The 144,179-nt window shown below is 39.6% G+C and overlaps 1 protein-coding gene across 2 annotated transcripts; it reads right to left on the reverse strand.

Annotated features, from left to right (window-relative positions):
- Positions 1 to 733: 733 nt before the first annotated feature.
- LOC124718957 (cleavage and polyadenylation specificity factor subunit 6-like) lies at positions 734 to 80,065 on the reverse strand. 2 transcript variants are annotated; one of them, XM_047244624.1, is made up of 6 exons: positions 79,793 to 80,065; positions 79,428 to 79,706; positions 33,646 to 34,202; positions 15,289 to 15,518; positions 3,669 to 3,889; positions 734 to 1,007 (listed from the first exon to the last, which is right to left on the reverse strand). In XM_047244624.1, the coding sequence occupies exons 2-6, from the start codon at positions 79,685 to 79,687 to the stop codon at positions 995 to 997; spliced, it is 1,281 nt and encodes a 426-aa protein (XP_047100580.1). In that variant the 5' UTR covers positions 79,688 to 79,706; positions 79,793 to 80,065; the 3' UTR covers positions 734 to 994. The 2 variants fall into 2 exon arrangements, with proteins under 2 accessions (XP_047100580.1, XP_047100581.1); XM_047244625.1 differs by having other exon boundaries at positions 79,428 to 80,065.
- Between the last annotated feature and the right edge of the window lie 64,114 nt (positions 80,066 to 144,179).

Here is a 144,179-nt window from a genome sequence, read left to right on the forward strand (position 1 = left end):
ACATGTTTCAGAACAAGGTAATTATGTTGGTGGCTGACACAAACGTATGACATGCTAAGCACAAAACAGGTTGAATAAATTAAGCTTGGAAACATTTTGAAGCACCACCATAAACTTGTTCAATACATTTTCATTACAACTTCTGTAAAGTGTGGCAACATTTCTTAACACATTTATACTAAAGTGCATCTGATATCACTGTGTATGTACCAGAGGTGACATACTGTGTCCATAATATAGTGGAAACTTGGCTTGAAATTGTTGAAAGAATACTGAATGTCAAAGATGCCTCAACATTAATTCATATATTCAATATATCTAATATGTTTAAGTACTGAAAACAATGCTAGTTCATTAACAGGATTGCACTTACTACTGAAATATTAAAATAAATATGACAATCATGAACTTAAGTGACTTAAGGAAACAGTGTGGTAGAAGTTGCATTATGAAGTAACTCATTTTATTGGACAAAGCAAATGAAATCAAGAGAAGACTGCCAATCTGGAACAACACAACTGAAAAAATTTATACCCCACGTGTTTTATGCAGACTAATCAACTACTTGTGTGAAACAATAAATGATATTGCCTAATCTAATATACCTGTAATCAAAGGGTAAAACTTGAGTCTAGCAGACTTATGTACATTATCAAACTGTTTTGTTTTTGTTTTTTAACTTTGTCATATCAAGGGTATATGTTATAGCAATAATTACATACAATGCAAGACGAACTTGTAACAAAAAGTATAAAAATTTATTTTTCTTTATTTTTACAATAGATTGTCAATAAGTGTGTCTGTAACTCTCAACAAAAAAATCAGTGTTTCCATTTGTGGAAAAGCAATCTCCTGCAGCATGCCAGTGCTGGTGGTCCGTGTACAGAATCTTCTGAGACCCCCGAGACTAGAATCGGACATCGGAGCTCAGAAATGATATGCTTTCTCTCTTTGTCTCTCGAACAGCACAGCTGCTCTCGTGCACTTGCCTCGTTTATCGTTCAACGCTAAAAGCATCAACCAATATACATTGGTTACAGTTTCACAGTTCAAATAGCTATGTTATGCACACACACATACACAAACACACACACACACCATCATCATTATTTCACCAGAAACAAAATAATCCTACAAAATATTGTGTTTTATGAAATCAAGAAAGTAATTATAAACAAATTAAAGGAAAATATAGTTGCCTCAAACTGTCTATGAAGGATTAAAGAAATAGTTCATGATTTATATAAAATACTGATACAAATAAAAGGCAACAACCACTAAGCTTCATTTAATGTTAAAGAAAATGTGTTACAATTCCTTGATACCAAGCGTGTTCCTTCCTTTGGTGCGTGCTGCTTCAGGCAGAAAGAGATTAACAAATCCATCTCCACAGGAGAAATAGTCTTGCTGATGCCATTAGCATGATAGGGGAACTGGAAAAGGAGAGTAACTTAACATTTTAACACAAAGGGAACAACAGGAAAGCTCAGCTACCCCATTCTCAACGAAGGACACACCTAAAGTTGTGTTCATATCTTTTTGATAATGAGAGTCACCTCATACTCTCCCTCAAGTGAACACACGAATCGCTGTTCGCATAACCTCTTTGTGGACAACAAGATGAAGTTAATGTGACCCATTAAAACTACAACAAACAGTTATATGCTCATTTTTGAGTGTTCATCTTTTCAAGTATGGTGATTACCATCTACTTTATTTCCCTTCCTTTTAGTAGTTTGTTACAGCACAAAACTGATAACCCTACAGTAAATCGAATGACAGTATAACTTCAGACTTAATGAATTATATCAGATATAAAAAAATGAATGATTCCCATAGAAATCTGTACATTTTAGAATCGCATGAGTTCTACTATTTGTTCAATGTCTTAGATACATTATTTCTAATTCCTTTGTCCACATATCAATAGAGAGGGGAGTGGTGGTGGGGTGAGAGCAGGTTGGAGGAAAAGTTGTTTCTCTTTGATACTGTTATAGAAAGATACACGATAACTCTTACTTCATTTGGCTCAACAACTTGTGTACTGGGAAGTCAGTTAAACCATTTCCAATTGCACAAGAATCAAAATGGGCTAAACTTTAAAAAAGTATTCAGTACTCGCCTCTGATGATACAGAGGTAAAAAATTTTCGACAGGCAAGTCTTGGGGGGAGGAGGGGGGGATGAAAAGCAGAAAACATTGTTCTCCCTTGCTACATTCAAAGTGCCAGGGAACCTAATCTTTCCTTTACTTCTAGCTTTCAATGCCCCTTCCTCCATCTCTCTGCTTTAAAGATGGAACTTCCTATTTCAAAAATTAAATTCACGCCAAATCTGAAACCCATTCATTTTACAGTAAACTGTGCTTTTCCTTATCTTCAACTTGTTAGGTCTGAAGTTTGTATTTCTTAGCTTTTCTTCAAGTGGTAACTATAGAGTCCAAGCACTATGAATAGCTAATGCTGGATAGTCAAATAAAAAATTAGTTACGATATTTAGGTATTCATGAAGTTGAAATGGTGCAAATACCAGTACCAGCAAATTTTAAAATTCTTTTCCCATATTCAACTGATAACTAAATACCATACACCAAAATCATTAACATAATCAAAATATTTTTCAAAATGATATCCATGTTGAAGAGTATACACAATGAAATTGAAAGAAAATTTTGCAAACATAAATTGACTGTAACCAAAAGGTAAGGAAATTACATGGTATACATATTTGATGTCCAATTTATTCCACTTGTGGCATAAACTGAACCACCATTACAGCTGTCTAATGAAAGTATTGTCATCTCAAACACAAATGAGAAAAGTTAAAGAAGTATATTATTTAACTGTTATAGTCTTCAAGCTCGTCCTGATACTATACAAGAAGTGGTAAGTGATCCCATACACACATTAAAAAACATGCCACGATACCTTAATCACCATATAAATTACCTGCGAAGAATCTGTGAAAACACAAACAGGCTATCTTCCCACATCCTGATGACTCAAGTAAATATTTATCTACAGCCTGTAGCATAAACCAGACATTTGGTCTATGTGGTAAAGGCCAAATATATACCAATGAAGCATGAATAAGAAATGTAACTATTCTCCTTCACAAAAATGTATTCTTCCTAAGTGTGTACAATAGTGCAGTACATTGGTCCCTGCAGATACCAGTGTAACACATGATCAAGTATGTGCAGAACATAACAAATACTCTAGGATTTGGGAAGCAACAAAGTTAACAGATTGTAACAATAAAATAGAAGTGACAACCTCTTGCCCCAGACCGTTACACAGTACAAAAATGGAATCTCTGTCCTCTAGGATTAAAAAAAAAATGCAGTACAATTCCCTTGTGTTTCCATCATATTATTACAAAAAAGAGACACAAACTTCTTTATGAGAAACATGCCATGTATAGATTTCTGATACTGGACATTTTTCTGATGCAGTCATATTCACCTGGCAGAGGTAGTAAATTATCAAATGATAATTCAGTTTGTTAGCAGCTCCTCATTTGTACTTCAAATGGAGGAAATGTTGAAAGCAAATAAAATGATCTGTGTGACTAGCAGTAATGTAGCCCAACATATGACAATAACTATCACACCTTAACAGAAAATCTAAACACTTAACAGAAAGACACACCATAAAACTAAGAACTCACCTCGATCGGCGGCGCCGGCTGTGATGGTCACGAGAACCTGCCGGGGCTCCCGTCACTTTGGTGCGCTCCAACTTCAGCTTTAGTCTCCGCATCTCGTCAATCCGGTATCCGCCGGCATGAAATTCTTTCCAGTCGGACGGCAGCTCATCACCATGTCGTGAAGACCGACGGCGACTCGACCGTCGACTCTCACGTTTCCGCTCTCTCTCGCGTTCACGTTCCTTCAGATAGTTCACAAATGTACTGGATGGCTGTTACTGAATTTGAGAACCAGTTTGAAATGTATATTTTGTCTACACGGTAGCCAAACAACTGTGATTTGGCTTTAACTGCCTCAGTACAGAGAGCAGGACGATGAATATTAACTAGAGTTTTCTTCAAATTATCGATGAAAACTTATTAGCACAGTGCAAGAGTAGGATGTGTATTAATAACATAATATGTAACACAGCTTAAACAGATTGAGAAAAGAAGAGGACAATGGAATGTTACTTTCTAGCCTGTGAAATAATTGTTCTAATACACAATCAACTGAAAAAACAAGTTTGCCAAAGAAATAAAAGCAAATTTATAAAGAAGGAACAAATAGATCACTATAGTGTATGCAAACATTAGTTTAACTTTAAATTTCTATGAGTAACATTGCATAAAAGCTGATTTAATGTTAGAGGATGTTACGTTTATTTCAAAATTTGACTTTTAACTCATATTTATATAAATGAATTAATGAAATCCATCTTGAAGCAAATATAGCTTGAAACTATTTAAGGTTCCTTACAGCAATGAGTTCACATTGGGTTTACTTTTCACGCTGAAATATCTTTACTGGATAAAACTAGGGAAAGAAGCACGACAAAACTGCTGTCAGTCTCCTAGCCTTTTCAATCCATACCTAAAATATGACTGACCACTTGCCCATGAGGTGACAAGAGGATAATAATCGAGGAAGAAGAACATGATGTTTGATGTTCGCATAGAGGATGAACCTTTTAGCAACAGATGAAAAAGAATTACAAAATATAATGGATGCCACTGAAACTAAAGGAAAGATTTATGCACTGAAAGTCAACACAAAGAAAACAAAAGGAGGAAATAAAAGGATAAAGACAATGTTGAATGGAGAAATATGAGAACACCTCTGAAGTTGGATATAAACCAAATGGAAGAGTAGAACAGAAATTAAAACCACAATAGCAGTGGCGAAAAGGGCATTTTATAAGGACATAAGAAGGAATGGCTTATAAAAACAGTCTTAGAGGGGTATGTGGAAGGGAAGAGGAGGCAAGGAAGGGAGAGATTTCAAATTCTGGATGATATGATGGACGGCAGTACATACGCAGCATTAAGGAGGGTGCATGGATCACAGATTATGGAGACACAAATGATCTGCTAATATAACAAAAAACTGATGATGATGATGAATCCAATGACAAGGTTGGATTGGGAAAGGATGGAAAGGAAATTTGTCATTAGAGCACCTAACTCACCCTGTGAAATGCCCGTAATGCGACTAGAGAACAATTAACATACTAAAAATATGCAAACCTCAGCTTTGATCTAAGGAGACCTTAAAGATTGGCAATCTTTGATTTTATTCATGTTTATTGGATCTGAAGATGAGAGCCAGGACATTAATTTCATAAAGTAGTATGATGCACTTTTTGTTATATGGAAAATATAAATAACACTTTTCAATACAGTTTTTGAATTTATTCAAAACTTCTAGAGACAGAATACATGTTTTAGTTTCAATCCAATGTTTTGTAGCTTTACACAAAATTTTAATTTATTATAAATCTCGCATTTTCATACAATTAGTAAAGAAAAATCTATTTTTTTTGTTACTTAGCAACTTAATCTCATAATAAATACTGAATTCAAATAAATGTAAAAAATGTTACATCTAGCAAGAACCAAACCAGCAACCTTGCAGTAACCAGTAACCATGCAATTACAATACCAGATCCTACACACACAGCTACAGACAGCTGTGTTAAACAGCTAGATTTTTTGTTTATATTTGATGCTCACAAGTTTTGAAGTCAACTTTATCATGTGGTTTTGAGAGCTGGATCTTAATGCTTTACGAAATTAGTTTCCAAGCACTGAACTTAAAGAATTTGAAGTAGGAAAAGAATGTATGTGGGCCAGTCTGTAATGTCCTATAATTAATACTTTCAGTTGCTTATTTATTACCTGCACTAAAATTCAACATTTTGTTGTCGTGTGAATGTCCAGCCTGCTGTGCTCTTAAGTGCCCTGTAAACGGTCAAACATTTTGTCAAATTTAACTATGCTTGTCAAATACTTGATCGTGTACGATGTTGTTTGATGGGTTTGTCAAGCATAGATCGTGTTTGACGTGTGTACAAAAAGTTCCAATTGACAGAAAGTTTGACAAGATGGTGGACATTGTTTATGTCAATGTTTTGCCACACGTGTTTAGTGAATAATGGTTTTATTACAATTTATCTCCCTGTATGACGAGTTTCCACAACTATGAAAACTACAATCAAGTTTAAAAACAAAATAGCACAATTACCAAAATGGTAGACAAATCACATTTTATCCAGCCATGTATTACGCAGGAAGAGGTTATGAACAAAATCACTATTTTATGCTTAACATACAAGCAGGAGTGCAACGAAATGAAAGAAATCTAAATTCTCTAGTTCACCCTCAGACCATGCGGGCTACATTATGGTATTTTGAAGAAATTTCATTACGTGAGCAAGTACAAGAGAATAAATTTTCAAATACATGTGTATTATTTTCAATGTGAGGGTGAAGTAACTCTGAACAAGTTAAACATTTCACTGTCCACCTGCAGAAAGCTGATGTGATCAGGTTCTGAGAGCAATATTTTCTTTAGCTGAGTTTCATGGGTAAATCTCTCATTTTCAGCCATTACATGGACCAGCATCTTGTTTACTTCTCTGCCTTTAAATGCAATACCAAAGTCAATGTCCAGACTGCTTTGTCTGCATCTATGGCCATTTTCACTACTGTCAAAATATGAACACTAACAGTGTCTTCTCGAAAGTGGGGTTAAACTGACAAACTTTGTTTGTACATGTACGAGTTTGACACATCTGCAGCTAGACAAGGGCTCATTGGACAAACAAGTTTGTTTACAGTGGCCTTTACATGTACAGTTAATAAACTGTTAGTACTACCTTACTCTGAGTGAATAATTATCTCACCACAACAGAGATAAAAACTAATCTGTCAGTTTAACATCAAAGCAATGAGGCACTAATTTGTAAAATAACAAAAAATTTTGATTGGAGTTCTTACAATAATAATACAAATAACCTGCAACTCAACCTTTTGTTTGTGTATCCATCTACTTTTCGGCTGTTTTAATGTTTAATGGTTACTTTTACTGGTGCTAATTTACACTTACACTCTTCTTTAAGTAATTATTTTTTGTTGTTTTCCAAAACCTGCTCCTTTGAGTGTGGAAAGAAGGTTGGAGTAACCTGAGCACCCTCTACATGAGGTTTTCAAATTCTTTGCTCTAATTAAGTAACACTAAAAATGTCAGTTTATGTAACATAACCACAAAGACACTGAAAAATCAAAGTTCATCAGTAATAAAGTAGTTCATAAAACAAAAATGAAGAAATAAATTTTACGAATTTTGTTTTATTAATTAGTTATTTTCATTTCAATTTATTTCTAACAAAGTATTTATGAATAATGGAAAATTCAAATGAAATAACGAGGACACCCTACCCACATTCCTCCACAATCTCAACACCTTCTCCCCCATTTGATTCACCTGCTACTCCTCAACCCAACAATCCACCTACTTGATGTTGACCTACACCTCAAAGATGGCTACAACAGTACCTCTGTCTATATCAAACCACCAGCAATACCTCTACTTTAACAGCTGTCACCCATTCCATACCAAAAAGTCCCTTCCATACAGCCTAGCCACCCGTGGCCATTGCATCTGTAGTGACCAGCAGTCAATTTTGAAATATAACAAAGGTCTCACTGAGGCCTTCACAGACCATAATTACCTTCCCAACCTTGTACAAAAACAGATCGCGCATGCCTTATCTCTTCAGTCATCACCATCTCTCAACGTCCCACCATCTGGCCACAGAGGAGCATTCCCCTTGTGATTCAGCACCATCCAAGATGGGAGCAATTGAATCACATTCTCTGCCAGGGTTTCCAGTACCTTTCTCCATGCCCTGGAATGAATAACATCCTATCCACTATCCTCCCCACACCTCCCACAGTCGTATTCTGACGCCCATTTTTGTCCATACCTACACAAACCCTGCTCCCAACCCCTTGCCTCATGGCTCACAGCCCTGTAATAGACCTAGATGCGAGATCTGTCTCATATGTCCTCCCACCACAACCTACTCCAGTCCAGTCACACCCATCATCTATCTCATCAAAGTCAGGACTACCTGTGAAACCAGTCACGTGATCTACGAGATAAGTCATAATCACTGTGCTTCGTTCTACGTGGGCGTGACAGCCAACAAGCAGTCTGTCCACATGAATTTCCCACAACAAATTGTGGCCAAGAAACAGCTGGACCATCCAGTTGCCGAGCATGCTACCCAACACAACTGTCTTCATTTTAATGACTGCTTCACAGATTATTCCATCTGAATGCTTACTACCAACACCACGTTTCCTGAACTGCACAGTTAGGAACTATCTCTGCAATTTATCCTACATTCCCGTAACCTTCCTGGCCTCCATATTTCCATCTTTGTTAGTCATTGTCCACTACACAGCCTTCTATTTGACCAACACACCCACCGTCTTTTTGTCTTCCTCCTCCACTCCCCCCCCCCCCCTCCCCGCCCCCCAAAGGTCATTTCTCTAACCTTCCGACTGCACCTAGCTGCCTTACCCTCTTCCCACATCATCCCTGTAGACTCACACAAGCAGCATTTTACTGCCCCCCACCCCTACTCTGTTATGCCTCCCCTCCCAGTCTCCTCTTCACCCCACCACCGCACGAACCAAATTGCTTCTCCCATCATATCCAGTTGCTCATCAACCAAATTGCTTCTCCCATCATATCCAGTTGCTCATCGTCTGCTTCGGCAGCCAGAGACAGTGGTCACACGTGTGAGCTACGTTTGTGTGAATATGTACTTGTATGTTATCTCTTCAGAATAAGGCCTCCTGGCCGAAAACTTGTGTGTTTAGCATTCTTTCTGTTGTGCCTGTCTGTGACTTAAAATCTCCGCTATAAGGTGAGTAGCAATCTATCCTTTTCATAATATTGAAAGTATTTTTTTAAGTTATGTTGTATCGTATAAAGTGCTAACTTTGGTACTGACCAGCAAACCACTCACGTTCAGTTCTGTAAAGAATCTGATCTCCCATGTATGCAACAGCTCCAAGTGTGCAAATACTTTACAAATGAGTTAATATGTTAAACCACACAATGGAAACTTCAGGCTGAAAATTTGAGATTAACCATGTTAGTGAGAAAAATATTATTATTGTTATTTTTGTGGCTCAGATGTCTGGTGCAAGCCTTTTGATTGGTTGCCACTTCCGCAACTCTTGTGTCCTTAACCTACCTCTTTTCCAAACAGGAAAAGGGGACCTACGGTTTAATGTGGAATCCAAACCACATGTCATTTCAGGTAACTCCTCACATCGTTGCCAGGTGAAGGCCGTGTTAGAATGCAGACTGAAAAATATGAGGTTATGACAGCATTTCAAATTTGTAGATTTGGTCAATAACCCTACGGAATACTGACAATCAAATTTTTGTTGCTCCTAGAAGCCGTTAGGTATGCAACCTGCAGCTGGGACTGTGTGACCATGCACCAGATTAGCTGTTTAGCAACATAGATTCTCTAACAAGGAAAATTCACTTGAGGAAAGTATGGAACTACAAACAGGAGGGCAAGTCAGTCACATTCCAACACCTGTGAGAGACTGTGGCCCCCTACATCTTTGTCTCCCCTCTACCTCATTACTTGCGGCTCCCTCTCATCCTAGGATTTGTTTGACCTGTTAGTTTTTTCTTACCTTCGCCAACACATCCCTATCTCCTCCCTGAGGTACGAATAGTTCCAAAAGCTAACATTACTTTTATTTGTGCCTATCGGCAGTACTGGTATTCCCCCCCCCCCCCTTTCTTCTTTCTTTATCAAGAGTGACCTTTCATCGTTTTCTACAGACATGTGTGATGTTATTTCCAGGCAGAGAGCACAACAAAAGTGATGAATTATTTGCTGCAGCTGTTAAGATGATGTTTTGGATGTAATATTGAAAATTATTCTCATTCATTTTTCCAGATTTTGGCACATTGATTACAAGGTTTTTGCAACTAAAAAGTCCTGCTTTTAATGAGCCACCAACTGCACAAGCAACTTTGTCTGTCTTTCACGTGAAGTGACAAAGTTCTCACACAAAACCAGACTACCTGGCTTTGTACACAGCATTTTTGGGGTTTACTAGAAGCTCTGTCTCTACGTCAGCTAAGAATTTCTCTATAGTATTACCTATTGACAGCATCTTCTCTAAACATTTACCTGAAATAAACTTTCTAATAAATCTTTGATCCACTTCAGTAATTCATGTTCAGATTTTACAAAACGGAACCAGCTTCACAGACTGCTCAACTTTAGCCGTTTTCTCTCCCTCCTTCAGTTAACAAAAAAACCTGACAGCCTTTTCTTTGATACTGAAAGCTATTATCGTGCTTGTTTTCTTTGGGTTAGGAAGGCATTGTGTTTTGATCTGGACTTTAGTTAGCACGACAATCACAGTCCAAACTACAATTCGCAGTCATCAACTATTTCCTGTTCCTTCTAATGTTGCCACAGTTTCTAACGCAACGTCAGCATCATACAAATACATGTACATGAAATTAAGTAATAAATAGCACATATGTAAGTCTTCAGAAGAAATAGATGATTTCGAGTGCATACCACATTCTTCGTGTTTTCATCTTCACCCAGTTGAAAACATTAATTGGATTTCAGATTACTGTGAACTCTCAAACCTTTGTAAAGGCAAATTCTACTAGCTAGCATATATCATGAAAACACACAGAAAATTAATTCAGTCGTACCTCCATTGTTAACACTTAGTGATACCGCAAAAAGACAACTGCTACTGATTATGGAAGGTAAAAATAAATTGCTAATTCCAGCGAACAGTTGTTAAAAAAACATGTCTACAGAAACTGGAATTTACCTTTCAAATTATGACTACATTGTTGCATGTTATCTGTTTACCAATTTGCAGTCAACAAAGGCTATGCACACATAGTGTTGCACATGCAGTCTGCTGCAGCTACTGCAGAAACGTACATTCCTTCAGCCATCTGCCAACCTATGAATTTAACAATTTTCAACTCTTTTTTAAAAAAAAAATACTTGCAGTGAGTATTTGCAACTAAAATTCTGTCCTTGTGTTTCTTTCAGTGTATTCTTCCTGTACAAAAAATTTCTGGTCAGGTTTCAACACATCATATTGGATAGTTCCCTTGTTAAGAGTGGCTGCTAGTTCAAAGTTTTGCAGCAAGTCTACTACTGACATGTTGTTGTTTGTACTGCATGTTTTCATATACATTCAATATCCTTTGTTGGTTCTATATGGTACAGGTACCAAGATCTTGTCAATGTTCTCAAATGTACAAGTGATTTGTAAGCAATCTCCTTTGTAGAGTGGCTGCATCTTCATGGTTTCCTACAACTGAACAAAAGTCTGCCGTTGTTTTACCTACAACTGAGCCTATGTGATCAAACCATTTGACATCCCAACGAACTGTCATGCCCTGGTACTTGTAGGAGCTCACTGATTCCAATTTTGACTGACTGACATTTTAGTCATACGTTATTACTGTTCTGCAGTTTATATGTACATTTAAAATAAGTTGCCAATTTTTGTTTGAAGATCTGCATGTTTATTTGTGCGAGAAAGAAAGAAAGAAAGAAGAAGAGACGGTCACAAATTTCACTTAATACCCAATGCAATTATATTTTCACTAATGAATGTTGGTTTGGAAGTCTTTTGTTTCACGTAAGTCAAGAAATACTTTAGTAATTTAATCTTCTTGCTAGTGTATGGGTCAATCATTGTGTCTTTTTGTGTCATGTTTCGTGGCATCATTTGAGCCAATAATTTTTTAAAAGAATGTTAAATTATATAGAGGAAATTCAAATTATCGCATGATCCGTAATGACACATAGCAGCTTTCAGAAAGCCATAAATAAATAAAATTCTTTTATCACTTTGAGTGGCCAAAACTGTGCCGTCAGTGGCTCTCGTATGGCAAGATCTGGCAAACAGTGTGACTGAGAACACACACCACATTTGTCCCCTTAAGAGCAAACACTTGATCCATAGATCAACAATTTATGGAGCTCCAATACCAGAGCAGTATCGACATATGATGTGTTTAGATAAGCAAAAGAACATCTTCCTTCCTGTAGTAATACTGTGCAGTTGCATTCCGAGCATTCTCAGGCATAATTTTGCTCAGGATGATCATAATATATTAATACACTTATTACTTCAGTTTACTAAATAAAAAATTAACAAATGGGTCAAATGGCTCTGAGCACTATGGGACTCAACTGCTGAGGTCATTAGTCCCCTAGAACTTAGAACTAGTTAAACCTAACTAACCTAAGGACATCACAAACATCCATGCCCGAGGCAGGATTCGAACCTGCGATCGTAGCGGTCTTGCGGTTTGAGACTGCAGCGCCTTTAACCGCACGGCCACTTCAGCCGGCTAAAAAATTAACAGACCAGTGCAGAACACTACTGCAAGGAATTCATCGTACCCAGTGTCTGAAGTTATTTAGGATACCACAAGTGCTCATAACCTTGTACAAAAACCTCTTACTTAGTACCCTGGTTACTGATGGTAACACAGCAAAAATGTTTAGGGCACTCAGCTGGAATCACAATCAGTAATTCTTTACTGTGGTCAAAAACCATCCAGTTGTCTCAAGAAATTGAATTTACAAAATAACAATTTTGCATACACAAAATTTGAACAGATGCATTTACTACTTCACTGCAGATCTATCCTGTGCAATCCATCCCCCCTTAATAACATACTCTAAATTACTACTGATGTGTGCTCAAACGTGTATGCTATTAAATTATACATCCTTCTAATCCTACATAAAATTACCTTCCAGACTGAGTAAAGACGCAGAGAAGATTTACATAATTGTCTTTCAAAACCCTTTAATCTTAATATTGTTATTCTGCTCTTCTTTCTAAGATGGTATGAACTACGACAGTTATACGGAATCATTAAAAGATATCTAAAAAGGTTTCCAGCACAAAGATGTACATGAAACCTGAAGTATTTTATTGTTTCATCAATGCTTTTAACTTTTCTACTGAGGTACAAAATAAGATGTCTAAGCAACTAAGAGGATTAGCCACTTACTGGCATTTGAAGGCAGAGAGCCCTCGAGAAATTGAGTACAGTGAACACTAACGTCTTAAGCCCTTGCATAAATAGAGATACAATTTCCTGGACTGCCTGTGATGTACCTTCACTCATGATTATGATGAGTCCCATACTTCTTTACAGAGCGTAGGGGAGCGACGCGGGAGACCCGCGCCGCCTTACTAGGCAAGGTCCTAGTGGAGGTGGTTTGCCATTGCCTTCCTCCGACCGTAATGGGGATGAAAGATGATGATGATGAAGACGACAAGTGCAATTTCAGAGATTGCACATCCGTACAATTCATAGGCCTGAGCACATCTGGGTTGACCACTTGGTGCACTCTGGTGAGCCGCCGAAGAAACAATACAATCTAAACGATCATAAACAAGTTCTCAGCCCATTTTGCAACCTCGATTACTGTTGTCCAGTCAATGTGTTCAGTGCTACGCAAAATCTCTATTTCACTGTACCTTACATGTTGCTCGATGAAGTACTATGTTCCAAAGATTGTGTTTGTTCTTGCTATAGCAGCCTGTGTAGCACATTATCATCCCCTTTCCGTTGCAATCCAAACAATGAATTTTTTTTGCTTCCATACTTGTCGATTTCCATTCCTCTTTACAAAGTGAGAAAAAAAAATTACATACATCCACCCCTGGTAATTATCAGAAATCTTACAAGATTCCAATATATCTATAAACATCTGAAATTAACGGCTTAAATTATTAACCAAAGTAATGTATGATAACTCTCAGCACAACTTTCATTTCCAAACATTTTATACGCAACACAGAAAGAGTACATGCAGTACGAAATTAGACACAGTGAATGGATAAAAAATGTTTCTTCAGATTTCATACAGTGAAATCCCACTTTTACACTTTTCAAGGGACTTCAAAAAATTGTGTAAAATGCGGGAAAATATAAAATGTGGGAAATAATGTTCTAAGCTGTAAAAGTTACTTTGTAGGAAACCCCCTTGCATTTTCGCACTTTATGTATGGTATATTTACACAACAGGCATCAAAAGACATGCCAGGGACTTGTTTATTAACTAATAAAGGTTCATTATCTAATGAAAACCACTGATGTAACTGGAACTGATAACTATCTGGGAAGTGGAAAGTTTACTGTTTCATAGGTCATAATCGATGGTTTTGAAAGCCTGCAGCTGTCATTCATTATTTAAATAATGAAATACTGCACTAGTTAGGTATTTTTCATGCTTAGCATGAAGCATTTTGAGAATTTTTTCTCGTTGTCAAGTGCAAGTATGCAGATATGTATTTTGTGTGGTGTTTGAATTCATATTATTCCGCAGCTCTTACACTGTAGCCACCTTTTTGAGGTTATCAAGTACTGTGCCTCCTCAGTTTTGTGGGAAACCACACACACGCAAACTGTCACTCACATTGTTTGTTTGCATAACATTACAAAAAATGCATAAGTAAATACTGAACTTTACAATGAGAATAAATTCTCGAAACATGTTTTGTTCAGCACGAAAACAATACATACCCAGTGCAGTGTTTTAACTAAAACGCAACACAAAGAGAATGACAGTGCCAACTAGCACTACAAATCGCCAAACGCTGAAACACACTAAATATGGTTCAACAAAGGTATCATGATGATCACAACAATCGCGAAACCGTGTTTGCATAATAGAGACAGTTTGGAGATGGTCGTGATTGGTCATGATATCATTATTCGAACAAACCTAGTTACTCCCATCAGCCACCATGCCACGTAGAGCTTGGCAGTGACGGGAGATATGGCACGAATTGTACCAACTTTTAGACATTTTCATGTTCAAATACAATGAGTAGAGTGCTCTGGTGTCAAGAAACTTAACCACATAATATTTGTAGATTGTACTGGATGGCCAACGTCATTTTTTCATCCAAAACGATTTTTTCATAACAAAATCAGCTGCAAAATAACATTGTGGACACTGGAAATTTGACAGGAACAAAAAAAATGTTGTAAAAGGCAAGGTAATTTAGGCAACGTAAAAGCTGGGTTATACAGTATGAGACATCAATAACCATTTCCTTCTCCTAAATTTACAATAGTTTACGCAATGGAAAATGAGTGTTAAGCTGCTACAAAACTGATAACTATTAATCATTTTCAGTTTCACTGTAATTTCATGCAACTGCACAATGAAACAATATGAGGTAAAGTGATGGAGCCTACCTTTGAGCTCCGTCTCTCTTCCCGTTCAGCATGGCGACTCGATCGACTGTGCTGACGCTGACTTTTCTCCGAAGGTCGCTTCTCGTGGCTGCCTGACCCACCCTCTGCAGGAGTCTTCAGGGAGTCCTGTGCTATCAGAAGGCTGTCCACCATCGAATTAATGGCACCCTTCTGCTCCCTCGAAAGAGGTATCTGTCTGTTCAACTCTGGCTCTTTCCTTGGTTCAGCTACTGTTTCGTAAAATATAATTACAAATGTAAAAAATAACAGTAACAGAATACAGTGGAATGAAATAAGCTGCACAACAAAAGAACAGCACAGTATATACACAGAAGGAAAATAATATTTTACATGGAAAAATAAACACTTTGCTACCCAAAATTAACTGTCAACAACAGAACAATACAAAGACTGATATGTCAATCATCAGCCTCTTCCTACGATTTCTAAGCACAAAGTAAGCAATTAATTACAATAACCAGAAGAAGTAACACACGAGCCTGAAAATTTTTTAATTGGGAAGAACTTTACTAATGAAATGAATTGGCACAATGACCCAGGTTCAAGCTATTCATTCCGTTTGATTCAAGCCTACTAATACACATTCTGTTCGATTCAAACTAGAAAGACTTTTATTGACAGTAATATTTTACTACAGATCTATTTTACTCTTCCACATAAATGCCATTCAAATATAGACACTTTCTGTAAGACTGCACCAGCTTCTTTAACCTCACTGCGTAGAAATCTGGCACCTGGTAACTGAACCATCCAGCCCCTTTTTCAAATGCAAGAAGAGGAAATAGTCCCTTAGTGCAAGGTCACGACTGTACAAAGTGTGCACAGAAAGTTCCCAATGAAAATCTTGAAAGTTCTCTTGGATTTTGGCGGCTACATGAGGGTGTGCATTGTCATGGAGGAGGATTATGCCAGCCAAATTTTTCCGTAGCGTCAATTTTGGATCACGCATCTCAGTTTGGTTACATTTCACAGTATAAAGTCAGGCATAATTGTTAACCCACGGTCCACTAAATCAATCAAAATAAAGCCCTTTTCCTCCCAAGAAACAGTACCCACAGTTTCTGATTTTAGAATGGAGATTGCTTAAACTTTTTTGACTTGGGTGAACCAATAGTGGTCGCCTGTAACAATGGGGAAAAGTCTCCATTTGTCCATAGCACTCCAAAAACTGTCATGCAATATGCGTTCTTTGCTCTTTGTGCTGATCAGTGAGCATTTCTGTAACCCATCTCACACACAGTTTGCAATAGCACAATCCTGTAATATTAGGTTCAAGCAACATTCTGGAATTCATTAGCTAGACCACTAATCATCAATCACTGATCCCTTTCAAGTTTTTGGTGCACTTTATCAACACTGTCATTGGTCCAAATACTTGGCCTGCCACTCTCCTGTTCATCGTGAAATTGTGTGTGCATCTTGAAATTCCCAACAGTGTTTTTTCACTTGTTTGTTACTCATTACTTCAGGTGCATACACTAGGCATAACTCATGATGGATTTCAGCAGGTGATGATCCTTTTTCCAGTAAAAATCTAATCACAATGCACATTTCACAACAGGCAGGATCTACAATTGTCTCGGCCATCGTGATCTTCTCTCACAGACTGGTAAACGACTACTGAATCAAACCAAAACTGCAGTAGCTTCCTAAGAGTCAGTAGACAGTGCTGCGTATGTGGAACTTCATTCAGGCCAAGCAACATTTAAATACTGGTCAGCGGACCTTAGTTTTGAAATACGCCTTGTATTACAATATTTGAAAACTACAACAGTAATAACTAAATGTTGATCACATGTGTGGAAAGTATGGAGGTTTAAGAACACCTACATCATGTTGTATCTGAGCAAGTGATCATAAACTTTTAACACAACCTAACCATAGGTCTGTAATAACACTACCTGCGATGGGCAGGAACTGGGGAACAACGTTTTGGGTTTGAGTGTCTATCAGGGACAGTTTTAATCTGGCCAGACATTTGAAAACAGTGCACACTCCACTGCTAAGTGTAAATCCTTTCTGGAATCAATCTCCACATCATCAGCTCTCTCAGGAGTGCTAGTCGCACTAAGCATGCTGGAAAATTTCTGACATATGGAAGCCAGGAGAGAGGTACTTGCCCTATATAAAAGAAACAGGATGGAAACATGAATAAATGTGCCAAAAATATTCTCAGAGAATACCAATGAGGTCTCTGGCAAAATAGGGGCACTTCTGACCAGTTTGTTTGTTGACAGACAAATAATGGAAAACTTTTATGGATACGACATAGACCTTCACTTCCTGTGTCGAGCTTAAGCAAGGTTTTGATACTGTTAACAAGACAGCATTGTATGAAGCACTAAGAGAATGAAGCATCTATGACAAGCTAAGGAGGTTAGTCAAGTTGACAATGAAAGACACAGAGGCAAATGTAAAGGTGAACAACAAAATGACCAGAAGCTCAACTTTACAGATGGAGTGGAACAGGTTGATAGTCCATCTGCAGTCCTCTTTAATTTACCACCGCAAAGTCAGATACAAAAAATTAACAAGAGAGGTACAAAGGTGATGAAATCCCGTCAGTTACATGCATAAGCACATCCCGCCACTGTGGAGAGAGATGTACAAAAAAATGGAAGCCGAAGGAGCAAAAATGTGATTTACTGTACATGAAAACAAAACAAAATACACAGCATTGTTCAATCCTAAGGCTAGAAAAACACCACACGACCTGAAGGCCAGTCAGCTGATTCCATTATCTACACCTGCATGCATACTCTGCGAATCACACTTGAATGCCTGGCAGAGGGTTCATCGAACTACCTTCACAATAATTCTCTATTATTTCAATACCGAACAATACTTTCCGTGCAAGCTCCGATTTCCATTATTTTATTAGGATGATCCTTTCTCCCTATGTAGGTCGGTGTCAACAAAATATTTTCACATTTGGAGGAGAAAGCTGGTGATTGAAATTTCGTGACAAGATTCCGCCACAACGACAATGCCTCCATTTTAACGATGTCCACCCAAAATCCTGCATTGTGTCAGTGACACTTTCTCCCCTATTTTGCGATAATACAAAACGTGCTGCTCTTCTTTGAACTTTTTCAATATAGTCCATTAATCCTATCTGGTAAGGGTCCCAAACCATGCAGCAGTACTCCAGAAGAGGTCAGACAAGCATATTGTAGGCAGTCTCGTCAGTAGATATGTTTTATTCTTTCTTCTAATTTCCGAGTCCTCCCACCCTACTAGAAGCCTCAGACACTGTTAAGATGAAAGTGATTATGGAATGCGAGAATACAGAGGAGAATTAGTTGCAGTTGAAAACTGTTACACTTGTGCGCAAGTTGGCAGCAAGCAGAAGAGAGCATACTGACCAGCTACTACACTTTTAGCTTAACAGAACCAGAAATCCAAAGAGAATCACCAGGCCAATTCAAAAGTTCTCTTTCTACAGTTCTGTAAAACACTACACCAGTCACAACACAGCCCCAATGCGACTGCTGTTCTCTCAGGACGAGTTGGTTTGATGTTCATAAGCAGCTGGAGATCACAATGACTGCTGTCAAATGGCTGGAAGCTGCAAAGAATATGTATGCTGGGAGAGCTCCTGGGTGTCATGTACCAGAGGTACTGAATCTTCCCCAAGTACTATCCTTTCCCATGGATCCTGTCTCATCTACAGGAAGTGCAGGATCTACCACTACACATTTACTTGACTGTGAGCAGTTTGTCAGTAGTAGGTCTAGGTGTCCTGCACAGGGAGACAGTGACCAGGTAGCAATCAGGATCTTAAATTGATCCCCCCCCGCAGCCTGATATTAATTGTCAGCACTTCAAACATCCAGTGAACATTGGTACCCGCCAAGGAAATGGCATACATGTTCAAACAAACAATGCCTGGATCTGGGCACTGCGTTCATGCTCGGATCATTCCACTGACTCACAGACAGCGATGAGAAGACCAGTCTTGCTCACGGGGCTTCAATGAAATTCACTTTCTGCAGCATTGACCACAGGTCTGATTGTAGCCTCCAGGTTCAGAGTCGGGCGGAAGGACTGGAAGACAGACTTTCTGCAATAAGTTAAGACTGCAACTTATTGGACTTGTGCCATAGGTTTGAAAACTGTGTGGTCCCCCTAAATGGGTCATGCGTGCACTACATGTCAGAGGTTGCTATCTAGTTAGCTACCTGGCTGGTTTAGTGGGGGTACACACAGTGTTCTTGTAGGTTATGCAACTCTGCATCCAGTACAAATAACAAAAGCTCTAGGAGATGCAAAGTTTCAGTATAAGAGCAAGAGAAATGCTTCTCCAGGTGACAAAAAGATAGCCTAATGGTAAAAAGAGATGGTGTATTTGTCGCAGCCCCCCCCCCCCCCCAAGCCATGAACCATGGACCTTGCCGTTGGTGGGGAGGCTTGCATGCCACAGCGATACAGATGGCTGTACCGTAGGTGCAACCACAACAGAGGGGCATTTGTTGAGAGGCCAGACGAATGTGTGGATCCTGAAGAGGGGCAAGCAGCATTTTCAGTAGTTGCAGGGGCCAACAGTCTGGACGATTGACTGACCTGGCCTTGTAACACTAACCAAAACGGCCTTGCTGTGCTGGTACTGCGAACGGCTGAAAGCAACGGGAAACTACAGCCGTAATTTTTCCCACGGTCATGCAGCTTTACTGCATAGTTAAATGATGATGACGTCCTCTTGGGTAAAATATTCTGGAGGTAAAATAGTCCCCCCATTCGGATCTCCGCGCGGGGACTACTCAAGAAGATGTCGTTATCAGGAGAAAGAAAACTGGCGTTCTACGGATCGGGGCGTGGAATGTCAGATCCCTCAATCAGGCAGGTAGGTTAGAAAATTTAAAAAGGGAAAAGGATAGGTTACAGTTAGATATAGTGGGAATTACTGAAGTTCGGTGGCAGGAGGAACAAGACTTTTGGTCAGGTGAATATAGGGTTATAAATACACAATCAAATAGGGGTAATGCAGGAGTAGGTTTAATAATGAATAAAAAAAATAGGAGTGCGGGTAAGCTACTACGAACAGGATACTGAACACACTATTGTGGCCAAGATAGACACAAAGCCCATGCCTACTACAGTAGTACAAATTTATATGCCAACTAGCTCTGCAGGTGATGAAGAAATTGATGAAATGTATGATGAGATAAAAGAAATTATTCAGGTAGCGAAGGGAGATGAAAATTTAATAGTCATGGGTGACTGGAATTCGTCAGTAGGAAAAGGGAGAGAAGGAAACATAGTAGGTGAATATGGATTGGAGGTAAGAACTGAAAGAGGAAACCGTCTGGCAGAATTTCGCACAGAGCATAACTTAATCATAGCTAACACTTGGTTCAAGAATCATAAAAGAAGGTTGTATACATGGAAGAATCCTGGAGATACTAGAAGGTATCAGATAGATTATATAATGGTAAGACAGAGATTTAGGAACCAGGTTTTAAATTTTAAGAGATTTCCAGGGGCAGATGTGGACTGACCACAATCTATTGGTTATGACCTGTAGATTAAAACTGAAGAAACTGCAAAAAGGTGGGAATTTAAGGAGATGCGACCTGGATAACCTGACTAAACCAGAGGTTGTACAGAGTTTCAGGGAGAGCATAAGGGAACAATTAACAGGAATGGGGGAAAGAAATACAGTAGAAGAAGAATGGGTAGCTCTGAGATATGAAGTAGTGAAGGCAGCAGAGGATCAAGTAGGTAAAAAGACGAGGGCTAGTAGAAATCTTTGAGTAACAAAAGAAACATTGAATTTATGAAAGTAGAAAATATAAAAATGCAGTAAATGAAGCAGGCAAAAAGGAATACAAATGTTTCAAAAATGAGATCGACAGGCAGTGCAAAATGGCTAAGCAGGGATGGCTAGAGGACAAATGTAAGGATGTAGAGGCTTATCTCACTAGGGGCAAGATAGATACTGCCTAAAGGAAAATTAAAGAGACCTTTGGAGAAAAGAGAACCACTTGTATGAGTATCAAGAGCTCAGATGAAAACCCAGTTCTAAGCAAAGAAAGGAAAGCAGAAAGGTGGAAGGAGTATATAGAGGGTCTATACAAGGGCGATATACTTGAGGACAATATTATGGAAATGGAAGAGGACATAGATGAAGATGAAATGGGAGATATGATACTGCGTGAAGAGTTTGACAGAGCACTGAAAGACCTGAGTCGAAACAAGGCCCCGGGAGTAGACAACATTACATTAGAACTACTGATGGCCTTGGGAGAGCCAGTCCTGACAAAACTCTACCATCTGGTGAGCAAGATGTATGAGACAGGCGAAATACCCTCAGACTTCAAGAAGAATATAATAATTCCAATCCCAAAGAAAGCAAGTGTTGACAGATGTTAAAATTACCAAACTATCAGTTTAATAAGTCACGGCTGGAAAATACTAACGCGAATTCTGTACAGACGAATGAAAAAACTGGTAGAAGCCGACCAAGGGAAAGATCAGTTCAGATTCCATAGAAATGTTGGAACATGTGAGGCAATACTGACCTTATGACTTATCTTAGAAGAAAGATTAAGCAAAGGCAAACCTACATTTCTAGCATTTGTAGACTTAGAGAAAGCTTTTGACAATGTTGACTGGAATACTCTCTTTCAAATTCTAAAGGTGGCAGGCGTAAAATACAAATAGCAAAAGGCTATTTACAATTTGTACAGAAACCAGATGGCAGTTATGAGTCATGGGGGGACAAAAGGGAAGCAGTGGTTGGGAAGGGAGTGAAACAGGGTTGTGGCCTCTCCCCGATGTTATTCAATCTGTATATTGAGCAAGCAGTAAAGGAAACAAAAGAAAAATTTGGAGAAGAAATAAAAACTTTGAGGTTTGCCGATAACATTGTAATTCTGTCAAGAGACAGCAAAAGAGTTGGAAGAGCAGTTGAATGGAATGGACAGGGTCTTGAAAGGAGGATGTAAGATGAACATCAACAAAGGCAAAACAAGAATAATGGAATGTAGTCGAATTAAGTCAGGTGATGCTGAGGGAATTAGATTAGGAAATGAGACACTTAAAGTAGTAAAGGAGTTTTGCTATTTGGGGAGCAAAATAACTGATGATGGTCGAAGTAGAGAGGATATAAAATGTAGACTGGCAATGGCAAGGAAAGCGTTTCTGAAGAAGAGAAATTTGTTAACATCGAGTATAGATTTAAGTGTCAGGAAGTTGTTTCTGAAAGTATTTGTATGGAGTGTAGCCATGTATGGAAGTGAAACATGGACAATAAATAGTTTGGACAAGAAGAGAATAGAAGCTTTTGAAATGTGGTGCTAGAGAAGAATGCTGAAGATTAGTTGGGTAGATCATGTAACTAATGAGGTATTGAATAGAATTGGGGAGGAGTTTGTGGCACAACTTGACAAGAAGAACGGACCGGTTGGTAGGACATGTTCTGAGGCATCAAGGGATCACAAATTTAGCATTGGAGGGTAAAAATCCTAGAGGAAGACCAAGAGATGAATACACTAAGCAGATTCAGAAGGTTGTAGGCTGCTGTAAGTAGTGGGAGATGATGAAGCTTGCACAGGATAGAGTAGAATGGAGAGCTGCATCAAACCAGTCTCAGGACTGAAGACAACAACAACAACAACAACAACAAAACACACACACACACACACACACACACACACACAAGACAATTAAATGCAGCAAGACAGACATTAAAACTGCATGCCATACTGTTTTAAGGGTGGTCATAAACTCACAATCAAAGCCTTCTACTGATCACCAGACTCACCTCCAGATATAACCAAAAATTCAGAAAAACCTAAGTTTACTAGTGCATTAGTTCCCCCAATCATAGTGCCATTATTGGAGGAGACTTTACTCCAACTATCATGAACTGAGGAACTACAGTTTTGTAAGTGGTGGGAGTGACAAGACATTTCTTGAAACTTTTCTGGTTGTTTTCTCTGAAAACTACCTACAACTGATTTTTCAGTACCCCTCTCATGGCTGAAATACACTGTCTAGTCACATTAATGTGACTACAGGCTATGTTCAACTTCACAGTGCAATAACCACTCACAGTCGGTAGGTGACAGTGCTAGTAGTGGTGGTTATATATAACAAGTCAGGAGGACATAGTTAACAGTGCAGTCGTCGTTGTTATGCAGAAACAGAGCAATTTATCTGATGTCCAAAAAGACATCATCATTGAAAACATTTCCGAAACAGCAAAGTTTGTTAACTGTTCTGTGCCGCAACAGTTAAAAGTATACTGTGCACAGCAAAACAGTGCTATCCAAAATGGGTGTGGAGGGCAACTGTGATGCACCATGGGCCACAGATGACACGGGTGAACAATGGCTGAGAACATGTGTGCTGACAAGTAGATGTGCAACTATTGAGCAACTGACCACCTTGATGACCTAAGGGGCTACCAACAATGTCTCCTCAATGACTGTTCAGCAAATAACTGAATATGGGCTTGGGCTTCCCCTGAAGGTTCCGGGTCCATACATCCATGCTGACGGATAGCAGTCAGTGACAAAGCGTGGAACTTACGGTCTGAAAGCAAACACCCTGCAACAATCATCAGAAAGGTGCAGGTCAGAGGAGGGAGTGTCATGGTCTTGAGAATGTTTCGTGGCATCCCATGGGTAATCTTGTAATTATGAAATGCACAACAAATCAACACAAGCACACATCTATCCTTGGAGATCATGTCCAACCCTCTATGCAGTTTGGTTTTCCTTAGCATGATGGCATCTACCAGCAGGACAATGCAATGAGTTGCACAGTTCACAGCGTACGTGTGTGGTTTGAAGAGCACCAGGATGAGTTTACCATAATCTTTGTGGAGCCATCTCGACCAGGGTGTATGCACCATGGATTCTCAACCAAGAAACATAGTGCAGCTGGCTAAGTCACTGGAGTCGGCATGGCGCCACAGCCCTGTCAATACCTTCCAGAACCTCACAGACACTCTTCCTGCATATCTCACAATGGTTCACACCAGAAAAGGTGGTCATTCAAGCTTTTGACAGGTGGTCACATCAGTGTGACTGGATAGTGTATATTGGATATAAAAGCAACAAACAGACCTGATCTGTGAGTTTGAACACACTGAAACTGGTATCACTGACGTTAATACAGCTGTAGCAACTGTGAATACTGAAGTACAAAGTGCAAACAGAACAAGTTGAAGGATTTATATTTTCAGTAACCAGGTAAAGAGGAAGCAATGTCATACCTCAATAAGTAACTCTGAAACTTTTAGCTCTGGAGAGCAGAATTACTGTATAATAGGTGGAAAACAAGGCATAGTGGTATAAGTATGGAGATCTGAATGAAACTCATTTGGCTGTCAAGAGAAACATGTGTAAAGCCTTCAAGGACAACTGTAGCAGAATATTATAGAAGGATCTCTCACAAAATCCAAATAAATTCTGGTCATATGTAAAAGTTGTTAGTGGTACCAAAGTTAATATTAAGTCACTCATGGATTAGACAGGAACTCAACCAGCAACACCAGAATTGCTGAACACTGTTTTCGAATGTCCCTTTACAAATGAAAATCAGGGTGGTACTGCCCCAATGTAATTCTCACATCACTGCAAAGATGTGCAAAACAGATTTTCAAGTCGATGGTCTCGAGAAACATCTGAAATCACTAAAATTGAACAAAGCTCCAGGTTCAATGGAATCCCTACAGATTCTCTACTGGATTTGCTGCTGAATTACCTGTCTTAACTATATTTGAATAAAAAATAATTAAAAAATAAAACATTAAAAAAAATTAAAAAACTGACTGGTAGGTTGAAGAAAGCACAGGTCACACCTGCCTACAGAAGCGATCCACAAAACTACCATCCAATATCCTTGACATCCAATTGTAGAGTTTTAAATCACATTCTGACTTTCAACTTGTCATCCATGACAAGTAGTACAGAGTCTGAAAACATCAATCACACGAACTCAACTTGTGCTTTACTGGTGCGGAATCAAGCCAGTCAGGTTACGGAAGTATTTCTCAACTTCTGAAATGCATTCGAGTCCATTCTCCATCTAAGCTTATTGTCAAAAATATCATTGTTTGGGGTACGACAATTTGTGATACAACTGGGGATTTTTTGGTAGGGAGGATGCAGCATATTATCTTCGACTGAGAGACTTGACGGATGTACAAGTAACTTCGAGTGGGAGCCAAGTGAAATGTGTTTAGACCCTTGCTGTTTATGTTGTATATTAATGACATTGCAGAAAATAGTAATAGTAACCTCAAACATTTGAGGATGATGTGGTTATCTGTACAGGATGATGTGGTTATCTGTAGAGAAGTATTGTCTGATGAAAGTTGCACAAATATTCAGTCAGATTGTTATAATATTTCGAAGTGGTGCAAAGACAGGCAACTTCTTTTAAATGTTCAAAACTGTGCACTTCATAAAACGGCAGAGATAGTATCTTATGACAACAGTATCAAAAAGAGACAGTTGGAATCTGTCAACTCTTACAAATACCTGTGTGTAACAATTTATAGGGATATGAAATGGAATTATCACGTAAGTTCAGTCAGTCATAGGTAAAGCAGGTGTCAGACTTCAATTTATTGGTAAAATATTATGGAAATTCAATCAATCTACAAAGAAGTTCCTTACAAATCAATGGTGTGATACTAGAATAGTGCTCTGGTGTGTGAAACTCATACCAAACAGGACTAACACAAGATATTGAATGTCAACAGATAAGAGCAGTACAAATAGTCACAGGTTTGTTTGACCCGTGGAGACCGACAAAGATACCAAAGAAATTGAACTGACAGACTCTTCAAGATAGACAGAAAACCATTCCAAGAAAGCCTACTTACAAAGTTTCAAGAATAGGCTTTAAATTTTGACTCTACGAATATCCACAATGAGGCCTCTTTCAAACTATCTCACTCTCTCAGGTGCCGATAATACTGTCATAAACAAGGAAGTGGCATCTGCCCTTCACGATGATCACTCAACATCTGATGCTGTTCACCTCCTTATATACCCTACCAGGCCACGTAACACCACCAAACGCAAACTACACTGGTGCACTCTGGTAGCTGCTCTACTTAATACAGATAATTGCGACTCCATTTACATACCCAACAATGGTGCATGCATGTGAGAAGTTACACTGACATCTGATCAAGTCTTTTGGGTGCTTCACTTTCTCGGTAGGCAGTGTATATACCAGAGTAGAGCTCAGGAATGCGTGAAGCAAATTTTAGCCGAATGTGGTACATACATGACTCACTATCTTGAAAACTTATGTTGGAGAAGACACCTCCAACATCCTGACAATCCAAATGAGGAAGAGAAGGGAGCAACACATAAAGGCGACAAACATTTGATGTTGGATTCAGTGTTTTTGGGATCGTTAGCCTGACTGACGACGACTTTTTTGGAAACAATAGTTCCACTTTTTTACTTTGTTTTTATTTTATTTATATTTCATTTCAGGGTCGCAGCCCCATTCTCTAATGTTCAATTGTTCCAACCTAACAGCTTGGCCATGTACATGAATAAGTACTAGGGAACGGGGCTGTGACTCTGATACTAGCTGGGTGGGGCAAGCAGAGAGTGGGAGGGAGGGGGGGGGGCAAAGGGTAGCTGTAGGCTTTATGTTTGCAAACCAAATACTGCATCGGCTACAGCCACATAAATAAAACTCTCCATAGAAAATAGCCCATGTTTGAAAATATAATTGGATGAATAAAAAAATAACCCCACATGTGGTGGCAAGAAGAAAACACACACTAAAGTTATGAAAATATGCAAGCTTTTGGAGGCCAGTGGCTCCTCCTCTTTCAGAAGCGCTGAAGGGATGAAGGTAAAGGACTGGTAAGGATTAGAAACTGTTAAAGAAAAGTCGCCCAAAACCATGGGGCAGGGCAGACTTACCAGACGTAATGAGAAGGAAAGACACTGTGTCGGGGACTGCAGTTAAAGATAGAAGATAGGGGATTAAGCACAACAGAGATCACTGACAAAACATTGTGGAAGAGCTAATTACAGAAGAAAGCTGAGTGTATTACATGTGGAAGAGAGGTGAGGTGAGGTGCAGGAAAAAATAAATAGAAAACTAAAGGGAGAGAAGAAAAGGAATAATTACTGAAAATAAATTATAAGATTCAAGAAATTAATTTAAATTTAGATCATGTTGGTGGCAACACGCTGCATCAGTTTCCTCTTGTGCAGTTCTGAGAAATTGGTGTTGGAGAGGAAAGGGGATCACGATGGCACATTCAGTGAAAAAGGCACCGAGGTCATGACTGTCATGCTGTAAAGCACGCTCTGCAACATGATATTGTGTGTTACCAGTATACATCCTCTAACTATGCCCACTCATCTTCCAACAGCTTACCACCAACGTAGCCTATATTTACACTTATTTCTTTAGTCTCAGCATTTCATCTCAATAATTATTCCTTTCGTCATACCCTTTCAGTGTTCTATGTCTTATTTTCTAACTTTATCTCCCTCTCCTCCCCCCCCCCCCCCCCCCCCCCCACCAACTCACCATTCTTCAATCTATAATACACTTAGCTTTGTCAGTAATCTCTTTCTAACTTATTACCTTATCTTCTACCTGCATGATGCAGTCCTCAGTCAGTCAGTCTTTCCTTCTCATCCCATCTGGTAATACTCCCCTGGCCCGGGTTTTAGGCAACTTTTCCATAACTATCATCAATTCCTAAATCTTGCCAGTCCGTTTTCTTCATTCCTCTTTCTTCCTCTTCAACCACTCTTCTAGAAGAAGATGCCACTAGCCCCAAAATCTTGCACATACCCATAACTACCGTATTTACTCGAATCTAAGCCGCACTTTTTTCCGGTTTTTGTAATCCAAAAAACCGCCTGCAGCTTAGAATCGAGTGCAACGGAAGCGGAAGTTCTGAAAAACGTTGGTAGGTGCCCCCACAACTAACTTCTGCCATCGAATATATGTAGCGCTACACAGGCATTCTTTGCAGGCACAAAGATAAATACTGGCGTCAAAACCTCTATGTCAGTAAATAAATTTTTAAAAAAAGGTGGAAGACAAGCTTTTTTTCCTCTGCCCCGAGTTTCAACCACTACATTTTCATACATTATCCAACGAAGCAAATACAAATTCCGTACTGTTCATCTTCGATTGTAGCAGAATTTCAATGTACTACGAAAATCCGACTGGCAAGACTGTTTCGGATGTTTGTCAATATGGCCAACTCTATGTTCTGAATTTTTTCCTACCTGTGAGGAGAGATGGTTGCTAATAGGAACCTGATGAAATATGAATCACATGCAGCATTCTCTTCACCACAAGAATAATACGAAAATAAATATTTTGCCATATATTCTTTCATGTTTGCTGCTATCTCAGTTAAATCCTGTCTGCCTAATAAACTACGAAACTAGAGTGAGACAACAGCAAATGCAGAAGAATATACATATCATGTCATGTTTATATTCGTATTATTCTTATGCCTAATAGTGATACAGTCAGAAATGAAGCACGGCAACTGACTAGATTTTGAAATCCAAGATGACTAATTTCTGTGCAGAATTAGACGTACTAAAGAAGCGGCCGCAAAGATTTTCAAACGGAGAAAAATTTTCACCTAACTCTCGTTCAGAACATGTTCTATCATATGCAGTCTATTATTTGGTTCTTGTTGATCATTATCAAAGAAAGCAGCAGTGTAAGTAACAACAAATAGCAGTCTCTTGCCATTGTTTCGCTAATGAGATGATACCTCTCTCTCTCTCTCTCTCTCTCTCTCTCTCTCTCTCTCTCTCTCTCTCTCTCTCTATCTCTCTCTTTTAATTGTAAGCGGCGGCAGCGCGCGCAAAAGCAAGCCATGCCGCGAGCGGTGACAGGTCATAAACACGCAGTATCAGAATGCGACAAACAATGCCTGACACAGTACAGTAATGCATTTTCAGCTTAGAGTGACGTAAACACCTATAACAAAGAAAGCGGCACTTATCAGATCACAGCAAAATAAGCAATCGTTTCAAACCAGACGAAGCACGTGAAAAAGGAAGCGTACCCGCATAAATATGGACGGAGCACCTGACGCATAGCAATGGCTACCTGGTAAAGCTTAACTGCAAAGCTTACGACTCGAATCAAACTACTGTAGCTGTATCGCCACTCATTCGATCTAAATTGTGTCTCGTATTACAATGGACCAACTTTGTTTCGATTTGGAGGTGCGGCCTAAAACTTTTGTCTTCCCTTGAATTTCGAATCTCAAATTTCACGTGCGGCTTAGATTCGGGAATTTTTTTCCCCTTTATTTCGAGTCTCATTTCTCAGGTGCGGCTTAGATTCAAGTGCAGCTTAGATCCGAGTAAAGACGGTATTTATGTGTTTTCTCCTGTTGCTGCTACTGCTGCTGCTTGGTGAGTACATTATTCATCTACCCAATTATATTACGTCTCTCAAAATAAGACTGTCTTGGTCGCAAATTGTTTTACCTGTTTATTGGCAATGACACGTTTTGCTCTTGTGGGCATTTCAGATTACCCCAGGGGTGTAAAATAATGTTATGAGGCATAGGCACATTAAAAATTTGAGGATGGGGGTAGAAAGAGGCAACGTTCCAGATTGTGTAGTTATCTCTACAACTAAACTATAACTGTGAACTTGTGTAAGAAGTAATTTATAGGACCTGAAATCAGGAATAAAATGCTGAAGTGTAACTATGATATCTACTGGAAAGAAAAACTATCGAAAACCAAGAAAAATACAGGGTGTACATATAGTCCAGGAACACTTTCAATTATTTATTGCACAAGAACCAAACATTGTACAGATATAATACATATGTCATTCAGAAAACCCCCGAAAGTGTACCGCCACAGCATAGTTTGGTAATTTGCTGATAGTCAGCGATAGTTATAAACATAGTGAGTGCAGGTGCCACGCTACAGAAGGGGACAGCTGTCTCATAAAATGGCCTCCCCAATCACCAGATCTCACTCCAAGTGACTTTTTTCTGTGGGGACACATTAAAGATCCGGTGTATGTACCACTATTAAGTGATATTGCAGAGCACCAGGAGAGAACACGGGAAGCGACTGCCACAGTCGACAATGCCATGCTGGGATGGGTATGGTAAGAATTCGATTACTTTACTGACATCTGCCAGGTCACTCAAGGTTTGCACAAACTTTTAGAGTTTCTCTTCAAAATGCAATATGTACGACATCTGTACAATGTTTAGTTCTTGTGCAATAAACAACTGAAAGTGTTCCCCAGACTTTATGTGCAACCTGTATTTAAAAGAACTTGTGTAACATGCAGCCAACCACGTTCTGGCACACACTGCATGGAGCTTTGCGTATAGAGGATGAAACGTAAATATAATGCATAAGAAGTCAGGAAAGGACAAGAAAAGAGATATAGAAATGAATAAGGTAGCATCGCATTCATGATAAAGAACTGCTCATGGGTTAGTATAGTGAGCATCATAATAAAACTGGTTTCGGCTAACCAACTGATCATGCAATTATGTGCTGACATTAATGGACAGATGCTGGCTCACCGCAGTACTTCTTAACCACGTTCACAACCTAGAACTTTGCCTCATACTACTCCCATTCCCCATTTTTAATGTAGCTATGCCTCATAACGTTATTTTACATCTCTAGATTAAACTAAAGGTGCCCCACAAGGGCAAAATACATCACTGCCAAAAATAGATAAAACAATTTGTAACCAAAACATATTCCAAAAAAATCATATCCAGTTGCTTTACCGAGTGCCCAGTATGGAATCTAAACAATAAAACATCTCCTTTGAAAGTAATAGATAATATCATTGAAAAATGTCCAGGTAACCTTCAACCCCATAGGGGTAAAGGCAGCAAAAGGAATGGGAGACATTTAAGTAACCCATTAAGGTGGAGCATTTGGGGTAATTTTAAACAAATTATGTATACATAGGACTTGCCTTCTGGAACAATGCTATAGGCCAATGACATGCCTAGCCCTCCTCGTGTTAGGTTTGGTTAGGGTGGAGTGGGTGTAGGGGCACGAAGGGGTGCCACATAATTATGGTTTTGTAGTGCCTAAAAAATTCTAAAACTTAGTTCACACAAGAATTTCTACCTAAGAAAATGATACTGTGAGGGCGTAAGTCAACAACCAAATCACAATGTCAATGCTCTATAACTTCAATCAAAGTTTACCTTCTCTGAACTACCCAAGCATTCTGGGGAAATGCAGCAGCAGCAGCAGCAGCAGCAGCAGAAATGCATCAAAAGTTCTCAGATTCTAACAACAGTTGTGTGATTTTGAATTATGATGGCATAACTTCACATTACAAAGAAAACCATTCAAAAGATGGATTGAAACACGCTATGCAAATCAAGATTATCAAACCTTTTACCTCTAATATAATTGTGCAATGTTAGGTAATCAGATTTTTGCTACTACAGTTTCACAGTTTTGAGCCTACAACAGGAAGCACTAATGGAAAATACTGCCTACCAATAGGGACTGTAATGTTCCCAGAACACATAAGGAAAATGTACACTGAAAAGCCAAAGAAACTGGTACACCTGTAGCGCCCCCGCGAGCACACAGAAGTGCGTAACATGAAGTGTATGAACTCTACTAATGTCTGTAGTGGTGATGGAGGGAAATGAAACTATGAATCCTGCAGGGCTGTTCATAAATCCGTAAGATGGGTGGAGATCTCTCCTGAGCAGCATCTTGCAAAGCATCCCAGATATGCTCAATAATGTTCATGTCTGGGGAGTTTGGCGGCCAGCGGAAGTGTTTGAACTCAGAAGAGTGTTCTTGGAGCCACTCTGTAGTAATTCTGGACATGTGGGGTGTTGCATTGTCCTGCTGGAATTACCCATGTCTGTCACAATGCATAATGGACATGAATGGATGCAGGTGATCAGACAGGATGCTTATGCCTGCGAGGCATAAAGCTTTGTGTTGTACAGTCATCAAGGGTGCACAAACTAGTCTTCAGCTCGGAAAGCCCATAATGATGACGTTTTGTTGAATGGTTTGCACTCTGACACTTGACGTGCCACCTTTGAATTTGCAGCAATTTGCCGAAGGGTTGCACTTCTGTCACGTTGAACGATTCCCTTGAGTCATCGTCGGTCCCTATCTTGCAGGATCTTTTTCCAGCTGCAGCGCTGTTGGAGATCTGATGTTTTACTACACTCCTGATACTCATAGTACACTCATGAAATGACTGTACAGGAAAATCCCCACTTCATCGCTACATGGGAGATGCTGTGACCCATCGCTCATGTGCTGACTATACCACCACATTAAAACTAACTTAAACGTTGATAATCTGCCATTGTAGGTGCAGTAACCTATCTAACAACTGTGCAAGGCACTTGTTGCCTTATATAGGCATTGCCAACCGCAGCGCCTAATTCTGTCTGTTAACATATCTCTGTATTGCAATACATTTGCTTCACCAGTTTCTTTGGCACTTCAGCATAAATGAATCCAGAAAGAAATATTGTAAACATTATAGGATTGCATAATTAATAATAGAAATTTTAAGTGTGGCAATAATTCGTAATCTCAAATGCTTCTAAAAAATTTTAACTGTACATTCGGAACTAGCACTTATTGATTATAACGTCAAAACCAAAATATTTTATGAAGTAATTTCTTTTCATAAATTTTATACTTGAAATATAACATACTGTGTATTAAATTATACGAAATTTTTTTGAAAAGCAACTGAGATAATATTGACCTGTCCAAAATTAAAAAAATAATACTGATATTGACAACTACAGTTGAGGAAAAGTAATGCTAGAGGAGTTTGTCCTGTTACAAGTGTATGTACACATAAGTCTCTTTGCTCTGAAACAGAAAAAGGGAAGAAGTGGCTTACGTATGTCAAAGTATACAGACCATTAGAGTACCTGAAATATCTATTTGCCAGGAGACAATAATAAAGTACATGAAGTACAGAGACAGTTGAGTGATGCAACACTGAAAATAAAAGGCCACATCAAGCTTTGTACATTAATTAAAGAAAACAATTGCTATCTATCACAATTATGTCTTATTACACATAATTTATTTGGAAAGTTATAAAAGCCTGGACAGATGGACCACCATTCAGGAAAGCAAGAACGACGAAGAGTAAATGGGATGGGGGTAGAGCAAAAAAATGACAGCAGCTACAGAAGACAGCAACACAAGTGGGTGAAATACGGCTTTAGAACAAAAAGTAATAGTCATTACATGACAAAAGAGTTCTAAATGCAGACCAAAAATTGTAACATACTGTTCAAAATATTTGGTTAGTAAAATATTAGTGTAACTAAGTTAATGAAGGCAATTCACTTACTCGGCGGAAGTATTGGCTTCTCCAGCAGAGGCAGTGGACCAGTGTTGGCCATCTGGGAACTCAGGAGAGGCTGTACACCCAGTCCCCCGAATGCCAGCCCGCGCATCATCAGCTCCTCTCGCTTGATCTCTTCAATAGCGGACACCACCGCTTTAGCCCTGTCCTCCCGTGTCGACACCTTCTTTTTCCCTCTCTTCTCTCTGCGCTCCACAGGCGGCCCATCCGCAGCAGACATGTGGCCGCTCCTGCCGCCACCAGTAGATGCTCCACCAGCATCTACTCCCTCCTCGCCGCCAGGACCGAATGCCTTCGCAGGTGCCGAGGAGGAGACCCGTGTTGCAGCTTTGCGCGCGAACCCAAATGACAGGCCCGCTCCGCCGCCCTGCTTTGTCATTGAGAAGGCCAGGAGGCGCTTCTTCGCCTGAGCTTTGCCGAGTACGGTGGCACGCGACGTGGTCTTCCCACCTCCCGGTGCCAGCAATGGAGGGGGCGGATCCTTTGGCAGTGGGGGAAGGATCGGAAAGTCGTCATCCGTCGTGGCACGACTTGGAGAATACCTGTGGAAACAATACGAATGTTGATTGCACTTCTACAATAAGCTATCTGCAGATCTACTTCACCCAAACTAAAGCTCTGCTTCAATAGTTTTCTAAACTAAAGCTCTGCTTCAGTAGTTTTCTGCAGCAGAAAATAACACAAGAACAAACAGACATGTGGAAAAAATTTTCCACTGGTAAGAGTTTCTGACTTCGAAGACACAGTGATGAGGGCACTATTACTGCCACAATATCGGCAGTGTGCATTTTGAAATTAATCTGAATATGCAAAACAAGACACCTTTTCTTCATTGAATGTTTTTTGCTCCACAGCTTGTACACATTAGTTATAGGACACTTTTTTAAAGATCTGAGCTGCATTCAAATTATTTCCTAGCAAAACTGGTATTTGGGCAAAGAACCCATCATCAGTGGCATCCGATACAGTGGCAAAGAAACAACTGCATGCATACTGATATTCAGAATGTAACAATAGCAAAAATAAGGGTAGATAATAAGTAAGTAAACGTATATTTCTATCTCTCTGTCAATGACGTGTGTTAACTATAAATACTCTGTTGTGTGTAAGTCAATGTTCATCTAGAAAGCGTATAAGCATGTGTATATTTTTGCACTCTAGTTCAAGAAGGGATTTCTTACAAATATTAGCAAATTTTCTTTCTTTCTTGTGAATATGTTAATATGATATATCAAATTTGTCCTACCACAGCACACAGGTTGTTGTATACGTTCCTGCTCTCAGAACTTAAATGGTGACATTTCTTGCTCAGATTGGAAACAACTATCATAATGGAAACTTAACTCATAGATAAGTCAAAGAGAGATGTAATACAGACTTTCTGGCCTATCAGTAGCATTTTTACATTATATGACAGTTGTGTCTAATATGACCAAGAAATGTAACCATTTAAGATCCGACAGCAGCAACATACAGGACGATCTGTGTACTGTGAGGAAGGGCAAATTTCACACTTGATCAAATTAACATACACATAGTTATAATTAGATTTTAAATATCTGCACAGTTATATGTTTTCTAAATGAGCATGAATTTGAGCATTACGAAGAATTTATAATTAATACACCATCAATATACAGATACATAATGAGTTAACTTACACTCCTACTCTTATGTATACAATTGTTACATTACAAATATGATATGCATACAACTATTTGTTGTCCTTTGTGTAAGATACCAATGATGGGTTCTACACTCATATACCAGTTTGCCTATTAAACATTTCAAATGAAGCTCAGCGTGTTTCAAGATGTCCTTAAATAGATGTTTTCTCCCCATTTACATTTCCAAACAGTATCATCTCTCTCTCTCTCTCTCTCTCTCTCTCTCACACACACACACACACACACACACACACACACACACACACACACACACACACACACAAAATTAATAAAGAAGAGAACTTTGCTTAGTTTCAATAACATTCCACTGATATCTTAACATTTACCAATGGGGAAAATACTGTGAATTTATGATTAAATTATACTGTGCTGAAAAAAAGGTTCCTGTTAGGGAATAATCTCAACTTAGTACACAATATGCCAATAATATGCCATTTCTTACAGAATTATTCATTACATGATTTATTTACACTCATTTTCCTCCCTGACTATTTAATACAGCGTATTTGGAAGTTTGCTCTTTTAAGTTACTCCACTCATAGCTGCACTAGGAGTAAACAGTACAGCATAATCGCCAAAATGAAAGAGCTTCAGATATGTTCCATTAACACTGATTTCTTTATTGTTTTCCCAATTTAAGGACCCGAAAACTCCTTATAGAACTACTGAAAATTCGATTCGGCACTATACTAATGAAGTGTAACAGTAGCTGTACCACTGGCATGTGTGTTTTTCCATATACTAATATATGTGTATCAATACCACATTTCTGTAGTGTTATCAGTATAAACTTTGTCTGAATCACAGTCAAAAGATTTTTCAAAACTATGAATTCTCGACAGTACTAATTCATACTCATTACCTCACTTTCTAAATTTGTTCACAACTGGAAAATGGCCTGTTGTCTTTTATACAGTTCTCGTTCCTTTGCTTGATAAAGATCCACAGTTATTCTATGAAATTTAATATCTTTTACATTTCAACTGCCTCTTTCCTTGTGAAATATAAAAGCAGCAGCATTCTTACAGATGTGTGACAGTATTTTCTTCTGTCAACATTCTGCAAATAATTTTACAACTACTGTTTGTACCGCTTTTCCTCCAGCTTTAACCATTTCTACTGAATCTTCACCACCACCCCCCACCACCCCCACCACCCCCACCACCACCACCACCACCACCACCACCACCACCAAGGTGCGTTTCCTGTATTCAAACCTTGAATGGCTTCAGACGCATCATTTTGTATTACTTCTGGAATGTCATTAATTTCATTGTTAATTACATAAGTTGTTGAGTAATCTTTCAACTATACAAACATTTAAGGAGATCTTTGAATGCTCAGACAATTTTCTTTCTATCAGTTACTGTCTCAACTGCCACAGAATCTAATAAAATGTGGTGTCTACCCAATGCAGGTGTTCTATTTTATCTGTACTTACACTGCTTGCAATTTTCTTCAATCAAATTTTCATTTTATTTTCTGACATCCTCCTCAAAATGTTTGTGACTGGTTTTAATTCAGCATATTTTATCACGTTCTATCACTTGCTTAAAGTCTGATACTCTCTTTAATAACCGTCTTGTTCGATTTCAGATTTCTTTTCTTCTGTATTACTTGTACTTTCATCATATGTTGCTAACACCCCCTTTCATCTATATCAGTGTTATGTGGATTTTCTAAGATGCTTAATTTGATCTGGTATGACTTCTCATTACTAAAACTCTTGTGGTCAACATTTCTGTTTTACTGCCTGGTTACTTTCTTTCTATTTCTGTCTCCAACTAGTCACTAACCAGCTGAAATTGTAAAGCAGTTTATGATTATCGTATCCAATATCTTTATTATTCTGTAAAACTTATCATTTCCAATTGCAGGTCTTGGCAAGCCCACACTGAAACTGTTTTCTTCTTGGACAATGTAGTAAGGGCAAACAGGTTTTTCTTCTTGGCAAACTTTAACATATTGTGACAAATTATGCTAACATCTAACCTCTAATTTCTGTTGTCACTTACAATGTTCATAAATTTCGACAACATAGTCTATAGAGAACAGGGACCTGATGCTATATTTTAGTTAGAATTAACAGTCAGGATTGCAATAATATTTATTTATTTATTTACGAGTTTCGGCTTATGTAGAAGCCACCTTCAGAATTTTTGGTCCTCTATGGCTGGTGCTGGTGGCTCCTCGGTTATCCCGTAATACTGTGATTGTACACCACTATTGTGGTATCATGAGACAACTGAGAGCCCCCAGCACCAGCCATAGGGGGCCTAAAATTCTGAAGATTGCTATTACATAAGCAGAAATTGGTAAATAAATAAATACTATTGCGATCTTGACTGTTCATTCTGATTTACATACAGAGTTTCCCACTAAAGAATTAGTCATCCATTGTCCTTAAAAAAAAAATCATTCGTTTTCCTCCCATAGTGGAATTTGTGGACATTTACTTTTTCTGTGACTCTTAAGAGGTCTCTTACCTCATCATCTAAATGTGAGGATGGTTGGTAGATTCTGCTCCATGTGCACTACCCTAAATGCTTCAAGAACTTTAAAGTGTTACTCCCCAAAGGCCCCTTTTTAATCTTTCTGAAATAAAGGGGGAGAAACAACAGAGCTATGCTAGCGTGGGGTCCAGCTGCACTAAGACTACTCACTTATCTTGAAACATGTCAAACAAAACAAATGAAAGCTTTCCAAAAATGTGCAGCCCATGTGTAATCTTTGCACCATTTCAAAATCTGATCAAGATCTGACTGAGTATGTACGCAGCTTCTTTCAGACAGTACTTCATTACAGATAACCGTATCATGGGCAAAAAGTTGAGGTTAGTATTAATATTGTCTGCAAGGTGAGCAATATACAGCATGAACAGCAAGAGTACCAACACAGTTCCCTGGCTACACCTGAAGTTACTTCTACATCTGAGGATAACTCTCCATTCGAAATAACATGCTGTGTCCTCCCTACTAAAAAGTCCTCAATCCAGTTACAATTTTCACTTGATACCCCATATGTACATACTTATGACGATAAGCATAGGTGCAGTACTGAGTCAAATGTTTTTCAGAAATCAAGAAATACTGCACCTACCTGACTGCCTTGATTCACGGCTTTCAGAATGTCATGTGAGAAAAGTGCAAGTTGGGTTTCACACGATCAATGTTATTGACTCAGTATGTTTGAGCTCAGAATATGTGTCAAGATTCTACAACAAATCTGTGTCAAGGATACTGGATGGTAGTATTGTGGATCATTTCTTCTACCATTCTTGTGGACGAGCGTGACATGCACTTTTTTTGTGCAAGAACAGTCTTTTGTTAACGGGATCTATGATAAATTATTGCTGGAACAGGGGCTAACTTAGCCACAAATTCAGTATAGAATCAAGTGATTCCAATGGGCCCCGGAGCTTTGTTCAGTTTTAATTTCAGCTGTTTCTAAACACCACTGACACTAATAGTGAATGACTGTTTTCTAGATACTTCTTAAATGGTTAGTCACGTCATTTTATGCCCGTAATGCTTCTCTCTCTCTCTTGAATTTCAGCATTCTTTTATAAACACAGGAATTCAATTAAAATAATACGAATTCCTGCTAATATGCTCATTTGAGTCATGTGATGCCCGTGATGTCACCCGTTAGCTTGCTGCTCCTACTGTAAGAAAGCTCATTAACAGTGAGTCTTGCTTTGGAATGTACATTTCGGAAAATGGTTACAAATGGTCTGTAGTTGCACACTGTACAAATACACCCATAAAAACTCCTGGAAAACGGTTTTTGGGTGTTCCAAAGAATGAGAAGATGCATAAAATGTGATTGCACTATACAGACCACCATGTTGATGCACAAGTTCCCTAATTTGATTAAAAATGTCTTGCACTTTGAAGTTAACATTAATTTACCTATGATATATGCTCTTCCACTGTTACAAGGAAAGACAGCGTCATTCAATGAAATTACTCTTAGTGAAAATTGTCGTTTTATGTATATTATTTGTATCTCGGTTGTTAGAATGGTAGGCTGTTGAATTATGTAACATGATATCCATGGACTGCTGGTTCGAATCCTGCCTGAACGAATATTTTAACCTATTGGTAAAAACAACTCAATAGTTCCCTAATATGAAGACCAAATCACGTTTTCCTTGATGTTTACATGCACTTACACTTGCAAAACTGTTCACACACATCACGTTCAAAAAGATATTTTCTAGTTAATGTGACCAAACACTTATTATTTTATTAGAAACAATGTTTACCTTCATACTGGCCTGTTTGTATCATTATTGTTTGAACTTCTGAAGTTTCATTTTCTTACCTACAGATGAAGTAAATCTGCTTCAGACACAGACACTAGTTTTCACTCACAAACATCACAGCCCTTATGTTTATTACACTTGCATGTTGTACATGCTTTCTCTCTCTCTGTATACAAAACCTTATCATTGTACATCTCATTGCACTGTGTGTGTATGGTGATATCTTCAAAACTTCCAATGCTTCTGAAAAAGTGAACTGTGTGTACGCAAAGTAAATGCATTAACCTCAGTTGTCCATTGCTCAGACTAGATTCATCTGAAGCTATATATAATACATCCCATCACATTTCGAAAGGTTCCATTCTCTTATTGTCTGAACTGTCTATTGTCCACATTTCACTTCCATACAAGGCTACACTTTATAAAAATACCTTCAGAAATTACAGTCTAACATTTAGACATATTCACTGTTACGAAATTTTTCTGTTTTGGAAACACTTTTCTTGGTATTGTCAAAATACATTTTATAGCTAAGTGACAGTCAAACAATTCCAAGCGTAAATTGTGTGGCTACACCGACAATGTGGACAAAGTTTAAGACAACACACAGAAAAGGCAGTGGGTGTACAAAGCAATATGAACCGATCCAAAACTGGTTTCTCCCTACGAGAAAAGGTTTACTGAGCAAATTTATTGTGGATTTGACATAGAATGCTACAGTGTCATCTGTTACGTATCAGAGATTCCAAAACTGACACTACCAGGCAAATTATTAAGCCTATTTGAGACCAGCCCAGAGCTGCCAACCACAGCAGGTCCTGGAGCCAACATCTTCAGGTAGTTTCATGGCGCTGTCACCACAGGCTGCTATTTACGTACACTTGGCAGTTCCCGTGTGTGTCGTGGCAGTCTATGTTCAGCATATTAGTCATGATCTGTGAGGCTACTACAGAGTAAGTGTGTCACAATGAGTTACCAGACAAGGACTGTTAGTGCATTGGACTGAGGTCTTCATCTACTGCAGCAGTCATCCTCAATAACTTTGCAGCCCATATGCAGGCTAGCTTCTACACCTCAAAGTTAAATTTTTACCAGCAAAGGTACCAACTAAGGACTGGGGCACAGTTGTTTCTTGTTTAGGAAGACATATAACAAACACTGTCACACAAAAGAGATGGCATGTCACCCCCCTCCCCCAAATCATTAACTGTCCTCACACGAGTAAACTAGTTGCTCTCCTCCAAATTGTGGTTTAACAACATCCACAAGCTGACACCACACACCTGTGACTCATCTCGACAGATGAGGTATTTCTATCCCACAGGCCGTGGGGCTTAACAGTATTTTGTACAGCCTCTGTTAACCAGCAGCAGATTCAATCTGGACCAATAATCTACTTTCACCAACTGGAACATTTTACAGCAAGCATCCCGCCCCTATCCTACCGATTTCTCACGATATCCCGATTCTCGAGAGTGAGGTCACTGTGTGTGGAGTGACAGCACACTGTGCTACGTATTTGGACAGTTTCTTGAGCACTGCATCAATAAATCTGTATCTTCAGATTCGTAAGAGCACAGTGGGAGAGGAGTATGCCGTAGGACTGCACAGAATATTTCACCAATTGCCCAATTTTGAGCTCACCTTATGATTCCTCTTCTAACCACAAGTATCGCATATCTCATTGCATAACAATCAAAATCTATGTACAATTTTATGATAAATAAGGAAGTTCTACTGAGGACATCAATTAAATATTTTTAAACCTCTTGCAATTACGAAGCATTATGGTTAAGAGAATTTAACAGAAAATGCAGATGCTAGTGAGATACAGAAAACAATGAGAAATTTAATGTTCACTAAAGATCAAATGGCTGTGTTTTTTATTTGTTTACAGTTAGTGTGGGGTATATACCAAACGTCTGTGGACCTGGCCATTACTGACTGACTGACTTAGTAATATACGCGCAGTTCCACAAAAATGGTCATATCACAATGAGAGGAAGTATCCCCACCACGTTTGCAGCAGGAGCACCTAGATTTGTGTCAAGATGCTCCAAATAATTACATGTGCATAGTATAGTATAACAGATCACGCTCTGGAAACAGAAGTATTAATGAAAATGAAAAAGCTTAGTGTACTTACTTAAAAAGAAAAAGCTTCGTATAACACTATGGTGCATATAGGTTGGAGAAGAGGGAATGTTCAGGAATACCCGTTTGCATTACGGCATCATTTCAAATAAATGTCGCCTTTACCAGTGGCAGGTGGAAACCTCTTTATAAGGCACAGTGATGCCACTGATGGTAGTGAATTTTGGTTTTCTTTATGTTTGCACATCATGTTGAATTACGAAGTAAAGTTTCAAGTCAATTGATGGAATAGTTTTGCAAATACGTACATTAGTAACTGTGTATTTGACATAAGCTTACGTCAAACATACACTATGTGATCAAAAGTATCCGAGCACCCCCAAAAACACATGTTTTTCATATTAGGTGCATTGTGCTGCCACCTACAGTCAGGTACTCCATATCAGTGGCCTCTGTAGTCATTAGACATCGTGACAGAGCAGAATGGGGCGCTCCGTGGAACTCACGGACTTCAAACGTGGTCAGGTGATCCGATGTCACTTGTGTCATATGTTCGTACACAAGATTTCCACACTCCTAATCTTCCCTAGGTCCACTGTCTCCAATGTGATAGTGAAGTGGAAACACGAAGGGACATACACAGCACAAAAGCGTACAGGCCAACCTCGTCTGTTGACTGACAGAGACCGCTGACAGTTGAAGAGCGACGTAATGTGTAATAGGCAGACATCTATCCACACCATCACACAGGAATTCCAAACTGCATCAGGATCCACTAGAAGTACTGTAATAGTTAGGCAGAAGGTGAGAAAACTTTGATTTCACTGTCAAGTGGCTGCACATAAGCCACACATCATCCCGGCAAATGCCAAATAACGCCTTTTTTTGGTGTAAGGAGCGTAAACATTGGATGATTGAACAGTGTAAAAGCATTGTGTGGAGTGACAAATCCTGGTACACAATGTGGCGATCCGATGACAGGGTGAGGGTATGGCGAATGCCCGGTGAACATCATCTGCCAGCGTGTGTAGTGCCAACAGTAAAAATTCGGAGGCGGTGGTGTTACGGTGAGGTCGTGTTTTTCATGGAGGGGGCTTGCACCCCTTGTTTTGCGTGGCACTATCACAGCACAAGGCATACGTTGATGTTTTAAGCACCTTCTTGGTTCCCACTGTTGAAGAGCAATTTGGGCATGGTGACTGCATCTTTCAACACGATCGAGCACCTGTTCGTAATGCACGGCCTGTGGCAGAGTGGTTAAACGACAATAACTTCCCTGTTATGGACTGGAGCGCACAGAGTCCTGACCTGAATCCTATAGAACTCCTTTGGGATGTTTTGGAATGGCGACTTCATGCCAGTCTCACCGACCGACATTGATACCTCTCCTCAGTGCAGCACTCCATTAAGAATGGGCTGCCATTTGCCAAGAAACCTTCCAGCACCTGATTGAATGTATGCTTGCAAGAGTGGAAGCTGTCATCAAGGCTCAAGGTGGGGCAACACCATACTGAATTCCAGCATTACCGATGGAGGATGCTACGAACTTTTAAGTCATTTTCAGCTAGGGGTCCTGATACTTTTGATCACATAGCAGGGTGTATACATGGACAAGGGGGGGAAAAAAAAAAAAAAAAAAAAAAATCCCAGATTTCCCGGTTAAAAATACACTTTTTCCTGGGTCAAAATACACTTTTTCGTGTTAAGTGACAGTATACTCTTCCTCGGCACTGTGAATTCATCAATCCTTTGAATGTTTATGGTTTTATATACCGGAGTAGAATTTCCCCGCACTTTAGAAAACGAAACTCGAGTGGGGGGGGGGGGGGGGGGTTTAGACACGTTTTTAAGACCTTTGATGGGCAGCAAGACGTACGCTGCATGTTTTCGTATAACGAAGGTATAAATTTGAATTCCACCAAACACCGCATGTCACTATCCGAAGCATTGAAATCGAGATTGTGATGCACTTTTATAAGCCAGTCATAGCTCATGTCACGTGATCTCACCAGCTGATGACAGCATAGGCCATGTGATGTAGTCAGCCAATAGCAAGATCACTCTTAAGTAGCGCGAACACACAAATAAGAAAAGTTAATTGTTTAAATTAATATACGTAGCATTCACATATAATATTGGTCTCGAAGATTAACAAGCTGGAAGAGAAAAAGCTTCCACATATAATGTTGATCTTTTTTGCGCGTGTTACACTTTAAGATAAATCACACAAATATGCCAGTAAAATTTTTAATAACAACATAAATGTCTGATCTGGGCTCGAAATTCTTCTAAATGGTCGTCCTCAAAGAGTTGATTTTTTAATTAGAGTCAAATGCTTTGTGATTTAAGAAATTCATCGTACATTCTCGCACATAGTTCATCTTGCGTAAAAGGAAATCTGCTTTGAATGTAACGCTTTTCAAACCACGATTCGCAATATTTTTCCGCGACCTTTTAGAAATAGGTTTGTTTCAGTAGTTACAAGAGAGCGCCAGATAACAGGGGTCACCGCACTTGCGCACCTACGATGACGCAGGAAGCCCATATGTTCGTACGTGTAAAACATTAAAAGATCTTACATATGTCATAAAAGAAACAAGACATCAGACGATACTTCAAGAGCGTCGGAATTTCGTGAACCATATTAAAGCGCATAATTTGGCTTAAAATGCGCATCTGTATGTAAATTTCCTTGGAGTATCAGTACCGTATTATCTCATGTTTGGTTCTTTATTATGGCATAATGCCATACGTGCACTTGAAATACAGCGAATAGTTCAAACTAGCCAATAGTGTGAAATTAAACACTTCGTTTCAAATAAATTGACTGCCTCGGCAGAAAAGGTTAATAAAAACCAAAATCTCTTTTGTTCAGTAAGGCGATTAATGGTTGACTGACAGAAATGTGGAAATAAAATCTGAAACTAACAACATATTTTAGCCTTCTGTAATTATGTGTATGTATTTTAATCAATTTGATAGTTCCCGCCACAAAAATCCGTTTTGTCATCATTTAACGAGCAATAAACAAAAAGTAAACAACTAAATCACTGAAACTCCCTAGCAGATTAAACCTCTGTGCCAGACCGAGACTCGAACTCTGGGGAAAAAAAATAAAATCACTGAACGTAAACACAGGTCACATGGAGATGACCCACCTCCCCACCACAACTCAGACTGCTTTGTGCATCAGCCCCAGATTTACTGTATTTCCGAACCGGGGCAATATTAACTAGTGGCGCCCAGCCACACTTCTGTAACCAGAGGCAGGAGAATGTACTACTCATACCCGATTCAACTGCACACGCCCAGAGCCCGCCCGCAACTGCTCAAATGAATCTAATTTAAACAGTTGTCATGTCAGGCTCATTGGAGGCAATTTATTATAAAGCATTGCATACTTTTCCTAAAACCTTTGACACACTTTGCTTCTGGCAGATGCTCTTGTATGAGCACTGTTTTGTTGTTGTATACGGCGCATTTCCTTTGCAACTTAAGTTTTATTTTCTTCTTCTTTCCCTCCTCCCCCCCCCCCCCCCCCCCCACCCTCTCGTTCATGTTTTGTTGCTGCAGTATTATTCAGCAGCACCAGGATACAGTAATATCCTTTGTTAAGAGTATTGGTTCTTACCAGTCAAAATCACAAAAAATTAACTGAAAACTAAAACAATGAAAAATTCCCGGAATTCTAAATGATTCCCGGTTTTCTCCCGGATGAAAAAATTCCCAGGTCGTATACACCATGCATAGTGTATAATTATTGATATGTCATATGTGCAATTTCTTCAAGATGCGGCACACCGTATGTCACCAAATGTATCAGACATTTTTATTACTCCCAGACAGGAAAAGTTTTATTTATGTAGCTTTTCAAATTACATATTATCATTTTTACTGGGTTTGAGCACCGGAACGATGGTGCTCTCCTGCCACTGCGATGGAAAGACGCTATCGCACCAGATTCGGTTGAATATAACGAGAAGATGTCGCTTGTAGTCAGATGAGAGATGTTTAATCATCTGGCTGTGGACGCGATCAGGCCCAGGAGCTGTGTCGGGGCAATGTGCAAGGGCACTGATGAACTCCCACTCTGTAAATGGGGCGTTATAGGATTCACTGCAGCGTGTAGTGAATGAGAGGACGTTCCGTTCCAGCCGTTATTTGAGTGTGCGAAAGGCTGGGGGGTAATTCTCCGACGCAGAAGCTCGAGCAAAGTGCTCGGCAATCGCTTTTGCCTTGATACATAACTCGCCATTTATGGTAACACCGGGGACAGCTGTTGGGGCCTGGTACCCAGAAAGACATTTGATCTTTGGCCAGACTTGGGAAGGTGCCGTGTGACACACAATGGTGGAGATGTATCTCTCCCGACACCACTCCTTCCGTTGCTTAATAAGGAAGTGAGCATGGGCATGGAGCTGTTTAAAGGCTATGAGGTGCTCCAGGGAAGGGTGCCGCTTATACCACTGTAGAGCTTACCGATGCTCCTCAATTGCTTCAGTGACTTCCGGCAACCACCAAGGGACTGCCTTACGCATTGGGCACCCTAAAGAGAGAGGGATCGCATTTCTGGCAGCAGAAACAACTGTGCTAGTCACCTGCTCAACCATCACATCGATGTTACCGTGTGGAGGAGATTCAGCGATGACAGCAGAGGTGAAAGCTCCCAGTCCGCCTTGTTCAAAGCCCATCTGGGCAGGCATCTGTGTGCCTGACACCGGGCCGTGACAGGAAGATGGGGAAGTGGTCACTACCACACAGGACATCATGTGCTCTCCAGTGGAAAGATGGGAGAAGTCCTGGGCTCCAAATTGATAAATCATTGGCCGAATAACTACCATGAGCCTCACTGAAATGTGTGGTGGTCCCAGTATTTAAGAGGCAGAGGTCGAATTGCGACAGTAAAGTTCAGACACCTCTGCCTCGGCCAGTAAGCATGGTACCACCCCAAAAGGGGTTATGGGCATTAGGATCTCCCAAAAGTAAGAAAATGTTTAGGGAGTTGATCAATCAGTGCAGCTAATACATTCAGGGGTACTGCAACATCTGGAGGAAGATACACATTGCAGACAGTTATTTCCTGTGTCATCCTTATTCTGACAGCCACAGCTTCAAGAGGGATTTGAAGGGGCACATGTTCACTACAGACCGAGTTTACAACATAAATGCAAGCTCCACCTGACACTTGATTACAGTCACCATGGTTCCTGTAATATCCCTTATAGCCACCGAGAGCAGGAGTCCGCATTGCTGGGATTCCCTGGCTGGGAGGACTTCACTGGCTCAGTCTCCGGCACTAAGGATGAGTGTGAAGCCGTACGACCAGCTGCTTTTGGGCACTTCAGCCACTGGCGGATGTCATCTTTCCCACCAGAAGAAATCTGGGAAGGGAGTGGCCCAAGGGACCCCTTCCTAGCGAGAGAAGCTGAAGAAGACTTACGCTTCACCGGCTTAGAAGTGGGGACGGATGTCCCTGATGGCTGGGGAGGTGCTGCTCCTGAAGTAGGTGGTGCAGGAGCAACAGGGAGAGCAATGTCCCCCCATCATCAAGGGGGCAGGTGTAGTCTTCCGGCTCTGAGAGGTGACTGGGGTTGGCAGAGCTGATGGTGCCAGAACTGTTGTAGCAGTGGCGTACGGCGATGTCATATGCAAAGGGTGCAGGCGTTCAAATTTTCTCTTAGTCTCAGTGTAGGTCAGTCTGTCCAGGGTCTTTTACTCCATGATTTTCTTTTCTTTCTGTAGAATCCTGCAGTCAGGTGAGCAAGGCAAATGGTGCTCTCCACCGTTGACACTGATGGGATCCGGGGTACATGGAGTACTGGGATGTGATGTGCGTCCACAATCTCAGCATGTGACGCTGGAAGTACACTGGGAAGACATATGACCAAAGTTCCAGGACTTAAAGCACCGCATTGGGGGAGGGATGTAGGGCTTTACATCACACTGGTAGACCATCACCTTGACCTTCTCAGGCAATGAATCACCCTCAAAGGCCAAGATGAAGGCACCGGTGGCAACCTGATTATCCTTCGGATCCCAGTGGACACGTCGCACAAAATGTACACCTCGCCGCTCTAAATTGGCGCACAGCTCACTGTTGGACTGCAAAAGAAGGTCCCTGTGAAATATGTACCCTGGTCCACTCTTATGGGGCGTGTGGTTACCGAAACATTCCCCAGCTTGTCACAAGCGAGTAACTCCCTTGACTGGGCAGAGGGTGCTGTTTTGATGAAGACTGACCCAGATCTCATTTTGGACAAGCCCTCCACCTCCCCGAACTTGTCCTCTAAATGCTCAACAAAAAACTGAGGCTTCATCATCATGAAAGATCCCCATCAGCTCTCGAACATACAAGGTACCGAGGCGAGTAAGATCCGCTGCCATCCTTAGCCTGACGTTCCTCCCATGGTGTGGCCAGGGAGGGAACAATTTGGGGTCGTTCTTCTGTGTGTTGAATTGAGCTTGTGATCGCTTAGAGACTGCTGGTGTTTCACCACTAGCAAGAGATGATGGACTACACTTCATCGCATGCCATCTGCCCTGATGCCACCCACTCCGACCAGGGGCCCTCCCCATGGGTGCCACCCAGCTGCAGCAAAGACCACCTGGCAGGATGGCCATTGCTAGGAGTCCCGGTGCCCCAGGGGATGGGCATCTACCCCTTGGCATGCGTGGGGAGTTAACGGTGCAGGCATCAGTAGAGCGATCCCTATGTGGGGGGCTACAACCAACAGGGCACATGGCGGCCGCACGACAACAGACTGGCTACCAAGCTGGATATCTGGTGTAAAGAAGTCCATGGTCATCGTCGACACAGAAAGCGACACTGCATAGTGCATGGTGAAAAATGCACCCACGAAGGTGTCCTCACCCAAGAGATGGAGAATGAGTGGGACTGAAATGCAACGACGAGAAAATGGGCTAAAGATCTCAATGCATGACAGACACATGCACAATATAAGGCACCTTTCCCCAATTGGCTCACTCTTTGGGAAAATTTTGAAGAATGGAAGTCAAACCCTACAGGGGACGATCACATAAAAGCCGAAACTTGTGAAACTCCTTTTAGTCAACTCTTACGACAGGCAGGAATACCTTGGGCCTCTTCTAACCCCATCCTGTAGCTCAATTTCTGCCTGTTTGCTTCTGATGCCTTTTTATCTCCTGTTCTTGTTCTCCATTGTTCTATTTCTTTCCCATTCAGATCCATTACACTGTCTTTTTAATCAAGCATCCCTACCCAATTTCTAATGACTTCTTGGCACAGTTCATCACTAGTACAATGTCCAAGATCAAAGAAATCCCGCCCGCCCTATTTTCCAACATGTAGCAGGCATGGGTAATACTCCCAACTTCAGCTGTTTCATGAAAGTTCTACGCGTGTCTCTTCATCATTCTCCATTTTATTTGAGTAAAGTATGCTGTGTTCTGAGAATGAACTAGTGGGTATAGTTCAAGCTACTGTCCCTACAGATTCATTTTACATGACTAGTGAAATTCTTAATAAAAAATTCCTGAATTTAAGTATTTCTGCAAAAGAGTGTGTTTAGAAATTGATAATGTAACAGCAGTCCGGGGGTAAACCCTCTTGCAAGTGTAACCTCAAGCCTTCAGTTCAATAAATTACTACTGTCCTACATAAATCCATTACATGAAAAAAAAATTGGAACACCAAGAAGGAGTTATAAACAAAAGTTGGCATGCATAGTTCTACATCTGGAAGATGGTATCTATTCAAATTTCACACCAATCACCTGACAGTGATGCTAGTAGCGCCACTATGAAGCTGCAAAACAGGTTTGCTTTAAATACACGCTGTAACAGTCGTGAGCATTAGTTAACTTTGAGACTGGATGGGGTGAACTGAAGTTAGTCAAGAATGCCTTTAAGGCAATAAAGATGCCGTTGTCAAAATATCACCAGTTCAACAAGGTCAAGTAATAGGGCTATGAGAAGCTGGATGTTCCTTGAGCGATCTTTAAGAATGACTTTGCAGGAATGTAGCTAATGTACATGACTGCTGGCAGTGGTGGTCATGCGAATGTACCTGGGCTCTGGACAGCCACATCGCACTACCGAGGGGGAAGACCATCATGTTCGGCATAGGGCTCCGTCACATCATACTGTACCTGCTGCTGCAATTTGAGCAGCAGTTGGCACCACAGTGACAAACTGAACAGTTACAAGTCGGACAGTCCTGAGTCAGATGCCCTATGGTGTGCATTGCATATCACCACCATTTGCCACTTCAGTGGTATCAAGTGCAAACTCATTGGAGGTTGCATTTTCTTATGAAAGCTGGTTCTGCCTCAGTGCCTGTGATGGCCGTGTGTAGGTTAGAAGGAGACCAGTTTAGGGCCTGCAATCAGCATGTCTCCATGCTAGAAACACCAGACCTACACCTGGAGTTATGGTCCGGGCTGAGATTCCGTGTGACAGCAGAAGCACTCTCACGGTTCTCCCATGCAGCCTTACTGCAAAATTTTATGTCAATCTGGTGATGTTGTGTAGCCATCTGTGAACAGCATTCCAGGGGGGTGATTCCAAATAGGATAAAATTTGTCCACATATGTCTGTTGTAACCACAAATGCGCTAACGTGTGTCAACATGTCACCTTGGCCTACTCAATTACCAGTTCTATCTTCAATCGAGCACATATGAGACTTCACTGGATGACAACTCCAGCATAATACACAAACAGTTTTAACCATTCCTGTATTGGCTGACCAAGTGCAACAGGCATGGAACTACATCCCACAAACTGAAATTAAGCATCTGTACAAACTGAAATTAAGCATCCGTACAACCCAACACATGCACTTTGGCATGTTTGCATTCAACATTTAGATGGTTACACTGCTTGTTAATGTAGCAGCATTTCACATTTTCAATGGCTTATCTCACACTTCCATCAACCTGTGATCTTGCAATGTTAATCACTTAAACATATGAACTAGACAAATGGATTCCCGAAAATTCATTACTCAAATAATTTTTTGGCATTGTCTTTTTTTTTTTTCAGTACACATCATTTTGTTTTCCTAATGAATGTGTTAAATGTATAACTTGTCATTCTGCACTCAAGTCCTTACACCTGAAACATTAGCAAATTTCATGTGCAATGTGGAAAGACAGACTAATCACTATTGATCCATCAAAAATCGTTGTATCATGCATCAAATTGCTCAACAAAAAATACTGAGTGTTCAGTGGAATTTTTTATTTTTAAATATTTATTGAAATGACTGATCATTATTTTTATTCCTTTGTCAGACCATTTTACTCTTTGTATTAAGTTTTTCTATTTGCTTTCCTTTTTTCTTCCTATCATTCTTTTTCCACTTGGAATTTTTGTTCATGTTATTTTAATTATTTTTGTTCATTAACTTTGAATTAATTTCTTTCATTTTACCATTCTATATGTTCATACATGTTACTGCATTCATTAGTTCTATTCCTCATGCATAACTTTCATTTTACTTAAAATCGCTTCTTTCATTTAAACCTTCATCTGTGTTATTTTGTTTATAGTGTAAAGGGAATTTACGTTTTAAATGCCTGCATGCTGATTACCATTCAAAAAATGTACACATTGTACCAAAAATTACATTTCTGACACCACTGCACACACTATACACAGATTATTTTGTCTCATGTTTTTTAACCAACATTTTCAAATCTTTTAACATTATAATAGATAAAGAAAAATCATTACATTCACATGCCCAAAAATTCCAAGACAAAAAAGATAGCAAATGAAAAAGCTTGTACCATGATTAAAATGAAGGAACAAAAGGAACTTAAAAATAATTTCATTTAAACCAATTAAGAGAATTAAAGTATGGATCACAGTTGTTTCGACAAAGATTTAAAAATGCAAAATATAAAGCACTCGAGATTCAAACCCACACCTTTTTGCATTGAGGACAGTACCCTATCCATTATGCTATACAATCAGTCAGTATGACATTACTTTTGTAAAGCTATAGAGTATTATACAAAATTTTGAAATTTTGTTTCATCATTTGCTCGCAAACAATTGCCAAGTGGGATAGATTCCACTTTCAAAAAGAAGATTCCACCAATGGGGACCTTCCTTATTAGCCAATTATAAGGGGTCCTACAGTTTAAGGCGAACTCTGGATCATAGTGCAACTCAGCATTTTTCACATTAACAATTATTTCCAGAGACAAACAAAGTGATAACTGGCTGAAAAAGACTCTCTGAACCAAGTTTTAGTTGAACCCTAGAAATTTGGATTTGTGGTCTGCCACTTACTCAATGGCCCACCAAAGCATCATATCAACAAAAACACATTAAGATATGCTACCATATTTACAAGAGAGAGCAAATGACTGTACAGTAAAGATTACGTATTTGCAATGCCCATACTAGTTGCAAAACAACCATTAATGTACGCTACAGTTGTACTGTTAACACACAAATTGTTTATATTTATTTATATTTTACTGTATGGGTTTCAAGCACAATATTAATAAAACATTTAATTTATGGACATCTAAATTTTTAGTATAATCAATTGTGTCATTTGCTCCTGTAAGGAAATCGCCAAAAATACCACGATGGGCCCTGCTGGGATGTTCTGTAATGTGACAAATGGTTTTCTTGGTTGCTCCAGAATTGCATTTTGGAGATGGAGCCTTACCCCACCAGAGTCCATGCTTTTGCCATGATTGGTGCATATTCTGTTAAACAATGTCCATGTTCTGTGTGACTAGTCAAAGGCAGGATGTTTCTTTCTTATGCAGGTCAAGTTCCTGAAGTGTGGAGGGCAAGCCTCTGTTCAGTCTTCTTCCCTCGAGTCTGTTAAGTTGTACTGAGATGCGTCCAGTGATATAGCTGTTTTCATTGAAGGTTTTTTTGATCAAATCTGCTATCTTTCCAGGATAAACACATGTTGATGGAGAGAGAGTCGAGGGTCATATGCATTTAAACTCACAGAGTAGAGCTGCTAGGGGTGTAATGTGGATCAATAAGGACAGCCGTTGAAGAGGTGTTGATCTCGGTGCACGACTGATAAAACATCAAGCTTGAGTAAAGGAAGCTGTAACCAAATGTCAATTCCTACTAACTTATTGGAAAAGGGGCAGTATGGAGTGATGAACCCCTAATCTCCCAAACACTCATGATTCACACAGGTGGTGTTCTAATCAGATCCTTCGTCAATTACATTAATAGGCTCACTTGTCTGATAAGTGAAAAGTGATTTTATTGTTAATATTTTACCTTTACAGAAAAATATGATTAAAAGCTCAGCAGACATCATAAACCAGATTAAAGACATTCACATCCCAATGAATGGTCGAGTCTTCTCCCTAGATGTCACTAACATTTATACAAATATTCTCAGAGCTGAAACCGTATCTGCTATCAAAATGAACTTATCCAAATTTAATAAAGTAAAACAAATAGAAACTGATGAAATCAGGTGAGCTTGTAGAGTTAGTGATATCTACGTACAGTGAATGAATTTTTTTAGCTGCAACTGCTGAAGCTACAACCATTTGACATTATTTGTCTGATACCCTGATCTCTTGAGACAGGCAGCGTTACATTGGAACACATTCTGATTTGTCAGCCAGTGACCAGAAATGCTAGAATGCCGTTACATTTACTGTGGATCACGCATTATGGATTCTGATCCAACGATCAACATTAAGTCCAGTTCCAAGTTGAAAAAAAGTGAGAAGCAAACTCATGAAATGTTGAAATTGGCATATGATGATAATGCTATAACTATGAAAACTTTAGAATTGGTATGGCTGATTTAAAAGCAGAAATGAATTGGTAAAGACAGCAATATTTGGGACATCCATTAATCTCAGGAACAGAAGACAATGTGCAGAAAATGGAAAAACTTGTTCTCTCAAACAAGTAAACAACTATTTGAGAGAATTTAACATTGGTGTACTGCAAGATTTGTAAAACGATGTATGAAGAAAGAGACTGAAAAACGGGCCAATAGGTTCCTTCTTTTGCGCTATTGTACTCACTTTTGAGTCACAAATTTCTGGCTGGAAAAAGTGTTCCTATCATTCAACATCTGCTTTCCTTGTCCATCTTTAGCACTATGCAACTTCTGGCTTTTCCCAAAAGTTAAAACCATGCTTAAAGAACAATGTTTTGACACTATTCTTGACATTAAGAGGGCCACGAAGAAGCAGCTGAATGTCCTTACAAAAGAAGCCTTCCAGAAATGCTTCCCGTCATGGGTTCAATGTTCAACGAGTCATGCTATCCCAGGACAGTATTTCAAGTAGATTAAAATCAAATTCCATGGAAGGTTATTACTTTATTTCTAATACAATTATTTACTATATTTTTTGATCACACCTTACATACAAACAAAAATAAGGCATAGCTATGGCGAGCTGCCCATCAGCGTCATTAGCAAATATTTTTCTAGATTATGTTTGACAAAAATTACCACCACCACCACCACTTTGCTATAGTCTGACTAAGAATGTTCTTTATTGTCACTGTTATGTACACTACACACTTGCTCTGTTCAATGACACTAGTGATGAAGCTAATAGATTTTACTACAGTTTAATACATTAAATAAGGATATCGCTTTTACCATAAACAATGAGAAAAAAAAGGTAGTATTAATTTTTTGGAGCTTAAAGTCAACATACAAGAGGGGGGTGAGGGGGAGGAGGTTGGGTTCTCACCTGTTCAGTGTATTCTCAACAGGCAGAATTCACTGTAGGTATATAACTGTAACTGTGTTTTAACCAAATAGGTTTGGATTACAGTGTTCTCCATTTTCCTGCACATAAAATCGCTAAATATGACTAGATAGATGCAAGTTGACAACCCCATTGTATGCTAGATAGATTTTGTTACATTATGTCCATCTTGCTCAATGTATTGTTCGTGGCAACTAACAGTTTTAGCTTTTTATATGTGCCCTACTCTCCAACAACTACATACTAATTGTCCAAGTTTAGTATTCAATACATGTGTGGATGGATATCATGAATGTGTCTAGATAGAATCTCATAGTAGCAAGAGACTTGTAGTATAGACTTCTTGGCCTGTCCACCAGTTGCATGTTTTCATTCCATGACAGTGTCCAATGTGACCTGGAATTATGGCTATTTAGCTTTTGAGCAATAAAGAGGGTATGGCATGTAGGATCCTAGAGTGATCACACACACATAGTTATAGTAAGATTTTAAATATCCATGGGGTTCTATGTTTTCTAGATCCGCATTAATTCTGACATCACAGAGATTCTATAATTGACACACACATCACTTGATATGGCTGTGCAAAATATGTAAGCAACATCACGATTCTACTGTTATGCATATAAATACTATGTTGTAGATATTGTTATGCACACATTTGTTTGTCAGATACCACTTACAAAGGCTATACAGTCGAATACTGAACTAGCAATTAAACAGTTTAAATGCAGCTTATGATATGCAGCAAGGTATCTTAACAAATACAGATAACATTTTTATAAGCCTGGAGAAAGGATTTCTGAAGCTGTCAAGTGCTGGCAGCAGTTTGTGGTCGCTGAACACTTAGAATCTTCTTCTAAATAATTAGCTTGTCTACAGTGAAACAGGTAGTCTGTTTCAGTCTTAGCCCTTTGGACAGTGTTGCAAATTATTTTTATTACCTACACTTAATTAACGGTGCTGAAGTACTTGTATTGTAGAGTTCATGTTCCACAAACTGTGTGTCAACTCTGGAAACATGATCTTATTCTCTGAAGGGAATCCTTGGTTATGTTAACTTTATTGAGTTCTGTCAAAATGGTTATGGTGGTGTGGAATTTATTTACAGTTGTGCAGGACAAAAGCAGATACAAGATCTGCCAATAACCAAACTACAAGGAACTCATTCATGGAGGGCCATTGGAACATAGCAAGCCCATCAGGACCATAGAAACACCAACATGTCAGTCAGCCCAGGGCAGTGACACAGCACATTTGTCACATGTGCAACTAACCATCAGCCCAGCAGGTGTGACAGCATATTCATGACACTGTAGTGTCAACATGTTGCAAACAAGAGCTGCAGATGCAGTACCATAGGAGAAAGCTGGAGCAAGTCATTTTCTCCTATGCATCTGACAAATTGTGAGGCAAGTTTAATGTATTCTTTCAGAATTCTGATACCCACAGAAATGAAGAAGCAGACTGCTGAAATACTACTTCTAGAAAGTCATAAAATAGAAGAAGGCACAGAATATTATGTTTGTTGTATGTTCAGCACAAAGTAGTTTACACTAGCAAATCTCTTGATGAGGTGCATATACCACAATTTCAGGTATTAGCAGAATTACTCATCCAAACTAGCTTCCAAGGTGACCAAAGGTCATTCATATGCTGGCCGCATCATACCTGTGCCAAGGATCACAAATTATAGGGAACAGACAACTGGAGCTCACAGAGAAACTGTCAATAGAATTAGTTCTGGAAGAGAGCACCATCATTTCCACAAAGGAAACATGAAAACTGTCCAGCATTCATCCACAGAAGAAATCTCTTAACATTTAAGTGCTGTCACAGAAAGACCTTTACGTAATTGGGTGGAGTACGATCACTCAGAGCAACCATCCCAAGAAATAACACGGAGTGCTAATATTCAACCACATAGCTGGGAGCTTCAGCGAAACTGTATGAAATCATCCTGTGGAAACATTACGAGAACAGTCAACATGTTTAATAACTTGCATGCATCGTACAGATAAAACTTTGGGCGAAGGCACAATTAGTAAACTGCTGAACATGTAATAAATATCAGCAAAGCACAGACAAACGCTTGGAAAATCAAATTACTGGGAAATGAGTACACAAAGTGGTCTGCCAGTTAGTTCACCCTCCCTCCCTACTTCCAGATACGGAGTAGGCAAAAAGAGAATTTGGCAAGCAACACTGACTATGAGGCACTGAGCAAGTCACCAACTAGACATTCAACTTTAAAGTTACATGGACTACATATAAGCTTAATCCGAGGGAAATCCTGCACCTATGCAAGGATCAGGAAGTATAACCACCAAAGAGAGAAAGCAGGGGGTGGGAGACACTTACTGATAAGAAATTTACTAACTGCTGCAATGGCTCGGCAGCATCAGAGATCCTTTCTACAGGCTTATGAAAAATGTGGTTGATGCTGAAAGAATACGACTAACAAACCCAGCGCAAAATACAAAACAGCAACTAGATAGCTGGTTCAATAACCTATGTAAGAGAGGTAACACAACAGTAACAGAGTAAGAGAGAGAACTATTGGGACATTCCAACGTAAGCACCAAGAATGTGTCAATGAATCATCCACTTGGCAATAAGAAATGATTGAAATAATAAAACAGTGTATATAGAATTATGAAAAATGCTCATGTTATTTAAAAAGCTGCACCAATCAACATAAAAATATGTCCTTCGAGCTGACCACACTAACCGGTTCAACCTTATGCCCCCCCCCCCCCCCCCCACCACACACACAGTATGTATGCGTAGGATGTGCTGCCACAGAACCATTTAACAGCAGTGTAGAAACCTTTCTGCCGAGCATGCAGATCAGCAAATTTGCAGAACCAGCTGTAACAAAGTGATATAGTGCAAGGCTCCAACACAGCACACAAGGGTAATTTCCAGCACATCAACCATACCAAAGAAGTCTTATATAATTTAAGTTTTATGTTTTTAGCATAATGGCACTAAATATCAATATTTCGAAGGAGGTACTGATGCCCAACTGGAACTGGACACTGAAATAACTGAATGGCAAAAGTTGAACATTTTCTGCCATACAGGGACTTGAACCCAGATTTCCCACTTTATGCAAGTGGTCACCTTGAACGTTCAGCTATCTGAGCACACTTTCTGTCCAACTCAATTCTCAACATATCGTACATAACTAAGTAACATGGTTGTCCATTTACCTCATTTGCTCACAGTGTTTCCTGTATTCCCACCCGAGTTTCAGACACTACCGTGCATCCACACTGATGACATCGCAACAGTCAAGCTTACTGATCTATATATGTGTGTGGGTGTGTTCTATCAGACATATCTGATATACAGACACCATATCTGATAAAACAGCCGTAAATTCTGTTTGGCACATCCGACAAAGCGCGTGCGCCTGCCCGAACACACACACACACACACACACACACACACACACACACACACACACACACACTTATGTACATATGTAGTGCACCTGTAAGCTAGTGGATGCACAACAGGGCTCAAACCTGAAGTACAAATGCAGTCAACACAGGCAACACTGTGAGCAAATGAGATAAATGGATGGGGACACTACTTAGTAGGTGTGATAAGTTCATGGTTTGGGTCGGACAGAAAGCAAGCTTCGTTAGCTGAAGTGGTTAAGGTGACTGCTCATGTGAAAAGGGAAATCTGGGTTCGAGTGTTGGTCTGGTACAAATTTGCAATTTTTGACACTGAATTATTTCTGTGCCCAATTTTGGCTGACATCAGTACCTTTCTTGAAATATTTGTATATTTTACTCACACTTATAATGAAACAGTCCCTTGTTTACTCCTTACTGTCATCACTAACATAAAAACAATATACTGATTGACGAAAAACATCTTCCTCGCGTCAAGCACACATAACGAAAGATAAATTAACACATTTACACACTTCCAGAAATGGTGGGTTTTACTTAGGCAAAACTTAGCTAGAGTAAGAAATGGTTCCGGTCCACTGGTCTCCACACTGTGGTACTACCAATCATGCTTTCTGAAGTTTTTAAAATGCAAGGATGCAAAATTATATTGCACAAATGAGTGAAGTTTAAGAACAATGTTCCAGTAATACACCAGAAATGACAAAAAGCTACCAGAAACTGTAAGTGTCCCACAATATCTTGAAAAATCACTTTCCTTTGCCAAACAATTGTTTATCATGATGTTAAATCACATTAGGTTTTCACATGAAAATTCACATACATTAACTGTCTTTTTACTGTCCTCCTGAAACACATATGTGGTATTATGTCCAGGCCAAGTGTCCAAGAAGTGCAATGAATTATGTTGTACCACTAGTGAAAAACTTCAAGTTTCCAAAATTACAATGTCCCATTTTTCCAGATGTTTGTACATCTACCACAAAATTTTTGCAAGTAAACAGTCCTTTTATTTGTATGCAGTTCTTTGAACAAAGCTCGACTGATGAGTGCTAAAGGAAGAAGTTGCAAGGATAACAGCCTTCATGTGCACATCAGCTACGGAGACTTCTATAGGGCGATTTCATCTCAAATCATACAGATCAAGAGTTAATGTGTCATGCCACTATTTCAAAGTTTGCTAAAAATATATATATGTTGAAGTTCCACAAGATACCTCTCCAAAAACTACAATATTTTGATTTTATGATGATTTGTTAAAATGCTACAGACCTCTCAATGAGAGTATTTGTGAAAATGTTGCAACGAAAGGGAAAAATTGAAAAATTGCAATAAAGAAATCAAAAGTGATAGAAATCTGAATTTATTTTCAGTAAATACTTTGTTCCCAATACAGACACTTCTGAGCTGTGGATGTTCGGAGATTGCAGTTGCACTTGATGGAAGCTGGCAGAAAAGAGGCCTTACTCTGAATGGAGTAGTGACTGCCACGAGTGTAGACACCAGTAAAGTGTTAGATGTGGAGATAATGTCTAAATATTGCAAATGTTGTAAAGTCAATGAACATAAAACACAACTGTGTGGCTAATTTTAGAGGAACAAATGGTGGTATCGAAGTTCATGGAGTACAACAAATATTTCATTGCTCCGTAGAAACGAGGCGTACAGTACACCAAATATTTGGGCGATGGTGACAGTAAGGCATACAACAATGTGGTGAACTCTAAGCCTTATGGAGATGCCATTATTAGCAAAATAAAATGTGTTGGCCATGTTCAAAAACGTTTGGGAACAAGACTGAGAAAACTAACTGTTGATATGAGAGGAAAAAAATTAGAAGATGGAAAATTATTGACCAGACAGGGTCAGTTAACTAAAACTGAAATAGAAAACTTGCAGGTATACTATGGGCAGGCAATTAGAAGAAAAAAAGAAAATCTGGAGGCAATGAAGAGAGATGTTTGGGCCATATTCTTCCGTAAGTCGTCTATGGACGATAAGCCATGTCATGGATTGTGTCCATCAGGAGAAAATTCGTGGTGAAATACAATAGGGCTCAGGCAACTGGAGAATCTTATTCTTACCAGCATTCTCTTCCTGCTGCTGTTATTACAGCAATTAAACCTATTTTCAGAGACTTCTAAGGAAATGTCTGCATGGGCAGACACAGAACCCAAATGAACATTTCAACAGCATAATTTGGAACTGCCTTCCCAAAACTGTATTTGAAGGCATGCACACAATGAAATTAGGAGTTCATGATGCTGTTATTACATTCAATTGTGGCAATATTGGAAAGTGTTGGGTACTGAAAAAGCTGTAAATTAATTCTGGTAAAATATTATCACTGGGCTGCAACATTGCGATAAAATGACGATAGCTGATGCAGACAGGTCCGCATCTAATATGGCCAAGAAAGCGAGACGAACATCCAGGAAGGTGAAAAAGAAGCTGGAAGACCTGCTAGAGGCCAAAGAAGGGCTATCATATGCAGAAGGTCAGTTTTAATTAACTGTAAGTAACAAATTTCGAAAGTTTTATGTAAAGTCAATTTCCCACAAGGGTCATTCCATGTCAAGTCACCCAGGCCTTGACACCAACCATGTCAGATTTTGATGAAACTTGCTACAATTACTTCTTTTATCATCCTGAAAGCACTTGTAAAATTTTTTTGCTCCATCTCTTATAGTTTTTTTTAATAAATTTTTAAAGTTTTTAGATTTGGCGTTGTTTCAGCAGTCGGAAATCTTAACTTAAACGTATCCTCACAACTAAAAAAATTTGTATATTAAAGAATACTCAAGATATCAGTATGAAATTTTGGAATAAGTTTGTGTATTATATCTAAATGTTAAAAAAAATTACCATAAAGATATATTAAAACCTTCCAAATGAATAAAAATTTACAAGTTTTTTTTTTTAGCTAACGGATGTTTAGTTTTACAAAAACTGCAATATCTAGAAAAAAAATGGTTCAAATGGCTCTGAGCACTATGGGACTTAACAGCTATGGTCATCAGTCCCCTAGAACTTAGAACTACTTAAACCTAACTAACCTAAGGACAGCACACAACACCCAGCCATCACGAGGCAGAGAAAATCCCTGACCCCGCCGGGAATCGAACCCGGGAACCCGAGCGTGGGAAGCGAGAATGCTACCGCACGACCACGAGATGCGGGCTGCAATATCTAGAGTCTCAGACCTGATAGAAAGCTCAAATTTGTTTTAAAATACTCTTAATTGTATAGGCTATTAGATAAAAGAAAAATTATGTTGGCTTTTTAACCTGTTTAATAGTTATCTAATTTTTAAAATAATATTAATTATATTTTAAAAATAAAAAGTACCAAGTGACTTAGACACCAAAAATAAGTTTTTGTCTTCTTCGAGTAACAATGTACACTTGGATTTTGTTTTGTTACTCCTGTGTTTTGAAGTAAAAAATTATTACAGTGTTAAATAGTGCTTGGATAGTATTTTATTAAGTTTATTCGAACTTTCAGTAAGTACTGTTACTTAGTTTACAGACATTCTTTTCCAATATCCTATAAAAGTAACCAGAACAGTAATCAGACCAAAAGTGAAATCAGTATGTCAGATATTCAAACCTGTAGCGTAGGGTTATTTAAAAAATCTGACTGTTTCCAAACAACCTACACACCTTCAAAACAGTTACAGCCGGTATCTGAATTGAGCGAGGAAGAAAAAGATTTGATCCACTTACGATCTGGAATTAATCTGTGTGAATTTAAGAATATATGTTCATACCACAGCTACTACTTTTTAAACGTTTTTGAAAAGTATCAAACAACATGTGTAGACCCACTAAAAAAACACAAAAAGCCCATCAAAAAATCATTGAGAAGTGTAGGCTTGGATCTTTCTAAACAATTACTGACAAAAAATATTAGCATAAAACCTGGACAAAAGTTTTGCTCAACATGCCGTAACTTTTGTGAGGAAAAATAAAGAGTTGAAGTCAATGAAAGTGAAACAGATGATGAAGTCATGGTTGAATTAGAACCACAGGAATCCAGAAATGAATCCCTCGTACAAACAAACATTGCTCTTGATAATTTAGGTTTAACACTGATAGAGCTTCATGGCTTGTCAGAACAAAGTAAAGGGTCTTATTTTAAAAGGAAGGTTAACAGTATTGAAAAGACTGCAAAAAAGGCGGTTTCAAAAGCATTAAAATATGATGCACCAAGTTCTGATGATGACGAAGAAGATACAAGTGTGGTTGAGAAAGCAAAGGATTTTGATGTAATGATTTCTCTTATGAAAGAGAAGATTTCATCTGTTGGGAGGTCTAGAAAAATCCAGATTCTGACCTTGGCTCCAGATTCTTGGAGTCAAAATAAAGTGATGAAAGAATTTAATGTGAGTGAGTACATGGTGCGACAAGCTAGAAAGCTAAAATCCGAAAAGGGTATTTTGGAAACTCCTGGTCCAAAAAAAGGTAAAACTCTTTCTGAAAATACAGTACAACTTGTAACAGATTTTTATGAAAAGGATGAAAGTTCCAGAGTGCTACCTGGAACAAAAGACTCATTTTGTGTAACTTGAGAGAACTCTATTATTCTTTCTAATGGGAGAATCCCGAGGTAGAAGTAGGATTTTCAAAATTTTGTTTCTTGAGACCTAAATGGTGTATCCTTGCTGGTGCTGCAGGCACACACACTGTATGTGTATGCAGTATCCACCAGAATGTTAAACTATTACTGGATGCTGTGAAAATTGAAGAATCTTATAAAGACCTAATTAAGATGCTTGTGTGCAACACGGAAAACCAAAACTGCATGCTACGTCATTGCGACAGCTGTACTGCAAATACTGCACTAACTGAGTACTTATCTGAAAAACTAAGTGAAGATTATGATTTAGAAGAAGAAATTGTAATCAGTCAGTGGGTTAACACAGACAGGGCAGAAATGATCAAAAAGTCGTATCAGTGTTGAAGACTACATTTCTTTATTGGTTAGGTCATTGCAAAAGCTCACCCCGCATTCGTTTATAGCAAAATCCCAATCAGCAGCCTTTAAAAGATTGAAAGAAGACCCAACACCCAAAACAGCAATTATTGTGATGGGTTTCAGTGAAAATTATTCCTTCGTTATACAAAATGAGATCCAAAGTTACCACTGGAATAGAGGTGGTTGTACTCTACACCCAGTTGGAGTTTTTCTAAGAAATGAGGAAAACAATGTTTTTGTTTCCAACCAATGTTTTATTAGTGATGACCAAGAACGTGATACTGGTTTTGTCAACTTTGTACAAAGAGAAATTACAAAGTGGCTGTCATCACATCGTACTGACATTGACTCAGTTCACTACTTTACAGATGGTTGTGCTGGGCAGTACAAAAATAGAAACAGTTTTAAAAATTTGACTGAACACTTGAGAGACTTTAATTTGAAGACCCAACACTCTTTTTTTGCAACAAGTCATGGGAAGTCAATTTGTGATGGCCTAGGAGGAACTATTAAAAGAATTTTAAGGAAAGCTAATCTACAGCTTTCAGACAAAGAACAAATAATGACAGTAATCGATGTGTGTTCATTTTCACTTTATTGACAAAAAAGAAGCTGATTTGCTACGGTTAAAACTAGAAAACCGTTTTTCAGCAACCCGAACCATTCCTGGAACAACAAGTTTTCATAACTTCAAACCACTTCCAACAAACAACCTTGAAATTAGAAGGACTACAGATAGTGTAAAACCCTCCTTACTCTTTTCTTTCCATTCATCTTCTGATTGGGTTCGTGTTGAACCATCCATAAATAGCTATGTGGCTGTAAATTATGATGGTAACTGGTACTTCGGACTGGTAAAAACAATATTCAATGATGAAGAAGATGCAGAAATTCTATTTCTACATCCTTCAGGACCAGCTGCATCATTTTATTGGCCTGAAAGAGAAGATTCTTGCATAGTGCCTTTGGAGCACATAGTCTGTGTAGTAGACGCACCTCAATCAAGCGGCACTGAAAGAATGTATTACTTCAATAAAGACTGTATCAAAAGAACTGAAAGCTCTTGGATGAAGTGGAAAAACAAGTTGAATCAGCATTAATGTTTATTAAAAAGACAAAATTACTCAAAAAATTCAATGTTTCAAGCAATCAGTTGGGTTATACATATGTGTCGTAAGTGCACTATCTTTGTACATAATTCTAATGTAATCTACTATAATTAATAAACATGTTAAAAAGCCATCATTATTTTTGTTTTATCAAGTAGCCTATATGTTTAAGAGTAAATTAAAACAAATTTGAGCATTCTATCAGGTCTAAGACTCTAGATATTGCAATTCTTCTAAAACAAAACATCCATAAAACATATATATATTTTTTTCATAGAAAATATTAATATATTTTAATAGTATCATTTTTATCTTCAAATATGTATAATAAATAAACTTGCTGCAAAAATTCATGATGTTATCTAGAAGAGTTTTTAAGATAAGCAATTTTAAAGTTTTGAATACAAATTAAATTTACCATTTCGGAAGGTTCGGAAAACACAAAACATAAAAACTTAAAAAATTTATTAAAAAAAACTATAAGAGATACAGCAAAAAAATTTTGCAGGTGTTGTCAGGATGGTATTAGAACCATTTGAGCCAAATTTCATGAAAATCTAAGGAGGTGGGTGTAAAATTTATTTTTTATTGGGTGATTTGATGTGGAATGACCCACAAACTAAAATTTTCAGTAAATATGCCCCATCATAGATAAATGAACGAAATTTTCTGAGACTCTGCATAACATAAAAAGCCACCTCTGGTACTACATTCATTAATATTCCCCCATTAGGAAGTTAACAAAAAAAATATTTTCTGCACAGAAAAAACTTAATATTTTTTGTTAATAAATTTAGAAAAGTATTTCTTAAAAACTATAAAATGGATAAAGTAGATTTTAGTACAGTTTACTATTAGCATCATGTAACACACAGTAAAAATATTAAGGCACTGCATCAAATAGTTTTTTTCAGAAATGGGTCAAATACTTGCCTAAATTAACATGGGTTAGATGGGCAGGGTGTGGTCCCCTTCAGGGAGAGTTCTTTTTCTGAGAACCACTTAATTCTTTGAACGACATCCTTAACAATATCTTCAGCTGCTTCTTCTGGAATGTGATTTATTATAACTCTCATGTCATCTGCAAAAAGAACTAGTTCTGCTTGCTGAACGTTAAGTGGGAGGTCATTAACATGAATAAGGAACAGCAGGACCTAAAATTGAACCCTGTGGGACTCCCTTTGTGATAACTCCCATTCATTAGAATTTACCAACCTCCCAACATTATTTCTGCTATTCAACACAACTTTTTGCTTTCTGTTCATTAAGTATGATTCAAACCAGCTGTGTGTATAGCCTTCAATTCCATAAAACCTGAGTTTTTCTAAAAGTGTGACATGATCCACACAGTCAAATGCCTTGGAGAGATCACAAAAAATACCAACTGGCAATAATTTGTTATTTAGGGCTTGTACTATTTGATGGGTAAATGTGTGGACAGCATTCTCAGTTGAGTAACCCTTCCAGAATCCGAACTGTGACATGCTGACTAAATTATTTTCGCTTAAATGTGAGACTACTCTTGAATACATAAATTTTTCAAATATTTTAGAAAATGAAGTCAACATGAGATTGGTCTATAATTATTTAAGTCACTCTTGTCCCCTTTCTTATGAAGAGGTTTGACAACTGTGTATTTCAATCTGTCTGGAAAAGGCCCCTGTGCCAGCGAAGCATTATATATATCGCTAAGGACCGGTGATGTGTGCTAGTGGTAACTTTGAATTTCATTTTGCAAAGGAACAGACCAGTTCTCAACAAAGTCAAAACGAAGAACTAGTGTATCAGTATTCTAGGATGTGGCTGATTTTACTTCTGATATGGCTTTTCTCTGAATCCTACAGATATGATGGTGAGCTATTCCTTTCATGACCCAATGCCTGACCTCTGTAATGAACTTCTCTGGCTGTAGTATCTCCTTCACCAACTCTTCTCCCTCCTACAATGCATACATTTTGTCATTGTCAGTATCCTGAAGGTGTAATGCTTCAACAGTCATCACTTCAGCACAGCACAAGGACACATCGCACACTTCTACAACCGACATTTATCTTGCGGCTCTTGACATATACACTGCCCTCCATAAGTTTGGAAACATCATGCTGCGTATTACAAAGGAGCAAAATGGAATTGATCAATGTGAGTTATTGGTTAGAATATGGAATAGCAAGCTCAAATAACGGTTAATAATGACACATACAGTATTGTACACTGAATTATTGTACATATATATACATATTGCAACATACTATGTATTGCTCCATTTTATGTAAACCGATGTTACCTGTCCAAGCAGTTCTACCGAACATGCCAGGTGGCATGAGTAGACTGCATGGCTATGTAGAGGTACATAGTTTACATTTCTGTTCACCTGTAGTTGCGTTTGCATGATGGTATAACATGCCACAAAAGTAATTGAAAATGGCCCTGAAGTGCCAGGTTCCTTACGAATAACGGGTAATGATAATCACTTTGCACCAAGAAGGCAATAGTGTCTGACAAACAGCAAAGAAACTGATGACTTCCATCAGCGGAGTTGTCAAAACCATACACAGACATCGAGAAACAGGCTCTGGAGATCGTCCTCACTGAGGAGTATCCAGGAAAATATCAGAACACCAGGAAAAGTATTTGGTAGTGACCAGTAAATGTAACAGATTAAAAACTGTACGTGAATTGACTGCTGAGCTAAACACAATGAGGGATACGCCAGTGAGTGAGTCAACAGTGAGACGACGCCTGGCAGACAACAACCTCCGAGGTTATGTAGCAACAAGGAAACCACTGTAGCACCCTGTTAAAAGAAGAAAAGGTTTCAGTGGGCTAAGACACACCAACATTGGACAGTGGGGGATTGGGAAAGAGTCTTATTCATTGATGAATCCAAGTTCAAAATATTTGGAAGTAAACACCATCAATCTGTACACTGTTTACCCCATGAACACTTGAATCCTCAGTGCGTAATTATAACTGTAAAGCACGGAGGGGGTTCTGTGATGGTATGGGGATCCTTTGGAGGGAATAAAGTTGGAGAGTTGGTGAAAATAGAGAGAAAAATGAACTGAAAGGATTATGATGCCGTTCTCCAGCGACATGCTAGGACATCTGGTTCGAGTCCGATTGGGAAAGGGTTTGTCTTGCAGCAAGACAACGACCCGAAACATACATCTCACTTGTGTCAGAACTATGTGAAGTCCCTGGAGGTTCACAAAATATTGAAAAAACATGAAATGGCCACACCAATCTCCTGATTGTAACCCAATCGAGCTGCTATGGGATGAATTGGACAGGAGGATCCGAAAACGGGAAATCATGAGTGGGGTCACAATTGTGGGAGGTCCTGCAGCAAGAATTGAGATTGATTCCAACTGAAACCTTGGCAAAACTGATGCATCGCAGGCCGAGTGTGTGCAAGGCAGTGATTAGGGTGGCTATTTTGAGGAATCTAAAATTTAATTGTTGGATCTTCCTGTGTATTATTTGAGCTTAATAAACATTTGGAAAACAACAAAATGCATTTTATACTATATTTCCTTTCCACTGTCTATAATTACAAGGCGTTTCCAAACTTATGGAGGGTAGTATACACAAAAGCATTAGGTCTATCTCTGTATACTTCTTTCCTGTGACACTACTTATGGTGAAACAACAAGCTTCAAATTAGTGCGGTAAATATACATGCATACTTCTTTCACAGGCTGGCAATTTACCCATTTTGGTCATGAGTAGAATTTTTTGATACCAATTTTTAAAATCGGGTCTTCCTTTTTCATTAGGAGATCTTGTTATATATTTTGAACTTTCTCACCATTATCACTAACAGATATAACATCACCCTGGTTAGGATTTTGCCTGCTGCAATCTTTGTCATCACTTAGGTAATATTCCAGGGCAACAATAAGCATATCATCTTGCAAAGGACGCCTGCAGTAAGAATCTGGGCATGCCCAAATACCTTTGTCATTCTTTATTTTACGAGCTCCTGAAATCAAATGATGTGAGGAAGTAGGTAAGTATTTCTGAATCTGCTGCTTAAAGTAGCTACCTGGTATCAGGATCAATAATTGTACCTTCTCAGTATTGGTGGCTGCTGAGATACCAGTATTTAGGTTTCGAAACTATGCATCACATTTCGTGGACATGTCACTATCTTCATATGCATCTACATTATACACTTCACAAAGTTTTGAAGAAGGTGCTTGGGTGAAACTTGTTTCAATTTCTTCCATTTTTATTTTTACATACTGTTTTCTTCTTGTGCTTCTTACCTTTTCCAGCTATTTAATGTATGCAATAGGAGCTAGAGCAGAAATGGTAACATTCAACACATCAACTACGTCACACCTAGAAATACAAACTAAGAGGGGGCTTTAATGTAAAACATCTGCCAGGTCTCCAGTACTTTGGTTTATGAGTTATATTTTTTGTTTTCTAATGTTTTAACAGTTATTTGCAAAATACATATTTCTCAAAGGGCCATACCTTTTACAAAAATTAAGATAAAGCAAAAATAGTTCATTTCTTAACACAAACAATGGGAAGGACAGGATGGAATGTAACAATATTATGAAAAGGGAAGTTGCTACTCACCATATAGCAGAGATGCTGAGTCACAGATAGGCACAACAAAAAGACTGTTCCAAATAAAGCTTTGAACACATCAGGCCTTCATCAAAAATAGAACTTCCCGTAAGATTAAAAAAGTGTGTGAGACTCGAAGCCAAGACCTCTGCCTTTCATGTGTAAATATTCTACTGACTGTGTTATCTGAGCATCACTCAACTTGCCCACAATGCTTTACATTCGCTTGTGCACCATCTCCTACCATCCAACTATTTGCCCTAAAAATGGAATTCTCCATAGCATTCTTGAATGTGATCAGTTTCACAGTTGTGATGAAGTGTTTCAATGATTTAGTGCCACCTGTAGGTCTCATTTTTCCGTTATTGGTTGCATGGTTGTACAATTTCAGTCTTAGATTATTACAAAGCATCTTACAAAATTTTCGCTGATGGTACATAATACTTTAAGAGTATCTGCATTTGAGTATATTTAAACAATTTCCACCGTGTAGGTGTCATAATTATCGTAAGATTTAAGACACCAGCCCATTAGTACGTGCGAAGGTAACAGTTTTGTTAACTACATACATTTCACATCCCATTGTACTCAAAATATATGTTACAGTCCCAAAACAGAATTAGTTAAAGATGGTTAGGTTCACACTAAAGCATTAGCTGAAGACATGTGTCCACTAGCAAGTAATTTCCAGAAGTGTGTGTAAAAAGTGTATCCCACACATCAAGTGCAGGACAAAAATGAGGGCAATTCCATAGTTACGGGTGTTACATGTACACACCTTAAAATCAGGAAAAATCATGTAAGGAATAATATTTATTGAATTTAATATTGAAAACTTTTAAGGCTTACATTATATTTCATGTGACAAATGTTGGTACTGGAATTGTTTTATTATTCTCCTGGTTATTAATCAAAAAAGTAGTGTTACGGGTGTTACCAAAAGCAGACCTGGCCCCTGTTATGAGTTAGGGAATTCTCTAATTTCTGCAAACTCGATGAAGCCTTTATTCTTGTAAAACAACTGTTAAGAGGTATTGCCCCAAATTTTATTTTGAAATATAAATTTTTATTTTTTGGACATCGTAACTCAGTATATATATATTTTTTTCTGTTACGGGTGTTACATTAAATGTTACGGGTGTTACATAGATGCATCAGATTTGATTCTTGAAGGAATAAATCTACCTCTTACAATTGCATCAAAATAAAAGAAGTACTGTAGTTTATTTGGAATAAAAGTATGTACTTAAGAAAACATATTTGAAGGATAAAGCTATTTATCACACAAAAAATTTTGTTACAATTTTATAGTACAACTAGGCCAAGATATCATTACTTACATTTACCTAATTTTGTGGACCTAATAAATTTATGACAAAAATGTTTTCTTATTATTGATAGGTTTAAAAACTTCATTTAATAATCTTTTTCAGCCACATCCAACTCAAAATTGAACTCATAGTATGAACGGTTACCTTGTTCTTTAATTTCTGGTGTTATCTTAGATAGTATTTGACTGAATTTCACAAAACAAACAACAGTTTCATCTAGTTTGAAAAGTGTTTTACTTTTTCCTACTGACTTCAGAAACATTATTTTCACATCCTCCTCTTCATCAACCTCACTCTGGCAGATTCCCAAGTAACAGTATCGAATTTTGGATAGGGTTGGCTTCTTTTTATCACTTGCAAAGTAAACCAAGACAAATAACCCAAATTTTAAATCAGAGTTTTCAATTTTATTAGTTAAGCTTAACTCACAAGCACTTCCAATATTGTCTTGTGATTCAGATAGTGAAGCAGTCTCCTGATCAGAAGCATCAGAACTGCACACTTCATAGAAGTTTATGCATCTTTTTGCATGTAATATTTTAACTTTGGCGTCCTCAGAAATAAATACTGACACCCTCGTCATTAATGACTCTGCTGTTTTTGAAACCAGCAAATCAGTTGTGTTACAAGGCCAAAAGTGATGTCAGCCCTGGATTTGAGGAATCGTTTGTAAATTTTTCCACCTTTCATCCAAAATAGGAATGTTATGCTCCTATCTTATCAACCCATAATATCTTAAACTTAGAAAAATTCTTTAGAGTGTAGTCATAAAACTCAATTGTATTGTTAATAATAATTTTCCTAGATCTAACAGCATGTCCACATGCTCCTCTTCAGTGCACCTCCAAGCCATCCATGGCTCCTTTACCATGTGAACTGGCAAAAAAATTCCACTTAACTGTCAATCCAAAGTTTCTCTCAAAATAACATAGATTGGACAAAGTATATTTATTTTTGAACTGCCCAGCACAGTACATTGTTAAACATAGGCTCTTATGAATGACTAGAATTTGCCTCAATAAGCAGTTTACTGGGCCTATATAAAATTTAAAACTGAGGTTATAAATATTGTTGTTCTTGGAAAAGTTAGAATGGAAAACAAACTATATGTAAAGAATTTTGGGCTTAATTAACTTTTTACGGGAACATCAGTTGAGTCAGGTTAATGCTCTAACTAACTTTTATAATGTAGGTGTAGTGCTTAAAAAATGTATGCAGAGGAATAAAAATTTTAGTTTTCATGCTTAAAACTGTTTTCATATGTAATAAACATAGTTAAAAAACTTTTTTCATTCATAATAATACTCTTTGGTTATAATTTAAATGTAGGGCCTAGGCCTACTAAAGATGAAGGTGGCATTAAACCTTCCCATTCAAGTTATGGATGTTACGCATGTGTTGTAACACCCGAAATGAAAATTAGTAACACCCGTAACAGCTCTAAGAGTGTTAAATAAGATTTCAAAATGCCATGTAATGGTATGATATTGTAAAACACGTGCATAACCTCACTTTTACAGAAAGGTATTGTACAGAACAAATTTACTAGATTACAAATTAAACTTTTGTATCTTTTTTGTTACGGGTGTTACAAGCTGCATATATATTATAAAACTAACAAAATAAAGAAATGCAATTAGCTTACTTCAACAAAACGAATTATTATGAGCTATAACAATGTTGACTTCAATATTCTTTGCAACAATAGAACAATCAGCCATAGATAACACAACTAATTGCAAATCTGTGGTGCCATAGAGTAGTGCACTTTAAACACTTAGTGAAGGTAGAAATTTATTTTTTTCATATTCATGATTATTTTGCAATGAACAAATGTACTTTTAACTTGGCATTTTTAGCGTTATATTTGTAATTTTGTCATTTTAATTTTTTTGTCACAAAGTCTCTTTAACATGGAATGACCCATGACTAAGTGGACACCTGCCACATCTTGATTGAAATGAAAAAAATTGGGCAAATTCTCGTCTGGAAAAACCAATAATTAGTGACAAAGTTTGGTGTTATCAATATGAACCAACCGCAAAATGATCAAGTGTAAAATGGGTTTCTGATGAGCCAGCAAAACTGCAGATGGTGTGAATGTGATGCACTACATCCCAAAGGAGGACTTTTCTAACAGTTTCACAATGTTGTATGAAAGTTCTGTGTGTGGCACAAAGTGAGGGTGGGGAAGGGGGGAGGAGAGATGACCACGTAGATCACCTTAACTTTTTATTAATTCAATGTTAAAACATTTTGGACTGATCGGATATGTTCACGTAACAACTTGTTTTAAACAAGAACCACGTTAGAAAACTTATGGTATATACGAAACAAATATGCTTGAATTGTTTCATTAAGGCGAAAGCAGCACTAACAATTCTTCAATAAAATGCTGTCAATTGTCAACTGATATGTGTCAATTCAATTTGAGCTGCTTTCAATCTTTGCACATATACTAATTCTTCCATTTCGATTTGCACTGTTCATTTATTTTCTTGGTATCTGAAAAATCACAGGAAATGAGTCATTTTATTGCTGTGCCCTTCCTGCTGTCACATTACCTTAACCTAAATCAGGAGGAAAACCTGTAAGAGAGTCTTGCTAATTATGACACTGTTCTAGTCTTCAACTGCTTATATAACAAAGGAAAATTCAGGATAGTTGCTACTCATCATATAGCAGAGATGCCGAGTTGCAGATAGGCACAACAACAAAAAAAAAAAAAAAAAAAAGACTGTCACAACAAGAAGTTTTCGGCCAAGGCCTTTCTCAAAACGCACACATGCACACACGCGCACACACACACACACACACACACACACACACACACACACACACACACACACACACACGCACGCACGCACGCACGCACGCACGCACAGTCACTGGAAGCTGAAGAAAGAGTAGCTGCGTTTGCACACGCACAGGTGGGTGTGTGTGGCCTGTTTTTGACAAAGGCCTTGTTGGCCAAAAGCTTATTGTGTGACAGTCTTTTTGTTGCCTATATGCATCTCAGCATCTCTGCTTCTGGTGATTAGAAACTATCCTTTTCATAATATTGTTGCCTGAGAACTATATTTCGGTTTGCCTGCACCACACTTATAACTAGTCATTGGGGCTATTGCTTCCATGTAAGTGTGGTTCACCATCATCCAAGCAAAATAGGATAGCAAACCAAACATAACTAAGACCCAAGTCAAATACTTTACCTGTATCGATTTTTGCAATACTATTAATACAAGCAAGTCAAAGTATTTGTAAAGCAGAAAAAGCACCTTCCTGACCCTAAGTAGACTAATACATTGAATGTCTAGCATCTTCTCCAGAGAAATAAAAATAATTGAAGTTTTCAATTCAAAACACATGCACTTAACACTAAGTCTACAGTATCTGGAGAAGTAGTGCTGACAGGCGTAAATAATACATAATTTCCTACCATTAATTTGTTAATGACAATAGAGAACACTGTTTCAGTAAGATACCAGCTTTCTCTCATACAAACCAAGGTGCTTTGTATACAGCAATGAAACACCACACAAAGAAATATTAGAAAGGAGTTGTGTGATCGGCATAAGTGGTAATTTTAACGTCAGCTAAAAAGTCAGATCAGTTTAGATTCTCAATTTAAAGAATCAAATACTGAATATTTGTTTCCAAGATGCTAATAACTGACAAATTGGCCATATATTAAAACACATTAAAAGTTGTTTAATTTATATACGAAACATTTACAAATGCTGTATGTTAAACATGTTAAGAAATCATCTTACTAAATTAAGACCAGGGGTCATTCCATGTTAAAGAGACTTTGTGACAAAAAAATTAAAATGACAATATTACAAATATAACCTTAAAAAATGCCAAGTTAAAAGTACATATGTTCATTGCAAAATAATCATGAACATGAAAAAATTAAATTTCTACCTTCACTAAGTCTTTAAAGTGCACTACTCTATGGCACCACAGAGAGGTATGTTTTATGCTATTTCCAGGTGAGTATTAGTTGTGTTATCTATGGCTGATTGTTCTATTGTTGCAAAGAATATTGAAGTCAACATTGTTATAGCTCATAATAATTCGTTTTGTTGAAGTAAGCTAATTGCATTTCTTTATTTTGTTAGTTTTATAATATATATGCAGCTTGTAACACCCGTAACAAAAAAGATACAAAAGTTTAATTTGTAATCTAGTAAATTTGTTCTGTACAATACCTTTCTGTAAAAGTGAGGTTATGCACATGTTTTACAATATCATACCATTATATGGCATTTTGAAATCTTATTTAACACTCTTAGAGCTGTTACGGGTGTTACTAATTTTTGTTTCGGGTGTTACTTAACACATGTGTAGCACCCGTAACTTGAATGGGAAGGTTTAATGCCACCTTCATCTTTAGTAGGTCTAGGCCCTACATTTAAATTATAACCAAAGGGTATTATTATGAATGAAAAAAAAATTTTTAATTATGTTTATTACATATGAAAACAGTTTTAAGCATGAAAACTAAAATTTTTATTCCTCTGCATACATCTTTTAAGCACTACAACTACATTATAAAAGTTAATTAGAGCATTAACCTGACTCAACTGATGTTCCCCTAAAATGTTAATTAAGCCCAAAATTCTTTAGATTACATATAGTTTATGTTTTCCATTCCAACTTTTCCAAGAACAACAATATTTATAACCTCAGTTTTAAATTTTATATAGGCCCAATAAACTGCTTATTGAGGCAAATTCTAGTCATTCATAAGAGTCTATGTTTAACAATGTACTGTGCTGGGCAGTTCAAAAACAAATATACTCTGTCCAATCTATGTTATTTTGAGAGAAACTTTGGACTGACAGTTGAGTGGAATTTTTTGCCAGTTCACATGGTAAAGGAGCCATGGATGGCATTGGAGGTGCACTGAAGAGGAGCATGTGTACAGCTGTTAGATCTAGGAAAATTATTATTTCAACACAACTGACTGTTATGACTACACTCTGAAGAATTTTTCTAAATTTAAGGTATTATGGGTTGATAACATAACAGTGGAGCATAACAGTCCTATTTTGGATGAAAGGTGGAAAATTTTACAAGGGATTCCTCAAATTCAGGGCTGCCATCACTTTTGGCCTTATAACACAACTGATTTGCTGGTTTCAAAAACAGCAGAGTCATTAATGACGAGGGTGTCAGTATTTATTACTGAGGAGGCCAAAGTTAAAACATTACATGCAAAAAGATGCATAACTTCCATAAAATGTGCAGTTCTGATGATTCTGATCAGGAGACTGTTTCACTATCTGAATCACAAGTCAATATTGGAAGTGCTTGTGAGTTAAGCCTAACTAATAAAATTGAAAAGTCTGATTTAAAATTTGGGTTATTTGTCTTGGATGACATTCCAAATGACAAAAAAAAGCCAACCCTATCCAAAATTCAATACTGTTACTTGGGAATCTACCAGAGTGAGGTTGATGAAGAGGAGGATGTGAAAATAATGTTTCTGAAGTCAGTAGGAAAAAGTAAAACACTTTTTAAACTAGATGAAACTGATGTTTGTTTTGTGAAATTCAGTCAAGTACTATCTAAGGCAGGCTGTTCCAACCGAGCTCCAGGGAGCCGGAGCGCTCACTGCGGCAGCTCGGAGCCTGCGTGGAGGGGGAAAGCGAACTCACTGCCCCCTGGCCGCATGCAGCCGTAATAATCCGTGCTCAATGACAGCTATGACTAGCCGCGGGAGCCCTGTACCTCTGTTGGAGGATACCTTTCTATTCATTGAGAGGCATGGTCGACCGCAGTGTTTTGTATGTCATAAAGTATTTAATTCTGCGAAGAGGTACAATATACAGAATTAAATACAGTCAGGTAGAAGGCATTACACGCAGAAAACTGGTAGCCAGGCTTAAGAACGACATACCAGTAGATGTATGTTTAAAAACGGATTCGTAATACGGAGGGTATCAAAACATGCAACATAGTTCGTGTTCTGTAATGCACCAAGAGGCACTGTGTGCTGAAACAGCAGACTAGGTGGCGTGATGAAAGATGTCGTGAAGTGTGTGAATTTTGTGCGTCGTCAAAGGATTCCTGAAAGATGTGGAAGTGGAGTATGGGGATATATCTTACCACAGTACAGTTCGTTGGCTGAGTCGTGGAAAAGTTCTTGATGTTTTCTTTGCCATTAGTGAAGAAATACCCCTTTTCTAGAAATGAAAGGGGAAGTAATGCGTTGTCTGAAAGATATAAAATGGATATCAGACCTGGCGTTCCTAGCTGACATAACTATGCATCTGAATAATTTAAATCTGTCATTGCAGGGCAAAGGGCAGCTAATCATTGACATGCACGACCAGATCAAAGTGTTCATGGAAAAGTTACGTTTATTTGAGAGGCAGATGAGTAATGGACATCTAACGTTCTTCAATCATCTTGCTTCTTTAAAACTACCTGAAGGTACTACTCTCGGCGATTACCAAGCAAACTTAAAGCAGCTCATCACGTCGTTTGACACACGATTCCGAGACCTCACTAGTTTGGAAATGGAACTTAAGGTGTTCAGCACTCCTTTTTCAGTTTCCACTGATGACTTGTCATCGTCACTTCAATTGGAGATTATTGATTTGCAAAATTCAACTTTGTTGAAAGAGCGGTACTACAACACGTTGTATTTGTCACGATGGTAGTGTTCATTACAGAAAAAACATTTCTCAAACTTCACAACAATGCCGCTCAGATCATGTTCATGTTCGGATCTACGTTTTGATGTGAGCAGCTTTTCTGAGCAATGAAAACAGTTACAAAGTAAGGAATGATCGCTTCTTCAGGATGCCACAATGAAGGCCATCCTCCGCATTAACGCTGCGAACACTTTGACGCCAGATATTTCCGATCTTGCAATGAAAAGAAAATTTCAAACTACAGAGGCCCAATAAATTTAGTATGCAATTTCTTGTAAAACATTTGTTTCATATTTATTTCCTGAAGATCGTATTTCCTGGTGTAGCACGTCACCACGTCTTAGCAGCTAAGAGTGTGAGGTTGTCGATCTTGTAAGACGCAGCTGGCACATCAAAACGCTTGCCTTGCCGCCTGCCTCAGCCAGCCGTGCCACGTGCTGGCCCACTTGACTGGTCACAGCGAGCGACACGGCTCCCTGGAGCAGGGAGCGCTCCGCGGCTCACAACGGAGCCCACGAGCTGGAACAGCCTGATCTAAGGTAACAACACCAGAAATCAAACAACAAGGTAACCGTTTGTACTATGACTTCAATTTTGAATTGGATGTTGCTGAAAAAGATTATTAAAAAGTTTTTAAACCTATCAATAATAAGAAAACATTTTTGTCATAAATTTGCCAGGCCTACAAAATGAGGTAAATGTAAGTAACGATATCTTGGCCTAGTTGTGCTTTAAAACTGTGAACAAAATTTTTTGTGTAATAAATAGCTTTATCCTTCAAATATGTTTTCTTAAGTACATACTTCTATTCCAAATAAACTATAATACTTCTTTTCTTTTTATGCAATTGTAAGAGGTAGATTTATTCCTTTAAGAATGAAATCTGATGAATCTATGTAGCACCCGTAACATTTAATGTAACACCCGTAACAGCAAAAAATATATAAATACTGAAATATCCACGGGTGTGCTGCCAGTATATAGTGTCCAACGGGAACAATATTTCGGCGATCATACATGTCGCCATCATCAGGTGAATTGACGGACTGAGCTCCTGTGAACGTGCTGGCACGGAGATCCGTACGCTAAGGCTGCTCAGAGGGAACTGGGTTAGATCGCGGCGGCGGCCGATTATCGCCGCCGCCGCGACCTAACCCAGTTCCCTCTGAGCAGCCTTAGCGTACGGATCTCCGTGCCAGCACGTTCACAGGAGCTCAGTCCGTCAATTCACCTGATGATGGCGACATGTATGATCGCCGAAATATTGTTCCCGTTGGACACTATAGACTGGCAGCACACCCGTGGATATTTTGATTATCAAATACAGCCGGGGGAAACTCAAGAATCACATATAAATACTGAGTTATGATGTCCAAAAAAATAAAAATTTATATTTCAAAATAAAATTTGGGGCAATACCTTTTAACAGTTGTTTTACAAGAATAAAAGCTTCATCAAGTTCGCAGAAATTAGAGAATTCCCTAACTCATAACAGGGGCCAGGTCTGCTTTTGGTAACACCCGTAACACTACTTTTTTGATTAATAACCAGGAGAACAATAAAACAATTCCAGTATCAACATTTATAACATGAAATATAATGTAAGCCTTAAAAGTTTTCAATATTAAATCCAATAAATATTTTTCCTTACATTATTTTTCCCGATTTTAAGGTGTGTGCATGTAACACCCGTAACTATGGAATTGCCCCCAGATGCACAAATGTCAGTAGAACAAAATTTGTTCCTTTCAATTGTTTGTCCTCTAATGTGGACAATACATGTGTATCAACGTATTTCAGTTGAACATTACAATAAATCAGATATTTCCACTGTAAGGGAATCATACAAGAACAAGATTTAATGAGGAGGAATGCTCCTTTAATGCCACTAGCTGCAACATGTGCAATTCTTTTATTCATTTGTGAATGTTTTTAAACAGCCACTGTACTACAAAAATATCAATGCCGGACTCAAGTTTTTTACTGTTTTTCAGGTTAAATGCTATGCTGCAAAGTAACCTCTGCCAATGGAACATTTAAAACCTAAATTTCATACTATATTGAATTTACAGAGGTGTACATTAATTAATGTTCCTTCCAAGAGCTGACTGTGCGGCAACTGAATACTTTTTATGAAGCCAGTACCACAACCATTCCGTTTAATATTTAGTAGAGATCTATGCATACGGTAATTTTATTACATTTTTCTTGCATTCTTCATGGAGCCATATGCTGTGAGAAAACCACAACATAAAGCAATTGATGGATTTTACGCAGCATTAGTGCAGCTCCATCACCAAACCAATTCACCGATGAAGAACAATAACTCCCTCTGCTCAACTACTTCAATTTTTTTTTACATTATTTTATTGAAGCATACTGATAGCCTGTTTCTCCAGAAAAAGATCTCATTACACTCATCAACAACATGTGTAACATTGAATCTGAATCTTATAAAAAGGATAACAGTTTCAGTATTTTACCCAACAATCATTTAACATTTTTGCACAAAGATATGAACGGATTTTAAAATAGAACCATGCAAAAAAAAAGGCATTTCACTGTATAATAAAATGGTACCCACATGAAAAAGGAAGAAAGACAAGAGTTCATTGCTGACCCCTGGCAATGTAAATATCAAATCGGAGAGCACAAGCTCAGAAAGGGCAATGACTGGAAGAAAAAAAAAAAAAAAAAAAAAAAAAACACGCTACATACAAATTTTAGCCTACTGGGAAATCATCTGTTGCAGTAACCTATTCTGAAAGTACATGTTTAACTGTAGTGAAACCGAAGGGCGCTGGAGTTGTTACGGCTTTGTTTCAGGAAGTTCAGGATTGGTAGCATCTAAAAAAATTTACGACGCGAAAATAAAAAAAAAAAAGAATCAGCTGTTTCTTTGTACTTACTTGTTGGGATCTTCTTGATCTGGGGGAGGCAGAGACGGTGGTGGACCGGACGGCAACGGCGGCGGTGGTAAAGGAACACCCAGCAAAGAGGGGGGTGGTTTGTTCATTGGAGGCAATGGTAATGGTGGAGGAATTGACGCGTTGAACTGCATACCACAGGTAGGCAACGGAATGTTGAATGCTGGCGTTGAAACAACTGGGGGTGGACTCGATGGTAATATCGGAGCTGGGTCCGATTCTCCTGGCAATGGTATATCCATTTCGACGCCAGAAGGTTATCTGAAACAGGTCGAATTTAATCCCCAAAGCACATTCTGCGTAAGACTTCTCTTCCTGTTTCCATGAGGGAGTCATGAAATTTATACCTTTCAGACTGCAAAAGATCAATATTATACAAAACCGATTGCACAGTTTACACTTGCTTTATCCTCTCCCCCAACATCGGCGCGTTTGGAAATACGTTTAGAAGACGATACCATTTCTATAAACGGTAGCCAACTACACGTACGTGATATAAGTTCTGTATATTGTTATTCAGCTTCAGTTTCTCTAACCAAATAACAACACTAATGCACTTTTTCTCCTTTAACAAACATTAAATAACATTCATAAACAAGCACAATTCGCCATTATACTACTCAGCCATTTCAAAGATAATGTATGAGCATGAATGCCCGTATTAAAGACGTAGATCCGTAATAATTTTTTTAAACCTGAAAAAAAATTCTAGAACTGAAATCTTTCAAATATTTGAGATGAAGTTGAGTCAATGGAAATTAAATTATGAGAATTTAGATGTAGATGTAGAATGTAAAATGTATCAAAAATAGTTTTGGATTTATCACCGTAATAGCAGTTGCCAACCAATACACCTTCGGTAGATTTTTTTTCGTGATCAGTGGTTGTTAGTAATAATAGATAATTAAGTATTAGTTTGAAGTTCAGAGTTTCATAGGTAATTAAGTCATATTGACCAGAATATCAGTTCTCACAAGGGTCCAGTATGGACGAAGACTATTTCCCAGACATACAACGAGCAACGCAACGAAAACTTGCTCATTAATCACCTCACTATAACCCATGGAGGCTAGAAAAAAATCTGTTCCACAGAAGTAGGGCGAAGAAATGGATTACACGTATAAACACTTAAAGGCTTCAAACGCACTGAGAGAGTGTTATTAGCAGGGGGCAAATTGTCGTTCGTAAACAATTTTCGAATGCAAAAAAATCGATTTCATTTTACGGTTTAGCTTTTTTGTATTTACAGGAGGTAGATACTATATACACGTATTAGAGAAGCCATCTAACTCACATTAAAGTACATACGATTTATGATAAGGTATCAGACACTGGGGAATTTATCAGGGCGTACTGGGTTCCAAAAATGCACGATTTCCAAATTTATATGCGACGTATTGCTTACCAATACTCGCCACATTGGTTTTTTTAATACATAATAAGTATAAATAAACCTTTTGAATTGGCAGCTATTGTACTAACGGAGCTGTATGTGTACCGATCACCGAGTGGTGATAGGGACACTTTCCTCAGTCAGTTAACTGGTGTCCTGGAAACATTCTCAGCTCCCAAAAATTAAATAAAAAAATATGGAGACGTTAGTTTTAACACGGTGTTGAGGGTGAAATTAGTAACAACTTCCTAAACATTTTGAACACATTTAGCGTGGTACAAATGGTAAAAGCTGCCACTAGGGCCTCAAAAAGATCAGCAACAGTCGTAGACCATATATGTTTAAAGACATTGAAAGGGAAAACAGAAATATTTATAACAATTATTATCCTTTCTCGTCATCGCCTTCATATCATAGTTTACTTTTAACGTCACTGGCAAATTTTTGTGTATAACCTCAATTCTTTCATTGTGTATACCTTAATAAGCAACTTAACAATGCTTAGTTCCTTATTTAACCATTAAAGACATGGAGAAATATTTATGTATCACCTACATTATTTTATTCTTTTGTTCTTCTATTAAGTGTACTTTAGTTAGATCACGTGCAGTGCAATTATGTATTATTCATTTAGACGTCCAGTTCTGTAGGACCAAATTGAGGAGTAAATCTCTAAGGTCAATGTAAATATGTTTCGTAACATATGAATCATAATTTATAAAATCTCTTGTACATTACACGTGACGCAATGATTTCATCCAAATCCTTAAAGTTGGATGAATAAATAATAAAAATAATAATAATGTGATAATTCTATGTGTTTACCACCAACCTGTGGTAATGTCCTAGAAAGAGTCTCAGCCTCCAATAATAATGTCATAATATGTGGAGACATGAATGTTAAACACAGGTGTTGAGGGTAAATTAGTAATAACTTCCTCCACATTTTGAGCACTTTTGGCATGGCACAAATCATTTATACCGCTATGAGAGTTTCAAAAAGTTCAGCTTCAATTTGAGGCCATGTACTTATGAATAATGACAGAGAAAACTGTAAAGTATTTATGACAGATCTTGTCATTTTGGATCATTACTTTATCAGATAATAAAGTTAAAGACAGGATCTGTGAAAAAAAAGATATTTTTTCTAGGGCATTGGAAAATCAAACCTATGATGACGTGTAAAGGGCTACACTAATACACAGTTCCTTGAGTACTATCACAGGTATAAAAAAATGTGCAGGAGGGTACTGCTTGCTGAAAAAAAATCTATGAAAATAGAAGGATAACTATAGGTATTAGGAAATCCTCAAGGACACTTAAATTTCTCACCTCTTTGCTAAAGGGCTACAGTAATACTCAGTATCTCATGTACTATCACAGATATAAAAAAAAAAATTGCAGAGGGTACAGCTTGCTGGAGAAAAATGAAAAAAAAATCTATGAAAATAGATAACTGCAGGTATTAGGAAGTCGTGAGAGATACTTAAGTTTCTCACATTTTTGGTAAAGGGCTGCATTAATACACAGTTCTTTGAGTAGTAGCACAGGTATAAAAAAAGTTTACAGGAGGGTATTATTTTCTGGAAAAAAATCAATGCCAAAATAATACACTCCTGGAAATGGAAAAAAGAACACATTGACACCGGTGTGTCCGACCCACCATACTTGCTCCGGACACTGCGAGAGGGCTGTACAAGCAATGATCACACGCACGGCACAGCGGACACACCAGGAACCGCGGTGTTGGCCGTCGAATGGCGCTAGCTGCGCAGCATTTGTGCACCGCCGCCGTCAGTGTCAGCCAGTTTGCCGTGGCATACGGAGCTCCATCGCAGTCTTTAACACTGGTAGCATGCCGCGACAGCGTGGACGTGAACCGTATGTGCAGTTGACGGACTTTGAGCGAGGGCGTATAGTGGGCATGCGGGAGGCCGGGTGGACGTACCGCCGAATTGCTCAACACGTGGGGCGTGAGGTCTCCACAGTACATCGATGTTGTCGCCAGTGGTCAGCGGAAGGTGCACGAGCCCGTCGACCTGGGACCGGACCGCAGCGACGCACGGATGCACGGATGCACGCCAAGACCGTAGGATCCTACGCAGTGCCGTAGGGGACCGCACCGCCACTTCCCAGCAAATTAGGGACACTGTTGCTCCTGGGGTATCGGCGAGGACCATTCGCAACCGTCTCCATGAAGCTGGGCTACGGTCCCGCACACCGTTAGGCCGTCTTCCGCTCACGCCCCAACATCGTGCAGCCCGCCTCCAGTGGTGTCGCGACAGGCGTGAATGGAGGGACGAATGGAGACGTGTCGTCTTCAGCGATGAGAGTCGCTTCTGCCTTGGTGCCAATGATGGTCGTATGCGTGTTTGGCGCCGTGCAGGTGAGCGCCACAATCAGGACTGCATACGACCGAGGCACACAGGGCCAACACCCGGCATCATGGTGTGGGGAGCGATCTCCTACACTGGCCGTACACCACTGGTGATCGTCGAGGGGACACTGAATAGTGCACGGTACATCCAACCGTCATCGAACCCATCGCTCTACCATTCCTAGACCGGCAAGGGAACTTGCTGTTCCAACAGGACAATGCACGTCCGCATGTATCCCGTGCCACCCAACGTGCTCTAGAAGGTGTAAGTCAACTATCCTGGCCAGCAAGATCTCCGGATCTGTCCCCCATTGAGCATGTTTGGGACTGGATGAAGCGTCGTCTCACGCGGTCTGCACGTCCAGCACGAACGCTGGTCCAACTGAGGCGCCAGGTGGAAATGGCATGGCAAGCCGTTCCACAGGACTACATCCAGCATCTCTACGATCGTCTCCATGGGAGAATAGCAGCCTGCATTGCTGCGAAAGGTGGATATACACTGTACTAGTGCCGACATTGTGCATGCTCTGTTGCCTGTGTCTATGTGCCTGTGGTTCTGTCAGTGTGATCATGTGATGTATCTGACCCCAGGAATGTGTCAATAAAGTTTCCCCTTCCTGGGACAATGAATTCACGGTGTTCTTATTTCAATTTCCAGGAGTGTATATCATGCAGAAAATAAAAGCAAAATGTTGTGGGATGTTATAAAACAAGAAACTGGAAAAGGCACCCACAAACATAATAGCATACAAATCAAAGACAGTAATAGAATAATAGAAAGTTCCCAGGAATCAGCAAATTTTGTTAACGATTATTTCTGTGGTATTGTGAAGAATCTGTAGCAAGAGCTTCCTAAAACAGATGTAGCACCCACAATGACTTACACAGCAAGCAAAATGGTGTTATTTCTTGAAGTTAGAAAGACAGTACAACAATTAAAAAATGAATACAGCAGTCATAGATGACGTTCCTGTCTCTGTTCTCAAGGCGTTTATAAACAGCATACAAGGCCCATTAGTAAACATAATATGTCATTCTTGTAGTTCATATATTTTCCCAGAGTACCTAAAGCCTATAGCAGTGGTGCCCTTACCAATGAAAGGTAATGCAGAAAGCACTGAAAACAACAGGCCAGTTTCACTGCTGTCATCATTCTCAAAAGTAATACAGTAGAAGCAACCATGAAAGAGAGACTGATAACTTATGTGAGAAAATACAGCCTCTGTAACGAAGCATAGTTTGGTTTCAGAAATGGAAGAAGTGCATATCAGCCATTGCAGAGTTCACAAACTTGAAGCTCTTGATAGGGAGGATTGTGTTACAAGCCTTTTCTGAGACTTGGCAAAGGCTTTTGACACTGTGGACCATAAAATACTATTGAACAAGTTAGCGGCATTACGTATAAGAGGAATAGTGAATGAGAGCTTTCAGTCTTACTTGGAAAGGAGGGTATAAAAGGTGGAGGTTGTTCACATGTCTGCTGATGATAAATGTTTAGTGACAAAACAGTCAAACAAGTGATATATAAACATAGGTTTTCCTCAGGACACTGTATTGGGTTCAATTCTGTTCCTAAAATAAAAACAATGAAAAAAAAGATACACCATGAAGGAATTATCTGAATGGAATGGAAACTGGTAGATATGATGTAAAAAAAAAAAAAAAAAAAAAAAAAAAAAAAAAAAAAAAAAAAAAAAAAGGGGGTCAGAAAAACTGGATGTTTTATTCAAAAGAAAGAGATTCACAAAATTGAACAAGTCATTAATGTGTTGGTCCACCTCTGGCCCTTATGCAAGCAATTATTTGGCTTGGCATTGACTGACTGAGTTGTTGGATGTCCTCCTTAGGGAAGTCATGCAAAATTCTGTCCAGTTGGTGCCTTAGATCATCAAAATCCTGAGCTTGCTGGAGGGCACTGTCCATAATGCTCCAAACGTTCTCAATTGTGGAAAGATGTGGTGACTTTGCAGGTGAAGGTATGGTATGCCAAGCACAAAGATATGCAGCAGCATTATCCTACTGAAATGTAAGCCCAGAATAGCTTGCCATGAATGGCTACCAAACAAGACATAAAGTATCATCGAGGTACCACAGTGCCATAAGGGTGCTGTGGATGACACCCAAAAGGATCCTGCTCTGAAAAGAAATGGCACCCCAGACCATCAGTCCCAGTTGGACAATCATATGGTGGGTGACAGTAAGATTGGTAACCGACAGCTGTTGCAGGCGTCTCCAGACACGTCTTCCCTGGTCATCGGGGCTCAGTTCAAAGCGGGACTCATTGTAAAGAACTACTTAAAAACTAGGCATCCTTACTGGGCCAAGTGAGTATATCTAGCAGTTTATCATATATATATCAGGAAAAACATTACTATTTCAGTAGCAGTTCTACACACACACATAAAAAAAAGTTTTGCATCATTTCAGTTGTGAGAGTTCCAAAACCTGTACAGAAAATTGGAATAGGAATCAACATAAACACCATTTCCACCCTGTTTTTTGCTCATGAAAACCACACATTGCATGTTGTACCACCATACAGCGAGACCTTCAGAGGCTTTGGTCCAGATTTCTGTACACACCGGTACCTCTAATACCCAGGGGCAAATCCTCTTGCATTGATGTGTGCCTATATTCATTGTGGCATACTGTCCACAACTTCATCAAGGCACTGTTGATACAGATTGTCCCACTCCTCAACGTCGATTCGGCGTAGATCCCTCAGCATCGTTGGTGGGTCATGTCATCTATAAACAGCCCTTTTCAATCTATCCCATGCATGTTCGATAGCGTTCATGTCTGGAAAACATGCTGACCACTCTAGTTGAGCGATTTTGTTATCCTGAAGGAAATCATTCACAAGATGTGCACGATGGGGAAGCAAATTGTCATCCATGAAGATGAATGCCTCACCAATATGCTGCCAGTATGGTTGCACTATCGGTTGGAGGGTGGCATTCACGTATCATACACCCATTATGGTGCCTTCCATGACCACCAGTGGTGCACATCGACCCCACATAATGACACCCCAAAACAGCAAGGAACCTCCACCTTGCTGCATTCACTGGTCAGTGCGTCTAAGGTGTTCATTCTGACCAGATTGCCTCCAAACACGTCTCCGATGATTGTCTGGTTGAAGGCACATGCAACACCCATCGGTGAAGAGAACATGATGCCATTCCTGAGCGGCCCATTCGGCATGTTGTTGGGCCCATCCGTATGGCGCTGCATGGTGTGATGGTTGCAAAGCTGGACCTTGTCGGATGTCGGGAGTGAAGCTGTGCATCATGCAACCTACTGCACACAGTTTGAGTTGTAACACGACATCCTGTGGCTGTGGGCGAAAATGATTATTCAATATGGTGGCATTCCTGTCAAAATTCCTCCAAGCCATAATCCATAGGTAGCGGTCATCTACTGCAGCAGTAGCCCTTGGGTGCCTGAGCGAGACATGTCATCCACAGTTCCTGTCTCTCTGTATCTCCACCATGTCTGAACAATATCACTTTGGTTCACTCCAAGATGCCTGGACACTTCCCTTGTTGAGACCCCTTCCTGGCAGAAAGTAACAATGTGGACACAATTGAACCACAATATTGACCGTCTAGTCATGGTTGTAGTACACACAACATGACCCGTGTACCTCGTTCCTGGTAGAATGACTGGAACTGATTGGCTGTCGGAACACACCCCCCCCCCCCCCCCCCCAAATCTATTAGGCACTGCTCATGCATGGTTGTTTACATCTTTGGGCGGGTTTAGTGACATCTCTGAACAGTCAAAGGGACTGTGTCTCTGATACAATATCTATAGTCAACATCCATCTTCAGGAGTTCTGGGAACTGGGGTGATGCGAAACTTTTCATGATGTGTGTGCAATCTTGGAACAAGAGCCAGTTTGGACTTACATTTACCAAGGAGAAACAAACAAGTAAAACTCAAAAACAACATTTTCTATCACAGATTAATAAATTTCTCCAAGAGATGAAAAAGATTACTAAAATACATCTGTTTAAATAAAGGCAGCTGAAATGATCCTCATCAGTAGTTCATACTACACGACTAAACATTGCTTAGCAGACTCAAATTAATGCTTAATAATAAAAAGAGGATAACTGCAACAACCTGCCACACTGCAATACGAGGGGGGACCCAAAAATAACCGGAATTTCTTTCTAGAAAGCATATACTTTATTGTCTTCAAATACAACCTTAATCTCCTTCGAAGTGCTCTCCATTAGCATTAATACACTTGTTCAAACGTTCATTTCATTGTCCGAAGCACCTTTTAAATTCGTCCTCTTTGATACCTGCTAGCACTTTCATGACATTGCTTTTTACGTCTTCCACATCCGCAAAACGCTTCCCTCTCAAGTCTCTTTTCATCCTCTGGAATAGGAAGAAGTCTGAGGGTGCTAAATCCAGCGAATAGGGCGTGTGGGCCTAGATAGTCATCTTCGTTGAGGCCAAAAACTGGCGAACGCTGAGAGCCGTGTGAGAATAGGAAGAAGTCTGAGGGTGCTAAATCCAGCGAATAGGGCGTGTGGGTCTAGATAGTCATCTTCGTTGAGGCCAAAAACTGGTGAACGCTGAGAGCTGTGTGAGCAGGAGCGTTGTCGTGATGCAGAAACCACATGCCAGAATCCCACAAAGCTGGACATGTCCGCGACAAACTTCTGTGAAGCCATTTCATAACCTCCAGATAGAATTGTTTGTTTACTGTCTAGCTTTCAGGGACAAATTCAGAGTGTACGATCCCTTTGATGTCAAAAAAAAACAGATCAACATCGTTTTCTCATTCGATTTCACTTGTCGAGCTTTTTTTGGTTGAGGTGAGCCAGGTGACTACCATTGTGATGTCTGTTGTTTACTTTCTGGATTGTACCCATAACACCATGACTCTCACCTGTAATGATTTTGTTGAAAAAATGTGGATCATATTTGAACGCATCCTTCATTTGGAGACAGGCTTGAACGCGGCGATCCCTTTGATCTCCGGTAAGAAGCCTCGGCACGAATTTTGCTGCCACTCTTCGCATCCCCAAATCGATGGTCAAGATGCGCTAAATTGAGCTCCAGATCAACCCAGACAAGTTCTTGAGTTGGTCGACTGTCCTGTGTCGATCTTCACTGATGAGATCACGGATTTTGTCGATGTTGTCTTCGCTTCGAGCAGTTGAAGGTCGACCAGAACGGGGCTTATCTTCAACCACCATTTCTCCCTTTTTAAACCAAGAAGACCATTCATACCCTTGGGTTTTACTAAGAGCATGGCCTTTGTAGGCTGTCTGAATTATTGCAACAGTTTCAGCAGCGTTCTTGCTGAGCAAGAAACAAAACTTCACTGTCGCACGTTGTTCGTAAGAACTAGCCATTTCCTCGTGTCACGTCTGCACTGTACGCACACTCAAAGAACTGCCAAAGAAACCACACTTCTCACTGTTGGGTGATGCCACATGGCAGAATGACTCAGCAGAGCTCCTACTACAACCTTCTGGCAGTGTAACCAGGTACTACAAGTACACGATGTGCAACATTATGATTCCGGTTACTTTTGGGTCCCCTCTCGTATGTGATCACAGTGTAAGATTTTACAAGAAAATCGTGTCAATATCTGTAGTGCGTAGTAGTAATATCTTGTCATTCCCTTAGCTGAACATTTCACTAGTCGTGGGCGATACTGACTCAATTTCTGTGTGTAAATCAAAGAACTTTGTACGGTAGGGACCATCCTAATGAGGCAGGGAAATTGTTAAGACACTGACCTCATATTTTGGAGGCTGGAGAATACTCTGCCTGGCCGCACTGATTTAAGTTTTCTGGAGTTATCTTAAATCATTTCAGGCAAATGCTGGGATAGTTTCTGCAGTATTGATGGTATCTTCGTGAACCACACCCTGTGCACCATTTGCAACTATGTGAAAGATGACCCTTTTAAGTCACCTGCTATTCTCCATCAGATGGCATCAGGCATGTACACACCACCAGAGGATGCAGATCTGTATGACCTTACTGATTGACCAGCACATCCTTTTAAGCAGTCACAGTTCAGAGCTCGCCCCAGATACTGTGCATCTGTCTGCATCTATATGACTGCTTTGCAATTCACACTCAAATGCCTGGCGGATGGTTCTACATCAAACACATGCAGACTGTTTCTTTACTATTCGACTCCTTAACAGTGAATGAGGAAAAAGTTGGTGATTGAAATTTTGTGAAAATTCTTGCCTCAGTGGAAAATGTCTTTGTTTTAATGATAGCCACCCTAAACTTGCTCATCATATCCATGACACTCTCGCCCACGTTGTATGATAATACAAAGTGGGCTGGTCTTGTTTGGGCTTCTAAAGACATATCAATGTAACTCTGGCAGACTGTAGTGAGAATAATACAATGAACATAGCACAATGCTACTGAATATTTATGTGAATCAGCATTCAAGATTATGTACTTAAAATCAAAAAAATTACTGCCAATGTAAATAACTCAATACAACCGAAGAACCTACAGTATTCAAAGTTACGAGTATGCGTAACTCATTTATTAAGAGTATATAGTGTAAATAAACTTATCAATGTGTTACCTTTTTCTAGATGTCTAATTGTATTTAATGGCCACCTCAAATACCAATACAAAGAGTTCCTTCATCAGGGCCACAGGTGACCACTTGTCCTATTCTCTTAAAAGCTTACATATATATTATTCTGTGTATAAATTAATAGAGGGAAACATTCCACATGGGAAAAATATATCTAAAAACAAAGATGATGTGACTTACCAAACGAAAGTGCTGGCACGTCGATAGACACACAAACAAACACAAACATACACACAAAATACTAGCTTTCGCAACCAACGGTTGCTTCGTCAGAAAAGAGGGAAGGAGAGGGAAAGACGAAAGGATTTGGGTTTTAAGGGAGAGGGTAAGGAGTCATTCCAATCCCGGGAATGGAAAGACTTACCTTATGGGGAAAAAAGGACGGGTATACACTCGCACACACACACATATCCATCCACACATATACAGACACAAGCAGACATATACAGAGGCAAAGAGTTTGGGCAGAGATGTCAGTCGAGGCGGAAGTGCAGAGGCAAAGATGTTGTTGAATGACAGGTGAGGTATGAGTGGCGGCAACTTGAAATTAGCGGAGATTGAGGCCTGGTGGATAACGGGAAGAGAGGATATATTGAAGAACAAGTTCCCATCTCCAGAGTTCGGATAGGTTGGTGTTAGTGGGAAGTATCCAGATAACCCGGACGGTGTAACACTGTGCCAAGATGTGCTGGCCGTGCACCAAGCCATGTTTAGCCACAGGGTGATCCTCATTACCAACAAACACTGTCTGCCTGTGTCCATTCATGCGAATGGACAGTTTGTTGAATGGACAGTTTTGTAGAATGCGTCACAGTGTAGGCAGGTCAGTTGGTAAATCACGTGGGTGCTTTCACATGTGGCTCCGCCTTTGATCGTGTACACCTTCTGGGTTACAGGACTGGAGTAGGTGGTGGTGGGAGGGTGCATGGGACAGGTTTTACACCGGGGGCAGTTACAAGGGTAGGAGCCAGAGGGTAGGGAAGGTGGTTTGGGGATTTCATAGGGATGAACTAAGAGGTTACGAAGGTTAGGTGGACGGCGGAAAGACACTCTTGGTGGACTGGGGAGGATTTCATGTAGGATGGATCTCATTTCAGGGCAGGATTTGAGGAAGTCGTATCCCTGCTGGAGAGCCACATTCAGAGTCTGATCCAGTCCTGGAAAGTATCCTGTCACAAGTGGGGCACTTTTGTGTTTCTTCTGTGGGAGGTTCTGGGTTTGAGAGGATGAGGAAGTGGCTCTAGTTATTTGCTTCTGTAGCAGGTCGGGAGGGTAGTTGCGGGATGCGAAAGCTGTTGTCAGGTTGGTGGTGTAATGGTCCAGGGATTCCGGACTGGAGTAGATTCGTTTGCCACGAAGACCTAGGCTGTAGGGAAGGGACCGTTTGATGTGGAATGGGTGGCAGCTGTCATAATGGAGGTACTGTTGCTTGTTGGTGGGTTTGGTGTGGACGGACGTGTGAAGCTGGTCATTGGACAGGTGGAGGTCAACATCAAGGAAAGTGGCATGGGATTTGGAGTGGGACCAGGTGAATCTGATGGAACCAAAGGAGTTGAGGTTGGAGAGGAAATTCTGGAGTTCTTCTTCACTGTGAGTCCAGATCATGAAGATGTCATCAATAAATCTGTACCAAACTTTGGGTTGGCAGGCTTGGGTAACCAAGAAGGCTTCCTCTAAGCGACCCATGAATAGGTTGGCGTACGAGGGGGCCATCCTGGTACCCATGGCTGTTCTCTTTAATTGTTGGTATGTCTGGCCTTCAAAAGTGAAGAAGTTGTGGGTCAGGATGAAGCTGGCTAAGGTAAAGAGGAAAGTGCGTCCAGGGCCTCGCTGCAATGGAGCACTTCCTTTCACGCCGATCACCTGCCACCCTACCTAAAACCTCTTTCCTCATTATCTTAGCCAGCTTCATCCCGACCCACAACTTCTTCACTTTTGAAGGCCAGACATACCAACAATTAAAGAGAACAGCCATGGGTACCAGGATGGCCCCCTCGTACGCCAACCTATTCATGGGTCGCTTAGAGGAAGCCTTCTTGGTTACCCAAGCCTGCCAACCCAAAGTTTGGTACAGATTTATTGATGACATCTTCATGATCTGGACTCACAGTGAAGAAGAACTCCAGAATTTCCTCTCCAACCTCAACTCCTTTGGTTCCATCAGATTCACCTGGTCCCACTCCAAATCCCATGCCACTTTCTTTGATGTTGACCTCCACCTGTCCAATGACCAGCTTCACACGTCCGTCCACACCAAACCCACCAACAAGCAACAGTACCTCCATTATGACAGCTGCCACCCATTCCACATCAAACGGTCCCTTCCCTACAGCCTAGGTCTTCGTGGCAAACGAATCTGCTCCAGTCCGGAATCCCTGAACCATTACACCACCAACCTGACAACAGCTTTCGCATCCCGCAACTACCCTCCCGACCTGCTACAGAAGCAAATAACCAGAGCCACTTCCTCATCCTCTCAAACCCAGAATCTCCCACAGAAGAAACACAAAAGTGCCCCACTTGTGACAGGATACTTTCCGGGACTGGATCAGACTCTGAATGTGGCTCTCCAGCAGGGATACGACTTCCTCAAAGCCTGCCCTGAAATGAGATCCATCCTTCATGAAATCCTCCCCAGTCCACCAAGAGTGTCTTTCCGCCGTCCACCTAACCTTCGTAACCTCTCAGTTCATCCCTATGAAATCCCCAAACCACCTTCCCTACCCTCTGGCTCCTACCCTTGTAACCGCCCCCGGTGTAAAACCTGTCCCATGCACCCTCCCACCACCACCTACTCCAGTCCTGTAACCCAGAAGGTGTACACGATCAAAGGCAGAGCCACATGTGAAAGCACCCACGTGATTTACCAACTGACCTGCCTACACTGTGACGCATTCTACAAAACTGTCCATTCAACAAACTGTCCATTCGCATGAATGAACACAGGCAGACAGTGTAATGAGGATCACCCTGTGGCTAAACATGGCTTGGTGCACGGCCAGCACATCTTGGCACAGTGTTACACCGTCCGGGTTATCTGGATACTTCCCACTAACACCAACCTATCCGAACTCTGGAGATGGGAACTTGCTCTTCAATATATCCTTTCTTCCCGTTATCCACCAGGCCTCAATCTCCGCTAATTTCAAGTTGCCGCCACTCATACCTCACCTGTCATTCAACAACATCTTTGCCTCTGCACTTCCGCCTCGACTGACATCTCTGCCCAAACTCTTTGCCTCTGTATATGTCTGCTTGCCCCTAAGGTAAATCTTTCCGCTCCCGGGATTGGAATGACTCCTTACCCTCTCCCTTAAAACCCAAATCCTTTCGTCTTTCCCTCTCCTTCCCTCTTTCCTGACGAAGCAACCATTGGTTGCGAAAGCTAGTATTTTGTGTGTATGTTTGTGTTTGTTTGTGTGTCTATCGATGTGCCAGCGCTTTCGTTTGGCAGATATATTTATTCTGTGTATAGGTATTTCGAGGAATTTGTTTTCATTGTGTGATGATGACAAAGCTTTTACCATTTTGAGATGATCCCTGGATGAATAAATAAATTCTTGGAGCCATTCAGTGTCCTGAGAGATGACAGCCACTTTTAAGTATCACTTTCCTGTATCATATTTTACAACCAAAATGTTATACCATAGTGCAGAATGAAGTTATCATTCATCAGTTGTGTCCTTAAGAACAGTACTATGTTCTGATTGGATTTGTTGTCACATCAAAACTAGCTTTAAATATCTGAGGAAACAAGTAAATGTTCTATTGCTATTTTGCCATTAACATCCACATTTGTCGATGGAAAATAAAAATGTTCAAGGGTTGTTCAATAGTTAATGTCATGCATTTTTTTTTCTCAGAATGTATTTATTGTTAAGACCCAGAATTTGGTGACAATATACATCAACATGTCATGTCCATTTCCTATTTTTCTACATAGTCTCCATCACGTTCTATGGACGTACACCAACATTGTGGAAGAGCATGTATTACCTGCTGGTAAAAGCTCTTGTCCTGTAGGTGTAGCCATGTTTTCACTGCATGACTAACACTCTCATCATTTTCAAATTGTATTCCCTGTAGAGAGTACTTAACCAGCCCAAAGAGATGGAAGTCCAAGAGTGCCATGTCTGGATTGTAGTGTGGTTGAGGCAAGGATGTCCAACTCAATTTGGCAATGTGTTCCCGGATTCTCAGACTTGTGTATGGGCGTGCATTATCATGTTGGAGCAAGATTTCTGCTGGGTTCTTGTCCAATTGGACTCGTTAAATGGTTCTTGTGCTTATTCAGAGTCTTTACATATGCCTCTGACTTGATGGTTGACCATCTTGACATCACATCCATGAGGATGATTTCATCACAATCCCTGAAGACTGTCACCGTGACTTTTCCGGCATACGGGGTTGTCTTGAATTTCTTCTTTTGTTGTGAATGAGGATGATGCCACTCCATGGACTGCCTTTTTGTTTCTGGAGCAAAGTGGTTGTTTACCACAGTTTCTTTTTCTGCACACAAGAATTCAATAATAGCACACCGCTTGTTGTGTGAGTCATATGTAGATGCCATTTTGATGCTGTGCTACGGCTCTGCCATCTGACAGAACAGTTTGAAACTTCACCGGAGCACAGAACAAACATAAAATGTGAAGCACCAACAAGGCCATTTGTCTATGTATATTAACGGATTTTTAAAAAAATGTGGGGCATTACTTATTGAACGACCCTCATATCATTATATATAGACTTACAGAAGTTCACAATACTCCACAACTGTCAATATTTTAAAAGTTTCTTGATTCCAGCACAAAGATATGAGGTCGTTCAATAAGTAATGCCCCATATATGGTGTATTCCAAAAATATTGTCACACTTTGTTACTGCAAGTAAAACTATGTTACTTTAGTACAACATTGACCGAAAGGCATTGCTGATAGACAAAATGATATTCCATTCACAAAATTAAAAAAAAATCTGCCAATTCAGAAAACATTTGCTTACAATTCATATAGGCAAAATAAAAGCACCAAGAATCTTTGAAAGAGTGCCTTTTCATTAATTAATCAGTGTCAAAACCCAGTAGTGAATCATTTAATTATCACTACATCTAAACTGACATATCTAGTTTCTTTTGCTTGGTGGAGCTATAGGTTCCATACTTCTGTAGTGTATAAAAAGGTGCAAAATACTTACCTTGGAGACACACAGCTTAAGCTCAGTATAGTTTACAAGCAGAACAAAGGTTCTTTTATGAAAGTTATATGTGCCAGTTACGCACTATTTACCAAACCAAAGTTCATTGGAGTATTTACTAATGTAGTTTATTTATTTAACTTTTTTGCATGGAGTCATCGATATGATGGTTTGGTGGTTACTTTTTTCCAATTCTGATAAGCCAAAATAACCACACATAAGATAATGTACTGTGCTGCTTTATCTGATACACTAGCAACAACTAAATAATCAAAGAATAAACAACTAGTTCCTTCATGCTATAAGGCTCTAGTCTTGCTTCTTTGGCTGCTAATTTGTAGCAAAATACTAATGCCCCCCCCCCCCCATTTTTAAAGTCCAGTGTCCCAAGAATGTGGGGGGACTGGCACTTGATATGACATCTGGTCCTCGTAACAACAGCCTACGAAGGTTCTGACATGGTACAGCAGTGTGTGTGTGCTTGTTAAAACAAATGAATGTGGATAAAATCTCTAAAATCGTTGCACACAATGAGCTGGAAATCTGTAAAATGACACTCATGCACTCACTCCCACACCACTCAGACTGATCACACAATCTTTCCATCTGCTGTGCACAAAGACAATGAAGAAAGAGTGAAAGATGCTGTACTTGAGATTAAAACACAGTAAAATGTAAAGGAGCTAAAAGAAAGGCACAGGGAAATGTGATTGGCTGACCACCTACAAAAAGCATGGGTGAGCCAGACACCCTGGTAACACATTAAAACCATCTCCCTAAAATCTTGGGAAAAATGTTGGGCAAATCATAAAACTTTAAAACTCTAACCACATTTGTTTGAATATTACCTAAAATTGAGGGCAGATCCATCAGCAAATCTGTTATGACCCACTAATCAGAAAATAAAACACAGTCTGGTAACATATACTCATCAAGTGGTGACAGAACACACAAATAAATGAGGGTTGTAATTAGACAAGCTTTCAGAGCAAGTGGCTCCTTCTTCAATTTATGTTTCATTAGACTCCAGGGCTTTCTCCCAATCGTCAAACAGAAGAAGGAGCCACTGGCTTTGAAAGCTTGCCTAATTACAACCCTCTTTTATGTGTGTGTACTGTCGCCACTTGGTGGGTATATTTTTTATGTATCCAGTTAAATTATTTTGTCAAAAATCGATTGTTTTCGTTGTTATAATATAATAAAATATGGCACACAGTGATGTGTACACCACAAGCATCACACATTGGAGGGTCCTCTTGTCTGGGCAAGAAGTTATGCATCATAGGGCTGTGGCCTATGTGAAGATGAGTAATGAGAACCTCATGCCATCAATGTGGCTGGGAGGACGTATGCCACAGCTGCATTGTGGGGTTTACAAGATGGAGCTTATTGTCTATCACTTCCAGCCACTCTTCCTCCCACCAATACAAGACTCTGGATCTCGACAATGAGGCTATAACAAGCACGGGGACAGAATATTGAAATATCTGAGGATCATGAGATGCCTCCTTGGCCACTTGATCAGCCATTCCATTCCCCAAAATTCCCATGTGCCCTGGCATCCAGCAGAAAGACACCTCTTTTCCATTCATTGTAGTTGTTGGAGGGCATCCTGGATATTCTGGGCTACTTTATCTGCTGAGTACAAACATTGTAGAGAGTGAAGAGCACTCAGAATATCAGAACAGACAAGAAATTTAGCACTTAAAGAATGTCTCATCTGCTCCAGCACCCGCAAGATTGCATATAATTCTGCATCGAAAACAATAAAGACTTGAGGCAGTTGGACCTCGAGGACACAGTCTGAGAAAACAACAGAGCAACCAACAGAGTCCCTCTGTTTAGACCCATATGTAAAGACAGCTACATGGTTGTGATGCTCATTGTTGTTGTTGTGGTCTTCAGTCCTGAGACTGGTTTGATGCAGCTCTCCATGCTACTCTATCCTGTGCAAGCTTCTTCATCTCCCAGTACCTACTGCAACCTACATCCTTCTGAATCTGCTTAGTGTATTCATCTCTTGGTCTCCCTCTATGATTTTTTCCCTCCACGGTGCCCTCCAATGCTAAATTTGTTATCCCTTGATGCCTCAAAACATGTCCTACCAACCGATCCCTTCTTCTAGTCAAGTTGTGCCACAAACTTCTTTTCTCCCCAGTCCTATTCAATACCTCCTCATTAGTTACGTGATCTACCCACCTTATCTTCAGCATTCTTCTGTAGCACCACATTTCGAAAGCTTCTATTCTCTTCTTGTCCAAACTAGTTATCGTCCATGTTTCACTTCCATACATGGCTACACTCCATACAAATACTTTCAGAAACGACTTCCTGACACTGAAATCTATACTCAATGTTAACAAATTTCTCTTCTTGAGAAACGCTTTCCTTGCCATTGCCAGTTTACATTTTATATCCTTTCTACTTCGACCATCATCAGTTATTTTACTCCCTAAATAGCAAAACTCCTTTACTACTTTAAGTGTCTCATTTCCTAATCTAATTCCCTCAGCATCACCCGACTTAATTTGACTACATTCCATTATCCTCGTTTTGCTTTTGTTGATGTTCATCTTATATCCTCCTTTCAAGACACTGTCCATTCCGTTCAACTGCTCTTCCAAGTCCTTTGCTGTCTCTGACAGAATTACAATGTCATCGGCGAACCTCAAAGTTTTTACTTCTTGTCCATGAATTTTAATGCCTACTCCGAATTTTTCTTTTGTTTCCTTTACTGCTTGCTAAATATACAGATTGAATAACATCGGGGAGAGGCTACAACCCTGTCTCACTCCTTTCCCAACTACTGCTTCCCTTTCATGCCCCTCGACTCTTATAACTGCCATCTGGTTTCTGTACAAATTGTAAATAGCCTTTCGCTCCCTGTATTTTACCCCTGCCACCTTCAGAATTTGAAAGGGAGTATTCCAGTTAACATTGTCAAAAGCTTTCTCTAAGTCTACAAATGCTAGAAACGTAGGTTTGCCTTTTCTTAATCTTTCTTCTAAGATAAGTCGTAAGGTCAGTATTGCCTCACGTGTCATACAGAAGTTAAAAAATATTGCATTAGAAACAGAAGCAAGTGTGCGATCTCCCCTGTACTGCACCAAATTTAAAATACCACTGATGCTCTGCAGTAACCACAGTGGTAGGTTTTTAAAACTCTGTATCTGAGATTGGACATGCTCCATCTGAGTCACTCCAACATATGATGCACACAGATCCCAAACAGCACTGCAGCTCTTGGGCAGTTGGAGGAAAGGCATTCCAGAGGCAGATGAGCAACAGTATGTTATGCAGGTGAAGTTGGAGCTGTGAGGAGCTTACATGCCTGACACACCATGAGGTGCTACTGCTGGATGGTGAGTGGTGCTTCCCCAGCCTCAGCACAGAGAATGATTATGGAGCTGGTCCTGCAAGCACCTGTGGCAGCCTAATACCCTCATGGTGGATAGCACCAATAACCTTCAGGTAAGAAGGCATGACTCACTGACCCTTACACTGTGCATCCACAGTCTAACTGTGAACACACAAAAGCCCAATAAAACTGGAGCAGACACACCCTGTCTGCTCCCCAAGACCTGTGGCTAAGGCATTTTATGATATTCAGTGCCTTCTGGGCTCTGGCTGTCAGGCCCCTCAGGTGTGGTAACCATAACAATTTGGAGTCAAAAATGAGGCCCAGAAACCTCACTGAATCTATAAAATGTACATTGGTGTCTCTCAGATGCAAGTCAGGTAAATTAAAAATATGATGGGAATGATTACGATGAACACACACACAAACTTTTGTGCAGAAAACTGAAAACCCTTCTTTGCAGCCCACTCCTCTAATCTCTGCACTGTAATTTGCAACTGACAGATTGCTATTGCAACACTGGAGGAGGAACAGAAAATAGCAACATCGTCCTCAAATAAGGAGCACTGTACAGAACTCTTTGTTGTAGATGTGATACTGTTGATGGCTAAGAAAGTGCGTAGAGAGGAATAACTGCATGAAAATTGAGTTACATGAGACTGTTATGTCTCGAAATAGTTATATGCTTTACTGATATTGAAGAATATACTGAGACAGTGATGTTTATTTAGAAAAGCCTGCTGAATAGATGCCTCTAGTACGGTAAGGTTGTCGACAGTGGACCAGAATCTCTGGAATCCACACTGAGAGTGGCTAAACAGTTGCCTGATCTCTAACTACAAGATCAGGCAATGATTCACCATGTGCTCCAGAGTCTTTCTTACACAGCTTATCAAGACGATTCTCTAGTAACTACTGGGACATGTATGGTCGTTTCCTGGTTTGAGGAAAGGTATCAGAATTACTTCTCTCCACGAGCTGGGGAAGTTGTCTGTCTGCCATATAAGATTAAAATATTCGAGGAGGATTTCTTTTGATGCCGCTTACAAATATTGAAGCATGCAGTACCTGATTTGGTTGTGACCAGTTGTAATGTCAAGAGTATCAGACAGTGCCAATTCCAGCTCCAACATGGAGAAAAGGCAGTTGTAAGACTCATAATCGGTGGATATGAAGTCCAACTTGCCCCTCCTTACAATTACACAGCAGAGGCAAAATGCTGGATCCTGATTGGCATTGGCAGCAGTCTGTGCAAAATTCTCTGCCAGTGTCTGAGTGATGTCTCCGGGCATTGTTTGGAGGCACCAGTGTCTCAGCACTGCTGCTATTGCTAAACGACTGTGTTTACCAGAAATCCTCCTGATGGTTTCCCATACTTCTGTAGAATGAGTGGAAAGATTGATGGAGTCCAGGAGTGCTCGCCATGACCTTTTCTTGTTCTCCTTAATTACGCATCGAACCTTGTCTCTTGCGACATGACATGCTGTGAGGTCCTCTGCTGTTGGGAGGTACTTAAACCATCAAAGAGCTGCACCCCTGGCCCAGTTTGCTGTGTGGCACTCATCAGTCCACCAAGGAACAGGTTGCGTCCTAAGATGGCCTGAGGACTTTGGGATAGGTAAGTCAGTGGCATGACGGATCACTCGTGTAATGTGGTCCACTCATTCCTGGACACTGTCACTATGTTCAAACACAGCCAGCTGGCTGAACAGCATCAGTTAGCCATGCTGATCATCCATTTTGGTGGCTTCTCTTCAGGTAATGCTCCATCCAGTAGGCGAATTCATTGTGGGAATTGATTACTGGAATTAAGGTTGTCAATGACCCACTGAACAGAGTTTACGACGGTTGGACATCAGAAAGGTAGGTCGATGGTTGAGAATGACGCAGTAGCAGCACAGAAATTGGTGGGAATACCTGTGCTGAGGATGCACAGTGAGTGAGAAATCGTGAGGCTCTCCAGAATCCAACAAACATGATGGGCATTGAAGTCTCCCTCTAGGGAAAATGGTCAGAGGAGTTGTTCCATCATATCTGTGAGAGCCTCTGAGTCTATTGCATCTTGCAGAGGTAGATCCAGGGAGCAAACAGTGATCCTCCGACAAAAATGAATTTTGATGGCAACTGCTCGCAGATCAGTGACCGGGGAAAAACAGAGGACTGGTGTGCATTATGGACAAACACAGCCCTTTCCACAATTATGTCATCCTTGCAATAGAGCATATTGCCCCATAGTACAAGGACGTCGGATGCTTTAAAGTGTGTTTCCTGCAATCAAAAGCACAAGGGGTGTTCCTGTGCTAGGATTTTCAGTTCCTCTACATGTGCTCTGAACCAATTAATGTTCCACTGTAGAATAGGAGCCATCTATCTTGAGGGTAGCACTTTCATCCTGACTTTCTGCCAGAGATGGGAGTCCACAATTGGTCTTGGGGCTAGATGATTGCCCCACTCTGACATCATGGTCCATTGATTCTGCAGAATATTCGAGAGAGGCGTTGTTGGACTGTGCACTTCCCGTCTTCATCAGTGGGTGATTTGTCACCTTTGACTTTGATTTTTTTGCCTGATATGGCTTCAGTGCCACAACCATAGAAGTGGTAGTTGCAGCACTGGAAAGTGGACAAGATTTGATATTTGGAAGGGCAGGAAGTTCTACAATGTGAACAACCATGGCCTTTTCAGAAGTTCTGGGGGAAGGGCAGACTTCAAAGTAATTGCAGCAGTGGAAGTGCATCGACAAACACAGGACTAGTGCTGACACTAGCAACCTCTGATTGTGTAGCAGCTCTGGTCTTCTGGACAGACTGTTTGACAACAGAAGCAAAGGAGGCAGCAAATGTTGGTGCTGCATGTCTTTGTATATTGCTTCGGCTTCACCATACAGAATTCCCTTTGTCATTTTTATCTCCTGGATCTTCCATTCTTCAAGGAAGACACTGCAGTCCCTGCCCCAGACATAGTGATCCCCAGAGTAGTTGACACAGTTTGGAGGAGAGGAACAACCAACTATGTCATGGGCAAGTTTACAACATTTACCACAAATGGCTTCCCTCTTGCAATGAAGAATAATGTGGTAAAAGTGCATGCCTTTAAAACAGCATATTGGGTTTAGGAAATAATGCCATATACTTAGATACAGGGAACCTGCCTTGTCATGCTGTGGAAGACTGGTGCTGTTAAATGTAAGAATAAAAGAGTCTGACTTGTCAATATCACCATCCACCCTTTTCATAATGTTTTGCATATTCACAGTGCCTTCCCAGGACAACTCAGTTTTCACTTGTTCTCAGAGAATGCCAACTAGATCTCTGCAAGTCACAACACTTTGCTGTAGGTCAAGGTTTTGTACAGCCCAATTTCAATTTCATACTCCGTGAGGCACTGAGTTTTCTGGACATTCTTCTCTTATTAGGAACTAGATATTTTGACCAACAGGATCCAATTTTGTAAGTACTTGACAGATTTTAAAGTTCCTGCAATGCCCGCTAAACCTTTCTGTATATGTTGTTGTTGTTGTGGTCTTCAGTCCTGAGACTGGTTTGATGCAGCTCTCCATGCTACTCTATCCTGTGCAAGCTTTTTCATCTCCCAGAACCTACTGCAACCTACATCCTTCTGAATCTGCTTTTTCTGTATATATAATGGTGAAAATTTATGAAAGCTAACCTCTTTCATTTTAATTATGGCAGACACGTTCTGACAACCAGCAAACAATCTGTTGCTATTTACTGGAGGACTGACTATCCAAGCCCTCTTGTATGATTGGCTGTTGGTACCTACCAGGAGCCCACCCTTTCCATGGGGAGGAGAAGGAACTTCTGAAGGATCCATTTCGGTTCCACAAGCAGCTAGTGAAATAAAAGTCCACCTAGACAGAGATCCGTGTGCCTAGGTAAGCCTTATAAACTGAGATGCAGCACATTCCCCAGAGGTTACCTGCTAATATCTGTTTCATTTCAATGACCATGCATCACATCAGTGCATAGCACACCTTAGGACTGAGGTTTTTTTTTTTACACAGGTATTAACTGTCAAACCAAGATCCCTGTTCCATGTGATATACACTGTTCCATTGACATACTGTACGTTGGTCACTAAAGCGCACCCAGAGCTTACAGTGATAGTAGACTGGTGGCACTTAACAGGCCCCCAGCTCAGAAACTTTGGGATCACCAAGCCCGAACTCAGCAAATGAATGGTGAGCCAGTGAGGACATTACTCGGTGCTGATGGATCGTCTCGTGTCAGTGGAAAGTTCATGAACTGACAAAATGTGCCAGCTTTAACTGGTCTACAGAGACTGTTTACTTTCTACTGTTCTGGTCAGTTTTAAAGGTGTTTGTGTGCTTTGAACGTACTTTGCATGGCCTAGTATACGGTTGCCATAATGGCGGGTGTGCTGTATTGTCTCAGAGCCAGACGTGTGATACAGTACTTAGATTCTTGTGAAAGAAAATCCATCTTTCTCTGTGTCTGACTGGTGGGCTTGTCCACAAATATCTCATGTATATGCTGAGCTGCCATATGAACTCTGTTACTTCTGGTGTATGGGTCTGAACTATTGATGGGCTTATGAGCCCCACACCCACAGCATTTAAATCCTCCTTGATTGCCATGTGCAGACCAGCAATATGAGTGGTAGTACTCTGTCTGTGTAGAGGAAGATGCAGCCTTTCACCACTCTGTTACTCTTAGGGTGATAGCCAGTAGTGCACAGGTGGTTGCAAGCACACAGCTGTAGGATTGCTGCATAAAACTGCGATTCAAACTGTCATATGTGATCCATTGTAATTGAGTGGGGAACACCAAATCTCAAAAACTGTCCACTCATAAATGCCTTTGCTATCATCTCTGCTGAGATGCCTGGTGTAGGGATGGCTTCTGGCCGTTTTGTGAACTGATCTGTGACTGAAGCCAGATAATGATGGTGATCCAAATGTGGTAATAGTCCCAAAATGTCCAAGTATGGGAGAATTTGATGATGGGGGCTAGAAACTGTATAACCAGTGGAAAAACATGTGGACTGATGTTGCCACATCAGTAGCCAAGGCATGAGGGTGCCCAAGTTCTGCAGTGCCTCTGTGTTCTGGGCCACACCACTTTGTTCGCCACTAATTTTGCCATAGCATATATGCTTGTGTGAACTGAATTATGTAGTGCTTGGAAAACCCTACATCTAAATTGTGCAGGATGTAAGGTTGTTGTACTTCTCATAATGGATCTCACCAAATGGTTGTGTCACCACATGGGCCAGGAATGCGTCATAGTCATAGGGCAGCATGTTCATTTGCTAACAAGTCATTTAGTACTGTATTATCTTGCTGCTTTTTTGCTGTCTCCACTCACGGTACTGCCCACAAACTAACACAGTTTTGTGACAGACAATCCGTGACAAAGTTATCCCTGCTGGATATGGTCTGCACATCAGTCTTATTGTTGTGACTTGGCAAGACAGCCAAGTCACTATGAGAGGAAGCCGAAAAGCACGCGCTTAAGCTCACGCAGGCTGGCGCGAGGTCTGGAACAGTTAAGGGAATTAATTGTAGCAAATAAAGTACGTAGTTGATGTAATACTTAACTTTAATCCATAAGTGGTGTACATCGGTCTGACGGTACAGGCATCACAAGTTAAATATCTATTGATAATGGCGCCTTGCTAGATCGTAGCAAATGACATAGCTGAAGGCTATGCTAACTATCGTCTCGGCAAATGAGAGCGTATTTGTCAGTGAACCATTGCTATTAACGTCGGCTGTACAACTGGGGCGAGTGCTAGGACGTCTCACTAGACCTGCCGTGTGGTGGCGCTCGGTCTGCAATCACTGACAGTGGCGACACGCGGGTCCGACGTATACTAGCGGACCGCGGCCGATTTAAAGGCTACCTCCTAGCAAGTGTGGTGTCTGGTGGTGACACCACACTTATATTGTGCCGTAAATTCTGCCCGTCTGTATTGTCATGGCAAGCTGTGATCTGCAAGATGTCAGGAGAATTACTTAGTGGTTTGTGATCTTTAAAGATCTCATGTACTGATGACTGAAACTGATTAATGGCCGTGTGAATTGCCAACAATTCCCGAACAGTGGCGCTCCATTTCCTTTGCTGTGACTTAAGCCTGTGTGAACAAAGATGAGGTGTTGCCATTTGCAGTGCAGCTCCTACAGCATTTTTACTTGCATCAGATGTCCAACGGAGCATTAATTTGTGGATGAGCCAGCTGTGCTGCTCATGCCGAACACCGCCCGACGGTGATAAATGTGACTTTGCTTGCCGTCATCTCAGGTACCTCCAATTGCTGGCCACAGTGGTAAATCCACGAGCAACACGATGAGCAGTTCCTGCTACCTTGCAAAAACTAGATGGTGTCATTGATAGAAGTTCACTGTACCTAAAAATCTACGTAATCCCTTAAATGTTTTTGGTATGGGCCTTGACCTGTCTCAATTATGGTGCCAGCCTGCCCAAAGAGATGACATATCCTAAGAAGGGAACTACTTGTTTGCCAAATTCCACTTGTTGGGATTAACTATTATGCCAAATTCACACAGACACTGAAAAAGCTGCTGTAAATGGGATGCATGTTGTTCAGCTGTTGGTGAAAATGTGAGATATAGTCTGTGTAACAGTAAAGAAATGGCAGACGCCATTGTACCTCCTTCATAAAACACTGCCATGTCTGTGCAGTATTCCTCAACCGGAAGGGCATATATTTGTACTAGAAAACCCCGAAATGTATTGTTATTGTGGCTTTCAGTATATCCTCTGCTGCTACAGGAATTTGCAAATAGGCTTTTGCACAGTAAACTACGCTAAACAATTGAGCACTGTTATAGTCTGTTATGTTTGGCACTATGTGTCAGTCAGGTATCGAGTACTGAGTGCTCTATAGTTTCTGAATAATCGTCATGATCCGTATTTTTTTCTCACTGTTTGTAAGGGAGATGCCCCTCAGGCTATCCACTCTGTCTGGAGTACCTGGTTGCAGATCCAGGCTGTGCCACTAAGAGTTTGTCTGGTGGCAGTCTCCTGCATGAGCTGCAGCCGGTTGACTCGGAATTGCACGGGTGTGGTGCCTCGTAGAGTGTCTGCATCTCATCTCGACAGTGAATTAATGGCTGAGCAGTGGGAACTGTTGTATTATCTGGCTGAAGTGTTAATCCACGAATGCTGTAGTATCTGTTTCCAATGACTGAATAGCCTTCAATCTGTCGGACATCCTATTGTGTAGTGTAGTCGATTGGTTTTTACCCTGTTGATGGATGCTTCTTCATCTACCAGTACCCTGACACATTTGTCAGATCAGAACCACAATTAATTGTAATTAATTGTCTATTGATTAGATCAGGAAACAGGTGAAAGTGTGACAAATAGTTGGCACGGATTACGGGGTCAGTGACATTTGCAACTGTGAATGTCCACGTGGACTTGTAACAGTTGTATCGATTAGGAGTAGGTTTATATTATGTAATTGTGTACCTTCAATTTATGAAGTGTGTATTCTATGTTGTTTAAACTCCTCGATCTATGGCAAGAAAATTAGAGTTTTGTAATGAATAGATGAAAAAAAGCAAAATAACATGTTGAAGTGATAAATTATTATAATATGAATATGTTCATAAAAAAAAAGTTTGTTAAAAGTTGGTTCATGCTTAGGGAAATTGTATTTGTAACATGTAAAAGCTTTAGGGAAGTCCCTCCACAATGGAAGTGGCTTGTCACAATGTAAGAGGTGGGTTTGGCAGTCGCACTGAGCGGTTCCTTTGTGTGAACAGCATGTAGTATGTGGCTAGCTGTAGCACGGTACACTCTGACAGTGCTGAGAGAGGCAACTGGAAGCTGCATTATAAAGGATTTGCCTTGGATGTTGATCTGGGTATTATTTGGTATTCACAGCATAATGGAATAACTCTAATATGTTGAAAATCCGATTTTATAGAGCATTCATACATCAAGAGCCACAAGTACTGTTAGCCACCATGTTGCCTGCCACCAATCTTCGCTACTGCTTCACAAACTTCATACATTCAGTTAAGTAATGTATATGGACATGGACCAGTTTATTTGTGTGTTGTTTCAATAATAACCATATAAAACCTGAATTCATGTCCGGAACCGTATTTTCAATCCTGATCACGAACCTATGCAGGGTCCTCACCTAAGTGCCACTAAAACTGAGTATCCTGATTTAAATGAACAATTCTTGCCTTCAAGTGTTTAAAAGTGATTTTTTGTCTAAAGTAAAAGGAGTAGTAAAAGTCAAAGCTAAAACCACAAAAGTGAAGTTGGATAGGCTTTTGCTAAAGTATGCTTAGTTTATTATAAAATATAGTTTTGTAGGATTACAGTGCAAGATTGTGTAAATATTATTGTCTAGAATACCTGCTTCACAGGTGATCAAAAGGCAAATACATACTAATCTTTAATGAACAGATTTATGATAGTAATATAAGAAGTGAAGTCATGCTCATTTTCATAAATGGGGTGGTTTTGGTTTCTATCATGAATAGTTCCTTTTTTGAAGTTAATTAAGCCCAGTGTTGTATGTTATTGTCTTGTAAAGTAATTTATGAACTACTCCAAGTGAAGTGAATGATTAGCTTTTTGAGTTAGTCTTTATTACTGTAATAATCAAAGAGTGTTGACTAGTGAAACTATACTAGTTTATGGGTTCCCATGATATTCTCCACCTATTAGGAAAAAATTGAACTATTACTGTTGCTAAGGAAAACTGATAATTGTAGAGGAGCTTAAACAGTGTATTTATGATGTTATACACCTTTGTGTTTTTCATGGCAGTCAAGACAGAAACTCCTCATGTCCAAATTTAGTTCTGCACTTCATGCAGTGACATTTCCCCATAATTTACTGGTGTGTGTGCTGTTGGTAAGTGCTGCTACACACAGTACAGAGTGCACTGCATCAGTTTGTATCCTGTTTGCTATTCAAAGGGAAATCTCAACAAAAATAACTTCAGTAACTAATATCCAATTTTCTTAAATATATATTTCCAAATTAATGTGCCTAATTGGACTGGCAACCATTCTTTTTTTTTTTTTCATTCATTTATGATTTTACCACTTTTGTTGACTCCCAAGATTAAAGCCCATTTCATTTTTCTGTTATTTCACCAAATTCAAAATTATAGTCCGATACCCTCGTCCATTAGACACACGTGCGGCCAAACTTCGAAATCCTCTCGCTGGGCAACGTTAGCGTGTTTTACAGCGTGTTAGCGTAATAAGGGCTTTTCTCGTGACAGGACTAAATGTTTGGTTATAAGAGTGAAATATGTTAGTGTTATAGATTCAAATGAAAGACCCAAATTCAATATCTGTCTCTGTTCTCTGTAGGGTTCGATGCTGCTGTGAGTCTATGCTATGTTGGTGTGACAGGCCTGACATTTAGCCATTTGAGATAGATGCTCACCTCAGAGCCAGAATCCACCAAAAAATTCTTGCCAGAGATGCAGTCATGTGCAAATGATGTCTGTGACTTGTGCCCTGCTGTCCGCATTGCATTTGCTAGCTGTCTTTGCACTTTCTTTGTGGATGCACAAGCTGCTAGTGGCAGACATTGGTATTCTTTAACATCCATCCACAGCATTTGGGTAACTGCAGGGTGTAGTAAGATGATGTGCAGCTTGCCAGAGTGCCCACGATAACAGCACCACTGATCTGTATCCATCTCAGATGTGCATCTAACTTCTTTCTGGTACACAGTCTGCTTCTTTGGAGTACGGTCGAAAGGGCATCATACCTTGCACTGCTATTTTGATAAATTTAGATTTGTGTATGCTATTTGTTCTTCCAACTGCTCTCCCCTTGTTCTTGCGTTGGCTGCTCTGTACGATCTCCACATGACTCTTTGATGGCTTGCAGCAATTAAGTGCCTCTTTCTTGATTCTTATTACTCTTGTTTCCAACAGCAGTGCACAATGACACTTCTGACAGGCTATTCACTATAACACCTACCTTCTCCACTACCTCTTGTAGTGACAAACCTTGATAAGTGGCTATTGCTGTGCAAATGTTCACAAGCAATTTTCACAGCCAATGTATGTGTAATGACTGTTTAGGTAACGTATCTGGTCCAGCTAATGCACTAAAGGCCTGCATCACTTGAGACATCATTTTTTGGCTACTACTTGTGTAATGGCTTTTGCAAATACATACAGATATTAATATCACATTTAGTATTTACAATTATCAATAATGCTTATCAGAATACATTACTATCTTTACGCATATCAGTACAACAAGAATCATTAGTTTATTGTATACTGTACATTCTGCATTTTACAAAATCATCTTGTTGATTTATAAAAACACTTGAAACATCTTATATCTAGCTTGCATATACAATATGTTTCAACGGACTTGTGGGCTCTTGATCTTTACTGCTTTACAATTTGTTAAATGAATATAGGCACTGTTCCATTAATTTCTTTTTTTAGTTTTGTTTTGAACTTTTTAAAATACTAGATTTCAGGGTCTTAAGCAGCTTATTACATTATATTACATTAATACTTGTTCAAACAATGGAAAATCCAGGATGGAATGTAACAATATTAGAGGAGGAAAGTTGCTACTCACCATATAACAGAGATCGTGAGTCACGATAGGCACAACAAAAAGATTCACACTGTTATAGCTTTTGGCCATTAAGGTCTTTGTCAGGCCTGGTGCTGCTGCTGGCAGTATGGTTTCAGTTGTCTGAGACTGCAGATGTGTGTGCAAGTTGTGTTTGCATGTGTGTGTGTGTGTGTGTGTGTGTGTGTGTGTGTGTGTAGATGTGTCTATTGCTGACAAAGGCCTTAATGGTTGAAAGCTATGATTGTGTGAATCTTTTTGTTGTGCCTATCATGCCTCAGCATCTCCACTATATGGTGAGTAACAACTTTCCTTCTCTAATATTATTAATACTTGTTCCGTAGATCATGAATTTGACATTTCGTAACAATGTGGAACATATATCAACTCATTAATGTTAAGACTCTAGTCTGTCATTTTTTTACTTCTTTGGCTGAAGTAGTTACCTTTGGACCTGATGTTGTGGTCATGTATATCTCTAAATTTGATTACTTCTGCTTTCTGGTAGACAAAAAAGTTGTAAATTTGTAAAGGTACAAAGAATATATGGAGAAGCACTTGTGGTGCATAAAAACTTCATAGCAAGAATCTTTATAGCCCAGTCCATGTATGATACTTAACTCTCTTTTTCTGTAGCAGTAATACTCTAATAAGGTGTACATCTACAACAAAACCCTATGTTCATGTGCAGTAGCTAAGACTGGGATAAATTGTCCCATAATTACAGTTTTCAAATGTAGGAGGTCATGATTTTGGACAGCTTGCTGAGAAGTTGCAGGTCATTGCTGACTGTACTGCACAGAACATTAATGTGGTTGATCCACTAAAGGTTTAAGTCCAGATAGACACCTAAGTATTTACACCTGTTTGCTTCCACCACAATTATCCTGCATATACTATTTTCTCATGAATTGATCCTCATTCACCAGGAATGTGACTAGAAGTTGTTTATTGTTGATATTGTATGCATTTCTTTCTTTTTTTTCATGAGATGACAAAGCCATCAAATGAGAATGTGAAATAAAGGTTGAGGTAACAGACTGACCTGTAGTGTAGTCTAATGTTCATGTTTGAAACACATTTAGTCAGTTAATTTCAGCTAAATGTGATTTGTACTGTACTCATTTTAGTAGCTCATTTTTAAGAGAAGCACATGATGTACTGAATCAGAAGCTTCACTCAGGTCTAGAAATGTTCAGCAGTGTGCATGTTGAGTTCTATATTACTGTATACTTCATGGAAGAAACAGATGACAACAGTGGCCATACATAGCTCTTTCCTAAATCCATGCTGTGATTCAGTAAGCATTTCGTGTCTTGAGAAGAATGGTGTCAATTGGGGTAGGACAACAGTTTCAAGTAGTTATGGAATGCCTGAATTACACCTATTTTTAAGGCAATTGGATATATGTTTCCACTAATACTACAGTTAAGAAGATAGTTAAGGGGTTCAATGATTACATTGCCACATTTCTTTAATGTCAACTTGAGATACTATCCTGACCAGATAAGTGTTTGTTCTTTAGCTTTTAGATTGCCTTAAATGTCTCCTGTTGACTCAACTCCTGTACAATGTGTGATATTATTTCTATTATTTAATGCCTCAGTCTGTAGATGTATAACCAGGTCTGGTTTGTCGAAAGAAGAGAGAAAGCATTTATTGAATAAATTACATATTGCATTTGGATCCTCCACTAGATAGCTTTCATGCCTAATGCTGACTGGTTAACTTTGCATCTTGAACATTGTTTTACAATGTTTATTGGTTAGTCTTCAGGATGCCTTACCTCTGTTGGCTGATTGCCCTATTGTATGTTTGTTTCTCCTCCTTCACAGTATTCAGTATTGTTTTTATTTTATTACCTAATATGACTATCTTTTTCACAATGCCTTGCTTTGATGTCTGTACTACTATTTTCAATACTTTCAGTCTGAACTATAGCACCACCATCAGGGTTCTTTATGATTGACAGGTACAGTTTCCTTTTTGATTTACAGGATACCTTATTTCTCTGAGTACTCCATGACTTTTTTTGTAGTCTTTGGTCCAACCTGGGTTACTTTTGGGGAGGGGACACAGCTTCTGAGTAAAGTAAGGACTTTATTGATAAATGTTTGGTATTTTTCGTTCATGTCATGGCCCTGTGTACATCACAATCGTGGCACAGGGCAAAGCAAAGCATTAACAAAGACTCAATAACTTTCAGTATAGAACAAAAACGAGTTACTCAGTCCAGAATAAGAATCTACAGTAAGCTCCAACGGAATATGAAAAAGGCGACTGACAACCCTCATGTATTCCAGAGGAAACTGAAGTAATTTCTCATAAGCCAAACTAAATACAATTAAAATTAATTTCCAGAGCTGTGATGTGAGTGGAAGATGGGCTAGAGATGTGTGTGCCTGTGGTCCCACTGCTAGTAATCGGTTTGCACAAGCCCTCTTATCTGTGCTGTGGTAGCTGTAGGATCTACCACTGCTGCACTTACAATATGATGATCCTGACAGGTGTCTATTCTGCGTGGACATCAAGAACCTTGTCCACAGGTGTGGGGATGTTCATGTGACCACTGATACCATTGTGGCATGGTTGCTTGCTTCACATGTTTGCACCACACTGAGCCTTCTGGCTGTGAGCATTTCTTACTAAGGCGTAGACGCAGAGGGTGCTCTGGTAGCTATGCCACTAAGCTGTCTGTTGGTGGATGATGTTGAAACCTTTATCAGTACCTCTACTGTCCCCTAGGTGCATAATGCCATCACTGGATCAAAATTGACATTTTCTTTCCAGGTGTACTAATTTTTTTCTGGCAGTATATGTTAAAATCATCAGCAACCAATTTTTTGGTGCCAATAGAGCTTCAAAGTAATTTATGAACAGATTAAAATTACCTGCAATTGCTCAGTATACACTTACTATTATAAAGAATTTGTGGGCACTCTGCAACAACAAAGAACACTGCTTGCAGTCGACCAAGACCATGTTTGTGATCTTTGGCTGGCAATTTGCTCAATGGCTTCAGAGTGTACACCTGTGTATCACTTGTACAGCTGCAATTGACTCAGGTCATAATGTTATACATCCCACATATCATCTAGATAGTGTAACACAATGTGGTATCCCGCCGTCATCTCTTATAGGGTGCCTAGGAAGCAGTCTTCTGAGATAACTAGACAACATACAAGCAATTCATATTAATGGAGTTTATTACAGAAATTGAACCAACAATACTTAACTTTTGTTTCTACATGATGGGTCGCAAGCAATTGGTGACATACAAATAATCAATGGCCTTTGATATATACAATTTCTTCGAAAGATAATCACTTGAGTTCATAAGTCACTGTCGTCATTAATATCACTGTGGCTCTTCTAGTGCACATCTTCTACTGTCTGGGTCTACTAGTGGGGCCCCAGCTAGGAGGCGCGTTGCTTTTATTCTCTTTGTGTGGATGCCACTCCTGTCGTGGTGATATCCTAGTCAGCATGCTATTGGCTGACTTCATCCCACAGCCTTTCTGCTGTATCATTCTTGACCTTCCTGCTGGCACTTGTTATTGCGCTGGAATATTTCTCCCCCCCCACCCCCCCCTCCCCCTCCTGGTGTCATGTAGGGAGTGCAACAGTGGCGGAGGAAGGATGCAGTGTTGGACCGGAAGCTGTGGCTGCAGGCGATATCAAGCTTCCGGTCATACAATGCCATCTGGCCTCTGCACTGGCAGAAACATCCTCCAGAAAATGACCAGAAGGGTATGTGTCCACCTCCTGATGCCATGAACCAGATGAAGAAGGCGGTGACTGCTGTGGTGTGGACGGATCCAGCTCCATTGGTAGCACAAGAGGAGGTGCAGAAAGTGAAGGCTACGCGATGTTGTCGAGTTTATTGGCACTGCAAAAGGAAACTTGCTATACGAGTCAACCACAATCAACCAACGAGTGTTCCAAAAAAGTCCCACAAAGTCTATGTGCACCTGTTGCCACAGCAATTGCAACTTAGGCCAAGCAGAGAATTTTTGTGGCAGAGTGTGACACTATGATGTCATCTGTTCTATTTGGGTGTCTATACCCTGCCAAGTACATTGTCGATGCATTATCGGTTTTGTACGAACAGTCCCCCAGTGTCCTTGGTGAATTAACTGTGACACTTCTTTTTGCAAACTTTGGCGATCAATACACATGGCTGTCCACTGTCATTTTGAACAAGAATCACACCATTCTGTATAGCAAGATTATGCTGATGTGCAAAGTATCAGCACATTACAGGGTTCTATATGCTGTGCAAGGAACGAGGCCAAGATATGTGAATGTATGTAAACTAAATGTTCAAATCTGAACCAGCTTCCTTGGCCTGTGTGATTTTCCTATAGTTCAATGAGAAAGATTGAAGAAATTCAGAATCCTGAGCATCTATGTGACAATAAGATGCAGCAGAAGCGTCAATGTCTGTATCAGAGCCATTCAGAAGACCTGAAAGTGCATCCGCATTACCAGGTTTAGTCGTCGGACGATACACAATTTCGTACTGGTATTGAGATAACAACAAAGCCCATCTTTGCAATTTTTGGGCAGTTTGTACAGGAGCCAATTTTGGCATATAAATCAAGGACTACAAAGCCTTGTGATCCGTTGCTAAGTAGAATTTTCTGCCATACAGATAGTGGTAAAACTTTGTGACACCATACACAATAACAAAGCCTCTTTCTCAATTTATGAATATTTACACTGAGGTTTGGACAACACTTTTGATGTGAAAGCAATAGGCCTGTCTTTATCACCAATTCTGTGCAAAAGCACTGCAGCGATTCCCTAAGAGGAAGCATCAACTTGCAATGCAACTGGTCTGTCAGGATCAAAGTGAACTAAGCATCAGTTACTGAGCAATGCATCTTTAAGTTTTTGAAAAGCTACTTGGCACTCATTTGTCCAAATAAAGGGGACATTCTTGTGACACAAGTGATGCAATGGAGCCGCGGTTTTTGCAGCGTTCTGTATGAACCGAATATAATAGTTCATTTTCCCTAAGACTGACTGCCATTCTATGACATTGTGAGGAACTGGCAAATCGTGTGCGGCTAACAAATGTGACTGAAGAGGATGTACACCTTGACTGTTTATGACATGAGCAAGATACTGCAACTCAGGTTTTAAAAAATGACACTTGTCCAGTCTATACTTTAGTCCTGCATCAGATAACACATGAAACAAAGCACATAAATTTGCAATATATTCTTCAGGTGTACGAACTGCTATGACAGTATTGTCTGAATAGTTTGAACAGTTTGGTACTTGAGCAGTCACCTGCTCCAAATTCCATTGGATCATGGCAGGTGCTGATGCACTGCCAAAAGGCAAATGCAAATATTTAAACAAGCCCAAATGAGTATTCACTACACACACTTTTTGAGACTCTGCATTGGCGGCATTTGAAGATATGCGTTGCACATATCAATATTTGGAAAATAGTGTCCAGCACTTAACCTACCCATGAGATCCTCAGGGCATCACAATGGATAAATATCAGTCACAGTTTGTGGGTTGACTGTAGACTTAAAGTCAACACAGAGGCGAATGTGACCTGAAGGTTTGGGGAGCAAAGCCAATCAACTTGCCCATTGACTAGCTTGTATCAGAGCAATAGCTCTGCTGTCTTGCAGTTCTTTAAGTTAAGCAGTGACTTTGTCCTGTAATGCAATGGGAACAGCTCTGGCCTGGCAAAATTTTGGCTGAGCATTGTTTTTCATAGTAATATGTACAACAAAAGTCTTAGCCTTGCCCAAACCTCCAGAAAAGAGTTCAGGGAATTCTTTTGCATTGAATGCAGACACTGTCAACACATTTTCCTGAATGTTAAAGCCAAACAAATCAAAAGAATCAAGACCAAATATGTTCTCGCACTCTCATGATTGTAGCACCGTAAAGGTCACTGTTCCATATGCGAGTGATACATGGCAGGCAAATACATTTTCTGAGAATGGGAATGTCTTGTCCATTATAAGCCGTCAGTTGTGTGCTAGTTTTAGACAGGTGTGGGGGGCCTAACAGTTCAGGTGTGAGATTATTTAGCAATGTGAAAGAGGCACCTGCGTCCAGCTGAAATTTCCCACATTTCCCACAAAGAAGTAAATGAATAAGAAGTTTGTCTGACTGGTGTATCGCTGAAGAAACTGCTTGCATGCCAGTTTTGCACATTTCTGTTGCAGACTTTGAATATACTTCATTAATGACATGGGCCTTGTGACTAGCTTTTTGTGAGTGGCCTGAATTCTTATGTTTGTTCTGCTGGAAACATATGGATTGTAAATGTCCTTTCCTACCACAAGCATAACACTGAGCTTGTCAGGAGGGGCAGTCTTGGCATTTGTGCCATGAATTACACTGAGGGCAAGACTTCATTCTGTTCATTTGTGTAGTCACCTGTTTAGCAAACTGCTTATGTGGCGTGAATTGTTGTTTACTCAGAGTGGCAAGTACAAGCTGCCACTGAATGGGCCAGTCACAAACAAGGGACTCAAAACCTGACAAATAACTGGTTGCTCAAATTTATTGGCTGACAGGGCACCTGAATCGTACTACATGCTGAAAAAATGGATCAGACTATTTCAGAATCTGTTCTCTGAGTTTGGCATCAGGTACATTGTGCACAATTGCATCACTCAACATAACATCTGACTATAAAGCACCACAAGCACATTTGAATTTGCATTTCCTTGTCATACGATACAAATCTGTTACCCACTCATGATAAGTTTGTTCTGACTGTTATGTGCATTTAAAGAATTGATACCTAGCTGCTACCACATTCACTTGTTGGTCATAATAGTTAGTTAGTGAATTGATAAGCTGATCATATGAAAGTTCACTCAGAGTGACATTAGGAAATAGTTTGTTTATAAGGCAGAACACTGCACTTCCTCCTGTGGATAAGAAATAATGGCTTTTCACAGAACCTGGTATGTTCTGAGCAAGTATGTGTGTATGTGTGCTTCAAATTGTTGTAACCACTCAAGCCATTCCTCTTCTTGTTCACAAAACTGACGAAAAGGCGGTATAGCAGCTGTAGTAGGTGGTGCTTGTTCCATCTGGTGCGCAGCATTGGCCAGTAGCTGCTGCACTGTGTTGAGCAGGATAGAGATTTACCGCATCTGTAACTGAAAAATCTGCATTAGCTGTGTTGCATCAAATGCTTGCAGCTGTGGCACCTGATCAGGGGGTGGGATAAGTAGGGTGGGCATGTTGGAAGAGTCAAATGCAAGAAACAGACAAGACAAGCAAGAAAAATAAGTACAAAAGCAATGAAAATTTCTGCAACGCCCACCTGAAAACACTGATTAGCAAAATAGTCTGTTAAAGCTAGTAAACGCCCCTGCAAAGGAAAGACAAGAAAGAATTAAGGTGTAACCAAAACAAAAAAAACTTCTGTGGCCACCGGGCACTGACTTCTTCTGATAAGTTGTTGCCAATGTGGTATCCTGCCCACTCATCTCTTATAGGGTGCCTAAAATGGAAATGAGCGTTTGGCGTCATTGGCTGGGAGTCCCTTTACGGGGCAGGCCTACCGCCTTGGTGCAGGTCTTATTACATTCGACACCACACTGGGCAACCTGCACGCCAGATGGGGATGAAATGATGATGAAAATGACACTATACCCAGTCCCTGAGCGGAGAAAATCCCCGACCCAGCCGGGAATCAAGCCCGCGCCCCTGAAGATGGCAGTCCATCACGCTGACCATTCAGCTATCGGGGCGGACACATAGGGTGCCTAGGAAGCAGTTTTCTCAGGTAACTAGACAGTATACAAGCAATTCATAATAATGGAGTTTATTACAGTAATTGAATTGACAATTCTTAACTTTTGTTTCTGCATGATGGATCGCAAGCAATTGGTGACATGCAAATAATCAATGTCCTTTGATATATACAATTTCCATGGAAGCTAATCACTCAAGTTCATTAGTCACTGCTGTCATTAACATCACTGTGGCTCTTCTAGTGCACATCTTCTACTGTGTGGGTCTACTAGTGGGGCTGCGGCTAGGCAGCACATTGCTTTTATTCTTTTTGTGTAGATGTCACTCCTGTCGTGGTGACATCCTAGTCAGCGTGCTATTGGCTCACGTCATCCCACAGCCTTTCTGCTGCATCGTTCTTGATGTTTGTGCCGGTGCTTGTTGTTATGCCAGAACACACAACATTGGTGATCCCAAATGCCTTCATCCAAAACCCACCAAATGATCCTTACCCTTGACAGTTTCGGCATCTGGATTGTGTTGCACAGTTCACTACTCATGTATGTCATATGAAAGGTGCAGACAATTTCATGGCAGATTACTTCTCTTGCAACAATGCCATATCATCTCACTTAAAATATGAACAGTAAGTCAAAAAACAACAGCAAGCTCAGCAGTTACAGGCTCTCCTCAGTGATCTCTCTATGAACCTACAGATCAAAATTCGGTCCATCCCAAGCAAGACTGTCAAATCCTCTGTGATGTTTCACAAAAATTGTGATGCCTACTTGTTCCCCATACATTCAGCTGTGTCATCTTCAACCAATTACATAACCCAGCATACATCCAACTACCCACCTCGTGACAGACCATTTTGTATTGTCTATTGTGAAGAAGGATTGCAAGCTATGGACTCATGGCTGCTTTCATGCCAAAAGAGCTCAGATGGCTGTGGGTCACTTCAAAGTGCCAAAAGGATGCTTTCAGCAAGTGTGGTGCCTTCAACATGTGCACGCCCATCTCACAGAACCACTACCCATCTCCGCAGGGATTGGTACAGCTTGTCAATGGCTGACTGCATCACTTGATGAGTAGAAGCTGTACTGCTTAAGGATATAAGTCTACCACAAAAGCCTTTATGAACACACGGATATTGCACTTCATATATCCTACGTCGATCACAACTGACAGGGATTGGGCTTGGAATTCCGAAACTGCCCTCTTCCTTGAACTGTGCAATAAGGTTGTCTCTTGGAAATTCAGAATGGCAACATATCACCCACAGAGCAATGGATTCTTCAAGCAGTGGCACCCCACTTTAAAGGCAGCTCTCGTGTGCTGCAGTAGACTCTGGACATAGGAATTATCGTGGGTGCTTCTGGGAGTTCATACGGCCCACAAACATAATCTTGGAATGCCACTTGCTGAAATTCTGTATAATGAAGCACTATCCCTGTTGGCAGATTTTTTGCTTCAAGAGCTCAATTATGCTTCCTGACATGCCTGACTTGATCTCACGGGTTAAGCAACACATCACTCACCTCCGCTTACCTCCCTGTCTTCTGCACTCGGCACCTAAAGATTTCTTCCACAAAGCACTAAAAGGTTGTGAATTTGTGATGTTACCCAATGACACAGTATGACTAGCTTCAGAACCCCCATACTTGGGCCCTCAAAAGGGATGATCATACTTCTAATATACTGGTAAACAAGAAATGTATGACAGTGTCTGTTAACTGTCTTAAGCCAGCAAGGACACATCAAGAAGCTATAATGGACAGCAATTCCTCCCAAGTTCTCCCTAATTTTTCTTCCAAAGACTCTTGCATGGCTGGCAATGTACCTCCAGCTGTCAAGTTGTGACTTGATGCCCACAGCTTCCTCCCCAAAGACCTCAACATAAAGTTAACTGAGAGTGACTTCCTCATCGAGGGTCAGCACTCAGATTGTGGATGGCTCCATCAGCTGTCATTTCTATGATTTGTTAAAATCATCTACAGTCCCATTAAAGTTTACTGAAATTGTTGTTTAAGAAAATTATATTCCTAGGAACTATTTAATAGTATCTGTCATACTTTTGACATCTAAGTCTAGATGGCTCATTTCCCACTTGGTTTATAAAATTTAACTACTGGGACTTGTTAGGTTCATCCTTTGTGCAACCAATGCTTCCATGGTCCATTGGCTATATTGGTGAGTACATATCCTAAATGATTAATAAATTTAGTCATTCATCTGAAGTTTTTGATTGAATACTTCTAACAATGCATTTATGTAACTTTACACAGACTACTATCAACCATCTATTGTTTGCACTGAACAGATTTTGAATGGAATACACACTAAGAAGTAAAAAATTTAAGGCATGTGACGATGACCTAACCTGTGCAGAAATCTGAAAAAATGAAGGGAAACCTGTAATCATAAGTCTTCACTAACACCTAGTCAAAAAGTGAATCACAAAGAAAAATTCCAGCAAATTGGACCACAGCAAAAATCCACCTATTATTTACAAAAGGAGATAAAACCAGCCCAGTAAACTATGGAGAAATAACACTTCTAGATTACATATATAATTTTTTTGCATACAATGTAGAACAAGATCAAAAACACTCTGGGACCACAACTTGGAGAATGCTAAGGAAGATTTCATTCATGCAGAAGCTGTCCACATCAAATTCTCAACCTGAAACTAATAATGGAATATTACAAACACAGAAATAAACAGATCTTTATTTCTTCACAGATTTCAAAAAAGTGTACGGTGGTCTCCAGAGATCCACAATTTTAAAATTTTTCGGGTCATATAGTCTTCATCCCAAATTAATAAAAATCATCAAACTGACTTTAACTAACACAAATTTCAGGGTAAAGTTCAGAGGTAAAGTTTCAAAAGCTTTCACAATAAAAGCCAGTCTGTGATAAAGTGCTGGATTATCCCCACTGTCAGCCCCTGGTAGCTGAGTGGTAAGTGCAATAGAATGTCAATACTATGGGCCTGGGTTTGATCCCCGGCTGGGTCACTCACGGACTGGGTGTTGTGTTGTCATCATCATCATCATTTCATCCCCATCAACATGCAAGTCACTGAAGTGGCGTCAAATCAAAAGATTTGCACCTGGTCCACTCACGGACTGGGTGTTGTGTTGTCCTCATCATCATCATTTCATCTCCATCGACGTGCAAGTCGCTGAAGCAGTGTCAAATCAAAAGATTTGCACCTGGCGAACAGTCTAAATGACAGGAGGCCCTAGCTACATGACATTTATTTATCCCCACTGCTTTTCAGTGTCACCTTCTATTACTAAATCAAGATTTGGCAAAAAGAAAACACATATAAAATCAAGATTAGAGCAAAACTCTCAATAACAATAAATTGCCTGGGGTTTCTGGGTGATTTAGCTCTAAGATCTTGACATGGAATATGTTTGTGTCCAGGTAATTGTTTCCAAGAAATCACCTAAATAATATGATTACAAATATCCTTCAAAAACTGAGAGTATGACCATGAATTTCCTGTGTATCAGTAAAGTCATTATACACTGACGTGACAAAAGACACTGGATAGCGATATGCGCATATAGAGATGGCAGTAGTATCACATACACAAGGTATCAAAGGGCAACGCATTGTTGGAGATGTCATTTGCACACAGGTGATTCATGTGAAAAGATGTCCAATGTGATTATGGCCACATGACAGGAATTAACAGATGTCAAACATAGAATGGTAGCTGGAGCTAGATAGAGGGGACATTCAATTTCAGAAATCATTAAGGAATTCAATATTCAGAGATCCACAGTCTCAAGACTGTGCTGAGAATATGAAATTTCAGGCATTACCACTCACCATGGACAAAGCTGTGACTGCCAACCTTCACTTAATGACTTAGAACAGCAGCATTTGTGTAGAATTGTCATTGCTTACACACAAGCAACATTGCATGAAATAACCACAGAAATCAATGTGGGATGTACACCAAATGTATCTGTTAGGACAGGAGCAAGAAATTTTGGAATCTCAAGAAGAAGAATTCAGTGATTCTGGAACAGAGAGGGAAATATCTGAGTGGGAACAGTGTGAAGATGATTTGTACCCAGGTTAGCTACCATCTGCTACAAGTTGCCATTGCTAATACTGTTGCTACAGATACTGCTGGTCTAATTACAATTTAACTATGTTTTATTTGTCTTAATCTTGTCTTTCTTATAGATGAATCTTATGACAATGCAGCATCTGATATTAATTTCCAAGATTTGTTCTGAAAGACGAGACAATTTACTGTCAAAAATGCCTCATACTTTTTGTTGGAAGGTGTATTACAGTTCCGCAATCATTATTGTAAAATTTGTAATCTATCAAAGAAATAAAATAAATATAAAAAATAAACTTTGGAGCTTGCTTATCAAACACAAATGTGCCAGCAATATTTTAAATACGGGCATAAATGCCTGGTTTTCTGGGTGCAAAATTTTTCTAAGTGGCTGGACCCTAAAGTGTTAGGCACACTGTGCAGGGCATATATCTATATTTTATTTTTATTTATAGCTATATTATTTGTGTTTTACTATACAGATGCAAAAGGGAGGTGTACAACTTCTACTTCAGTCTTACAAATGAGAAAAAGAGTAAAAAATATATTAATTACATGATAAAATAAATGCTCTCAACAGACACTGGTTAGATTGCATAGACTATCCCAGCCTGATAATTCTTGCAAGTATCTTTGGATATATATATGAAATTCTGGATCAGTATGCACAGTTCAGGATGGGTGCATGGAACATTAGCACTGCTTAAACAAGGGGCATGGGCTGAAGTTTGGCAAGCTCTTGATAGTTGGTGGTATATCCAGTTTTGGGACAGTGTTTATAAGGAATAAATAGAAATTAGGCTGGCAGACAATTTTTAACAGAGACAAAGATCTTCCTCTTAGCTGGATGTGGAACTCTGTATTTTTTTTCTTCTTCCTCTCAGAGTAGCACTCACAGCCTATGTCCTCAATTATTTGCTGGATATAGTCCAATCTCTTTCTTTCTCTACAGTTTTTGCCCTCTACAGCTCCCACTGGTACCATGGAAATTCATTCCCTGATATCTTAACACATGTCTTTTCATCCTGTCTCTTCTTCATATCAGTTTTTTCCACATATTCCTTTCCCCTCTGAGTCTGTAGAGAACCTCCTCATTCCTTACCTTATCAGTACACCTAATTTTCAACATTCGTCTATAACACCACATCTCAAATGTTTCATTTCTGTTCCGGTTTTCCCACAGTTCATGTTTCAGTACCATACAATGCTGTGCTCCAAACATACATTCTCAGAAATTTCTTTCTCAGAATTGGTCATTGGTTATTTTGCTGCCTAGATAGCAGAATTCCTTAACTTCATCTACTTTGTGACTGTCAATCCTGATGTAGAGTTTCTTGCTGTTCTCATGTCTGCCAATTCTCATTACTTTTCCCATTTGTCAATTTACTCTCAGTCTATATTCTGTACTCACTAGACTGTTCATTCCATTCAGCAGATCATATAATTCCTCTTCACTTTCACTCAGGACAGCAATGTTATCAGCGAATCGTATCATTGGTATCGTTCCACCTTGAATTTTTAATTCCACTCCTGAACTTTTCTTTTATTTCCATTATTGCTTCTTTGCTGTACAGATTGAACAGTAGGGGCAAAACACTACATCCCTGCCTCACCCCATTTTTTAATCTAAGCACTGCTTTCTTGGTCAACCACTCTTATTATTCCCTCTTGGCTGTTTTACATATTGTGTATTACCCATCTCTCCCTATAGCATACCGATATTTTCTCAGAATTTCGAATATCTTGCACCATATTACATTGTCGAACACTTTTTCCAAGTCAACAAATCCTATGCATGTCTTGATTTTTCTTTAGTCTTGCTTTCATTATCAACCGCAATGATATAATTGCCTCTCTGGTGCCTTTACCTTTTCTAAAGCCAAATTGATCGCCATCTAGCACATCTTCAATTTTCTTTTCCATTCTTCTGTATATAATTCTTGTCAGCTACTTGGATGTAAGTGCTGTTAAGCTGGTTGTGCAATAATTCTCACACTTGTCAGCTTTTGCAGTCTTCAGAATTGTGTGCTAGATATTATTCCAAAAGTCATATGGAATGTCACCAGAGTCATGCATTCTACACAGCAACATGAATAGTCATTTTTTTACCACTGCCCCCAATGATTCTGATGGATGTTATCTATCCCTTCAGTCTTGTTTGATCTTAAGTCCTCCAAAGCTCTCTTAAGTTCTGATTATAATACGGGATCCACTATCTCTTCTAAATCAACTCCTGTTTCTTCTTTTATGACACCAGACTAATCTTCCCCCTCATAGAAGCCTTCAGGGTAATCTTTCCACCTATCCACTCTCTCCTCTGCATTTAAAAGTGGAATTTCCGTTGCACTGTTAGTGTTACCACCCTTGCTTTCAATTTCACCGAAAGTTATTTTGGTTTTCCTATTGCTGAGACAGTCCTCCCAACAACCAATTCTTTTCCAATTACTTCTTATCCTTCATGCAGCTATTTTGTCTTAGCTTCCCTGCACTTTCTCAGTGACTCATGTTTGTATATTCCTGAATTTCACTGAACATTTTTTGTACTTCCTTCTTTCACTGATCAGCTGAAGTATTTCTTCTGTTACCTGTGGTTTCTTTACAGCTTCCTTCTTTGTACCTGTGTTTTTCTTTCCAAGTTCTGGGATTGCCCTTCTTAGAGAGTCCATTCCTATTCAATTGTACTGCTTGCTGAGCTATTCCTTATTGCTTTAGCTATACCCCTAAAGAACTTCAAGTGTATCTCATCATTCCTAAGTACTTCCCTATCCCACTTCTTTGTGTACTGATGCTTCCTCACAATCTCTTAAACTTCAGCCTACTCTTCATCATTACTGCATTGTGATGTGAGTCTATATCTGCTCCTGGGTATGCCTTAAATCCAGGATCTGATTTTGGATTCTGTGTCTGACCATGACGTAATCTAACTGAAATCTTCCCATATACCTGGCCTTTTCTGAGTATATATCCTTTTTTTGTGAGTCTCGAAAAGAGTATTCGCTATTAATAGTGGTACTAGTGTTACTAGGTTACACTGTATTATCCTGCATCAAAGCACAATGTTCTTTGGTACTTCTCGTCTGAATGTTTGAGGGTAATCTTTGAGGGTGATATGTCCTTGGCACTGTTGTCTACTACAGGTGGTGCCATGAGCCTAGTTTTGAGGGCAGTGCATGTGCTGTATATGGTACAGGGGCTGCCTGTATATGATGACACTTTCCAGTCTTTGCATCAGTTCCCAGCAGGACTCAGCAGCACCTCTTCCGAAGACAATGCACTGATTTATCTCCAAAGTACTGAATCATGTCTGCTTTAGGACCCATTACCAAATCCAAGGAGAGAAGCAAACACTTACTATTTACCAAAAGTCTCAAAGTAAATCTAATTCTAAATAAAAACTATCAGTCAAATTCAAATATAAACCCAAATTGTGTTCATTTTACCAAAGCATCATCTCATGCTCTGGTTTTATGTGATACCTGCTGCTGTTTCCCAGATGTGCTGTGTATCATTTAATGCAACACATGTCTCTCGTTTTCAATAATCAGTTTCTTGTATGTAATTATTTTGAAACAATATATATGGAAATGGTTGTCTTGCATATTATGTGGATTATCAGCTAACACTCTGAGTCCACAGAGATCTTTGTTTTCTGTAACTCTTGCAGGCTACTTCTAGAACGTGGCATCACTTTCATGTTTCCCACTTATATTTGAAACATTTAGGGAAAGGTGTTCTGGGGAGACAGCAATGAATTCTCCTTTTATCTGCATCTGTACAGGCTGTGAATATTATGAGAAATATCCAGAAACTAAGGTCGCAAGACCCATAGTTTTGGCAGGGAATTGATTTTTGGTGTCACTGTTGCATATGATAGTGGACACTGAAACAAATGAGTGGTAATGGTCATCAGTAGCATCCTGACTCTTTTTGTGATGAAGTTAAAAATGAGCTCTCCCATTCTGTCTCAAACCACATGCAGAGTATGTGCTGTGATGTGCTACAGGAATGCCAGGGGCATAAACATTGCTGCGGCCTATTGTGAAATTGTGACAGTGTTAAGGGCAGAGGTTGTTTTGTGGCAATGTGTGACAAAATGGGTACAGAATTTCACCTTCAGAAGAACAAAAATTCATGATGAAGAGAGAAGTCATCACATGTCTGTGGTGACTGATCAACTGATCCAAAAATTTGAAGAGCACTGTCACTGTGTGACGATTAACAACCAGCATGAACTGTGTCCTGAAGTTTCTTGAATCATTGTTCATGAAATTGTGAGTAATTAACTAGGATATTGTAAGTAGTTGTGTGGATGATGGGTCCAAAGGTGTTTGCTGCAGAACACAAAATCAAGAGACTCAAGGGGACTTTCTTGACCATTTTTCGAATGGCTGAGAGACTTTTTGACTCCTTAGTGATGGGGGATGAAACTTATATTTACCATCATGCCCAGTGAAGAAGTGGCAACTGATGCAGTGGTATCGCACTCATTCCCCTTTAACAAAAAATTCAAAACTCAATAATCAGCTTGAAAAAGCATGGCAGCTGTGTTATGGGACAGAAAAGGTTTTCCGCTTGTGGAATTCTTGCCAAGAGGTGAAACAGTCAACACTGCATTATACTGTGAAACCTTGCAAAAGCTCCACAGAGCCATACAGAACAAATGCTCTGGAATGCTGGTGAAGGTAGTCTGCCTCCTTCATGAGAAAGCTAGGCTGTACTCCACTTCAGTAACGCAAGGGTTGTTGACCTCATTTCATTGCACTCTTTTAAACCAACCTTCTCACAGCCACGATTTCATGCCTGGTGACTGTCATTTATTTCCTGAATTGAAGGAATATGTGGATATAAAACACTTTTCTGATGATGAGGACATCAAAATTGAAGTGTGGAAGTGGTTTAAGGAGTTGGCAGGAGACCTCTATGATGCAGGTATTTAAAAACTCATCCCAAGGCTAACAAAATCCATTGAAATAAATGGTGATGCCGAGAAAAAATGATGTAATACCTGTGCTATTGTTCTTGTATGATTCATTGAAATATATGCATTTGTGCTTGTGTAAAAAATCTTGTAACATTACTTTCCAAATATCCCTCATATGTTACCTATGGCAACATTATTACTTACAACTTACATATTACTTTGCATCAATGATAGCCGTATTTTTATTGCAATGTCTTCCTTATAACTTACAATTTATGTAGTACACTGAATAAAATTATGTATGTATGTAGACAATATCATTCTCGGAATCACTTCAGCAGAACTTGCAACTCACTCTTGTGGGGTTTTATTTGTTTCTCCAGCCACAAAGTGAATCTCTCAGCTAATGTCTGCATATTTAGTTATTTCAACCTAGTTGCCCCTCTCGGACAGTGTTTAGGTCTCATATATACCTCCACACACACACACACACACACACACACACACACACACACACACACACACACCGAGGAAATATACTTGGGGTGGACCGAAACTATTACACACACACACACACACACACACACACACACTCACACACACACACTCACACACACACACACACACACACACACACACACACACACACACACACACACACACACCGAGGAAATGATATACTTGGGGTGGACCGAAACTATTAGTAGTGTTGGTTCTCAAAATGGGCGGATACAAAAGATGTATCATATGTTAGTGGTGGCCACAACCAACCTCCTGATCTGGAAAATCAGGTTGTACTCAGCAACACACCACAAATCCAACCACTAAACATGATGGAACAATGAGGAAAATCTCAGTACCCTGGACCCCAGTCAATTGACTGGAACAGTCATGAGCATCTGATGCCGGGGGCTCATGGATATCATGAGAAGAATCAGAGCTTCCCAAACTCCCTCAAGACAAAACAGAAACACTACATCACAACACTCAGTGTGAACACACTACTCAAGATGGGCAAGATGAAACAGCTCACAGATGCTTTAGACAGGTTCAAGATCAAAATTTGCACACTACAAGAAACAAGATTCCCAGATGAAGACCATTTCAACACAGGGAACTCCCGAATATACAAAGGAAAACCATTGGTACATAGGAAGAATCTCAGGCTCTATGGGACAGGATTTGCAGTACACAGGATGATCTCAGACACAGTAATAAACTTCACATTGCCCCGTGAAAGAATCAGCACACTGACAATTAAGTTGGCAAACAGGGCATATGCAATCATAAATGCACACATACCAACAAATGACCACAACAGGAATGACCCAGACACCACTGAGTACTTTTGCACAGTAATGGAGGAGACAATCAAGAAAATACCTACATACCGAACTAAAACTATTCTAGGAGAATTGAACGCAAAACTAGGAACAGAACAAAAATACAGACACATTACAGGAAGATACACACCACACCATGACACAAACCTAAACGGATCAACCCCATCATGATACAAAGTGAAGCACAGAGGGAAATCCAGAACATCAACACATCGGCTCCTTTGACCCAAATCACGACCTACTACATATATAGACACGCCTAATCCCTAAGAGCAACAACAGAAAACTAAGATCATTAGACCAGACCCAGAATATCTAACACTCAACCAAGAGAAAATACTGGAGAAAATTAAGATAGGGACAATACAAAACTGAGAACAGCTATCAGGAAAGTTTCAGAAAGCCATGAAATTAGCAGTAGTACTGAGAACCAGGAAACACCACTGTGGAACCACACATGAGACCCAGCAATCAAAAGACAAATCAACACATGGAAGAAGCTCAATAGCTATGAGATACCAGAAAACTGGCAAGAATTTCTCAAAACACAGAAACAGACAAGTAAAATTACCTGTAAAGAAAAACGAAACTATGGCAAACAGAAACTTGAAGAGATAGAAGCATACTTCACAAGGAACAACATGAGGAATTTCTACAGGACTTTCAGAGAAAACATGATGAAATACATAGCACTGAACCTCTACTTTAGGAGACCAGATGGTACACTAGAGACCAATACCAAGAATAACTGTAACCTCCTAGCGAAGTACCTCGAGCAACTCCTAAATGCAGAATCACCAGCAGACAAACTGGACACAGTGAAACCCACACCAACCCCAGATAGCAGACCACCATTGATAGAAGAAGTAAGAGAAATTGTAAAGAACCTCAAGAACAATAGAGCACCAGGAGAGAATGGAGTCATTGTGGAATTCTGGAAGCTAGAAGACCTGGATTTCACAGAACACATACACAACATCGTGAAACAGGTAAGGGGAACAGAAGAGATACCAAAAGAATGGTGCACAGCACTTATACACCCTCAATGCAAGAAAGGGGATAAGTCAGACCCAAACAACTATAGGGGCATCTCACTGTTACCTGTCACACATAAAATACTTTTGAAAGCACTGCTAAGTAGATTAGAGAAGCAAACAAACCACGTGACTGACAAATACCAGGCTGGGTTTCGTAAACACATGTTGTGTGCTGAACCTTAATATGATACTGCAATAGAAACAGAACATGACCATCATCTTCGCCAACTTCAAGAAGGTGTACGACTCAATAGACAGAGAAACCCTTTTTAAAATACTGAAAGAATACAGAGTAGATAGGAAGACACTAACCATAATTCAGCAAATGCTAACAAACATGACATCTAAAGTGAAGTTCTGTGGAGAGCTCTCAGAACAATACGAAATCGGACCAGGAGCCATGCAGGGCGACAGCCTCACACCATTGCTGTTCAAGATAGTACTGGGCAAAATTGTGAAGGAATAGGAAAAGACACAGAAAGAAGTCCTGTTAGGAAAAGTAAGTGTCAAGTGCTTAGCATTTGCAGATGATTTTGCCATCGTAACAGTATGAGAAACAGAAACAATAAGAGTCATAGAGGAACTACACGCAATCACAGCTGAGACCAGACTACAGATAACATATGAGAAAACACAGTTCATGAGCACCTAAAAACACCCTTCACTACACACAAAATATGGGACAATATACAGAGCAGAAAATTCCAAGCACCTAGGAGAAACAATACAGACTACGGGAAGAAATAAGGTATCTAATGAAGAGAGATGAGTGAAACTAGAGAAGGCCTAGAAACTGACTTGGAATCACGACAATAAGAAAGCTATCTCATGAAAGGCCAAGCTACGACACTACGAGACAGTGGTGCTACCAGAAGCATTATACACAGCCGAGACCACAGAAGTACAACAGACACGAATCAAACAGATAGAGAAGATGGAATGAAAAATACTCAGGAAAATATTTGGGGTGATGCAAAAACACAGGGTATGGATAAAAAGGCCAGCTGAAGAACTATGTGAACACAAATAGAAAATAACAGACCAAATCAGGAAATGAAGACTACAGTTTTACGGACACCTCAACAGAATGGCACCACGTAGGATAATGAGACAGACCTTGGACTGGATTAGCACAAGGAAAAACAACAAATAGATGAATGAAGTAAGAAATGACATGGAACAACTTAACATCACACAGGAAACAATACAAAACAAAAAACTCCTTAGGAATCTGATCAGAAGAAATGAAGTACAAGAGACACCACACAACAAATGAACACAATGGACTGAATAGAGAACACAAGAACACAGTCGGAGGATGAAGGAACACTGGATGAACAGGAAAAAAGAGAAACTGAAGAGAACACAGGGCCTAAAATGGACCAAAAAATGGAAGCAGAAACACAGCACACGTAAAGAGAAAACAATAGACACGAAGTTTAGTCTAAACACACTCTTTAAGGACATAACACAAATTATATATTAGCAGGGTTAAATCACCTAAAACTTGCATCATAAATATTGATGAAATGATAAGTGCTATTGATGTGTGACACAGAATAGATTGGTGGTTGGGGCTCATATTGCAAGCCAATAAACAGATTGTAGCAATACCTAGAAAGTATTTTTTTCTGTGCAAACATACACTTTTTAAATGGAACATCAAACTAAAAGTGGGGTAAATTAGAATGTCAGCGGTGTTTGTTGCAGGATGCTAAAGTGCGCGTCATATATCTTGGCGGCCGAGTTTAGGTTCGTTCTGCGCATCTGACGTCACAAAACACAGTCAGCCAATGAACAGAAAACGACGTTGCCAGATCTCGACAGCAGTGCAGAGCACGGACGAGTGTGTTCAGTTTTAGAAACGTTCAGTCATAAATAAAGTAATAGAACAAAAGCAATGTCTTGATAGCAGACTTTCTTTTACAGAAAGTTTGGAAAAAGCATTCTTTATACCAACTGCGTCATATTCTATTAATTAATTAAACCAAACAAGCAATAAGACTCCTAATTCAGGCGATAGCAAGGAAAGGTGTTTGTTTCAATCTCACGAACTGCTTTTTCGCAATAAAGAACAGCGGTAATTGTTTATTTCCTATTGTACTTCGACGAAACGTGAGTAATTCATAGTCATACCAACAGTGTTTATAAGTAGTTGCGTGAAGTGTTAGAGTCCTTATGGAGTTGCATTATTCAATGAGCAGATGTAGCGGAACGGTTAAGTTGTTGGGCTGCCAAGTAAAAGGTTATGAGTTCAAACCTTGTGCGGTGCTCAATATTTTCTTTATTTAAAAACAATATTGGAGTGCCTTACTTCACGAATTTTATTCGTTTGAATGAAATTTCTAGTGCTTTGCCTCTTCATTAACTTTTTCGCTGCTGTAGACACGTCCTCCCCGCATTCCACGCTGTGCGTGATTTTTTCATCATTGCACTTCTCGCCTGTGCAGACACATGGTGTTCCCACTGCTTTGACACACTTATCATTCGATTTCACAAAAACTATTTGGCCAAAAAATTTGATTTTTACACGTCTTTTTGTCTGATACCTCCCCCCCATAAATGACTTAATTTTGTTTTGATGTGCAGCGTTAAATGTAGTAAACCACTGCACGAAATTTTTAAGAGTTTGCAGAGGTAAAAGTATACTTTCCGTATGATCGATTTTAGTTGCCACAATGTTGAGAATGAAATGTGGACAAGATACCTAAATTTCATATAATATTTACTGTATAACAATATCTCATTTAATTTAAGTACCACATAGGTGTCGTATGTAATATTGAGAAATATTCCGTCTTTCGCGACTGTAATAAAAGTTTTATATACACACTGCGCGTTTGGCTTTATTGTAAAGCACTTCCATCGGTGAAAGGTATGGCACATACACAATGGTATTCATGTTCTATTTCTTGTTTTTGTTCCACAGTCGCAGTTTTACCAATGGTATTGAAATATATCCCTCTTCTGCAACTGTAATAAGCGACTTATTTAGACCAGACGCGTTTCTCTCTTTTGAAGCATCATAAGAGGACTGTATTTTGTGTCCTCCATTGCCAAGTCACCTTTCGTAGTTTTGTGCTGCGGTAGCACAATATTCAACGTTTGTGTTGGCTCATCAGTGTTTTAGCAAATAAATGCTGTTTGTTTGTGCCACACACAAAATTATATTTGACATAGCTCTGAGCACTTCACTGACAGACGGTATGTTCAAGTCCTAATGTTTTTGTAAGTCCACAGTTTTGTTTAATGTATTTTGTCTACTTCCTTTTGATTGACTGAAGTGCTTTAAAATAAAGCCAAACGTGCCCAGTGTAAGTAAAACTTTTGTTACAGTCGCGAAAGGTGGAATATTTCTCAATATTACATACGACACTTATGTGGTACTTAAATTAATTGAAATATATAGGTATCTTGTCCGCATTTCTTTCTCACCATTGTGGCAACTAAAATCGACCATACGGAAAGTATACTCTATGGACTTTTACCTCTGCAAACTCTTCAAAATTTCGTGCAAAGGTTTACTATATTTAATGCTGCATAATAACTGCGTTGAACATCGAAACAAAATTAAGTCATTTATGGGGGGAAGGTATCAGTCAAGAAGATAGGTAAAAATCTAATTTTTGAGCCAAATAGTTTTTGTGGAATCGAATGATAAAGAGTGTCAAAGCAGTCGGAACACAATGTGTCTGCACAGGCGAGCAGTGCAGTGACAAAATCGCCCACAGCGCGGAATGCAGGGAGCACATCTTTGTAGCAGCGAAAGGGTTAACGCGGCCGTGGTGGCTTTACTTCATGAACTGCGCGCTCCCCCCTACACGTAAGCTTGCGAACTATGCTATACTATGGCGCTGCTCCTATTGGCGCGTGCGTCGTGTGCAACTGGCAACGCAGCAATCTCCCGCGTCTGGGCGGGCATGCGCGAGCCGCCAAGATAAAAGAATTGAACTATAGTGTAAGTCATTTATGAGGTATCATATGTTGGAAAGTTACCACACTGACACTTGTACCTATGGTAGTACACACTAAATAACAATACAAATGCATACACTAGTTACATGGATTGTGACCAGTAATGAGACAATTAACCATCACAAGTTGCGCTCAAAATGATCACCAACAGTACCAATACATGCATCCAGTCTAATATGGAATGACTACTGCAAATGTGCTAGCATTTCAGTGGAGATGTCCAAATAGACTGCAGTAATACATATTGCATATCATCAGCTGTAGTTTATATGTCCTTGTAAATAGCATCTTTCAACTTTCTCCACAGAGGAAAGTCTACAGGCGTCAGATCCGGTGAATGGACTGCTGAAGTACAGATCTTCTGTGTCCAATCCAATGGTTTTGAAACAGTTCATGAAGACATGCTGCAGTGCTACATGCACTATGGGCTGGACAGCCATCATGTTGGTGCCACAGGTTTCTTCTAGTCTGAAGAGGAATGTCTTGTAGCATCAGTGGATGAAGGTCTGTTAGAAGGCCACGATACTTGTGCACGTTCAGTGTTCTGTATATGTAAAACAGGCCTATGAGCTGCAGGTGTCGACTGACTGGAACACAAGACAGCTTTCCAGTGGTTGCCCTAAAGATGTTCAACTCACTGCCTCAAGAAGTGCAATCCCTGCTGCTAGGAACATTCAGAAGGAGAGTAGCACAGGACCTGAAAGAACACCAATTGTACTCCATTGGTGAATTCTTTAATAGTGACCAAAGTGAATAGACAAACAAATATTGTTTCTATTAAGTATAAATGTCTTAATTTTGTGAATATTTTTTAAAATGTATATATGTAATTAATCTTGATGCAGTCGGTCCAGTCATGACTGGTAAATGACACAGATCTAGTAATAAAGTAATAAAGTATCCCACACAACATGTTTACACTACATGGCTGTTGACATTCCACCTGATGAAGCCAATGGAGGTTGTCAACAGACCAACAGCACAAGTTTTGGCAGTTTACCTGGCCATAATTGGTAAATGTGGCTTCATAATTAAACAAGATACATGATATATCTGCAGTATCCTATCTTCATAACCATGTTCTGAAGTTAAAGCAGTTCTCATAATTATTTCCATGCAGCTGTTGATGGACAGGGATGTGATAGGGATGTAACCTATGTTGATGGAGAATGCGCTGGACACTTGCCTGACTCATGCCACATCCTCATGTGACTGTGCGGGGGCTAACATGCAGATCAACTGCAGCAGCAGCAAGAACATTAATTCCCCCTCTTCTGTCATCACTTGTTTCCTTCTGTCATGTTGTCTAGGCGTTACACAACCATTTTCATATATCTGTTTCTCAAGAGGTAGATAAATAATTGCCATTAGGGTTGACATTTATTGGGATATCTTTACATTCCTTTTAGTTTGCTGCAGTCAATAGGCATTGTTCCATATAAAATAGTGTATGTTTGCACAAAAACCACTTTCTAAGTATTATTAAAATCTGTTTATTGGATTACAATACAAACCCTTGACTATCACTCCACTCAGTGAAAACTGCACATCAATAGTTCTTTCCATTTCCACAATATTTGCAATGCAAGTTTTAGATGATTCACAATGTGTGGCACTTGATCACAATACACTCAGGAGTTCCTGTCAGCAACAAACACATACATTAGTTTCCCTGGTATTTATATATTTGAAGGAGATGGCATGTGGAACATGTCTACTTATAAAGTGAACGAAACCATTTGGTGGGTAAATATCATCCATTAATAATCTTACCCCACCATTAGGGAATATTTCATAACCTTGGCAGCATTACAGTGTGGTTGTGAAGAATGTTGCTTGCTACTTTGACAGCACTCAGATCAATATATTCCACTAGAGCATAAGCCACCTTAATCTTCCCAGTTTAGAAGGAAGTAAGAATATTTTCTTTGAACTGCAAGTTAGGTTAGTCATTATTGGTCTGCTTCCATAGCTGGTTGATTGGCAAAGATGGCTGCCAAGCAGAGGACCTAGTTTCAACGTGTGGTGCTTCCAAGAACTGACCATCACAGGTTATGTTCAAAATGACTACCAACAGTACCAGTACATGCTTCCATTCTGAAATGGAATGACTGCTTCACATGTGGTAGAATTTCAGTGCAGATGTCTGAGCAGACTGCAGTAATACATCACTGCATACCATCAGCTGTAGTTGGTATGTCCTTGTAGTCAGTGTCCTTCCACTTTCCCCACAAAAGAAAGTCTACAGGCGTGAAATCTGGGGAATGGGCTGTTTGAGGTATGGGTCCTCTGTGTCCAGTCCAATGAGTTGAGAACAATTCATGCAGACATGCTGTAATGGGAATGGGGTGCACTCAGTCTCATGGTGCCAATTGAGGCTTGGATGAGAAGTAACTGATCCAAGGTGTGCTGACCACATTCCCATCCACAGTGCATCCACATAGTAGAGGATGTCACAGTGGCTGATCAACATCCCTTGGGCATCATATTTTTAGTCATTTTTTGAGTTGTGGTAGACTTTTATAATTTTGCTGCATACACCACAGAGTTTACTACTTTATATTCTCAGAATATAAATTTTGTTGGATTCTGCAAAGATACTCCATGTAACTCTTGCACTACTCATGAAAATAAATTGTTTCTTTTTCTCAATACTGGTTGATTGATTTATTGATCATCCATTTAATCATATGCACTGATATAGGACTTGTCATATGTTGATACAAAAAACTTAAATAATCATGCCTGTATACTATTCAGGCAGATAATTAAGTACATGAAACTTCCTGGCAGATTAAAACTGTGTGCCGGACCGAGACTCGAACTTGGGATCTTTGCCTTTCGTAGGCAAGGTTCGCAGGAGAGCTTCTGTAAAGAGTGAAATTTTCACTCTACAGCGGATTGTGCACTGATATGAGACTCCTGGCAGATTAAAACTGTGTGCTGGACCGAGACTCGAACTCGGGACCTTTGCCTTTTGTGGGCAAGTGCTCTACCAACTGGCAGAAGTAAAGCTGTGAGGATGGGGCGTGAGTCGTGCTTGGGTAGCTCAGTTGGTACAGCACTTGCCCGTGAAAGGCAAAGGTCCCGAGTTCAAGTCTCGGTCCGGCACACAGTTTTAATCTGCCAGGAAGTTTCAGCTTCTGTAAAGTTTGGAAGGTAGGAGACGAGGTACTGGCAGAAGTAAAGCTGTGAGGATGGGGCGTGAGTCGTGCTTGGGTAGCTCAGTTGGTAGAGCACTTGCGCGTGAAAGGCAAAGATCCCGAGTTCGAGTCTCTGTCCGGCACACAGTTTTAATCTGCCATGAAGTTTCATATCAGCACACACTCCACTGCAGAGTCAAAATCTCATCGTGGAAACATCCCCCAGGATGTGGTTAAGCCATGTCTCTGCATATCCTTTCTTTCAGGAGTGCCAGCTCTGCAAGGTTCGCAGGAGAGCTTCTGTAAACTTTGGAAGGTAGGAGATGAGGTACTGGCAGAAGTAAAGTTGTGAGGATGGGGTGTGAGTCATGCTTGGGTAGCTCAGTTGGTAGAGCACTTGCCCAGGAAAGGCAAAGGTCCCGAGTTCGAGTCTCGGTCCGGCACACAGTTTTAATCTGCCAGGAAGTTTCATATCAGCGCACACTCCGCTGCAGAGTGAAAATCTCATTCTGAAATTAAGTACATAAACAGAAGCAAATCATAGGGATACAGGTAAAATCTTACAGATAACCAAACACATAAAACAAACAAATTCTATGTTTATGTTATATCCAGTGACACATGGCTGTGTTTGTTTTAAGTTACTGATGTCCTCAAATTCATAAAATTTATGTACTCATCAACACTGTAAAAGCTTTCACTTATAAGTATTTTCTTAAGCTTCTTTTTCAAATTGTGCATCTTCGGTATCTTTTTAACTCTTAAGGGAAGGGCACTAAAAAGAATTTTGGGATGATATATTACACTTTTTTGATACAGGGCTTTCTTATATACTTTTCTATGGAAGTCAGTTCTGTGTCTGGTTTCATAGTCATGGCAAAGAAAAGAGCTGGGGATGGGATTTCAAAAAGCATATACTTCCATTTATATACATAGATAGAAGAGTCAAAACTTTCAGTTATTTGAATATTTCCATACAGGAGTCCCTAGGTTCAATCCATTTTATAGTCTTTATTGCTTGTTTTTGAGTAGTAAACGAATGTTTTGCTATACTTGAAAAACCCCAAAATAAGACACCTTATTGCAGTAGACTATACATGAATGCATAATAAGCACTCGTCACTGTTTCTTCACTGCAGGAATTTTTGGGCATTCTTAATTTGCAACAGCATTTACTTAACTCTTTATTGAGCTATTCTATAAGTTTATACCACTCAGTTCAATTCAATTCAATCTCTTTATTCATCCATTAACAATATACATTGTATGGATGTAATCAGTTACAATATAGTTGCATATATTTAATTTGTTTCAAAAACTTGGATAATAAATGCAAATATTTTATATCAGTTTATATAAATAATATTACTTTTCCATATTCAGATATTCTTCAATGCTATAAAAACTATGTGTTAGAAAAAACTATTTAAGATCTACCTCGAATTTATAAAATTCTTTAATTTTCTTTATCGTAGAAGGCAATGCTCTAAAAAGTATTTTTGTCTGGTAGTTTACAATTTTTTGGTAGAGTGCTCCTTTGTGGGTGTCTCTGTGAAAATCAACCCTGTTCCTTCTCTCATGGTTATGAACCTGATTAATTAATGTTGAAAATTCCTGGTGAGTTTTGAGAAAGCATACACATTCATAGATGTATAAGCTAGGAAGAGTCATTATTTTAAATTCTCTAAATATTCCCCTGTATGACACTCTGCAGGGAACCCCTTTCATTATTCTAATAGCCATTTTTTGAAGTCTGAAAGCGTGTTTTGCCACACCTGTATTTCTCCAGAAGATCACACCATATCTAAACAAACTGTTCATGTAATTATAATAGGCACACAGCAATGATTCAGTGTTACAACATTACTGAAGCATTCATAGCACACAACAGCATTTACTTAATTTTTTTCTGAAAACTTGTAGATGCTTTTCCTATCTCAAGTGCTCACTCACCCATATACCTAGAGATTTTGTGTATAGAGCTTTTGCAACAACATAGTTCCCTAACTCAGCTTTTACTCTTCTTCTAGCTTTACTTTTAATATTACTGAAATTACCATTTTCCTGTCTCATTTATTGTCCTAGAGACACTCTGCTGTAGATTATCCTCAGTGTGTCCTTTTATAAAAATGCTAGTTGTTGTAACGGCGACTGGAACAGTTGTGGGATTGAAGCGACGGGAAATGCGGCGGGACCCGCGTAGCGGTCCGCGATCAACAACACAGCGGGAGAGGACGGACACAACCAATGAAGGACCTTACGACAACATCAAGAATGAAACAACAGAGTCAAGAAAACCTAACTAGACAACCACGTCCACTCGTAAACAAAACATGAAAGTAAATATGCTGTCTGAGGCGAGGCGATATGTCCTGAGACGTATGCAAGGTTAGACTGGCTGGCTGAGCTAGAGGCAGGCACTTCAGTACTCTATCGGGGATGCTGCTATTGGCCACTGCAACCACATGTTCCACTGTGGCGCCCTTACTCTAAATGAAGGCCAGGAGGTGTGCGCCGCCACAGCTTACGGTGAGATGGTGCAGAGACCTCTAGGGGTCTTCGACGTCCATGACGTCTGGCGGGTATTCAAATTCCATGGTGTGCGGTACCAGACTAGTGTCATCAGCGAACATCACTGTTTCAGCAGCTGTCAGATGGTTTGGCAAATCCTTTGTGTACACCAAGAACAACAGAGGACCTAACACAGAAGCCTGGGGCACTCCATAGATAGTTTTTTTGAAATCTGAAAGATACTCTTTGCCTTCATGACATATTTTACTTTCTGTTGTCTATCAGAGGAATAAGACTTGAACTATTTGAAGGAAAGTCCATGGACCCCATAAAATTCTAGTTTCATAAGCAATAAGCCATGGCTGATCAGATCAAATGCTTTAGATAAATCTAAGAAAATCCTGCAGCTTAATTCATTCTTGTCCAAGGCATTTAGAACCATTTTCATGAATTGAAGACAGCCAGTTCTGTGGATCTGTTCTTTCTAAACCCATTTTGAGCATTAGTCAGTATTTTATTTTTATCCAGGAAATCAGTTAGCCTTTCATACATTACTCTTTCAATTACTTTAGAGATACCTGACAATAATGACACTGGCCTATAATTATTTATGTCAGCTGTACTATCCTTTTCATGAAGTGGCTTTATTATGGAGAGTTTTAGTTTTGATGGGAACACCCCTGTCCTGAAAGAAGTATTAATGATGTCAGTTAGGAGAGTATCTGTACTGGTAGAACTATGTTTGATTATCTTGTCTGAAATTCCATCAATACCACAAGACAGTTTATTTTTTAGTTTATTAATAGCATTTGTAACTTCACATTCTGTTACTGGGTACAGAAACATTGTCTTTTCACAAGTTGGTACTTTTATGTTTTTGATGTTTGGATTGCATAGACATTTAATTAGGTTTGGTGCTATGTTCACATAATCTTCATTGAATATATTGGCATCTTCTGTCACTTTACCCTCACTTTTAATTTTGAAATTATGGGTCTTGGTTTTACATTTTCCTATGCTATTATTTGCAACCTTCCAAATCAATTTTGATTTATTGCTTCCCTTATTAATGTGTGAATCATTGCTTAGCCTTTTTGCTGCCTGTAAAGCTTTCCTATAGACCCTTCTATATTTCCTATAGTATGGTTTTATTGTTGTATTTATTTTAGCATGTTTGCTTAGGTTTCTAAGGGGGGTTGCTGATTTTTTAATTCCTTGTGTTACCCATGTGTTTCTCTTCTCACTGATTTTAATTCTTTTTAACGGGAACACTACATTGTAGCAATATTTATAATCAGTGAGAAAACTTTCATAGTTTTTGTCTGCATCATCAGTTTGTTCTATGCCCCACTGCATCCTTTTTAGCATACTATTAAATACACTTATGTTGTTTGCATTAATAAGTCTTCTTTGTACATATTTTTTAGTGACTGTGCATTTCTTATTGATCTCATTCCTTATCATCATTCTTAAATCCATGTGGCCAGAAAAGTCTGTATCTCTTACTTCAATATTTTACTCACAGATTTGTTTGTTGGTAAATATCTGATCAAGTGTTGTTTCAGACCCATCCCCATATCTGGTAATTTCCTTCACTGTAGATTGCATATTGTATGGGTTAAACAGATTTAATAATTGTACCTTGTTCTTATTACTTTCGTTAAAATTAATGTTAAAGTCACCAAGAACTATTGTGCATTTTGACCTGCCTCTCAATTCATTTAAAAGGGCATCTGTATAAGAATTGGGTAAAGTCACCTGATGGAGACCTATAGACACAAGCAATGATAGTTTGACAGTCTGTAAGTTCACAAATACAACATTCAAAATATTTTTCTGTGCACTTCACCTTGCCAAGTTTTACCTCCTTAAATTTAACATTACTTCTAACATAGATGCTTACACCTCCACTTTGATAAGTTTCCCTGCAAAAGCTACTTATTAAATCAAAGTCTGGCATTTTTGCTCCACAAATCTGAGTGTCCTGAAGCCAGTGCTCACTGATACACAGCACAGAAACTTCCTAAAGGTTACAGTTTAAAATTACTTCCAGCTCATACATTTTGTTGCCTAGTCCTTGTACATTCTGATACAACAAAGTCAAGGCACCTAGATTTGATGCACAGATCACCTTTGTGTCCCCTTCAGGTTTTGACCAAGTCTGACACATTTCAGTCTTGATCAGCCTTGCTCATCTAACCAAATTCCTAAAAATTTAGTATTTGAAGTTTTTAGTATTTTCTGTTCACCTAAATTCACTATTATGTCAGGGTTTAGTTTATCTGATGTATGCCTGTAGTTCATTCATAATGTTTTCTTCTTATTAACAAATAGACTGTTTTCTCTAAATCATTTAAATACTTCTTCATTTCTTTTTTAAAAATAGGCACAACTTCCATATGAAAGTTAATAGTTGCTGATAAAGATGATGCAATTTTATGAATACATTTCTTAAGAATGTCTAGACTAAGACCATCATATCCTGCTAAATTGGAATTCTTCACGCTACTCACTGTTTTAATTATTTATTCTTCACTTGGTGGTGTCAAAAATATACTTCCTGACACTGGTGTTCTTCTGAATTTGTATTTGTGATTTTTAAGCTGGTTGTTTATGCCGGAGCCAACAGAAGCAAAGTAATTGTTAAATAGATCTGCTACCTTGTTCTGATCAGTTTCTATTGTGCCACTTATCAGCAAGTGATTTTCAGTTGTATGTTTCTCAGATTTACCTATTTCTCTATTTACTAGTGACCATAATGTTTTGGAAATACACTCCTGGAAATTGAAATAAGAACACCGTGAATTCATTGTCCCAGGAAGGGGAAACTTTATTGACACATTCCTGGGGTCAGATACATCACATGATCACACTGACAGAACCACAGGCACATAGACACAGGCAACAGAGCATGCACAATGTCGGCACTAGTACAGTGTATATCCACCTTTCGCAGCAATGCAGGCTGCTATTCTCCCATGGAGACGATCGTAGAGATGCAGGATGTAGTCCTGTGGAACGGCTTGCCATGCCATTTCCACCTGGCGCCTCAGTTGGACCAGCGTTCGTGCTGGACGTGCAGACCGCGTGATACGACGCTTCATCCAGTCCCAAACATGCTCAATGGGGGACATATCTGGAGATCTTGCTGGCCAGGGTAGTTGACTTACACCTTCTAGAGCACGTTGGGTGGCACGGGATACATGCGGACGTGCATTGTCCTGTTGGAACAGCAAGTTCCCTTGCCAGTCTAGGAATGGTAGAACGATGGGTTCGATGACGGTTTGGATGTACCGTGCACTATTCAGTGTCCCCTAGACGATCATCAGTGGTGTACGGCCAGTGTAGGAGATCGCTCCCCACACCATGATGCCGGGTGTTGGCCCTGTGTGCCTCGGTCGTATGCAGTCCTGATTGTGGCGCTCACCTGCACGGCGCCAAACACGCATACGACCATCATTGGCACCAAGGCAGAAGCGACTCTCATCGCTGAAGACGACACGTCTCCATTCGTCCCTCCATTCACGCCTGTCGCGACACCACTGGAGGCGGGCTGCACGATGTTGGGGCGTGAGCGGAAGACGGCCTAACGGTGTGCGGGACCGTAGCCCAGCTTCATGGAGATGGTTGCGAATGGTCCTCGCCGATACCCCAGGAGCAACAGTGTCCCTAATTTGCTGGGAAGTGGCGATGCGGTCCCCTACGGCACTGCGTAGGATCCTACGGTCTTGGCGTGCATCCGTGCGTCGCTGCGGTCCGGTCCCAGGTCGACGGGCACGTGCACCTTCCGCCGACCACTGGCGACAACATTGATGTACTGTGGAGACCTCACGCCCCACGTGTTGAGCAATTCGGCGGTACGTCCACCCGGCCTCCCGCATGCCCACTATACGCCCTCGCTCAAAGTCCGTCAACTGCACATACGGTTCACGCCCAAGCTGTCGCGGCATGCTACCAGTGTTAAAGACTGCGATGGAGCTCCGTATGCCACGGCAAACTGGCTGACACTGACGGCGGTGGTGCACAAATGCTGCGCAGCTAGCGCCATTCGACGGCCAACACCGCGGTTCCTGGTGTGTCCGCTGTGCCGTGCGTGTGATCATTGCTTGTACAGCTCTCTCGCAGTGTCCGGAGCAAGTATGGTGGGTCTGACACACCGGTGTCAATGTGTTCTTTTATCCATTTCCAGGAGTGTATTATTTGAGTTTTGAATAATGACATTTTCAAAATGTTTCTGTTTTTCAGAAATTAGGTGATCTATATAGTATTTCTGATACTTTTTGAACTCTTCTTTTAATTTTTTATTGCTCAAGTCATTTAACGTAGCATACTCATAACATCTTAGTTTTTCTCTAGCCTCAGTGACTGAGCTTGATATCCAGTTTCGGGTTATAGCATGGGACTGAATTCTATTTCTTATTAATGGGCAGGCTCAGTTGAGAATATAGTATAGTTCACTTGAGAATTTGCCATAATACTATTCCAATCCACATTCTTTAGCATGTTATTGAAAGAGTTATATTTTAGTCTGTATTCATCCTAATATGCAACTGTGTGTAGAAACCTTTTTTATGTTCACACCTAGTGCTACTGCATGGTGGTCTGACAAAACACTTATAATAACAGGGATGTATGATCGTAAAGATGAATACCAGTGATTATGTTATCTATTGCAGACTAGTATAGTTTCAGTCTCCCTAGTTGCAGTGTTTATCAGGTATCTTACATTATATTCAAGCACAGTATACTTGAATAGTCTAGTGTGTAACTTATCTGCTAATATATTTATGTTGAAATCTCCTATAATTACTAACTTATTCAGTGTGATATAAAAACATTATCATGTCACAAAACTTCATTAAGAAAACTTCGAAGTTTCCACCTGGTGGTCTACATAAACATATAACACAAATTTCATTGTTTGGTATCTTTGTATGTGCTGCACATAATTAAATTGTCCCTTCTAATAAATATTTACTTACATTCACAGAATTAAAATCAAATGTGCTTTTTACATACATTGACACACTCCCACCTCTGATAGAAGATCTGCAAAACGTATTATCTAGTACCACGTTTAGAGATTTAAAAAGGTCTAATTTGGCATCAGATAACCAGTGTTCACTAATACAGGCACATCAGGCATAGTCTCATTTACAAACATGCCTAATTGTTCATAGTTAATGCTCAAGCCCTGTACATTCTGAGGGATTATTTTAAAGTTGTAAATACCTAGCTGTAGATTTCTCTGCTTTACCAACTTAAATAAAGTCATATCTCAATTTCTCTTGTGGGCTTCCTCCTATTTCTGGTTCCACTAAAAAATCATTTAGATGGGACGGAGGCACTGACTTCCATCTGCTGTCTGAAATTTTTTTAGTAGCTGTACTGAGCTGAGAGGTAAGTACTGGCCAGCCCATCTATCTCTTTGTTAGAAATTTGTGAATTGAAATTCATTTTTATCTGCGCATGCTTGTTTGTAATGTTTGCTGTACTTGAAGGTAGATCTGTCTTTTGTACACTCCATATATTGTACTTTGTGTTTTTAAGCACATGACTGTATGCAGACCTAATATGTTCATTAGAGATTTCTACCTTAATTGCACTACTGTTAACTGCTGAGTGACAGATGTTTTCACACTGTTTGCGATGCACTAACTTCATTGACCTAACATGTTCACAACTACTGTCATTAGTAATACTGTCTGAATTGCTACGGAGGCTTTTCAGTGACAAAAATATCAACATACGCATTTAATTTTGAATTCATTTCATGTCCCAAGACAGAATACAGAGCTGATATGAATTCAACTACAGATACATTTAGACCAAATGGCACCACATGGTATTGAAAACACTTACCTCCACATAAAAATGCAGTATACTTTTTAGAATTAATTTCAAGTGGTATCTGGTGAGACCCAGAGGTCAAGTCCAAACTGCTCGTGTATTTTATTTTACATAATCAAGTTTATCCATGTTTGTGCATGTTCTCAGGATGGTCATTCTGTTTGATAAGAAACTTATTAAGATGTCTATAGTACAAACAGTTCTCACTCCACCATTTCTCTTACTTACCACAACCAAATGATTATTGTAAGCACTCCTACTTCTCTCAGTTACCCCCTTCCCCCCCCCCCCCCCCCCCCCCCACAAACACATTTCCATTTTCTGAATTTCTTTCTCAACATCTTTCCTTCTTGAAAATGGTATATCATATGGCTTGAGAAAGAATTGTTGGTGATCTCTTAGGTAAAACTCTCCATGGCCTTTCACTGCATACATTTCTAAACTCCAATAACAAATTCCTAAGTTGTTAAGTTGTTCCTTTTGTTGATCATTAAGAATTGTAACTTCCCTCACTTTAGAATCTTCTACCCTTTCAAATAATGATCCTCAGTCTCACCAAAATTTATATCGTCATCAGACACCTGGTACTCACCTTGGTTCACAATGTTTTGCAAATAGTT

Source organism: Schistocerca piceifrons, chromosome 10, assembly GCF_021461385.2.
Source record: "Schistocerca piceifrons isolate TAMUIC-IGC-003096 chromosome 10, iqSchPice1.1, whole genome shotgun sequence".
NCBI classification, from domain to species: domain Eukaryota; kingdom Metazoa; phylum Arthropoda; class Insecta; order Orthoptera; family Acrididae; genus Schistocerca; species Schistocerca piceifrons.

Bases quoted from the DNA above. Each gene is read 5' to 3' on its own strand.
- LOC124718957 (XM_047244624.1), bottom strand. From the start codon at position 79,687: ATGGATATACCATTGCCAGGAGAATCGGACCCAGCTCCGATATTACCA. The intron at 15,519-33,645 runs GTAAGTGAATTG...TTTACGAAACAG, and splicing joins GAAGCCAATACTTCCGCCGA to TAGCTGAACCAAGGAAAGAG. The intron at 3,890-15,288 runs GTAGGCTCCATC...AACTATCTGAAG, and splicing joins AAGAGAGACGGAGCTCAAAG to GAACGTGAACGCGAGAGAGA.